This window comes from Phaseolus vulgaris, chromosome 4 (assembly GCF_000499845.2).
Source record: "Phaseolus vulgaris cultivar G19833 chromosome 4, P. vulgaris v2.0, whole genome shotgun sequence".
Classification (NCBI taxonomy): Eukaryota; Viridiplantae; Streptophyta; class Magnoliopsida; order Fabales; family Fabaceae; genus Phaseolus; species Phaseolus vulgaris.
In genome coordinates, this window is record NC_023756.2 from 39,835,517 (window position 1) to 39,977,057 (window position 141,541).

At 34.9% G+C, this 141,541-nt stretch overlaps 9 protein-coding genes, 2 long non-coding RNA genes and 2 pseudogenes across 11 annotated transcripts; 6 read left to right on the forward strand and 7 right to left on the reverse strand.

Annotated features, from left to right (window-relative positions):
- Nucleotides 1–1,133: 1,133 nt before the first annotated feature.
- Nucleotides 1,134–4,539, reverse strand: LOC137837629 (receptor-like protein EIX2). The gene has a single exon (XM_068646698.1). It carries the CDS (start codon nucleotides 4,508–4,510, stop codon nucleotides 1,139–1,141), a length of 3,372 nt encoding a protein of 1,123 aa, XP_068502799.1. The 5' UTR covers nucleotides 4,511–4,539; the 3' UTR covers nucleotides 1,134–1,138.
- Nucleotides 4,540–19,588: 15,049 nt separating this feature from the next.
- On the forward strand, nucleotides 19,589–21,258 carry LOC137838804 (uncharacterized). The gene is made up of 3 exons (XM_068648028.1): nucleotides 19,589–19,621; nucleotides 19,707–20,811; nucleotides 21,113–21,258. Exons 1-3 carry the CDS (start codon nucleotides 19,589–19,591, stop codon nucleotides 21,256–21,258), a joined length of 1,284 nt encoding a protein of 427 aa, XP_068504129.1.
- A 4,027-nt stretch (nucleotides 21,259–25,285) lies between these two features.
- On the forward strand, nucleotides 25,286–29,313 carry LOC137837630 (uncharacterized). The gene is made up of 2 exons (XR_011085497.1): nucleotides 25,286–27,910; nucleotides 28,010–29,313. It is a non-coding gene; the product is annotated as an uncharacterized lncRNA (long non-coding RNA).
- LOC137837631 (uncharacterized) lies at nucleotides 25,553–34,908 on the reverse strand. Its single transcript, XR_011085498.1, has 2 exons — nucleotides 34,446–34,908; nucleotides 25,553–26,144 (listed from the first exon to the last, which is right to left on the reverse strand). It is a non-coding gene; the product is annotated as an uncharacterized lncRNA (long non-coding RNA).
- A 1,388-nt stretch (nucleotides 34,909–36,296) lies between these two features.
- LOC137838805 (receptor-like protein EIX2) lies at nucleotides 36,297–39,716 on the reverse strand (annotated as a pseudogene).
- Nucleotides 39,717–42,459: 2,743 nt separating this feature from the next.
- On the forward strand, nucleotides 42,460–43,892 carry LOC137838806 (uncharacterized). The gene is made up of 4 exons (XM_068648029.1): nucleotides 42,460–42,711; nucleotides 42,846–43,227; nucleotides 43,473–43,706; nucleotides 43,798–43,892. Exons 1-4 carry the CDS (start codon nucleotides 42,460–42,462, stop codon nucleotides 43,890–43,892), a joined length of 963 nt encoding a protein of 320 aa, XP_068504130.1.
- An 11,692-nt stretch (nucleotides 43,893–55,584) lies between these two features.
- On the reverse strand, nucleotides 55,585–66,459 carry LOC137836509 (receptor-like protein EIX2; annotated as a pseudogene).
- Nucleotides 66,460–79,016: 12,557 nt separating this feature from the next.
- On the reverse strand, nucleotides 79,017–80,081 carry LOC137838807 (uncharacterized). The gene has a single exon (XM_068648030.1). It carries the CDS (start codon nucleotides 80,079–80,081, stop codon nucleotides 79,017–79,019), a length of 1,065 nt encoding a protein of 354 aa, XP_068504131.1.
- An 11,429-nt stretch (nucleotides 80,082–91,510) lies between these two features.
- Nucleotides 91,511–92,134, forward strand: LOC137838808 (uncharacterized). The gene has a single exon (XM_068648031.1). The coding sequence runs from the start codon at nucleotides 91,511–91,513 to the stop codon at nucleotides 92,132–92,134; it is 624 nt and encodes a 207-aa protein (XP_068504132.1).
- A 3,989-nt stretch (nucleotides 92,135–96,123) lies between these two features.
- Nucleotides 96,124–99,451, reverse strand: LOC137837632 (receptor-like protein EIX2). Its single transcript, XM_068646699.1, has one exon. It carries the CDS (start codon nucleotides 99,389–99,391, stop codon nucleotides 96,203–96,205), a length of 3,189 nt encoding a protein of 1,062 aa, XP_068502800.1. The 5' UTR covers nucleotides 99,392–99,451; the 3' UTR covers nucleotides 96,124–96,202.
- Nucleotides 99,452–120,826: 21,375 nt separating this feature from the next.
- LOC137837633 (receptor-like protein EIX2) lies at nucleotides 120,827–124,070 on the reverse strand. Its single transcript, XM_068646700.1, has one exon. It carries the CDS (start codon nucleotides 123,913–123,915, stop codon nucleotides 121,117–121,119), a length of 2,799 nt encoding a protein of 932 aa, XP_068502801.1. The 5' UTR covers nucleotides 123,916–124,070; the 3' UTR covers nucleotides 120,827–121,116.
- A 2,913-nt stretch (nucleotides 124,071–126,983) lies between these two features.
- LOC137837634 (non-specific lipid transfer protein GPI-anchored 14-like) lies at nucleotides 126,984–129,156 on the forward strand. The gene is made up of 3 exons (XM_068646701.1): nucleotides 126,984–128,265; nucleotides 128,652–128,753; nucleotides 128,874–129,156. Exons 1-3 carry the CDS (start codon nucleotides 127,929–127,931, stop codon nucleotides 129,014–129,016), a joined length of 582 nt encoding a protein of 193 aa, XP_068502802.1. The 5' UTR covers nucleotides 126,984–127,928; the 3' UTR covers nucleotides 129,017–129,156.
- An 8,679-nt stretch (nucleotides 129,157–137,835) lies between these two features.
- Nucleotides 137,836–139,927, forward strand: LOC137836511 (non-specific lipid transfer protein GPI-anchored 14-like). Its single transcript, XM_068645187.1, has 3 exons — nucleotides 137,836–138,575; nucleotides 139,435–139,536; nucleotides 139,655–139,927. Exons 1-3 carry the CDS (start codon nucleotides 138,239–138,241, stop codon nucleotides 139,795–139,797), a joined length of 582 nt encoding a protein of 193 aa, XP_068501288.1. The 5' UTR covers nucleotides 137,836–138,238; the 3' UTR covers nucleotides 139,798–139,927.
- Nucleotides 139,928–141,541: the final 1,614 nt, after the last annotated feature.

Here is a 141,541-nt window from a genome sequence, read left to right on the forward strand (position 1 = left end):
CACAAACACAAGTAAGAAGAAAGAAATTTTAGAAAAATAATTTCTATATTATTTTGAAATGTACATCCTTGCACTTTTAATAAAAGGTACCTTATATAGTATTAATTAACTAAGATAATAATTGTCTAACAAAATTTTGTAAATTATGATTTCTAACACCATTTTCATTTTCAACTCCTAGTTGCATTGATGGTTTAGAAGTAGAAGGAAGATGAAAAAGAAAATAGATCTGATTTAAAATTTGACGATGCAAAAATTAATATGTTTAAATGTTTTATTTCATTTTGAATACTTTTATATGTTTATACAATTGTATATGTTAAATTATAATAATCTTATAAATTCAATAGATTAATAATCATTTAATATGTTGGTCACATCATATTAATGAGACAATTTTAAAGTTATGAACATATACACTTGTGTAGGTAGATCCATTGTTAACAATGGCCACAATACAACTTTTTCCCATTATATTGAACTCATTGCTAAATATTGAAACATAATATTAAGCTAAGTAGCTAACTAAATATGCAACTTCAAATGAGAATCTTTTAATCAAAAGTATAAATTATTTCAACTTTAATTCATGTGATCTAATATTTTTCAACATAGTGTTAAAACTTACTAATCTTACATCTATATAAAAAAATCAAAGAAGAAAGAAATGGTCTAAAAACTTATGAACCTAAAGCAATACAATGTTAATCAAATCAAATTTCAATTTTAAGTTATGTTACCCATTACCACCACATATATAATATTAACCTAAGCATTTGACTAAATATGTTACTTCAAGTATTTTCAACAAGAGTTCTATGTAGTTAAAATTAAATCCACATTGTTCAATTTTTGTAATAAAAGATTACAATTTGTAGATCTTACTTTTTTGACAAAATTAACAAGATTTTATTTATAATAAGTTCAACATGTGATTCTTTAGGGTCGACATTCATTAACAAAAATTTACATAACACTCTCAAATTTTAAAAATAAATTAAAAAAAGTAATATATATATATATATATATATATAAATGATCCTAAAAATGATTAACCAACAAATACATTGTAAAATAAATTACCTTTCATGTCTCATGACAATTTTATTTTATAACAACATTACACAGTGATATTGCATCAGAGAATATATTGAAGTTTGAACCACAAATGATCAAGGAAATGAAAATAGGCGTAACGCCATGATCTACAAATGAATAAAGGACCAACCACTATCCAAAATCCAACGACAAATCCAGATGCCATAGTCACAAAAAACCAATTCACTCCAAGCCTATCGCTTCCTTTGTCATTGTGATCAAAATTATGAACTTTCACATTGGAGCTACAACTTATGGGTAGTGGTGGACCACAGAGATTGTTGGCAATAAAGTTGGAGGCATCAAAGGTTTGCAATTGAACTCCTTCTGGAATTTTCCCTTTCAATTGATTATAAGACAAGTCTAGCATACTAAGAAAGCTCAAATTTGAAATGGTTGGAGGAATTTCACCAGAAAGTTTATTCCTTGAGAAATCGATAGACAATAATGATCTCATATTACCAATGCTTCCTGGAATGTGACCACTTAGTTGGTTATAGGACAAGTTCAAAAATCTCAATTCATATAAATCCATGAGTTCACTTGGTATTTCTCCTACTAATTTGTTATTAGACAAATCAATGCTTGTTACCAACCCGAGAAAGCTTTTGTACTCATCTTCTCTTCCTTTTAGCCAAAGAACAACACTGAATATGCTAAACTCCAAAAGTATAGGTGAAATCTTTATAGAATAAGAACCAATAAAAGGCATCATGAATTTCTCCATATGTTTCATGACCTTTAAGCTATTAAAACAAGTAGGTATATTTCCAGTCAAATTATTTAGTGCAAGGTCTAACACTTGAATAAGTCTCATATCACATATTTTATCAGGAATATGACCCCAAAATTTATTTGATCGAAGGATGAGAAACTTCATATCTAAAAGTCTCTCTCCAACCCAAGTTGGAATTGTTCCTGAAAAATTATTTTCTCCAAAATCCAACACAATCAATTTATTGATCTTCTTCAAAATTGTAGGAAATGTTCCTGAGAGCAAGTTGTTACGGATGCATAAAGATTGTAGCTTTGTCAAGGAACCCATGGATTGAGGAAATTTCCCAACAAAATTGTTGCTTTGTAAATTTATATCCACTAGATATGACCAAATGCCCCAACAATCGGGTATTTCTCCTAACAGATTATTTGATGCAAGATTGAGAAATTCTAACCACATTTGGTTGTCTTGACTTCTGCATAAAAAATCATGCATGGATTTGGAGAATGAGTTGCTTGAAAGATCTAATGAAACCACACTAGTTGAAAGAGAGGGCAATTTGCCACATAAGTTATTTGCACTCAAATCAACAACATTGATAGATATTGGATTCATTAATGTAGTCCCAAGCTCACCATGGATATAATTGTGAGAGAGGTTCAAAAGGGTAATTGGAGAAAATGTTTCCCAAAACCAAGAGGGAATAAAATCTAAAATACCTGTGTTTGACATCGCTAAATACTGAAGGTTCTTGTTTTGTGACTGAATCCATAATGGAAAGTTGGGACCTAATTGCCAAGAGCTCATATCCAAATAGGTAAGCTGAAAAGTAGGATGCCAATTGGGACCTACTTTTAAAGTCAAATTGTTTCCTGATGCATGAAATTCACTCAAGTTGGTAAGATTTTCAAGATGACCTTCCTTGACAACTCCTTGAAAGCAATTGTCACCAATGTCAAGGTGTGACAATTTAGAGAGTGTTATGAGACTTTCAAATGGATTTCCACTAAAACGATTCGAGGATAGAACAAGAACTCTTAATGATGATAGTTTTTCAAGTGATCTTGGAAGTTCTCCACCAATTTTATTTCTATAAAAATTCATTATGATAACATTTTTATAAACCCAAAATTCTTGTGTTAGATTACCCGAAAGTTGATTGTGTGACATATCAAGTGCAATAAGAGAAGTCATATTTCCCAAAGAAGTTGGAATTGGACCTTCAAGTTGATTGTGTGACAAATCAAGTGTAATAGCAGAAGTCAAATTTCCCAAAGAATTTGGAATTGGACCTTCAAGTTGATTGTATGATAGATCAAGTGCAATCAGAGAAGACACATTTCCCAAAGAAGTTGGAATTGGACCTTTAAGTTGATTGGATGACAAATCAAGTGTAATCAAGGAAGTCACATTTTCCAGGACATTCGGAATAATCCCCTGTAAGATGTTGGATGATAGGTCCAAAAACTTGAGATGAGGAAAACTACCGTAAAACCAATCAGGTATCGAAGATGAGATAGTATTTTCCTTTAGGTTAAGATTTTCAAGAAGTGTGAGGTTTCGAAGACCATAAGGAATTGGACCTTTGATCTGGTTGAAACTTAAAATAAGAGAAACAAGTTTCTTCTGTCCAAACACCCACTTTGGAACAAAATTTTTCGAAGAAGGATAATAAATATGTGAAAGATCAAGAGTGAGGAGAGACGAAAAGTTAAGAAATGATGATTGATTATAGGGAGGAAGTGTACATCCTGATAACTGTAGGTGCATCAAAGAAGGAAGAGCTTGGAGAGTGTGAAGCCACTGAAACGATTGGGACAGGATTGCACCTCCCAAGTCAAGGTATTGAAGTTTTGAAAGACTTGATAGCCAATCAATATTTTCTATAAACTGATAACTATTGAGGTCAAGGTAAAGCAAATTGGTGAGATTCCCAATTTGAGAGAGAATTGTCCCATAGGCAACATACCTTAGGCCTAGATAGGCTAAATTGGAAAGATTCCCAATCTGAAGAGGAATGCCCATGAATCCAGAATTAGAGAGGTCCAAGTGAATTAAAGTGTTCATTCTCCCAACAAAAGAAGGAATTGGCATACCTTCTCCAAGAAATTCATTGGAGCTCAGGTCAAGATAGAGCAAATTTGAGAGATTTTCAAAATGAGGAGGAATGTTTCCTGTGAATCCAGCATGAGAAAGGTTGAGGTGAGTTAAGGAAGTGATTGTTGCAATGAAAGAAGGAATTGGACTGCTTCCAAAATCATTGCCGCTGATATCCAAGTAATTCAAATGCTTCAAATCAACCAAACAAGCATTTATCTCTCCACCGAACGCTTGTCTACTATACTCTTCGTATAATTCTTCATAAACGTAATTATAAGCATTTGGAACTAGGTCCTCATCGAAAGTACGAAGTGGATTTGGAACTAGATCCTCATCGAAAGTAGGAAATGGAGTGTTGAGGTGAAGCTCTGCAATGTGGGATGTAATGATGTTGCAGACAACACCATCCCATTGGCAGCAATTGGAATTGGCAGTAGCATTCCAAGAAGAGAGTCTGTTTGAAGGATCTTTGAGATGATGCTTAAACTTCAACAGTGTCTCTCTCTCACTTCCGATGCACACTGTGTCTCTGCACACACAAAGGGAAACCCAGCATAGAAGAAGAAACACAGTGATGAAAAGGGAGGAATTCATGATGAGAGAGGTTGTTTGTGTAATAGAAAGAAGTGTTTAGTGGGTATGTATATAAAACTTGTTTAGAGTGTATTTATAGGGCTACTGAGCCTTACTATAGTATCCAATTCAATGAAGGTGGTGAGTAATTCCATGTTACGCGTTTTGCCAATCTCTCTTTATTCTAATACTTTGAATCTGACTCTGAAATAATACACTTTAGTGACTATCCATATAAAAGTTTGGTTTCGTTGAGCCTTTACTATAGAATCCAATTCAGTGAAGGTGCTGAGTAATTCCATGTTCCTACTAAATACGCGTTTTCCTTTTCTCTCTTTTCAATATAAACTTAAAGATGAATTAATGGATCACAACTATCACGTTTGAGAGCCGTTTTCACGTTGCGGGACAGGATTTGTTTAATCCAATTTGATTTATTTATGACAAGAGAAAAAAAAAATTAACAACTAAAATTTTTAAAAACTAATATATGTCAATTATTTTAATATGTTTTAAAATTAATAAAATATATTGTTCATGTTGATATGATGGAGTCAAATGATTGTATATCCATGAAATACTACAAGATATAATGAATTAAAATTAGTCAATGAACTATAAAAAGTTTATTTACTAATGAAGTAGTGAAACATTATTATCTAGTTAAACCTCTTTCACTTTAGGTCCATACAATGGTCATCACTTATTGTATTACAACATCTTTTGCGATCTTGTATTTGGACTATCATTTAAAATTTTGTTGAATTAAATATTTGTCACTAGACTAAAAATTAAAATTAATAGTTAAGACATAGTTCTTTCTATTTAAGAAGGTAGTAGCTTAAACATCATGATTCGGTTATAAGTTGGTCCATCTAACCTATGTCATAAAATAATTGATGTCACTTGCAAGAATCTTTCCTTAACAATTGTTCTACTTGGAACAATTGATGTCACTTGCAACAATATCCTCCTCAGCAATTACCCCACAAGATTATGATTGAAGTTATGTATAAGTAATAAGTAAGTAGGATAACTAATTTATTTTCTTAAAATCCACTCAAAGAGTTAACTGAGTCATCAAAAGTATATGCATCTTTAACATGATTCTACTTTCATTTGTTATGGTAGGAAGACAATGATAGAGTTCGAATTTCACTTTTTTCATCCAAGCAGTATGTGAAGGTCATGTGTTTCTTATACTCTTTTATCATGATTCGTGAATTTCTTTACGTTAGTACTTGAGAGGTAATAAGGCAATTTTTGTAGACATGATGAGTAGCGAGTAAGTACTACTCATGCCTACCATGACATGTTTTCATTGCTAACACTCCAATACAATTGCTAAAAGATTCAATATTTGGCCCAATGGTCACTCTTGTGTTGTTGTCAATCGTTAGTAGTGTCCTTTCACCTCTTAGCATCTAAGTGAGAAGGACCTTGATCTAGTAAATCCTCTAGCAAATTTTGTCGATGTCACATATAAAGTAGTTACAATCTGATTATCAATCATGTGTCTATGAATAAATTAAAGTAAAAAATGTTAATAACATTAAAAATCAAGTAATACAAGAAAAGATTATCAATATTAACAAAGAAAATATATTCATACATATAAAATGTGCAAAGGTTATATGTATATTCTTTTGTCATGGTGTTTTCGAGTGACATGTATATGGTTGACGACATCATTGTTATCTTTATTAATCATTGTTTTTTTTTTTTTTATCAGCAAAGAATTAATTTAAATTAAGGGGATACAAGAGGGGTATCCCAACTCTTTACACAACCCAAACCCTATTTTCTACTCACGCTCAGAGATCACCACTACATTTCTAAGACGACAATGATGCACAACTTCGGCGATCCCCGACTACACACGCACAGATACCGCCTATTCACCGACCGGCGATCATGTTGGTCACGGTGATGATGCATACCTTCGGCGACCACCGACTACACAATGCTTTATCGACTGGCGATCATATTGGCCTTCCACGTGTCCTCATCCACATCGCCCCTCACTTCCAATAACCTTCTGTTCTTCAAGGACGGCGATGATTCACAAATTCGGCGATCACCGACTACGTACGAGCGGAGATCGCCGCTTCATCGTTCGGCGACAACCGACTACATACACACAGAGATCGCCGCTTTATCGACTGGCAATTATATTGGCCTTCCGCTTGTCCTCATCCACATCGCCCCTCACTTCCAATGACCTTCTGTTCTTCAAGGATGGCGATGATACACAACTTTGGCGATCACCGACTACGTACGAACGAAGATCGCCGCTTTATCGACTGGCGACAACCGACTACATACACACAGAGATCGCCGCTTTATCGACTGGCGATTATATTGGCCTTCCGTTTGTCCTCATCCACATCGCCCCTCACTTCCAATGACCTTTTGTTCTTCAAGGATGGCGATGATACACAACTTTGGCGATCACCGACTACGTACGAACGGAGATCACCGCTTCATCGTTCGGCGACAACCGACTACATACACACAGAGATCGTCACTTTATCGACTGGCGATTATATTGGCCTTCCGCTTGTCCTCATCCACATCGCCCCTCACTTCCAATGACCTTCTGTTCTTCAAGGATGGCAATGATACACAACTTTGGCGATCACCGACTACGTACGAACGGAGATCGCCGCTTTATCGACTGGCGACAACCGACTACATACACACGGAGATCGCCGCTTTATCGACTAGCGACGTGTCCTCATCCACATCGCCCCTCAGTTCCAATGACCTTCTGTTCATCAAGGATGGCGATGGTGTACAACTTTGGCGACCACCGACTACGTACGCACAATTTCAGCATTTTATCTAAAACGATTCTTTGGTGATTGGCACATGGAGTGGTACATTGTCTCTCTCACTCCTACTTCTTTCTTAGGTGGCTTTGAAGAAGTAAATCATCTCCAGCTTATCAAAATACCCACAGATCCTTCCTCGTAGCCTGCACAAGTAAACACTATTTGGGCTGAATGCAATATTTCTGCAGCATCAACCACCCCTTGGTTAAACACAAACAAATTTCTCTGATCCCAAATACTCCGGATGATTACAGTCCATATTCCTTCGAGACCAGATTCTGTTTGTTGGAGAAGTGTGCTAGATGAAAACTTTCAAAGTGATTTGTAATTTCCTTGTGCTGAACAACAATTGTATTGATAACCAACTCCTCCATCAGCAATACATCTAGCTCCAACCCCTATTGACAATCCCCCAACAACCACACCAGGCCCCAACAAATCCCACCTCCACTTCAGACCACCGTCCTATACTGTGTTCGCCCCCCACCTGGGCTATTCGAGGGTTGTACCTCCATGGAACCAAACAGCATTAACATGACCAGGCTCACATTAAAGCATACTAAATTCAATTCCTTCCCCCACCCAAGAGATCCTCACTTTCTGAAAGTCCACATTAAGCTCAAATGGCCCTTCTTCCACACCTGCACTTTACTTATAACTACATATGCAGGACCAAGGATTTAAAATCCAATCAGAGAACGAATAGGAGAACTTATGACCCTTGTGCTTCAACCACAACCACGATTTAAGTTGGGCCTTCTGCGACACTTCTTCAGCGTCACGTACGCCTTCTCTAAACACCACTGCATTTCTATGCTCCCACAGGCTCCAAATAATAGTTGTCCATACCCCTTTCCAAACCAAATTCTGTACTTGACTACCACTTACCAGATGGAAGCTCTCAAAGTGTATCGTAATGTCATTGTGTTGAGCAGTCAGAATACCTAACCATTTATGGCACATGGACCACACCCGCCACGCATGTTCACATTCCACGAAAAGATGTTGGCTGGACTCCTCCGCGGATAGACATAGCGCACACATGGTTGAGTTCATAACTACCCCTCGACTTCTCAGACTCAGTCTTGTAGGGATTCTCCCCAACAGTATCCTCCAAACCAAGAGCATAACATTAGGAAAAGTTTTCACCTTCCAGAGGAGGGTATACACCTCTTTCTTTGGAATCCTTTCGGGCTTTGACAAGCACTCATATGCTGCTCTTACCGAAAAAACGCCATCTTTGCTACTCCTCCACAGCAGGGTATCCTCCACCTCCTTCCTAACTCTGACCCTGGAGATGTGGTTTTCAAGTTCATATTCCAAATCCGATTCCCATTCAAATCTACTTCTCCTCCAATTTAGGGTCCACCTCCACTCCAAATCATCCCATGCTCCTACCTCTTCCACCTTCTGACCTTGATTTAGAGAAAGAGAATATAACCTTGGATAAAAAGTTATATGGAGTCTTCAACGTCGAATTGCCAACCCACACATCCTCCCAAAATCTAACTTTATCACCACTTCCTAGATTCCATCCAACTTGTTCTAGGAACCACCCTTCACCTCCTCCTTCTTTGCACACCTTCACCAGATCTCTCCACCACCATGACTGCAATTTGACTGGTACATGACCAAAGTTTGTGTCCAATCCATACTTTGAGTTTATTACTTCATTCCACCTCCCTTCATGACCAGAGATAGTCCTCCACTTCCACTTTGCCAACAACGCATAATTAAACTTTCTAATGTCCCTGATGCCCAACCCTCCATCCCCTTTTGGTTTGCAAATATCTTTCCAACTAATCCAAGAGATAGATTTATTTCCTTTCCCCCAACCCCACAAGAATCTCCTTTGTATGCTAGTAATACTCTTGCATACCACCTCAGGTGCTTTAAACAGGGACAGGTAGTATAGTGGGACCGCCGACAGGACTGACTTGACCAGGCACAATCTTCCTACCATAGACAGAAACTTCCCTTTCCATACACTAAGCCTGGATTTAAGCTTGCTCAGCACAGGCTCCCAGAATTTCTTCTTTCTCGGGTTACCCCCCACTTCTATACCCAAGTAGATAAAGGGTACCACCATCTGGGTGCAATTTAAGGTCTTCGTATAACAATCCATATTGCTTTTCCTAACATTTACACCTGCCAGCTTTGACTTATGGAAGTTGATCTTCAGCCCAGACGCTAGCTCAAAACCCCTGAGAATGGCCTTCAGTGTAAACACATTAGAGTAAGAGTCCTGGCATAAAAACAAAGTGTCATCCGCGAACTGTAATATACTTATCTCCACCTCTTTCCTTCCAATATTAAGGCCTTTGTAGAGGTTAATCTTCGCAGCTTGCCTTACTAACCCTGCAAGCCCTTCTGCTACCACTATAAAGAGAAAAGGAGCGAGGGGGTCACCCTGCCTAAGCCCCTGTGACGGACAAAATTCCTCCGTTGGACTTCCATTTACCAACACCGATACCGTTGCACTTTCAAGACATCCTTTGATCCACGTAATCCATTTACAATGGAAACCCAGCCTCTGGAGCATGTCAAGAAGGAACTCCCATCGGACGGAATCGTAGGCTTTTTCAAAGTCCACCTTAAGACACAACCCACTCAACCGTCGCCTCCTAAGGTCTTCTAGCACCTCATTGGCCGTTAGGACACTATCAAGAATCCCTCTATCCTTAAGGAAAGCTGATTGGCACTCGTCAATAACTACTGGTAAAACTTTCTTCATCCGTTCTGCTAACACCTTGGTAATGATTTTATACATTACACCCACCAAGGAAATTGGTCTATATTGTTCCAGATTAGACGGGTCTCTTACTTTTGGAACTAGAGCGACAAACGAGGCATTGCACCCCTTAGGAATGCTCCCTGAGCCATGAAAAAGAGACATCGCTTGTACTACCTCATCTTTGAGGGCTTCCCAACTCTCCTTAATAAAGTTCATGTTGAAGCCATCAGGCCCAGGACTCTTTGTCCCGTCACAAAGCCAAACTGCGTCCCTTATTTCTTCCTCTGAGAACGCCATAATTAGGCTCTCATTGTCCTCTTGAGATAAAGACTTAAACTCAACCTCATCGAGTCTTACCCCAAAGTCTTTCGTGGCTGTGAACCTAGAGTCAAAGAGCTTCTTGGCTTCAGATCGCACAGTGCAAGGTTCCTCACACCATTGACCCCCTACCTCCACCCCCTTAACTTCATTTCTGAGTCTTCTCCATCTCAAGGATGAGTGGAAGAATCTAGTACAGGAATCACCATACTTAAACCACCTTGCTCTAGCCTTCTGACAAGTAAGGGACTCTATCTTTTTGTCATTTTCCTTCAACCGACTTACCAACACAACCCTTTTCAACCTATCACCTTCGTTCAGGTCATTCAAGCAGTCCATACAATCCAAATCTTCAATTTCCTGTAAGATCTCCTTTTTGCGTGTGTAGACATTTCCAAACACTTCCTTGTTCCAGATCTTTAGGTCACCCTTCAGACTCTTAAACTTTTCCTTCACATTTACCATGGCATTCCCCTTCTTAGGGTAAGATAACCATTTTTCCTTTACCATCTCATTGAAACCCCTTTCCAGGAACCAAGCATCAATCGAACGAAACGGTTTTGGTCCCCAATCCTTCTCCACAGACTTCACCACTATAGCACAGTGGTCAGATACTTCCCTCCGCTGCACATATTGCTTACTCATTGGCCATCTTACCAACCATTCCTCTGAGACCAGTACTCTGTCTATTCTACTTTTTCCCGACCCATTGGTCTTAAACCACGTATAATTCTTTCCCACAATAGGTATGTCCAAAAGAAGGTTAGCATCAATGAAACTATTAAAGCCTATAATCTCACTTGAACAAGCGGATCCCTCCCTTATCCCCTTCCTTTCACTACGGCTTCTAACAGCATTGAAGTCACCACATAAGCACCATACCTTCTCTTGTGACGCCGATTTAACACTTGACAATTCCTCCCATAGGATCTTCTTATCATTATTTGTACAGGCAGCGTATACATTCACCATTACACAGCTACAATTGGTTTTAAGATGAATACCAAAAGCAGCTATGTATCATTTTCCCATCTTATGGCTGCTATAGCTAAAAGCATCAACGTTCCACATAGACAACAGACTTTCGCACCCATTTAACCCTTCATTATGTAACCATCCCACTCTATTATTTCCCCACACAGAGAAGCATTTAGCCTCAGTAATCTCCCTTAATTTTGTCTCTTGCAAACACACGAAATCTGCCCCTTCGCAGGCAATTACATGACTCAAGTATCTTGATTTGATACTCCCCCCCATACCTCTGATATTCAGATTAACGACTATCATGGGATGGCATCCATATCCCCCAGCTTAGACTCCATCAAGACCATAGTATCACGTGCTTCCATTCGCCCATACTCCATTACCACCTCCTTCTCTTCTCCTCGGCAGAATAAGCCCGCTTTCCTGCCTTCTGCCCACAACCTTACAGGTTCCTCCTCACTATCAGGGACACACAACCTGGAATTACAAGTTCTTATATCTGTATCAGAAATTGAAATAGCAGGTGAAGCCTCTCTGTTCTGCCCTAGCGTCCCAGCTCGAAGGTGTTTTACGCTTAGTCTTGCCGACCTTCTTAGATGCGGACAAGAGACCCCCAGTTCTACAAACCCTTTCTTCTTACGCTGCCTAGGTGGTGAGTTCGATCTGCTCTTTACAGTTGCTACTTCCACGCCTTGAAACAGAGGGGACTTCACCCCTACGATGCCATCGTCGACACTTAACTGGGCAAAACTCCTCGTTTTCGCGCATACCGTTCCCCTTCCTATCGACTGTATTCCATCGCAGCTATTAACTGGGGAGATCACTCCATTTTCGTGCCAATCGCTCTCCATCGGCCCTTCTAAGACCTTCAAACCTTTCCTATCCACAACATAACTCTTTGTACCCCCTGGCCCTTCATGCTCAATAGCGACTTGACATTTATGCCCTGCACCGATTTCTTCCCTCTGGGCTTCTTCGTTATGACCTTGTCCACTTAAGCGGGCCTCAAAATTGTGCGTCCGGCCCAAACCCTTAATAGGCACGTTCTCATTTAAAGAACACTCAATGTCTATTACTGCTTTCGCCGCCTCGGACTGACATATGTTACTAAAAGAGGCACCTCCACTGATTTGGACAGTAGAACTATCAGAAGGCCTTCCATCTTTTTCCTTTAGTCGCTGTCTACCTCCACTCGTAGCACCCACCCTACCTTTCAGTGTGCCAGCTTTTCCAGGTTCCAAAAGGGGAAAGGTTGACTTAGACATGGACTGTTCACCGTCTTCTTCCTCTTCCCCTCCTTGGACCTCTCCTACTGGCCACTGTGCATCACCATTACTGTTACTAACATGCTCCTCGCCACTCCCAGCAAAGAGGACTGATTCTTCGACAAACGTTTCAGAGGATGACACGCTATCAAATGAATCTTCCCATTCCTTTTTTCCTGTACACCCCCAGCCAGGACAACCATAAGGTTCCTCCTCAACTAGGATATTACACAAAAGATCATTTATCTGCATTCTTCTCGCCCATTTGACACTCCCAACATTCTGGACTCTCACTTTCAACCTGACGTATTCCAAGACCTCCCATGAGAGTGTAGCTTCATCTACGGCGACCACTGTTGCCGACTTAGCAAGCTCTCCAATAACTTTATCAAAACAATCCCTGTTCCACGCTGGTAGAGGCAGCCCAAAACACCTTACCCAAACAATTCTATAGCTGACCCCACAGTTGAGCGACCATGGGCTGACACTTGAGAAAGAGTTATCAAACCACCCTTTGTTCATCTTCATTATGTCCTCCATCGCCTCCCCTTCTCTTGGAGTGAGCAGTACCAGACTATCACCAAGAAATCTCGCCCTCACCATAGTCATCCCCCCTTTCACTAGTTCCTCTTCTACTTTTTCAAAGTCTACACCTTCTCTTAGATTTCCTACGAAGCTCTTCGACATCCACTGGGGCGTGTTCTGTTGTGTTTTGACCGATGGGCCCTTCCATTGCTCGTGACTTCCTCCTGCGACAATCTCGGCATATGTCTTATTGTTTAGCTTCTCCACCCACACCTCCTTTATGCTCTGTTTACCCTTGCCTTTATCATCCCGAACAGAACGTACTCGGTCGTCCTTCTGGCTCTGTATGTGCTCCCGTCCTTGGGTTCTCCGCTCCTCCCTGTTAGGTTTAATAGTGCCAAAGTTCAAGAGGGGGGGTGAATTGACCTTTTAAAACTTTCTCGCAGAAACAGTGTTTAACACAGTTTTACAGAAAATAAATCGATTTATGTGAAAATGAACAGATTTATTTCAGCACTGTTTTTGTTTGAAACGCTTTTAATACAGCAAGATTAACCACAAGACTATGCAGATAGATTTTCCAGATGCACACACACAGATATCAGATTGAAAAACAGTGAAACACAAAACAGCAAGCTTCAATTTCAAGCAAGTGATTAAGGTTCAATTGATAGCATGCTAATTAATTGAGTGACCTTTGCAAACAACCTGTTCCAGTGGCTTTTAACAGACTATGAGTGTTCTTCTTGATGTCAAGCAATTTTCCAGAAATTAAGAACAATGAATCACGGAACAGCAAGCTTCAACTTTAAGCAATTGTTTAAGGTTCAATTAATAGCTTTGACAGTTTCTTGAGCAACCTATTACAGTCAATCTGTTCCAATGGCTTTTAGCAGATTATATATGTTCTTATCAGATTCAATCAACTTTTTCATAAATCAAGAACAGTATGCACAGTGCCCAGAAAGAACAGATTTATTTTCAATTGAACAAATTTATTTCTTTGCTGTTTTATCAATTATGCAGAAACGAAATTGCAGAGAGTGAGAGAGAATGAACACAGGCAGTTATACTGGTTCACTCAACTGAGCTACATCCAGTCTTCACCAACAACAGGTGGAAATCACTAAAACACAGTACAACCAATTACAATTCCCACTGTTCTTGAAACCTACAAGAACTTAGGTACTCTTGCTGAAAAAAACCTATTTCAGCACACACACACCCACTCTTCAAGAACACCTATCAAGAAGAGTGTTCAACCAAACTATTACAAGAAATGAGAAGTGAAACGACTACACCTGATTGAGGATACACAGATCTGCCTTAAACCAGTAGGCAAGATTGATAGAACAGTAGCAGCACCTCACACCAAGCTTTTGGAACCAAACCAAGAACAAGCACTTTGTGATTTTTGAAATCTTTGAAGAACAAATGCTAATCCTTTGTAAACACTTAACTCTCTGCTGTCAAAACTTGTTTTTGTAAATGTATGAATTGGTATTAATCTCAGAAACAAGTTTGCATTTTATAGAAAGCCAACTTATAACAGATTTTTGAAAAACAGTTAAAGCTGTTATAAAATGAACAGATTGAAAATAAAATGAACAGATTTATTTTCAAAAGCAGTTAGAGAATTTGTTAAGTGAGGAGACTTAGTCAACCATTCTGGTGCTGAGATAAAACTGAAAAACGTTTAAGCTTGACATGGCACCAGAGGCAAAAAGAATCTATTCATTTACAGATGAACAGATTTATTTTTCAAAACGAAAACAGAGAAAGTTTAACTATTTAAAACTCAGTCGTTTTGAAAAGAAGAAGACTTAGTCAAAATACCTGATGCACAAAATCTATTTTTTACAAGACTTAGCCAAGGCATCAGTGTGAAAATGAATCTGTTTATTTTGAAAAGAACAGATTTATTTTTATGCAGTAAACGTGTTTTTTGTAAAACATGTGAAAAACAGTTTAAGAAAACTTATGCTTGTTCTTATCACATGGCCAGTGGTTATGAGGTGAGTTACTCAGCAAAAAGCCCACTCTTAGACAACCTCTAAGCACTACCTAAGACACACTTAAAGCAAAGCAAAATACAAATGAAATGTACATATAAGTCTTCATCAAACACTACATATAAGTCTTCATCAAACACAATCTTGAAGGGGCAGCAACCATCTTCAACACTCCCTTCTTGGTTCATACTGGTGTCTCCGGTACTTCGGTATATTCACATGAAGCTTCATAGTGCCAATGTAGATCCGGTCGAGATCTCCTTCTAGACGCACAACATTTTTTACATCAAGGAATCGCACAAAACCGAACCTCCTTCCCCACTTGTTAGGTCTACGAGAGATGAAAACCTCCTTCACCGTTGCCCATTTTTGAAATACCTTTGTCATGTCCAACTCTCCGTACCCGTTGGGGAAGTTTGAAAAGAAGAAGGTAGAGCAATCCTCTCCATTCCCCAATACCCCATCCCTGCCGTATCCCCGCTCTCCGTTCCTACTGTAGCGTGCCCTTCCCGTCATATCTTTATCTACCACCTCTGAACAAACCTTGCGCAGCGGCGGTGATGGCGGACAGTGAAGGGAAAAGTCAATCAGAGATAATTTCAAATGTGTTAAAATTGTGTTTTCATATGTTTATTTTATTATTAATCATTGTTGATGTCTCAGTTTTTCATTATTTATCTAAACTAATTGCATTTCCTTAAGGTTTTTTTCTTTTTTATTTTCTATTTTTAGATTTTTTTTTTTCCAAAAATATAGAGTTTCTAAAAAAATGTCATAAAAATTTCATTTTTCAGCTTTTATTTTGCCTAAACCAACTAATGTAATGGTTTGACCTTTCGAAGAGTTGATTTGAAGCCATAATTGACCTAAGAATATGGAAGAAGTTGTTGAAGAAGGAAGGAGACTTGAAAATTAGGAGTTTAACAAAAGATATGGATACAAGACTTCTAGAAGAAAACTAATATTATTTTTGTCTTTTCTAATTCTTAGTTATTTCGCTTTGTACATATGTCTAGCCTATATTGACTCTTTATTTTACATTTTGTCTCTTTAAATAGACCTAGAATCAGTGTATTACTAGTATATATTTAAACTCTCTCTGTTTTTATTTCAAAGAAAGAAAAAGAGTAAAAGAAATATTCCTTCTCGATAAAAATAATACTTCTCGATCTTGTTTGGTGTTTCTAAACTTTGCTTAATACTTTCCAACAACATCAATACTTTTCGATCTTTCATAGTACTTCTCTACAAGACTAATATTTCTCAATAAAAGTGTTAATTCTTGGTCTTACCAAGTACTTGTCGAGTCTTGCAAGACTAAAAATTCTTGGCAAGATTTAAAAAGACAAGGAATTACATTAAAATATAAATTATATATATATATATATATATATTATATTCATAATATTATTCATATTAAGCTTAAAAGAATATGATGGGATATGGATTGATGGTAATATGGATGCTTTTTAACTTTGCAAGGTAGAAAAAATGACGCGGCTAATGATTCTCAACAGAATGAAATAAACAAATAAAAATAAAAGTAGTGCAAAGACTTGATTAAAGTTGGACTTGACAAAAAAAAAATAGTTTAAAACATATTATGAATTAATTTATTAATAATAACATCCTAAAATTTAATATAATTATATCTTTAACCGAATGATAATAATATATAAATCTACATAAGAACAATTTAATAAGAGGGAGACTTGCTTCAACTCATTATAATATATAAATTCATAATTACTTTTTGTCATAAATAAACTAACTAAATAACTTACAAATATTTGATTAAAATTAACTTAATTTTAATTATCTATGATTTCACCTGATAAATCTTCTAGATAATATTTTTTGTAAACTTTCCTTATAACAATTTATTGCTTATAAACCCAAAAAGTATTTATCAAATAAATATTGTTCCTCCCATATTTTTTTTATTAAGCAATTATGTTATAAGTTATTAACATATCAAAACCTATTTATAGTATTTAACCTATTCAGTAAACTGAACCAAACATAAGATAAATAACAAAAGCCAGCATAGGTAAACAACCATTAAAATGGAGGAATTCATCTTCACACAAATGCATGGAAAGCAAGTGTTTTTTTATTATTATTAGAAAGAAGTGCTTCTTGGTTATGCATATAAAACTTCTTATATTTATGATGCTGCAGAAACATTTTTTCTCCAATTTTAACTTTACCTTTTTTTTCTCAGTTATTTACTTTAGAATCAAATTTCCCAAAATTCTTAGATAAGAGGAAATTTTATATTTGCGCTATCTATCTAACAATTTAATTTTTCTATACTAAATATTTAAAATCAAATTCACATGTCAAAATCAGTATTTTGTATCTTCATTTTAAATTTGTCAATTTAATTGAGCAGGAGCAACGTGATTTTAGGTGCGAAAAAATAATTAGAGGGACATAAAAAAGTGTGAAAGGTTTGTTCAAAATGTTCACATTAAAAAGTCTTTGTCTTTTTGTCTGCGTTTGGTTTACTTATAGTGGAATATTAGAAGAATAGTTAGACGACACAAATAACAACTTATTTTGGTTTTCACTATTTTCATTAGGGTAGGTATTATATGCTGCTTATTTCAACTTTTTATTCATAAAATTTGAACACCAATATTAAAAAATTGACAACAACTTTCAAATAGGTTCTGTAACTACGTAAAAGATAAAGAAACATAGACACGATCTCCATATTCTCTTCTCTCCCTTTTCTCTTAATTTTCTCTCCTAATTTTCATCTATTTTAGAATTTGATCGGACCACGTTGTAGCTGGCGAGTTAAGGAACATTTCTACCCGATCAGATTTTTAAAAAGAGTAAATTCATTTTTACTCTAAATATCCTTTGTTCTCAGTTTTTCCTTAGGATTTAGTCATCAATCTTGGTGGGGTCACTTCAGAAGTTTAATCCTCTCAACTTATTCTACTATATATTGAATTTTTGTTTTGTTTGGATAACTTGTTTTATGCCCGTAAATCTTGAAGCTTATCCAGACTGTGGGGAATAAAATTTTAAAAGTTGCTTGGAAAGCAAACAATTGAGGTAAGGGAAGCTAAATTTAATTTTTAATAGCACCCTAGGATAGAAGATCTGAATGCGGATGGGACATGGTCCCAATATTCAGTTTCTCTTGCAGGGATGTTGTGTGTTTATATATTGTGTTGTTTGTTTATATATTATTTAAACTAGTAAAAATATTAGATTTTGATGGTTTAGTATTTAAGTGTTGTTTTTTCTGTTAAATAAGATTTTGAATATTGTGGATTGCGTTTTGAATGATATTGTATGAAATTGATGTCATACATTTGTGATAATGTATGAGTTGTTATTTGATGGTACATTAAGTATGAAAAGCCTATGTTTAACGCAGATCCTCTGGCTTCACTGATTATCTAAGTCATGTAGACTAAGATATCAGGTGGTGAGAAGCCGAGAGGGAGTTCATACACACCGGGTCCCACTGTAGACACTCGGTATTGGATGTTTGAACTTACCCTGATCCTTTATATTGGATTCGCTGGTAATCTTTGGGTCAGGTGTTAGTCTCTGGTAGGGGCATACTTAATGAGTCTTCCAGAAGATGAAGTGGGATTGAAATGAAATCCAATGATTGTGATTGAAAATAGATCCATGTGTGGTCTATATGAATGATGAAATTGATATTGAAATTTTATATGACAACATTTAAAGAAATATTTATAAATGATTTGTTTGATTGGTTCCTTTTGCAAAAATTAGATAAAATATGAAATTTCTTTTCATTAGCTTACCCTTGTTTTTCTTGCTGTGTTTGAACTGCAATGACTGTACTATATACACGAGCAGATGACCATACAGGTGCAGGAGAGCCTTAGAGGTTTTAGAGTTTTATTTTGAGCAATGGATATGTAAATATTTGTATTTCTATAAATCCTAATCATGTATTAGGAATGTTTTGAAAAACTCCAAGTTTTTATAGAAACTGGTAGAACTTTTATTGTAATAGTTATATGTAAATTATGAGGTATTACATTTAATGGTATCAGAGCGGTTCATCCTTAGGATAACCTGAGGGTAGTGAGTTTATTCTGTTTCTCCTGCGTGTAGATTTTTGTTTAAGTCTAGCCTCAAGACTTAGTTAAAAGTTTCTAATAAAATGTTTGACAAAGTTGTTTTCTTGAAATCTAGTTTGTGTTCAAGTCAAATTAATAGTTATGAATAAAGATGAAAATATTAAGAATAAAAAGAATCTTGATAGAGTGGTGAGGGTGCACACTCATGACTGGATCGAGATACATTTCAAAGATAAGTTTTGATTGATTTTTACTTGTTTCGTATGATTATTTCTTTGAAGTTAATTTGTCTTAAAGATGTTGGAAATTTTTAGTAATTTCTAATCCAATTCTTTATGTGCTTAGTAGATGGCACGTAGACCACCTACTCCTCCTCCACCAGTAGATATGCCCAACTTAGCTCGGGCAATAGAGATGATGGGAACAACCTTGCAACAACAAAGTGCTACTATGACAACAACATTAGGCCGCCCTTCATCAATTAGAAACAACTAGATTAGCAGCAGAAGCATCTCAACTTCATCAACAACCCCATACCTTTAGTCTGGAGGATTTTCTGAGACACAATCCACCCAAGTTTAATGGGAGGGTAAATCCAAATGAAGCAGACCAGTGGGTGAGAGACATAGAAAGAATATTTGAAGCTACTCAATTCCCTGAAGAGAGAAAGTTATCCTATGCCATTTATGTACTAACTGAAGAAGCTGAATTTTGGTGGATAGGCATGAAGCAAATGATGGAAGAAATAGGAGAACATGCCACTTGGGAGAACTTCAAAGTAATATTTCTAGAGGAGTATTTTCCTAATAATGTCAGATATGCAAAAGAAATTGAATTCATGCAGTTGGACCAAGGAAATCTTTCAGTCACTGAATATGCTACTAGGTTCAAACACCTAGCTAGATTCTACACCCAGACCATGACTGAGGCTTGGAGATGTAGAAAATTTGAGTTTGGGTTGAAGCAAAAGCTTAAGGAAGTGGTGATTCCTATGTCTATTAGAGATTTCTCTGTTCTAGTGGAGAAAGCAAAAGTAGTGGAGAGGTTGAAAAGTAGTAGCAGACTTGCTAAGCCTCAAGTGGGAGGACCTTCTAGAAGCACACCCAAATATGAAGATAAAAAGAAGCCTTATTCCAAACCTCAATCCTTCAGGAGTGGAGGGCCTACTTCTCAGTTGCTATCAAATGTCAAATGTTTTAGGTGTGGTGGGGAACACATAGTTAAATGTTTTCCTCATCCGGTGTCAAACGTTACATGTGATAGATGCCATAGATATGGTCATGCTACGAAGGATTGTCGTGTCAGACTTCTAGTCCCAAATATTACTGGAGTGCAGCAGAATAATAATCATAAACCCAGAGCTATTGGTAGAGTTTTTGCCATTAGTGGAGCTAAAGCTTCGCAGTCCGATAGCCTTGTTAGAGGTATTTGTTCTATCCTTAGAACACAATTATTTGTATTGTTTGATTCTGGGGCAACCCATTCTTTTATATCTTTTGATTGTGCTAAGAAACTTAAGTTGCCAGTCCAAGAGTTAGAAATTGAGTTGGTGGTATCTACACCAACAGAAGGTATTATAGTAACTTCTTCCATGTGTGCTGAGTGTCCAGTAATTATAGATGGGCAGAGATATAAAATCAACATGATTTGTGTACCTCTAAAAGATTTGGAGGTTATATTGGGAATGAATTGGTTGTCTGCTAATTATATCCTTATAGATTATGGTCAAAAGAAGTTAATTTTCCCTGGATTAGAAGGAATGCAGGTTATTTCAGCTCATTAGTTTGAGAGAGATACAAGAAGGTGCAAAATGTTTTATGCTCTTGGCTTGTTCTACAGTTACTGATAAAGTATAAAAAGATATGTTTGTAGTTCAAGAGTTTATGGATGTATTTCCTGATGAGATTCCTGGACTTCCACCTAAAAGAGAGATAGAGTTTGCAATAGACTTGATTCCTGGAGCAGGCCCTGTGTCAAATTCTCCATACCGAATGACACCAACAGAGTTAGCGAATTGAAGAAACAACTAGAAGACTTATTGAAGAAGCAATTCATTCGACCTAGTGTTTCTCCATGGGGAGCTCCAGTGCTATTAGTGAAGTAGAAGGATGGTTCGTCACGTCCATGCATAGATTATAGAAAATTAAACAAGTTAACAATAAAGAATAAATATCCTCTTCCTAGAATTGATGACTTGATGGATCAGTTGCATGGGGAAGTTGTCTTTTCTAAGATAGATCTCCGCTCAGGTTATCACCAAATTTTAGTGAAAGCGGAAGATGTTCAGAAGACTGCTTTTAGATCAAGGTATGGTCAATATGAATTTTTGGTTATGCCATTTGGTGTGACTAATGCTCCAGCTATTTTCATGGATTATATGAATCGGATATTCAGACTTTTTCTTGATAAGTTTTTGGTAGTGTTCATAGATGATATCTTGATCTATTCTCGTACAAGGGAAGAACATGCAGAACATCTTAGAACCGTCCTGAACATTTTGAGAGAAAAGCAGTTATATGCTAAACTTTCAAAATGTGACTTTTGGATGTCAGAAATACAATTTTTAGGACATGTCATCTCTGCACAGGGAATATCAGTAGATTCTTCTAAAGTGGAGGTTGTACTTCAGTGGGAGCGTCCTAAAACTGTTACAGACATTAAAAGCTTTGTGGGGTTAGCATGATATTATAGGAGATTTATAGAAGGCTTTTATAAAATAGTGGCTCCTTTAACCCAATTGACTAGAAAGGATCATCCTTTTGCATGGACTGAACAATGTGAGAGAAGCTTTGAAGAGTTGAAAAGAAGGTTGACTAATGCTCCTGTATTAACAATCCCTGATACCAATCAATCTTTTGAAGTTTTTTGTGATGCTTCCTATCAAGGATTGGGTTGTGTTCTGATACAGAATAAGAAAGTTGTTGCCTACGCTTCGCGTCAGTTAAAGGTGCATGAAAGAAACTATCCAACTCATGATCTAGAATTGGCAGCAATTGTCTTTGCTTTAAAAATATGGAGACATTTTCTTTATGGAGTTAGTTTTGATGTGTTTAGTGATCATAAAAGCTTGAGGTATTTGTTTGATCAGAAAGAGCTTAATATGAGGCAGAGAAGGTGGATCGAATTTTTAAAGGACTATGATTTCCAGCTAATATACCATCCTGGGAAGACAAATGTTGTTGCAAATTCGTTGAGTCGTAAAAAGATACAAATGTCGTCGTTTATGATTAGAGAGTTAACATTGATTGAAGATTTCAGGAGTATGAATTTGGCGGTTTCCATGTCTTCAAATTGCATTAGTTGTAATACACTTGTTATAACTAATGAATTTTTGGAGAAGGTGAAGGAGAAGCAGTTGGAAGATTCAAAATTGAAGAACTTCATGGGCTTATTAAATACTGACAAAGCTAAAGACTTCTCTTTAGGAGTGGATGGTATTTTGAGATTCAAAAATAGAATATGCATACCAGAGGATAATGAACTAAAGCAAACAGTGTTATCTGAAGGTCATAAAAGCAAACTCAGTTTATATCCAGGAATGACCTAGATGTATCAAGATTTCAAGAAGTATTATTGGTGGCATGGCATGAAGAATGATGTAGCTAACTTTGTAGCTGCTTGCTTGACTTGTCAGAAATCAAAGATTGAACATCAATGACCTGGAGGCATGTTAACTTAGTTAGACATTCCAGTGTGGAAGTGGGATAGTATCTCAATGGATTTTGTTACCCACTTACCACGTACTTTAAGGAAGCATGACTCTGTTTGATTCATAGTGGACAAGTTGACAAAGACGACACACTTCCTACCTATAGATTTGAGAATCTATATGCGAAAGTTGGCCCATATTTACATAGATGAAATAGTCAGATTGCATGGTGTACCCTCCAGCATAATTTCTTATAGAGATCCTAGATTCACCTCCAGATTCTGGCAAACACTTCAAGAAGCCTTGGGGACTAAACTCAGACTTAGTTCAGCATATCATCCTCAGACTGATGGACAGTCAGAGAGAACTATCCAGTACTTAGAGGATTTGCTTAGGACTTGTGTGTTAGATCATTTGGGCAGTTGGGATGAAATTCTACCTTTGGTAGAGTTCACTTATAATAACAGTTACCAAGCTAGCATAGGAATGGCTCCTTTCGAGGCATTGTATGGAAGAAAGTGTAGGACACCTCTGTGTTGGTTTCAAGATGGTGAGAGTGTGTTAATTGGACCAGAATTAATACAACAAACCAATGAGAAAGTCAAAATGATTCAAGAAAGATTGAAAACATCTCTCAACAGGCAAAAGTCGTATGCAGATCAAAGAAGAAGACCTTTAGAATTATCTGCGGGTGAGCATGTCTTTTTGAGAGTTACACCGTTCACTGGTGTAGGAAGGGCACTCAAATCCAAGAAATTGACACCTAAGTTCATAGGACCTTACCAAATTCTCCGAAGAATAGGCCCCGTGGCTTATGAAATTGCTTTGCCTCTTCCTTTAGCTAACATTCACAATATTTTCATGTATCTTAGCTAAGAAAGTACATACCTGATCCCAGTCACATTCTAGAGTCTGCTTCAATCCAGGTGAAAGAAAATATGTCATTTGAAGTGAAGTCAATCAAAATTTTAGATTCACAAGTAAAACAACTTCGTGGAAGAAGTATTCCCATGGTGAAAGTTTTGTGGGATCTCATATCTGGAGACTCCACTTGGAAAATTGAAGAGAAGATACAAGCATCATACCCTAATCTCTTTTTTGGTAAGTTCATTTTCGAGGACAAAATTTTTTGTAGTTGGAGATAATGTAACTACGAAAAACGATAAAGAAGCAAAGCCACGACCCCCCCCCCCCCCCCCTCCCCCGCCACAGTGCCTTTCTTTTTTCTCTCTCTCATATTCTCTTCTCTCCCTTCTCTCTTAATTTTCTCTCCTAATTTTCATCTATTTTAGAATTTGATCGGACCACGTTGTAGCTGGCGAGTTAAGGAACATTTCTACCCGATCAGATTTTTAAAAAGAGTAAATTCATTTTTACTCTAAATATCCTTTGTTCTCAGTTTTTCCTTAGGATTTAGTCATCAATCTTGGTGGGGTCAGTTGAGAAGTTTCATCCTCTCAACTTATTCTACTATATACTGAATTTTTGTTTTGTTTGGATAACTTGCTTTAGGCCCGTAAATCTTGAAGCTTATCCAGACTGTGGGGAATAAAATTCTAGAAGTTGTTTGGAAAGCAAGCAATTGAGGTAAGAGAAGCTAAATTTAATTTTTAATAGCACCCTAGGATAGAAGATTTCAATGCGGTTGGGACATGGTCCCAATATTCAATTTCTCTTGCAGGGATGTTGTGTGTTTATATATTGTGTTGTTTGTTTATATATTATTTAAACTAGTAAAAATATTAGATTTTGATGGTTTAATATTTAAGAGTTGTTTTTGTCTGTTAAATAAGATTTTGAATATTGTGGATTGCGTTTTGAATGATATTGTATGATGAAAATTGTATGAAATTGATGTCATACATTTGGGATAATGTATGAGTTGTTATTTGATGGTACATTAAGTATGAAAAACCTATGTTTTACGGAGATCCTCTGGCTTCACTGATTATCTAAGTCATGTAGACTAAGATATTAGGTGGTGAGAAGCCGAGAGGGAGTTCATACACATCGGGTCCCACTGTAGACACTCGGTATTGGATGTTTGAACTTACCTGATCTTTTCTATTGGATTCGCTGGTAATCTTTGGGTCAGGTGTTAGTCTCTGGTAGGGGCATACTTAATGAGTCTTCCAGAAGATGAAGTGGGATTGAAATGAAATCCAATGATTGTGATTGAAAATAGATCCATGTGTGGTCTATATGAATGATGAAATTGATAATGAAATTTTATATGACAACAGTTAAAATTGTTTAAAATTTTATATAAACTATTTAGTCATTAAATTGTTTAAAATTTTTGGAATTAAATTGTAAGAAATTTATAAAATATATTGTATGAAAGTTAAAGGAAAACAACAAATCTAGATAAAAGAAAATTGTATTGTATGTTTGCTTGATGTATTAATTAAATTTAATTATCATGATCACTATGAGCAAATTTTAGTACAGATTTACAAATCAATCAAGAAATTAGGATGGCATACCTAGGCTCTAACAAACTATACTCAATGTCTCCTGTTTTGCTATATTCACTAAGTGTAAAGGTACATTTTGTTGGCACCCTAGAAAAATTACTTGATCAGCTGATATTTGCTTATAAAGACGAGTTGCACAGCTAAAAAAACAAGGAACTGAAATAAGTTGTCTGAATAAAAATCAACTGATAAAAATTGAATTCTTTTAATTCATAAATCAATTGACAGAAAAGTATGTGTTTTTAACTAGTGTGAAACCGAGCATACAAAAATTGGTTAATCTAGTTCATATTTAATTTGATAAAGATAAGAGAATATTTTTCACCATTTTCTTACCTTCAAATGGCTCACAGGTGTTAAAAGCTTATCAAAGAAAATGTCCCTTAAAAGTAGGAAGCAGTTTCCACTTTCTTTAAAATGCACATCAGTTTCCTTGTGGAAGGCAAACTTTGACACAATTCCTTTCTTATTGTATTTTTCCACTCACCTACAGCATGTGCTTATTGAAGTAGCTTGGGAACCCATTTACTAAATCAAATTCCCTTCTTGAAACCAAATTGCTTGAATAGTTTGGGATCATGTTGAAATAGAAGTCGTTGCACCATTCCACTTAGTCTTTTTTTATGCAAAACGTTCACATGAAACTCTGAAAACTCAAACTAGCTGTACATGTGAAACAATTATGCATGTTTAATGAGTGACTCTAAAGAACAGATCCTTGATTCGAGCATTGTTGTCATTTGTCAATAATTATTTTGGCCTCACTGCTACTAATTTTCTGTACAATTGCAACAAACCAACTTTCCGTAATGCAACTATTATTAAAATGTAAACCATTCACAGATTATCATATAAGATCCAAAACTATCAATAGGAGAAGAAAAACATTCCAATTATTTCCAGAATATCATCTAGGGCATAGACAACACTGGAACAAGCGGCTAAAACTACAATACCAACAAGGAACAAATAGTCAAATTATAACAAGTTGAAACACAATTGACATTTTTCTCAAAAGTGAACAAGGACATTAAAGAAAATAGAGATTAAAGTTTTATAAAGACTCAAACGAAATCAAAAGACACTGTCTATTGTGTTTTCGTTTTTTCTATTTTACCTAGTAATATTTGTTTGTCCCTTGTGCTCTTCTATTTTTTCCTTTTTTTCTAACTTCTTCGTTTCTCTTTATACCAGAGTCTCTGATGGACCTTGCTACGGCTAAACTAAAACTAGAGTTGTAAAAAAAAAACTCCTCTGCTCTCATTCATAATGGTAAGACCCTATATAAGGGTTTTAGGGCCATGGGCCATACAATTCTTTAAAATAAAGTAACAGATGAAACTGGAAAAACATACTAAAATAAAAAGGCAGAGTAGTAAAAACATGGGCTCAACCCAATATAAAGTCTTTCATCCAATGAGATTGTTTCTTGGGCCTTGTGCTTGTTTTTCTCATTCTAACATTACTGTTTGTTTCAGGAAGCACTTTGTTCAAAGTGCAGTCTTGAGGTCCGTTGGGCCAATGGGGGTGTTGGTCTGGATGTCTTTCGTGTTGAGCGGGGGGTGTGAGATAGGGGATTTAGAGGGGGGTGCAAACTGATATTGGGCCTTAGAGGGAGGCGTTGTGGGCGCGCTAGGGTTTGCTGCAGGCGCCGATGGTGCGTGAATTAAGTTGGACTGGGCGTGACTCAATTGGGCTTGGGTACCGGGTTGATGCGTAGGCGTCGCAGATGCGCTAGGATTTGTGGATGGATGTTGGGGCTGCTGAACGGTCATTTACACGTGGTGTGCTGCTGCTGGTTGAGCCATGAGGCGTGTGCAGATGATTATTGCTTGTGGAAGTAAAAGGTAGAGTGGTCACGTGCGTGATGGGCTCGAGGTCCTGAGGCTCCACAACATTCGTAAGTGGGACACGTGTCTCTTCGTTAGTGGATTCTTTAGGCGGTGCGTTCATGAGGTTCTGACTGGAATTTGAATGTGAGTTAAGTGTAGTTTGGCAGTAATTTGTGGGATTGGTAGGAACTGAAAGAGCTTCTTCAGGGTTTCCTTTGAAAAGTCTTAGCAGTGACACGTGAGAAACAGGGTGGACGCGGGCGGTCGCTGGCAGTTGCAACTCGTACGCGACTGCTCCGATGCGGCGTAGTACCTTGTATGGACATGAAAAACGCAGACCCAACCTCTGGTGTGTGCGTCGTTCCAGTGTTCATTGGCAGTAGGGTTGGAGGCGAACCCACACCCAATTGCCTGGTTCAAAACTTCGATCTGTGCGGTGTTGGTTCGCTTGGTCACACATTCGTTGCCTTGTACGACACAAGTGTTCTCTTAGCTCCTGGAGGACGACGACGTGATCTGCCAAAGAACCCGGGATGGTTACACCGTCTTGTGGGGTGTGCACGAAATCTACTGCGGTGGGTGGTTGTCGGCCATAGAGAGCATGGAAAGGTGAGGTGCCTATAGCCGAATGGTAAGTGGTGTTGTGCCACAGCTCTGCTAAGTGAATGAATTGATACCATTTGTGCGGTTGATTTCCCACAAAACACCTGAGGTATGCTTCTAACCCCTTGTTCAATACTTCCGTTTGGCCGTCAGTTTGTGGGTGGTATGACAAACTGAATTTTAACGTGGTTCCTTGTGCCTTGAACAGGTGTTGCCAGAAGGTACTGACAAACTAAGGGTCACGGTCAGATACGATGGTTTTGGGTAGACCATGGAGTCGACATATTTCCACTTAAAAGCGTTTGGCTAGCTGTTGGGCGGTGAAGTATGTGGTCAGAGCTAGGAAGTGGGCATATTTCGTCAATCTGTCGCAGATTACCCAAATGACAGAATGGCCAGTGGACATTGGAAGGTGAGTAATAAAATCAATAGATATATCTTCCCAAACTTGTTCTGGAATTGGTAATGGTTGAAGAAGACCTTGAATTTTTGTTGGCATGTATTTGTTTTTCTGGCACACTGAGCCATTGTTGGACGAAGCTATGGATGTCCCTGGACCATTTCGGCCAGTAGAAGGAGGCGGCTATACGCTTGAGGGTCGGTTTAATACTGGAATGGCCGCCATAAGGGGAAGCTTGAAACTCAGACATGATGCGCTTGTGAAATTCCTTTAATGCTAGCACAAAAATTTGGTGGCGGAAGAAGAGTAACCCGTGGCCGGTAGAGAAAAGGCTAGGGTGTTGTTTATTTTTTGTGCACGCGTGGATCACCTCTTTTACTTCTGCAGTGGCATAAAAGATTTGGAGTTATTGGATCAACTGAGGTATTGGAGACGAAACTGCCAACAAAATGTGCGTAGGCTCCTAATCCATTCTTGAAAGAGCGTCAGCCACCGCATTGTCCTTTCCAGGTCGGTAAACTATTTGGAAATCATATTCCTGTAATTTAGCTGTCCATTTTTGTTGTTATGGGGTTTGTATGGTTTGGGCTAGAAGGGTGTTGAGGCTTTTCTGATCTGTGATTATTGTGAAATGTTGTCCCATGAGATACTGACGCCATTTTTTTACTGACTCTGTGATGGCATACATCTCTCGGACATATACGGAGGAAGCCTGTAACTTGGGGTTCATCTTTTTGCTGAAGAAGGCGAGTGGATGGCCAGTTTGACTCAGGACAACTCCTACGGCTACTACGGATGCATCCCTTTCTACCACAAAGGGAAGCTTGAAGTTGGGAAGGTGTAGGGTAGGTATTTGTGTCACCTGTAGCTTCAATTCTTCAAAAGCTTGTTGCGCAGGTTCCGTCCATGTAAATTTGTGGTTTTGTAATAAGTCGGTGAGAGGAGCGGTAAATGTGGTGTAATGCTTTATAAATGTTCTGTAAAATCTGGTGAGGCCGAGGAAACCCCTTAATGCCGTGAGAGATCTTGGCTGAGGCCAATTGTGTATGACGTTGATCTTTTGTGGGTCTGGTTGGACCCCTTGAGCTGAAATTATGTGGTCAAGGTAACAACGGTATATGGTGGTCGTGTGACCTTTGTGGGGGTAGCCCGTGAGGTTTGTGAAAGATACTGTGATATTTCTGAAGTAGGGATTGAATAGGTGAGGGTAGATTGTCTAACGGTGAGGAGGGATGAGCAATGGCTGTGTCAGTGGGTGAGCTGGGCTGGTTTTCCACCGATAAAAGGTGAAGGGATGCAATAAAGTTATTAGATAGATAGTGGCAAAATTGGTGGTAAGTGGTAACTGATGGGGTGGGTGAGGTGGTGGCTTGGAGGGTAATTTGTTGATTGTTGTGTGTGAAGGCTATGCTGGGAATTGAGAAATCCTTTTGGATGGAACCCAGTGTACTTAACCAATTTACGCCAAGGACAACATCCACACCTTCAATGGGAAGAAGGTAAAAAGGGATAGTAAAGGTGGAGTGTTGGAGTGAGATATCTACTGATGGGCAAAGTCCTTGGCACTGGATGAAAGCCTCATTACCCACCATAACAGATAGTGGTGGGCTAGGAGATATGGCTAAGTGTAAATGGTGGGCGATATATGGTTGAAGGATGTTGTGTGAACTGCCTGAATCAATAAGAACGGTGACTGGGAGGTTGTGGATTAAACCTGTGAATTTGACGGTTTTTGGGGGTAATGGTGCCTGAAATGGCTTGTGGGTGTTGGGTTTAATAGTGTCAAAGTTCAAGTTTATATCAGCCAAGTTAATCTCAAAATTATGCAGATTAATTTGCAAGTCACACACACCCTGATATTTGAAAGAAAACTAGTGAATCATAAAACAACAACCTTCAATTTTAAGCAAGTGATTAAGGTTCAATTGATAGCTTGACAATTAATTAAGTAACCTATCACAATAAATATGTTTCAGTGGCTTTTAACAGATTATATATGTTCTTTTCAGAATCAAGCAGTTTTTCCAGAAATTAAGAACAATATGAAACAAGCCCAGAAAGAACAGATTTATTATTAATTGAACAGATTTATTTCTTGACAGTTTAACAAATATGCAATAATTCAAGTGCAGAGATTAAGGGAGAATGAACACAAGGCAATTATACTGGTTCACTCCAATGAGCTACATCCAGTCTTCACCTAATCCAAGGTGAAATTCACTAAATCACAATTTGAACAAACACAAACACCACTGTTCTTGAACCCTACAAGAACCTTGGTACACTTGCTGAAAAACACTATTTCAGCACACACACCCTTCAAGAAATCCTATCAAGAAGAGTTTACAACCACACTTTTACAAGAAATGAAATGTGAAACGAATACACCTGATAGAGGATGCAGAAATCTGTCTTAAACTAGTAGAACAGATTGTTTGAACAGTAGCAGCACCTCTCACCAAGCTTTGGAACCAAACAAGAACCATCACACTTTTGATTTTCGAAATCTTTCACAAACAAATGCTAATTCTTTGTAAATCCTTAATTCTCTAATGCAAAACTTGTTTTCTCAATTGTATGATCGATGTTAAAACTCAGAAACAAGTTTTCTTTTTATAGAAAACCAACTTATAACAGATTTTTGAAAAACAGTTAAAGTTGTTATAAAAAGAACAGATTGAAAATAAAATGAACAGATTTATTTTCAAAAAGCAGTTAGAGAATTTGTTATGTGAAGGAGACTTAGTCAACCATTCTGGTGCAGGGACAAAACTAAAACCGTTTAAGATAGACATGGTACCAGAGTCAAAAAGAATCTATTCATTTACAGATGAACAAATTTATTTTTCAAAACGATAACAGAAAAAGCTTAACTATTAAAACTCAATCGTTTTGAAAGATAGAAGACTTAGTCAAAATGTTTGATGCACAAAATCTAATTTTCACAAGACTTAGCCAAAGCATCAGTTTAAAAAAGAATCTGTTTATTTAGAAAAGAACATATTTATTTTTATGTAGTAAACGTGTTTTTTGTAAAACATGTGAAAAACAATTTAAGAAATTTTGTGCTTGCTCTTATCACAAGGTCAGGGGTTAGGAGGTGAGTTACTCAGCAAAAAGCCTACTCTTAAACAACCTCTAAACACAACCTAAGACATTGTTAAAGCAAAAGGAAATATACATGAATTGTACATAAATGTCTTCATCTAACATGTCTTGAAGAGGCAACAACCATCTTCAACAGTGGGGAGATGTGAAAATGGAGGGGGGTAGTGTATTCGGAGGATGGAACGAAATGCTCGGGGGTTTCATTTAATGTATCAGGATCATCCAAGAGAAGTAAAAAACGAGATGTAGTACACTTATGGCCAGGAAAGAACTTTTCATCACAATTGTAACATAAACCTAGGGCACACCGTTCTTGCATTTGGGAAGATGAGAAACGTTTTATGGGTATTTGAGCTAATGTTGGGGTAAAGGTAGGTCTAGTGTTTGTGACCGAAGGATTAGTGGTGGTGTGGTATGGTGGTGGGGTAAAACGGTGTTGTTTAGGTTTGGAATCTCTCAGTTTGTCTTCAATAAGCTTGGCTAATCCTATGGCTTGGGCTATAGAGTAAGGGTTTAATATAGTGAGCTCTCTACGAACGTCAATACTCAAACCAGAAATGAAGCAATTAAGTATAGTATCGAGAGTGAGACCCACCACACAGTTGCATAAACGTTCAAACCTGCCTTGGTATTTTGTGACTATGGAGGTTTGTTGGAGTTTGAATAACTCAACTTGATGATTGATATATGTTGATGGGCCAAAACAGAGCTCCAAGGCCCTTGTGAATGAGTGCCAATCTGTGAGGAGGTTATTGTTGTGCAGCCATTTAAACCAGGAGAGAGCATCTCCCTGCATGTGGAATCCCACCATGGGCAAACGCTGGTCCAGGGAAATTTGATAGAATGAAAAATATTGATCTACCTGAAACAGCCAGTCCAAAGGGTTGGTTCAGTCAAAAAAGGGTAAGGTAAGTGTTGGAGGTTGTGGATAAGGGTTTTGTTGCTGGTGGGAGTGAGATTGCGATGAACGAGGACTGGTTTGATGATGAGGCGGGGGATTTGGATTTTTAGGGTGCGAGAGGAGGGTGACCTGATCCAGTAGTGATGTGACATGGGAGTGGAGGTTGTCATTCTTTGCCTCTAGGGTAGACTGTTTGGTAGAAGTATCTTCTAATTGGGTTTGAATGAGGGTGAGCTGAGCCTGGATTGAGTGGATGACCTCTTCCATGTCCTTTGATGATAATTTGGGAGCCATAACAATGAAAGCACCAATGATTGACCTTGTTACTGCTAAACTAAAACTAGGGTTGTCACAAAAAACTTCTCTGCTCTCATTCATAATGGTAAGACCCTATATAAGGGTTTTAGGGCCATGGGCCATACAATTCTTTAAAATAAAGTAACAGATGAAACTGGAACAACATACTAAGATAAAAAGGTAGAGTAGTAAAAACATGGGTTCAACCCAATATAAAGTCTTTCATCCAATGGGTTGTTTCTTGGGCCTTGTGCTTGTTTTTCTCATTATAACAATCTCATTTTATCTTGCTCTAAATGTTCACAAAGTGATCGCCACATAGAAAGAAAGTAGTATTCTGTACCATCTATAAATGTCTCTGTGTATCTAAAAGCCAAGCAACTGACGAAATATGCAGCTTCAAGTCTTTTCAACAAGAGTTCTCTTTGGTTCAAATTAAATTCATACCCAATAGTTTTTCTAAACAGATTACAATTTTTTAATCTTACTTTAGTTACAAAGTTATCTAGAATTTATCTATAATAAGTTTAACATGCACATTCTTTAGCTTTAACATCCACTTAACGCTATCATATTTAAAAATAAATCAAATACACAACTAGAAAATCATTAAATAAATATCAATTTTAAATACAAAAATAATTAATTGCTATACTCACTAAATTAGATACTAAAAAATTATTGATATCTAAATTAGTTTTTATTATTGATAAATATTTTCTAAATTGATATCTAATTTGCTATCAAGGTTTTAAATTAGATACTACCAATTATTTAGATTCTAAATTTGGAAGTTAAAATCTTGGTAGCTAATTAGAAATCAATTTAGAAACTATTTATCAATAATAAAAACTAATTTAGATATCAATCAATTTTTTAGTCTATAAAATAGTATATAATTTAGTCAATATAACAACTAACTATTTTTTTGTCTTATATTTAATGAATATTATACTAGAGAATTTAACTGTTTCTTGTGGGTTCAATATCCATCCTTAAGAAAAAATTGTTACAGTACACTTGTCGTAAAATAGTCATCTCGCCATATTCATCATGGTCCTCTTTTTCTTTTTTGCGTTACCATTATGTTTTGGTGTATAAGGAGGTTAATGGATACCTTATCTTTCATAGTAACTATTGAATTCATCATAAACATATTCATCACTATTATCACTGGTTATAATTTTCAATAAATTGTCACTTTGTCTCTGAGCAGAGCAATTGAACTTCACATATCATATACATCACTTTCCTTCAATGGTATTGGGTTTGATTCTTAGTTTGATCAATCATCATAAGCTATGTTTGTCTCATCCTTGGATTTCCCTTTTCCTTCTTTTCAACTTTAGCATTCATGCAAAATGTTTCAACTTATTCAGTGATAACATTGGATCTTCTTCTAGTTAAACTTTTTTCAGTTTTGATTGACCCCAATTTTTATTGTTGGCCAGATTACTTAGATCTTGAGCAATTCAATCTTTTTTTTGGCAGATTCATTCAATCTTTTTCCTTTCTATTTTTATTTCCTTTTCTTATTGCAACTCCCTTTATTTATGAAATTATTTTAGACTTGTAATGCTCACTTTTGTGCGTTCTCTCATTGATTCTTTGTTCATGGACTTCAAGTGAATTATGTAAGTTTTCTTAATTTAGGATTACAAATCTCAATAAAAAAAAGTTAATTTTTCTTATGCTAATTGGTGTGTATGTCTAAAATTTTTCCTATCATGTACATAAAAATAACACATATATGTAGTGATAGTGAAATTTTAAGCCTAAAATTTGATAATTATATGGCAATGCAAGTCTTGAAGCCGAATGAATTCTACGACTAAAGGAGCATTAAAAAATAAAAAGTGTGTGCAATAATGAATTACAAACCTATTTTACCTGCAAGAATATCTAACACTAAAGGTAAAGTACCATCTTTTTACTTGCCTGGTTACTGTCAGTGTGCAGGAAAACAAGTTTGGTATGCTAACTTGGAGTTTCTATGCAATCTTTCATCAACAAATCTTTCCTTCTATTTTCTAATTTTTGGATCCTCAAAAGGCGGTGTGGGAAGACATGTTCTTTTTTAGATTTCTTTGCAGATAACTTGGAATTATATAGTCTGCAAAAACTATATTTTGTGTTGGGACTCCTTTTTGTTTTATTGCAAATTATCTCTTGAATTTTATTGGTGATAGGTTGGAAATGTTTTGTTATGATTTTTGGATAAGATCACAGTAGTTTGGTAAGGAATGAGTAGATAATGATCACCACACATTAAGGGGTTGTGAGTAGGAATTGTTTTTTTTATATGTTTTATGTACACTTATAGGTATTTTTGTAAATGGGTTGAAATACCCTATTACTCCTATTTAATATAATATTTATTGATAATTGTTTTTTTTGTCTTTTTTTTAGTAGCATAGCATTGTAATTCCTGAAATCTTAACTACACAATTTCTTATACATCTTGAAAATGAAATAAGGTAGTCATCTTTACCCTCCAACCATTAAAATTCTTTCCATCAAAATTCTCCTCATTTGAAGATTTAGGTTCTTCAATTAAAGAACACACCTCAATAGGTCGATGGATGGACCTTGATCTTGATACTAATTGGTTAGAAATCACAAACACAATTAAGAAGAAAGAAATTATAGAAAGTTAACATTCTATATTATTTTCAAATGTACATCCTTGTCCTCTTAATAAAAGATACCTTATATAGTATTAATTAACTAAGATACTAAATTGTCTAACCAACTTATTTGAATTACAATTTCTAACACCATTTTCATTTTCAACTCCTAGTTGCATTAATGGTTTAGAAGTAGATAAAAGATGAACAAGAAAATAGGTTTAATAAAAATGTTGATGATGCAATAATAATATTGAAATTTACCTATTTTGATCTTAATATTTTTTGCCTTATGCTTCCGAGACTGGAAAGAGTAGGCTATTAGAGTAATTAATTACTTATAGTATTATTAAAAAAATTATGTTTATACAATTTTATATATAATCATCTTATAAAATCAATATATTAATGATAATTTAATATGTTGGTCACACCATAACTAATGAGAGAATTTTAAAGTTATGAACATATACACTTGGGTGTATAGATCCATTGTTAACAATGCCCACAATACAACTCGTTCCCATTATATAGAACTCATTCCTAAATATTGAAACATAATATTAAGCTAATTAAGCTAAGTAACTAACTAAATATGCAACTTCAAATGAGAAACTTTTAATCAAAAGTATAAATTATTTAAATTTTAATCCATGTGATCTAATATTTTTCAGCATAATGTTACAACTTATTGCTTTTACATCTTTATAAAAAAATCACAGAAGAAAGAAATGGTCTAAAAACTTATCAACCTAAAGCAATACAATGTTAATCCAATAAAATATTTTAAGTTATTCTAATCATTATCACCACATATAGAATATTAACCTAAGCCTTTGACTAAATATATGGTTTTAAGTCTTTTCAACAAGAGTTCCATGTATTGAAAATGAAATCCAAATTGTCCAATTTTTGTAATAGAAGATTACAATTTGTTCTTACTTTTGTGACAAAATTAACAAGATTTTATCTATAACAAGTTCAACATGTGATTCTTTAGCAATCCATTAACAAAATTTACATTACACTCTCAAATTTGAAAAAATAATAATACATAAATGACCCTAAAATATGATCAACCAACAAATACATTGTAAAATAAATTAACTTTCAAGTCGCATGACAATTTTCTTTTACAACAAGATTACACAATGATATTGCATCAGAGAATAGATTGAAGTTTGAACCACAAATGATCAAGGAAATGAAAATATGCATAATGCCATGATCTACAAATGAACAAAGGACCGACTACTATCCAAAATCCCACGACAAATCCAAATGTCATACTCACAAAAAACCAATTCACTTCATGTTTATTACCCCCTTTGTCATTGAGATCAAAATTAGTAATTTTCATATTGGAGCTACAACTGATGGGTAGTGGTAGTCTGCAAAGATTGTTGTCGATAAAGTTTGAGGCATCAAATGTTTGCAATTGATTTCCTATCGGGATTTTTCCCTTCAAATGGTTATAAGACAAGTCCAGCATACTCAAAAAGCTCAAAATCGAAATGGTTGAAGGGATTTTACCAGAAAGTTGATTCCTTGAGAAATCGATGGACAATAATGATCCCATATTACCAATGTTTCTTGGAATATGACCACTTAGTTGGTTGTGGGACAAGTTCAAAAATCTCAATTCATTTAAATATGTGATTTCCCTTGGTATTTCTCCTATTAGATTGTTATTGGACAAATCAATGCTTGTTACCAATCCGAGAAAGTTTTTGTACTCGTCTCGTCTTCCTTTCAGCCAAAGAAGAACGCCAACTATACTATAGTCCAAATATATTTTTGTATAGTTTAAAACTGAACAAATGATAAGAGAACCCACGAATTTGTTCATCTCTGTCATGGCCTTCAAGTTATTAAAACAAGTAGGTATGTTTCCAGTCAAATTATTTTGGGCAAGGTCTAACTCTTGAAGAAGACTCATATCACATATTTTATCAAGAATATGACCAAAAAATCTATTTGATCGAAGGATAAGAACCTTCATATCTAAAAGACTTTCTCCAACCGAAGCTGGAATTGTTCCTGAAAATTTATTTTCGCCAAGATCCAACAAAATCAATTTATTGGTCTTCTTCAAAATCATAGGAATTGTTCCTGAGAGCAAGTTGTTACGGATGCATAAAGACTTTAGCTTTGTCAAGGAACCCATGGATTGGGGAAAGTTCCCAACAAAATTGTTGCTTTGCAAATTTACATCCACTAAATATGGCCAAATGGCCCAACAGTCGGGTATTTCTCCTGACAAATTATTTGATGCAAGATTAAGAAATTCTAATTCCATTTGGTCGTCTTGATTTTTGCATAAAAAAATCATCCATGGATTTGGAGAATGTGTTGCTTGAAAGATCTAAAGAAACTAAACCACTTGAAAGAGAGGGCAATTTTCCACATAAGTTATTTTCACTTAGATCAACAATACCGATAGATATTGGATTTGTTAAAGTAGTCCCAAACTCACCATGGATATGGTTGTAAGAGAGGTTTAGAAAATTTTCTTGAGAAAATGTTACCCAAAACCAAGAAGGAATAAAATCTGAAATCCTTGTGTTAGACATCACTATATACTGAAGGGTGCGGTTTTGTGACTAAATCCATGATGGCAAGTTAGGACCTAATTTCCAGGAGCTCATATCCAAATCAATAAGCTGAAAAGTAGGATGCCAATTGGGACGCACTTTTAAAGCTAAATTGTTTCTTTATGCATAAAAACTATTCAAGTTGGTAAGATTTTCAAGATGACCTTCCTTGACAATTCCTTGAAAAAAATTATCACCAATGTCAAGGTGTGACAATTTAGAGAGTGATCTGAGACTTTCAAATGGATTTCCACCAAGCTGATTTGATGACAAAATAAGAGTTCTCAATGATGAAAGTTTTCCAAGTGATCTTGGAAGTTCTCCACCAATTTTATTTTCAGAAAAATCCATTTTGATAATATTTTCAAAATTTCCAAAATGATCTACTAGATTACCTGGAAGTTTAGACCTCTTAACATCAAGTATCACGAGTCCATGGGAGATACAAAGAGTAAGAATATTTAAAATTTCATCAACATGTTGGTTGAGATTGAGATATGAGAAATGTATCTCCCTTAAGTTGCAGAGATAATCCAAAGAAGTTGGAATTGGACCTTCAAGTTATTGGTTGATAGAGAAAGTGTAATCAGAGAAGTCATATTTCCCAATATATGAGGAATAGTTCCCTGTAAGATGTTGGATGATAGGTCCAAAAACTTGAGATGAGGAAGACTATTGCAAAACCAATCAAGTGTAGAAGATGACAATGAATTATCACGCAGGTCAAGATTTTCAAGAAGTGTGAGGTTTCGAAGACCATCAGGAACTGGACCTTTGATGTTGCTAGAAAGAAAAGTAAGAGAAACAAGAATCTTCTGTCCAAACGCCCACTTTGGAACAAAACCAATTGAAGAAGGATGATAAATACCAAAAAGATGAAGAGTAAGGAGAGACGAGAAGTTAAAAAAGGATAATTGATTAAAGTGAGGGGAGGTACATCTTGACAAATGTAAGTGCATTAAAGAAGGAAGAGTCGAATGAGATAGGTTTGCTCCTTCCAAATCAAGGTATTCAAGCTTTGAAAGGCTTGATAGCCAATCAACATTTTCTGTAAACAGAAAAACAGTCCTAAGTTTAAGGTAGAGCAAATTGGAGAGATTCCCAATTTGAGAGGGAATTGTTCCATTGATAAAATAAATCAGGCCTAGATAGGCCAAATTGGAAAGATTCCCAATCTGAGGAGGAATGTTGCCCATGAATCCAGAATAAGAGATGTCCAAGTGAATTAAACTGGTCATTCTCCCAACAAAAGAAGGAAATGCCATACCTCCTCCAAACAATTCATTGGAGCTCAGGTCAAGATAGAGCAAATTTGAGAGATTTCCAATCTGAGGAGGAATGTTCCCCATGAATCCAGAATGACAGAGGTCCAAGTGAATTAAAGTGGTCATTTTCCCAAGAAAAGAAGGAATTGGCATACCTCCACCAAGCAATTCATTGGAGCTCAGGTCAAGATAGAGCAAATTTGAGAGATTTTCAAAATGAGGAGGAATGTTTTCCGTGAATCCAGCATAAGAAAGGTTGAGATGAGTTAAGGAAGTGATTGTTGCAATGAAAGAAGGAATTGGAATGCTTCCAAAAAGATTGCAACTGAAATCCAAGAAATTCAAATGCTTCAAATCAACCAAACAAGGATTTATCTCTCCACCGAATGCTTGTGTAGTATACTCTTCGTAAACTTTATCGTAAAATTCATAATCATCGAAAGTAGGAAATGGAGTGTTGAGGTGAAGCTGTGCAATGTGGGATGTAATGTTGTTGCAGAGAACACCATCCCACTGGCAGCAATTGGAATTGGCAGTAGCATTCCAAGAAGAAAGTTTGTTTGAAGGATCTTTGAGATGATGCTTAAACTTCAACAGTGTCTCTCTCTCTCACTTCCAATGCACACTGTGTCTCTGCACACACAAAGAGAAACCCAACATAGAAGAAGAAAGAGAGTGATGAAAAGGGAGGAATTCATGATGAGAAATAGAAAGAAGTGTTTAGTGGGTATGCATATAAAACTTGTTTAGAGTGTATTTATACTGCTACTCAGCCTTACTATTATAGTATCCAATTCAATGAAGGTGCTGAATAATTCCATATAATGCCGTTGAGCCTTTACTATAGTATCCAATTCAATGAAGGTGCTGAGTAATTCCATGTTCCTACTAAATACGCGTTTTCCGTTTCTCTCTTTTCAATATAAAGTTAAAGATGAATGATTGGATCACAACATTCACGTTTGAGAAAAAAAGCTCAGTTCCTTTTTTTTTTCTTTTCAATTGATTTATAGCATGAATATTACCGTTTAAGAAATTCAACATTTCAGTATACGAAATAATAGTTTTGGTACGAGAGATACAATTATTTATTTTTGGCTATCTTATCAATATTTTTTTATTTTATTTTATTATATTAAACCATTGTTTTTTCATAATCGTTTCAATAATAATGTTAACACACTAAATGAGACTTTCACTATGATTAAAAATTTCCTTTAACAGTGATTTTTAAATCATCGTTAATTGAGTCATCAATAAAACTTCTGATTTTCAATCCCTTGTACTAAGAAGGTGAATTCTATATTGAAAAAAAAAAATTAACAAACTAAAGTTTAAAAACTAATCTAATATGTCAATTATTTTAAGATGTTGTAAAAATAATAAAATATATTGTTCATGTTGATATGATGGAATCAAATGATTGTATAAATATTAAATACAAGATATAATGAATTAAAATTAGTCCATGAACTATAAAAAATTTATTTAATAATGAAGTAGTGAAAAGTTATTATCTAGTTAAACCTCTTTCACTTTAGGTCCATAAAATGGTCATTACTTATTGTATTACATCATCTTTTGTGATCTTGTATTTGGACTATTATTTAAAATTTTGTTGGATTAAATGTTTGCCACTAGAGTAAAAATTATAGTTGATAGTTAAGACACAACTCTTTCTATTTAAGAACGTAGTAGCTCAAACATCATGATTCGGTTATAAGTTGGTCTATCTAACTTACGCCATAGAATAATTGATGTCACTTGCAAATATCTCTCCTTAACAATTTCTCCACTAGGAACAATTGATGCCACTTGCAACAATATCCTCCTCAACAATTATCCCGCTAGATTATGATTGAAGTTATGTATAAGTAATAAGTAAGTATGATAACTAATGTATTTTCTTAAAATTCACTCAAAGACTTAATTGAGTCATCAAAAGTATATGCATATTTAACATGATTCTTCTTTCATTTGTTATGGTAGGAAAGCAATGATAGAATTTCACTTTTTCCATCCAAGCTGTATGTGAAAGTCATATGTTTCTTATACTCTTTTATCATGATTCGAGAATTTCTCTATGTCAGTACTTGGGAGATAATAAGGCAATTTATGTAGGCATGATGGGTAGCGAGTAAGTACTACTCATGCCTACCATGACATGTTTTCATTGCTAACACTCCAATACAATTGCTAAAAGATTCAATATTTGGCCTAATGGTCACTCTAGTGTTGTTGTCAATCGTTAGTAGTGTCCTTTCACCTCTTACGCAATCTAAGTGAGAAGGACCTTGATCTAGTAAATACTCTAGCAAATTTTGTCGAGGTCACATATAAAGTAGTTGCAATCTGATTATCAATCATGTGTCTATGAATAAATTAAAGTAGCAAATTTTAATAACATAAAAAATCAAGTAATACAAGAAAAGATTATCAATATTATCAAAGAAAATATATTCATACATATAAAATGTGCAAAGGTCATATGTATATTCTTTTGTCAATGGTGTTTTCGAGTGACATGTATATCGTTGACGACATCATTGTTATCTTTATTAATCATTGTTGATGTCTTAGTTTTTCATTATTTTTCAAAACTAATTGCATTTTCTTAAAGTTTCTTTCTTTCTTATTTTCTATTTTTAGATTAAATTTTTTTTATCTCCAAAAATATAGAGTTTCTAAAAAAATGTCATAAAAATTTCATTTTACATCTTTTATTTTGCCTAAACCAACTAATGTAATGGTTTGACCTTTCGAAGAGTTGATTTGGAGCCATAATTAACCTAAGAATATGGAAGAAGTTGTTGAAGAAGGGAGGAGACTTGAAAATTAGGAGTTTAACAATGGATATAGATATAAGACTTCTAGAAGAAAACTAATATTAATTTTGTCTTTTCTAATTCTTACTTATTTCTCTTTGTACATATGTCTAGCCTTTATTGACTTTTTATTTTACATTTTGTCTCTTTAGCTAGACCTAGAATCAGTGTATTACTGGTATATATTTAGACTCTCTGCTTTTATTTCAAAAAGGAAAAAAAAAAGAAATATTCCTTCTCGATAAAAATAATACTTCTCGGTTTTGTTTGGTGTTTCTAAACTTTGCTTAATACTTTCCAACTGTTGGTTATTAATTCAGATTTTATACCCTTAAATTATTTACCGTTATTATTGCATTAATGGTCAGTTTACAGGACTGTTAGTATTCCTATTTTATTGCTTCCAGTAATTGTAATTTTATTATATATATTATTGAAGTAAATCCAAATGAATGAATCAATTCAGCAGTTTTGCAATTTCGTGCAATTACGTTCAATCAGTCTTTACAACCTTTTGCCTTCTATTATTTCCTTCAATTAGTTTCAACAACTGGTATCAGAGCTAGTTTGTTATCATGAACTCTATCCAATTATCAGTCCCTATCCTTGATGGAAAAAATTACAATCATTGGTGCGTGCAGATGAGAGTTTTGTTTGATTATCATGAATTATGGGATGTCGTTGAGAGTGGAGTGTCTGCATTAGATGCTAAAGCAACTGAGGTGCAACGAGTAGCGCTTCGTGACCAAAAGAAGAAGGAAAAGAAAGCTTTGTATCTCATCCATCAAGGGATGAATGACGAGACGTTTGAGCATATAGAAGGAGCAACAACTACAAATGAGGCTTGGACCATTTTGTCAACCAATTATAAAGGTAATGACAAGAGCAAGAGGGTGCGTCTTCAACCCTAAGACGCCAATATGAACTGTTGTAGATGGAAACCACAAAGACTATTGATGTCTATATAAATAAAGTTCTTGTCTTGACAAATCAGATGAAGACCAATGGTGAAACACAATCGGAGCAGGCAAAGGTGGAGAAGATTTTGAGGTCTTTAACTCCCAGATTTGAACATGTTGTTGCCGCAATTGAAGAGGCCAATCACATTTCAACAATGACAGTAAGGTTATTGTTCGGTTCCTTACGAGTGCATGAGCAGCGGATGAATGACAATAAGATTGGAAAACCAATTGAACAGGCTTTACAAGAAAAAGCCTCAATTGGTAGCTCCAATCATAAACACGGTAGTTCACAAGGCAAAGGACAGGGACATGGTGGTAGCTATTCCAGTAAAGGTCGTGGTGGCCAGATCATGGAGGTGTTGAGCAAAACAACATTGGTTTCAATCACAATCCAAGTTCAAATAACTCTTGGCGGGGAGGATGTGGTCGCGGAGGACGAGGAAACATGTATAATAAATTAAATGTGGAGTGTTATATCAGCCATAAACGCGACCATTATGCAAATAAGTGCAAATCCAAAGGTGATAATCATGCTGCCAATTGTGCTCAAGAAGATAGTAATCACGAACAAGATGAAGAGGATCATGCAGTACTAATGGCAGCCACATCAAATGAAACTCCAAACAATCAGACTTGGTATTTGGATACAGGTTGCAGAAATCATATGTGTGGTCAGAAGGATCTGTTTGCAGATTTGGATGACTCATTTCGCACAAAAGTGAAATTCGGTGATGCCAGTTTCGTTCTGGTAACTGGAAAAGGGAGAATTCTTATCACATTGAAGAATGGTGATCACAAGTACATCTATGATGTTTTCTATGTACCGGATATGAAAAGTAATTTGTTGAGTATGGGACAGTTGGTTGAAAAGGGTTACGTGATGCACATAGTTGAAAATAAATTCTCAATTTTTGATAAAAAAAAAGGTAATTTGATTCTTAAAAACTTTTTATAAAAAAAACCGCATGTTTCCAATAGATTTTCATATGGGTGATTTCAAGTGCTTGAATGCAATAGTGAATAATGAATCGTGGTTGTGGCATTTACGCTTTGGGCACTTAAATTTTCAGAGTTTGGAAAATCTCTCCAAACGAAATTTAGTGAATGGTTGACCTCATATTCATCAGCCTGATCAATTGTGTGAGGCTTGCATTTTTTTAAAGAATCACATGATACCATTTGTTAAGGAGGCTTGGCGTGCAAAATTTCCTTTGGAGCTTGTTCATACAGATGTTTGTGGCCCGATGAACATATCATCAATTGGAGGTAATAAGTATTTTTTAACCTTTATTGATGATTTTTCAAGGAAAACCTGGATTTATCTATTGAAAAGCAAGGATGAGGTATTCCACTGCTTTAAAATATTTAAAGCATTTGTTGAAAGACAGAGTGGCAGACTAATTAAGATGGTGCATAGTGATAGAAGGGGTGAGTACAAGTTTAATGAGTTCAAGAGACACTGTGAAGAACTTGGGTTGCAACATAACGTAATTTGTCCCTACACACCTCAACACAATGGAGTTGCCGAGAGAAAGAATAGAACAATCATGGACATGGCAAGGAGCATGCTTAAAGCGAAAGGTATGCCAAATTATTTTTGGGCTGAGGCCGTAACATGTGTGGTATATTTGATAAACAGATCACCCACTCAGAGTGTTCCTAACACAACTTCGATTGAGGCATGAAACAAATTCAAACCCAATGTGCAGCAGTTAAAGGTATTTGGGTAATTACTTATGCTCATGTCCCCAAGGCAGCAAGACCGAAGTTGGATGATAAGGAAGTGAAGACCATTTTCATTGGATATAAGCATGAAAGATACAAATTGTACAATCCAATGACAAAGAAGGTGATTGTCAGTCGTGATGTTACATTTGCCAAAGATGAGGAATGGCAATGGAATGCAGCAACTGAAATGGATTTGAAAATTTGATATATTTACGTTTTGAACGATGATGTGGAAGATGGAGTCACTCTTGAAGCACCTGCAGGTCAACCTGAAGTTGCAACTATGATGGAGCGACCAAGAAGGCAACAACGACAACCAGTACACCTTCAAGATTGCGAAGTAAATCTTGATGATGAAGTTGATGACAATGGAGATTTGGTTCACTTTGCTTTTCTTGCATATTCAGAACCCGTGAGGCTTGCAGATGTCATTCAACACCCCAAATGGCAAGAGGCTATGAAAGAAGAATTGATGACGATTGAGAAAAAAAATACATGGCAGCTCACTGATCTTCCAAAAGGACACAAAGCAATTGATATGAAGTGGGTGTACAAGATTAAAGTGAATGCAAATGGTGAGATTGATAGATACAAGGCAAGGTTGGTGGGTGGCAAAGGGATTCAAGCAAAGAGAAGGCTATGATTACGAAGAAATATTTTCTCCTGTAGCTCGAATGGAAATAGTGAGATTAATCATTGCTTTAGCTGCACAAAGGCAATGGAAAATTCACCAAATGGACGTCAAGTCTGCGTTTCTAAACAGCCCATTTGATTGGGGTGGAGATTCAGACGAGAGGAAGAGTACTAGTGGTAATTGTTTTATGATCAGAAAGACTGTTTGCTTGTGGTCATCAAAGAAACAACCAATTGTTGCATTATCTACTTGTGAAGTTGAGTATGTAGCAACATCAACAAGTGCTTGTCAATCAGTTTGGCTCAGCAATATCATGACTCAAATTGGTTTTAATCTAGATGTTCCAATTAAGATTTATGTTGACAATGTCTCTACAATTAATCTTGCAAAGAATCCGTTTTTACATCAAAGAAGTAAACACATTGATATTCGATATCACTTCCTGCGAGACCAAGTTGAGAAGAACATGATCAAATTGGAATACTGCAGATCAGAAGATCAGATTGCAAATATTTTCACTAAGCCATTAAAGATCGATGCTTTCATCAAGTTAAGAGATCTGTTGGCATGAAGGGTTGTTCCAAATCAGAATTAAGGGAGGATGTTGGTTATTAATTCAGATTTTACCCTTAAATTATTTATCATTATTATTGCATTAATGGTCAGTTTACAAGACTATTAGTATTCCTATTTGATAGCTTTAAGTAATTGTAATTTTATTATATATATTATTAAAGTAAATCAAAATGAATGAATCAATTCAACAGTTTTGCAATTTCGTGCAATTACGTTCAATCAGTTTCTAAAACCTTTTGGCTTCTATTATTTTCTCCAATTAGTTTCAACACCAACAACATTGATACTTAGAATTCTTTATTAATAGGTATAATCTACCTGTGTATCGTTTTTGTTAACATATGTGTTTTGGTCTAATCCCCTATATTTTTGTATTTTCTTTCTTTTTCTTTTTTTTAATAATACTTTTTTCATGTGATGGCAAATGATTGTTGTTACTTGAGGTGTCAACCTAGCTCAAATGTCAAGTAGCATAGTAATACCTAACATGAAAGCTTTTTATAAATAAATAAAAATATTGATACTTTTCGATCTTTCACCATATTTCTCAACAAGACTACTATTTATCAAAAATATGTTAATTCTTGGTCTTGCCAAGGAATTATCTAGCAAGACTAAAAATTCTTGGCAAGACTTAAAAAGACAAGGAATTATATTAAAATATAAATTATATATATATATATATATATATTATATTTATAATATTATTCATATTAAACTTAAAGAATATGACGGGATATGATTGATGGTGATATGGATGCTTGTTTTCTTCTCAGAGCTTTTTAACTTACTTTGCAAGCTAGAAAAAGTAGTGCAAAGACTTGACTAAAGTTGGCCTTTCGTAGTAACCCATGGGTTAGAAAATTAATAACACTAATTAATAGCGTAAATAGAAAAAAAAAATGACTATAGCATAGAGACTTTAAATTGATAGTCTTTTTTGTTCTGTCCTTTCTATGATTAGAAAATTTGCTCAAGAAAAGGAAAAAAGAAAATTGATACAAAGACTTAGTGGTGCATATTTTATGGGTTAGAAAATTAATTCACCCATGACTAGGAAATGAAGAAAATGAAAACATTAAGTTGCGAATATTTGTACATTTTAACCTTTTAACCTTTAATTTCTCCATAAGACAATTTAATAGGAGGGAGACTTGCTTCAACTCATTGTAATATATAAATTCATAATTACTTTTTTTTCATAAATAAACTAACTAAATAACTTACTATTTGATTAAAAATAAATTAATTTTAATTATATATGATTTCACCTGATACATCTTCTAGATAATATTTTTTGTAAAATCTCTTTATCACAATTTACTGGGGTGCGGAGGAGAACGGAGAAGATGAAGGATGGAAAGGAAGACTGTGAAGGCACCAAAGAAGAAAGAAGAAGAAGAAAGAAGAAGACGAAGGGTTGCAGAGAAATTTTTGTTAAGAAGGAAACTGAAGACCGTATTTTGAATTGAGAAATTGGGATTCATTTATTATTACGGACTGGTGTGCCTGCCTTTCCATGAGTTCATTTATCATTACTTTATTTACTTTCACTCTCACTGTCACATTGACGATGCTTATTAACATAAAATTATTTTTATAATTTAAATTAACTTTTAAATAGTAATATTTTATTAAAGATTAATATTTTAAAATAAGATTAAACTTTAATTTTAAAAAGAAACAAAATTTTTTAATCACAATATTTTATATTTAATTATAATATTTTAAATAACTTTTATACAATTTTTGGTTTTCATTATCAATTGTTTGTAAAAGTTATTTGTGTAAATTTTACATTTATGTTTAGTATGATTTTTATTTTTAAAAGTTTCTATTTATTTTTCACATATGTTGCATTTCATACAAAATAAAAGAAATAAAACGACCTATAAAAAAAGTGGAATTTTCCAAAAATATTATTTTTCCCTCATCCTTATATGCCATATTCTTCCCTTTCAAAAAGTTATTCAAATTTTTTTAATGTACAATATTTCAGACAAGACTCCTCCATTTTTATTCTTATTTGTTCTAGTTAAAGAGATAAAATATTTTATATTTTTTATATTTGAACTTTACTTTGTTGATACACTGATTATATATTTAAAATTGTGTTGTTGTGGGCCTATTCGATGTTAAGGAGACCCATGACTTAAAGATTTTGTTTAAATAAAACTTAGGATGTGGTCAGATAAAATCCGATGGAAAGAGGTTCTCGACAAGAGGGTGACTGGAGTGCTCTTTAAACTAAAAATAAAACCCGCTCAAGAAGCTTGCATAAAATATTGAGGACTGCGAAAAATATGGTTGATTTTTTTTGTTAAAATAAATTATCGGATAAGGAGGAAAGACAAATAGTAAGCACAATTTCAGTTAGTTAATTAAGAATTGCTTGAGATAATCTATAAATGGGAGAATTAAAAAGCAAAGAAGGATAAAAAAATATTTGAACCGGTCCATGTGAAGAAAAGAATACTTTAAGTTTCAGAAACTAGATTGAGCCAGAACAAACTGGCGTCCATTGTGGAGCAGCTAAAAGTTGTTCCTACACCAACATTACGTCAAAAAAATTCACCGTGCACAATGCAATTTCTCTTTTTCTTCTATATTTTCAAGATCATGAGTAGTCTTTCTCAAGGTTTCATTTTCCTTTTTAATGTCCCCGTGGGCTTTGACTGCATCTTCCATCAATTTTCTAGCCATCTCTACGTCATCTCAGAGCTTCATCTATTCTTCTTGTGTTCTTTATAACGATGCTCATGTTCCTCTTGTAGTTCTAGGATGTCATTGCAACAAATCATGGAGACCATGCAAAAACTCTAAAAGGATAATGCGGAAGCTAGGAAACAAGTCAAAGATTTCCGACTTGCACAAGAATGGTTGTGCCTAGAACTACAAGAGGAACACGAGCATCGTTATAAAGAAGCACAAGTAGAATAAACGAAGCTCCGAGATGACGTAGAGATGGCTAGAAAATTGATGAAAGATGCAGTCAAAGCCCACGAGGACATACAAAAGGAAAATTAAACCCTGAGAAAGACTACTCATGATCTTGAAAATAAACGACGAGATGGAGTCCCACAACCCAATAGGGAGGATCTCCAACCATTCTCGAGAGAAATTATGCAAGAGCTAGTACCCCCACATTTTATGATACCCAAGATCACTACTTTCTTGGGTTCCAGCGATCGTGAAAATCATCTGAATGCTTTCAAGGCGCAAATGTTGACATTAAAGGGGTCAGATTCTGTCTGATGCAAGATGTTTGTTGGCATTTTCACCGAAACCGCTCTTTAGTGGTTCAATGATATACCTAACGGTACCATCACATCATTATGTGTGTTTTTGCAAGAATATTCGAGGACCAATTAACCGCCAACAAGATTAAACCTCATCTAATGGCAGATCTGTTTGACATCAAGCAGGCCGAAGGAGATCCTTTGAAAAACTATCTCAATCGTTTTTGCGAGGTCTCTGTGCGAATCCAACAACAACTCAATGAGGATATGAAGGTAGATGCCTTTGTGAAAGGACTGTGTGCTAACCCATTTAGCGAGTCACTACTTAGGAACCAAGCAGAATCGATGGTTGAAGTCAGAAAATGTGCCTCAACCTTTATCGAGGCCGAGGAAGCCTTGAGGAGGAAAAGGGATAGGAGAAACGTGCATGCTTCAGATATAGCGGAACCGAGTGCAAAAAGCCTATATGTTTCATGGGGGACGAAAGTCCGAACGACGATACGTTCCATATGTCGCTCCTTGAGATAAAGAAAGATGGAGGTCCTCTAATGCCCCCCATGAACGTTTCCTGAAATCAACTTTTGAGGGACCCCGAAGTAGCTAATAAACTAAATTTCCCTAGACAAATCGAGCGCCAATTGGGACACCCCCGAGAGGCTTGGTGTGTGTTTCATCGGGCCCATAGTCCTCACATGGAAAATTGCTATATGTTGGCAATTCAATTGGCTTGGTTTTCGGGTGAGGGAGTCTTACGAAAATATTTACAGGAATCTAGTGAGAAAAACGGGCTACATCAAGAAGAGAAGTCGCTCCTATGGAACTTGCTCACAAAACCCCAGTTCTCGGGGACTTCAACACCATCACATGTGGGTTCTCAAAGGGCGGGGTCACTTCATCTAGTTGAAAATGCTATGCAAGAGTTGTGTTGTCCTTAAAGGCTCAGTCACCACCTCGAATTTCATGCATTAGCTTCTCGGTCACCGACTTGAAATATGTAGTTCCCCATGAAGACAACTCAATTATGATATATGGTATAGCCATGGACCGCAATGTACACCGAATTTTAGTCGATCAAAGAAGTCCAACAAATGTCATGTTCTGGTAGAGTTTCCTAGGTTTGAACATACCACAAGATCAACTAAAGCCTTTTGATGGGACCTTGGTCGGTTTCTTGGGAGAACAGGTAAAAGTTTGAGGCCACTTGAAGCTTCGAACCACATTCTCAATTGGAATGATGACAAACATCATTCTAATAAGATACATAGTTGTGGATGCTCCCTCTTAGTACAATTTGTTGCTTGGGCGACCATTATTAAACAAGCTTGGGGTCGTGGTGTCCATCCCTCACTTGAAGATGAAGTTCCCCTCTCGGGAAGGAAAGATTGTAACTCTGAAAGTTGATCAGTAGATGGCAAGGAAGAGCAACGAAAATAGATTAAAGACTCGTCGGGGAACATATACTATAGCCACAACGGGGCTACACGTAGGTCTAGAGGCAGATCTGCGTGGAGAATGAAGGGACAGGCGCCCCAAACCTGTCGATAATACTCTAGAAATAATTTTGGAAGGAAAACATTCCACATCGGAACGTCCTTAAACATAGAAGAAGAAGAGGAGCTGAAGGTGTCCTGACCAGTGTGAAGGAAGTTCAGCAATTAACCAGGCAAATAGCGACCTTGTCACAATTTATGTCTGCGGAAGGAGAAAAGGGGTTCCTGTACTTTGAATGCTTACGAAAGAACGACCATTTTTTTGGGTCGAAACAATGTGAAGAAGCTTTTGTCTAGTTAAAGAAGTACCTTGCACATTCGTCAATTCTTAGTAAGCTCGAGCTAGGAGTACCTATACGGCTATACTTCTCGATAACCAACCGAGCTATCAGCTGGTTCTCATTCAGGATGTGGAGGAAAAACAGAAACCAATCTACTATGTTAGAAAAGTCTTGTAGGCAGCAAAAACACGATATCAAATAATTGAGAAGGCAACACTAGCGATTGCATTCACTGCCCGACGGTTGAGGCAGTATTTTCAAAGTTCCTTGGTAATAATCATGACTGATCTTCCTATAAAACAAGTCTTGGACAAACCAGATGTAGAGGGAAGGATGATAAAGTGGGCAATTGAGTTGTCAGAGTTCGATATTCGCTATAAACCTCAAGGGCCTATCATAGGTCAAGTGTTGGTAGACTTCATTGTAGAACTCAGCCCCACCACTGTATCCTCCTCGTCCGAGTCAATTGAATGGATCCTCTCGGTCGATGAAGCTTCTAACACAAGGTATTGAAACTATAATAATTTAGAAGGACTAGACGACGTACTTTTAAAACAATCACTTTGATTTTCTTTCAAAGCAAGTAATAACTAAGCCGAATATGAGGTACTCATAGCTAGAATGTTGCTCACCATAGAGATGGGCATATCACACCTCATTACTAAAACTGATTCACAATTAGTGGTGGGGCAGGCAACTAGTAGTTTCCAGGTTGAAGATCAACACCTTGTGTTATATCTGAGGTATGTAAAAATTTTCCCGAGTTATTTGTTACTTTTAAGCTAACACATGTGCCTAGGAGCCAAAATTCTATAGTTGATTTACTCTTCAAATTAGCTAGTTCCACCAAAGGCGAGTCTCAGCTCACCGTGATACAAGAAACCCTCATCATCAGAGTCAAGTAAGATGCCATTGGGGACAATCTTGATGGCAGAGCCCAGCCACACACAACCACAAAATAAAGAGGATGAAGACCTAGAGGTTGTTTATTGATTTAATTGCAAATATGGGTCTAATTGGACTTTTGTTTATTTTTGTAGGCCCAATAAAGAGAACAAATCTAGGGTGAAGGAATGTACAAACATATCCAAGAAGACGTCTAACTCATCAAAGCATAAACTAGAGCTTTGGTTAGAAGAACACAAGAAGATTGGGTTTCTGCTGACTAGTCAACATTATTTTTTGGGCCAAGCTTTAGCTTAAATAAATTGTATAAAGTTGTTTAGGATTTCATGGGCCTAGTAGCATAAAATAATTGGACCAAATATTTGGCCAAGTAGCATAGGTTTTTGGACTTGTATTTGGGCCAATAGTAAAATAGGTATAGTTAGGGTTAAAAGTGACTAGTTAGGGGAACAATTGGGTGTCTTTGAGCTCAATGTAACCCTAAAACATCTAGGGTATATTGGAGAACGAAAATAACCTTGGCATGAAGCACATGGACGTCCACATGGCAACCTAGAACTGGAGAGGGTTTAGCATGGAAGGTGTGAGCTAAACATGGAAAGCATGACTCCACATGGCACCTTCTCATTGGAGAGTTTTATTTTGAATTTTCAAATTTTGGCTGCAAAATGTTTAGCCCTTTCTCCTATAAATTGAGGTGCTTGGCTATCAAATTCTAAGATCAAATATATGAGTGAATTCCTGCTAAGTTTGCATGCTTTCTCACTCCCTTGTCTAGTCTCTCTAGGATAGACACATTGATCTTCTTCTTCATATTTTTCAAGTGATATAGCCCAACCAATCACTCTCCACACCTCTCATGCACCTTCAAGGAAACCATAGCTTCATTGGAGCCATCCTTTCTTGATCCCTCCATCAAGCTTCCACCAATCCTTTCAAAAATTCAAGAAATCAAACGGAATGAAGGCAATGCTATCAAATCTTACTTGTTTCCACTGCCTCACTTGACCCTGCGGTAGTCGCCTTGCTTGAAACACTAAGTTGGTTAGCCCTCTTTCTCATAGAGGCACTCCCAATGGCCGACTTAGGCGCCTTAAGCTCTTGGGTCCGACGAATCAGCTCTTTCTGGGGAATTGCCATTTATTTATCCAGTAAAAAGACGAGCACACATGAGCAAGATAATGGCATCAAAACAAACAAAAAACACATGGGGAGCAAGATATACCTATGTAAGCTTTTAAGTCCATAGCTCGAAATTCATTCCTTTAGAGCTTAGCAGTGGTGAAGGTAACACCTGTCTTCTCTAACATCTCACATATCTCTTATTCCTCGCGTCTAGATTTTCTAATTGGTCAGCGACTTGATAATTAGGGGTTTGGGTCCAATACAGGGGGTATCCCTCCAACATACTAGGCTCATCGGGTGAGGTTCAGATTTTTATAAAAAAACCTATAAAATTCTTATAATATGATTGAAAAAGGGTGAGCAAACCCTTAATATTACTCAAAGACGCCCATAACTGACGATTCGAATTTCTAAACTCAAAAGAAGTTAAAAAACACATTTGACAAAGGCGAAACACCAAAGTTATTACACAGAATTTTAAATGCCCGAATAAAAGCCCAACCATTGAGGTGCAATTGGGCTAGGGAGACATTCATTATTGCTATAATTTCTTTTTCAAACATCTCTAACGGAAAACACAAACCTGACTTAATAAACAATGTATCATACATAAAATAGAAGGGACCATCTTTGTTGGCACTCTCATTGAGACACATTGGCTCCCCTTTATTGCACATTTTAACCTTTACCCAGTTTTTGCAAGTCTTACTAAGAGCTTGAGATTCCCTTAGTTCTTTGAGCTTTAATCTAGTAGTATAAATAAAGGTTTCTTCCAAAAGGTCATCTCTTGCCCACGAGTACAGCGAAGCATAATCCATTACAAAGTTTCTATTGTTTGAAAAGTATCCACTACAAATAACATCAAAAGAGTTCTCTTTTAAGCTAATCCATCAAACTTAACAAAGTTCTTCAAAAATACCATAAATTTCAAGCAAATAGTATATTCGCAGAAAACCCAAAAATACAGAAGAGAAGAGATCGATGTACCTAGCACAAGGAGCGCGAAGACTTGAAAGGATTAAGATGAGTTCAAGAATACAAAGAATTTGGAAGAGCGCAATCAGTTTCTCATAGTAATGAAACGTTATGGGAAGTTGTGAGAGGTTAAATAACATTTTGATAAAGTGTTAAAACCGCGAAACTGCTCAACGACTGACACATGTCTTGTTTAAAACCATCACGCTAGTCATCCTTTTCGCCTCTTCGACTCAAGACTAGGAGACTGTGTGTTGTCCTAGACCTATTCGGTTTTAAGGAAGTCCATGAGTTAAATGTTTTGTTTAAATAAAACTTAGGATGTGGTCAAATAGAATCTGATAGAAAGAGATGCTCGACAAGAGGACAACCTGAGTGCTCTTTAAACTGAAAAATAAAATCCGCCAAAAAAATTCGTCTAAAATATCACGGAGTGCGAGAAACATGATTGATTTTTTTTTGTTAAAATAAATTATAGAAAAAAGAGGAAAGATAGTTAGTAAGCACGATTTTACTTAATTCAAGCTTCTTTCTTATCCCATCTCAATCCATAATTAATCTTAAAAAATAAACGTCTATATAGTATTCCAAATAAAAATAATTTACAACAAATTTGTTTTCTAACACACGCTTCATAAACTTTTTATGCTTGGTCCCAACATTTTATGAACCATAGAAAAATAAATGAAGACTCCTAATATATAAAAACATTTAAAAATAAAAATATATATTTATATTAAATACAACTTTTTAACTCATAAATACAAAAGAAAAAAACAAAATATTACAAGTGAAAAGGGTTTTGATAATTTTGTAACAACATTCAAATTGTGTTATTTTTGGATAAATTAAAATCTTAATTGAAAAATGCTTTCGAGAATATGAGATGAAGCTAAGATGTCATTACAAAATTAATTAAATTATTTTCACATGTTAAAATTTTGTAAATTTCTTTTAGAACTCTCTTCCATTATGGAATTGGAGTGCTTCGTCAAGCAAATAAAAAAAATGCAGATGAATCACATAGATTGAAAGAAAGAAATGAAAACAAAGGAGTGCAAAGACATAATTAAAGTTGTTCTTTCACAGAAATAAACCTCACATCATATAGAAATGGATGCAAATAATAAGTGAATTCTAAAAATTCATTTCAAGTGAGTTTAAAGCATAAAGGAATTGATTGAGACAAACTTAAAAACAAAAAGAGATATGATTGAGTTATAACACGCAACTTGTGGAAATAGGTAGCGACTTGTATATAACTATTTATGTGGGAGAAAGTAGAAAGCGTGAAAGCACAATGTGTTAACATTTTGTTATCTTTTTTACACAATATTATTTTTTTGTCCCTTTCGCAATTTTTTTTGTTTTTTTTTTTTTGCACTTCCTCTTTTGTCGTTTGCACCTGTCTCATTTTTGTTTTGTTTTTCTACAAAAATATTAAAATAAATTAAATTAAATTTCAAACACCTTCAAATGAAGGTAAAAATGTTACACCCAAAATTAAGTATTTACATGGAGCTTGAACCTTGCCATTGAGAAAGAAAGTAGTTTTTTTGTATATCATATAGAAATTTGAATAAGAATGCTTCCCCTGTATCTAAAACAGAGTACCAAACCCAATTTTAATGCTAATGTATAACCAATTCGATCTCAAGATATTACAATTTCACTTCCAAAAAATAGAAACACAACATTACCAAGAGGGAAAGATGCATATTATGCTTTGTGGGAGCAATTTCCCCCAAAAGATTTTTTACTACAATTGAGGTAAAAAATTAAACATAATATGATATTCAAACTAAAGTATTTTATGTTTTTCATAAAATATATACATTGAAAATCCTTCTAATATTATAAATTATTGTTTCTTTCACTGAATTTTTTTCCTGAATTTGTCATTAATAATCAACCAACAATCACCAACAAGATTGTAGCTTGTACCACATATCATCAAGGAAACAAAAATATGCATATCTCCAAGATCTATAAATGAATAAAGGAGCAACAATTAACCAGAATCCCACACCAAATCCAAGTGCCATGCTAACAAAGAACCAATTCACTCCATGCTCACCATTCTCTGTTCCAGAGCGGTCAATATATGGACTTTGTTGGTTGGAACTACAATTGATAAGTAGAGGTGGTGATGGAGATCAAGATCAAGAGAACATAGAGGCCAATCAACAAGATCAAGAAGAGGTGGAGGCACAAATAGAAGACGCCCATGGAGGTCAAAGTCCACCTCAAAGGCTTACAAGAAGCATGTTTAAAGCTTTAGGAGCTAGAGGACATTTATTTTCTCTTTTTGTAATTTCTTTAGTTGAAGGTGCTTAGAGGGAAACTTTAGAAACCTCTATTGTTATAGCATCTTTTAGGCTTTAGTTAGGAGCTTTAGGGGGGGTGTGTTAGTAGATAGGTGTAGAAGTAGAATAGGAGGTGCCAAAGTGAAGGAAGGAGTCACACCTTCCTCATGACTTGAAATAGGCGCCGGTTTTAGCTTGCTTTAGGAGGGAAATTTGAATTGTTTTAGCTTGCATTTTCAGCACCTTAGGCTATAAATAGAGGTGCTCTCTTTGTAAAATTCAGATTGGAATTTATCTAAAGAAACTATACTCAAAATTGGAGTGAGCATTGGAGAGCTTTTGAGCCTTCTTCTCTAGTCTTATCTTGAAGGATCCATGGTGTCCTCAAGTGGCGGCAACACTCTCATCTAGGAGCATCCACACTTCTAGTGGCGAGATCATCCATCATTCATCCATCTTCATGAGCAATTCTTCTCTCCTTCCTTTCTTCTTTGTTAATTCCTTGTTCTAAGCTTGTTGTCTTGTTGTTTTGGTTCGGCTGTTCTTGTTTTCCAGCACCTATTTTCTGTTCTTTGCCTTTTAATTTCACTTTGTTCGGTTCAGTTTGCTTATCATCCTTTTCTGTTCGGTGTGTTTTAATTTTACCTCTCTTTGTTGATTCAATTTCACAATATGTGGAACATCCAAATGAGTTTGGGATTTGGTACTAGTTTTTGGTGAGTTCTTGTCTTAGAACAATGATCCAACTCTAAGAAAAGTGCCTCAATAATGTCCAGCTCAAGGTGATTCTTAAGAATGTCAAGAATCATTCTCTATATGGCTAGTGGAATCACATCATGTGGTATCATGAGTCTTAGGTTCTTCTTGTTTAATTGTTGAGTTGTGTGCACTTTAATTTCAAGAGCTCTTAAATTTTCTTGCAATTTAAGTTTCTGTTTTAGGTGTTAATTGAGTTTTCTTGCTGTTTTTCTTTTGTTACACCAAGTGCTTGTGAAAAGGTTTATGGCACTCATTATTCATATGAGTATGGTTGCTCTTTTGGAATGGCATTCTCCTTCCTAGAGTTTACCTTAAGCTTCCTTTCACTTGTTATTTTTTGTCATATGTCTTTTAATTTTGTAATCATGTCAAGTTTTGTCTTAGTCATGTTATTCCATAATTGTCATTACTTCTAGTAGTACTTTTATTGTTTTGATTGTTTCTTGCTTTAGTGTCATATAATTTTTTCTGAATTGATATTGATCCTTTGTGCATTTTTTTTTTTAGAATTGAGTTCATACTTGTATTCTAGACCTATACAAGTTCCAATACATCATTTTCCATTATGTCTTTGCTAGTTCATAATTCTGTTTTTTATTTCTATTAGGATTCCTCTGTTTCTGAAAAAAAAGTGCTTACTGTTTTTTCCTTATTGCAATTGATTTACTCACTTGAAAATTTTGAAATTCTGGATTTGTGATATTCAAAGTGTTAGAAAAAAATAGAAAAAAGAATCATTCAAAAATTCAAAGTACACAAAAAATGATAAATAAAATAAAAAAAGTGTACAATTCTGTCGAAAGGAATACAGTAATCTGGCAGCGATTTTAAAAAATTTATCTCAATTAATTGGCTTACTGTTTTTAATTGATTCCAGTGCCATTATTGAGTTAACATCTTGAAGTTTCTATGGTTTAAATTTCATAATCCAGTTCGCTCTACATCATTCCAGTTAAATCAGTGAATATCAAGCACAGTTTGCATTAAAAAAAAAAAATTTCCAGTAGCTAAATTTTTGTTTTCTTCATCTACTCTAGTGTTTTTCCTTAAGTATTCTTTTGTGTGCCTACTTTCTCATTGAGTTCTTTATTTTCTTGATTGTCTTTCATTCCTTACTCTTTGAGTTTGTCTTACATATAGTTTTTCCTTTTGCAATTACCTTTCCTTGCTTATACCTTTTCTTGTTTGTCTTTGTTGTTTCATTGGTTTTGTGGTGGTTGCTCTTGAGATTGGTGTGCTTGCTTTGACATCTTTCATTTGAGGATTCCAAGGCCTCAAGATCAGATTGGTGCAAGAACATTATTTCTTTGAGAGTGACCTCTTTTTCTGTCTCATTTCACTTCGGCAGTTTCATTGACAAGCTCACTGTTTTTTTTTTGCTAATTTTTAACTTGTTTGCTGTTTTTGTGTGTTTGCTGTTTTTAATTACAAATGGCTGGATTTTCAAGTGATGCATCCTACAAGCAGAATTCTCCTTCCAAAGCTTCAATCCTTGGTGAATTACATGAAGCTCAAAGAACAATTAGACGGTTGGAGGAGAAATTGCAAAAGTTGGAGGTGCAACAAACTAGACCATCTCCTTCAATCCATGATGAGCATCTTGCACATAGACCTTCAACAAGAGCATCTTCAAATGATTTTGGCCGTGAAGATGAGCATAGGAGAAGGAGAACTCCACCTCAAGTCCATGGACAAAGACATCATCATCAAGGGGAAAGAACTCACTACGGCAATGGCTTCTATCATGATGCAAAGTCTAGGCTTCCTTCGGTCAAGCTACCTTGTTTTAATGGCTCTAGTGATCCAAATGTATATTTAGATTGGGAGGCTAAGTGTGAACAAATTTTTGAGATCCATGAGATCCAAGATGAGCATAAGCTTAAGCTAGCCACCCTAGAGTTTAGTGATTATGCCATGAAATGGTGGCATGGAATTGTAAAGGACATTATCTATCAGAAGGGTCCTCCCATGGACTCTTGGAACTCTTTAAAGGATCATATGCGCGCTAGGTTTGTGCCCCCACATTTTAGGAAAGACCTCATGTTGAGACTCCAACGGTTTCAACAAGGCACGCTAAATGTGGATGAATATTATAAGGAGCTTGAGACGCTTGTGCTTAAAATTGAATTAGAAGAAAGTGAAGAAGCCATGGTTGTTAGGTTTGTGAGTGGTCTTAGGAAGGATATTCAAGACATTGTTGAGTTACAAGAGTATTCATCATTGGGCTCTTTAGTTCATCTTGCAATGAAGGTGGAAGCCCAACTTGCTAAGAGAAACTCTTTCAAAAATGCTTCCAATGATGGATACTACTCCAAGTCTTGGAGAAACAAAACTTCTTTTTCTAAACATCCTTCCAAAGATTCTTCTTTCAAACCCAAGGAATCTAAGCCATCTACTTCTAGGCCTAAATCTCCCACTAGAACGTCTAATACTAAATGCTTTAAATGTATGGGTTATGGTCATATTGCTGCAAATTGTCCTTCCAAACGAAGTATGTACATGCATGAGGGCATTGTAGTTAGTGAGCATGATTCGGATTCTCCTAAGCATTCATTGCATTCTCATACATCTAGTGAGGAAGAGAGCGAATGTCCACTTGAAGGAGACTTGTTAGTTGTGAGAAGACTTCTTGGCCAAGTTTCACAACCTTTTGATGAAAGTCAAAGGGAAAACATTTTCCATACAAGATGTCTTATTCAAAACAACATTTGCTCTTTGATAGTGGATGGGGGTAGTTGTGCAAATGTGGCTAGTACAAGAGTGGTAGACAAGCTTGGATTGCCTACTATCTCTCATACAAAGCCCTACAAATTACAATGGCTTAGTGAGGTAGGAGAAATAGTTGTCAATAAACAAGTCCTCATCCATTTCTCCATTGGAAAATATCAAGATGAGGTATTATGTGATGTTGTGCCCATGGAAGCCACTCATGTTCTTTTGGGAAGGCCTTGGCAATTTGATAGAAAAGTTTTACATGATGGCTTTACCAATAAACTATCTTTTGAATTCCATGGTCAGAAGGTTACTTTAAAATCTCTCTCTCCAAGAGAAGTCCATGAGGACCAAGTTATCATAAAGAAAAAGAGGGAGAGTGAAAAAGATAAAAAAGATAAGAGTTCTAAGCCTACACTCTTTGTGTCTAGGCGTGACATTGAAAGGAAAATAGTGGCTCATCATCCTCTTTTTTTAGCCATCCCTAGAACTCTTAGAGTAGAATCACTTGTTGATAGTCCTCATTGCTTGGAAAATTTGGTAGAAGAGTTCCAAGATGTGTTTCAAGATCCTCCAAATGGACTTCCACCTTTGAGAGGGATTGAGCACCAAATTGATTTGATACCGGGCTCTTCTTTACTAAACCGTCCAGCATATAGGACCAATCCAAGTGAAACCAAGGAAATTCGCCAACAAGTTGAGGCTTTGATTGAGAAAGGGTGGGTGCAAGATAGCATGAGTCCTTGTGCTATGCCTATCATCTTAGTGCCAAAAAAGGATGGCACATGGCGAATGTGTTCGGATTGTAGGGCCATAAATAACATAACCATTAAGTATAGGCATCCCATACCTAGACTAGATGATTTGTTGGATGAATTACATGGTTCTAAAATCTTTTCAAAGATTGATCTTAAAAGCGGCTACAATCAAATCCGTATCAAACCGGGTGATGAATGGAAGACGGCTTTTAAGACCAACTTTGGTTTATATGAGTGGTTAGTTATGCCTTTTGGTTTAACTAATGCACCAAGTACCTTCATGCGCCTCATGCATCATGTTCTTAGACCTTTCATTGGTAAGTTTGTTGTGGTTTACTTTGATGACATTCTCATTTATAGCTTATCTTTGAATGACCATAGGTTGCATGTTAGGCAAGTTTTAGAAACCCTTAGGAAGGAACATTTGTATGCTAATCTTGCTAAATGTATGTTTGCTCTTGATCATATAGAATTCCTAGGGTTTGTTGTGAGTTGCAAAGGGGTCCATGTGGACAAAACAAAGGTGATGGCCATTCAAAATTGGCCTACACCAAAATCTTTGAATGAGGTCCGAAGTTTTCATGGACTTGCTTCTTTCTATAGAAGATTTGTCCCAAACTTTGGTACCATTGCCGCACCACTCAATGACATAGTGAAGAAGGATGTGGTCTTTCAATGGGGAGAAGCACAACAAAATGCTTTTAACACTTTGAAAGAAAAATTGACTAATGCTCCCATCTTGGCCCTTCCTAATTTCACTAAGACATTTGAGATTGAGTGTGATGCTTCAAGCATAGGTATTGGGGCTGTTCTCCTTCAAGAGGGCCACCCCATAGCCTATTTTAGTGAGAAATTGAAGGGGAGTCATCTCAATTATTCCACCTATGATAAGGAATTATATGCACTTGTTAGGGCTTTGTTTACTTGGCAACACTATCTTTTTCCCAAAGAGTTTGTGATCCATAGTGATCATGAATCTCTTAAATATTTGAAAAGCCAAAACAAACTTAACAAGAGGCATGCTAAGTGGGTGGATTTCATTGAGCAATTTCCTTATGTGATCAAACACAAGCAAGGCAAAGTAAATATTGTGGCGGATGCTCTTTCTAGAAGATACACTTTGCTAAATCTTTTAAGCTCTCAATATCTTGGTTTTGATCACATTAAGGAACTTTATCATGATGACCTTGATTTTTCTCTCATCTATCAAGAGTTTCTTAAAGGAGGACACAAAGATTTTTTTATACAAGATGGCTTTCTTTTTAAAGGAAAACGTCTTTGTGTTCCTCAAAGCTCTATTAGATTATCTCTTGTTAGAGAAGCTCATGAGGGGGGTTTGATGGGACATTTTGGGGTTGCTAAAACTTTGGATGTGTTGCATGAACATTTCTTTTGGCCTCATATGCATAAACATGTTCATAGTTTGTGTGATAAATGCATAGCTTGCCGCAAAGCTAAATCTAAAATGCATCCCCATGGTCTATATACTCCTCTTCCTATCCCTTCAATGCCTTGGGTAGATATATCTATGGATTTCATCTTAGGCTTACCCAAGACATCAAAGGGAAAGGACTCCATTTTTGTGGTAGTGGATCGTTTTTCAAAGATGGCTCACTTTATTCCTTGCCACAAAGTGGATGATGCATGCCACATTGCAAACCTCTTCTTCCCAGAAGTGGTTCGCTTGCATGGGATCCCTAGATCTATAGTGTCCGATAGAGATCCCAAGTTCTTAAGTCACTTTTGGAAGACCTTGTGGGGCAAGCTTGGGACTAAGCTTTTATTTTCTACCACTTGCCACCCACAAACTGATGGTCAAACCGAAGTGGTGAATAGAACTTTGGGACAACTATTGAGATGTTTTATTTCGGGGAATCCTAGAGTGTGGGAGAATTTACTACCCCATGTTGAGTTTGCATATAATCGTGTAGTAAATTCTACCACCTCACATTCTCCTTTTGAGGTTGTCTATGGGTTTAACCCCCTAACACCTCTTGATCTTCTTCCTATTCCCCTTCTTGGAGATGTCTTGTGCAAAGATGGGGATGAAAAAGCTTCTTTTGTAAAAACTTTGCATAAAGACATCAAGAGGAGAATTGAGAAGAAGGTTGGCAAGTATCTGAACTTGCCAATAAAAGGAGAAAAGCATTGTTGTTTGATGCGGGCGATTGGGTTTGGCTTCACTTGAGGAAGGATCGCTTTCCTACTCAAAGGAAGTCCAAACTAATGCCTCGAGGGGATGGACCTTTCCAAATCCTCAAGAGGATTAATGACAATGCTTATGAGTTAGATATGCCTGATACATTCTTAGGTAGTCATACTTTTAATGTCAGCGATCTAAGTCCTTTTTCTGTAGGTCTCCAGAATTCGTGGTCGAATTTTCTCCAACTCGGGGAGTATGATGGAGATCAAGATCAAGAGAGCATAGAGGCCAATCAATAAGATCAAGAAGAGGTGGAGGCACAAATAGAAGACGCCCATGGAGGTCAAAGTCCACCTCAAAGGCTTACAAGAAGCATGTTTAAAGCTTTAGGAGCTAGAGGACATTTATTTTCTCTTTTTGTAATTTCTTTAGTTGAAGGTGCTTAGAGGGAAACTTTAGAAACCTCTATTGTTATAACATCTTTTAGGCTTTAGTTAGGAGCTTTAGGGGGGGTGTGTTAGTAGATACGTGTAGAAGTAGAATAGGAGGTGCCAAAGTGAAGGAAGGAGTCACACCTTCCTCATGACTTGAAATAGGCGCCGGTTTTAGCTTGCTTTTTAGGAGGGAAATTTGAATTGTTTTAGCTTGCATTTTCAGCACCTTAGGCTATAAATAGAGGTGCTCTCTTTGTAAAATTCAGATTGGAATTTATCTAAAGAAACTATACTCAAAATTGGAGTGAGCATTGGAGAGCTTTTGAGTCTTCTTCTCTAGTCTTATCTTGAAGGATCCATGGTGTCCTCAAGTGGCGGCAACACTCTCATCTAGGAGCATCCACACTTCTAGTGGCGAGATCATCCATCATTCATCCATCTTCATGAGCAATTCTTCTCTCCTTCCTTTCTTCTTTGTTAATTCCTTGTTCTAAGCTTGTTGTCTTGTTGTTTTGGTTCGGCTGTTCTTGTTTTCCAGCACCTATTTTCTGTTCTTTGCCTTTTAATTTCACTTTGTTCGGTTCAGTTTGCTTATCATCCTTTTCTGTTCGGTGTGTTTTAATTTTACCTCTCTTTGTTGATTCAATTTCACAATATGTGGAACATCCAAATGAGTTTGGGATTTGGTACTAGTTTTTGGTGAGTTCTTGTCTTAGAACAATGATCCAACTCTAAGAAAAGTGCCTCAATAATGTCCAGCTCAAGGTGATTCCTAAGAATGTCAAGAATCATCCTCTATATGGCTAGTGGAATCACATCAGGTGGACCACACAAATTATTTCCAACAAAGTCCGTTGCTTCAAAGCTTTGAATTTGAATTCCTGTTGGAATCTTTCCCTTTAAATGGTTATAAGACAAGTCTAGGTGGTTGAGAAAGCTCAACTTTGATATGGTTAGAGGGATTTCTCCTTAAAGTTGATTCTTTGAGATATCAATGGATTCTAACAATCTCATATTGCCAATACTTGGTGGAATTTGACCAGATAATTGATTATTGGATAAATTCAAATATATCAAACCATGTAGATCTGTGATTTCTCTAGGTATTTCTCTTGATAATTTGTTCCTTGATAGATCAATGCTTGTTACCAGACCCAAGATGTCTCTGTACTCAATTCCTACTCCTTTTAGCCAAAGTAGCACACTAACCATTTCTTCGAAAGAGTAATCTGAAGTATAAGATTCAAAATAGATACCACTATATCTACTTCTATTCCTAAGTCTCATGGCACTCAATTTATTGAAACAAGTAGGTATATTTCCACACAAATGGTTTTCTGCAAGATCTACAACCTGAAGGAGACTGATATCACATATTTCATTTGGAATGTGACTAGAAAAGTTGTTTGATCGAAGACAAAGGATTTTCATATTTAATAACTTTTCTCCAACCCATAGTGGAATAGTCCCTGAAAGATTATTTTCCCTTAGGTCCAATATTATCAATTGGTTGTTCTTCTTCAAACTGGTAGGAAATACTCTTGAGAGCAAATTCTTACAAATTTGAAAAGATTGCAACCTTGCCAAAGAACCCATCGATGGGGTAAGTTCCCAACAAAATGATTATTTTGTAAACTCACATCCACTAGAAATGGCCAAATATTCCAACAATTTGGTAAATCTCCTGACAAGTTATTTGATGCCAGATTGAGAAATTCCAATGCCATCGACTTGTCTTGATTTCTACATAAAAAATCATCCATGGATCCATAAAGTGAATTGTTTGAAAGATCTAAGTAGTACACATCATTTGAAAGATAAGGCAATTTTTCATGAAAGTGATTTGTGCTTAGATCAACACTGTGGACAGATATTGGATTCTTTAATGTAGTCCTAAGCTCACCATGGACTTGATTACGAGAGAGGTCCAAATAAGAAACTTGAGAAAAGTGTTCCCAAAACCAAATGGGAATAGTATCTAATATCCCAGTGTTTGACATCAATAAATTTTGTAGTCTATTTTGTGATTGAATCCATGATGGAAAGTTGGGACCCAATTGCCACGAGTTTAAATGCAAGTTGAAAAGCTGAAAAGTAGGATACCAATCGAAACCCACTTTTAAAGTCAAATTATTTCCTGAGGCAATAATTTGTTGCAACATCGTAAGATTTGCAAGATTATCCTCTGTGACAACTCCTTTAAAACAATTATATACAATTTGAAGATTCACTAATTTAGAGAGTGACCCAATACTTTCAAACGGATTTCCATTGAATTGATTGTTGCTTAGATCGAGAGATCTTAATGATAAAAGTTTTCCAAATGATCTAGGCAGGGTACCACTAATTGAGTTTCCTTCAAGATCAAGTCTGACTAGAGAAGTCAAATTTCCTACACCATTAGAAATGTTCCCATGCAAGTTGTTGCTTTCTAGGTTCAAGATCTTGAGATGATGAAGACGGTATAACGCATTAGGTATTGAAGATGAGAATGAATTGTGAGACAAGTCAAGATTTTCAAGGAGTGTGAGGTTTCCAATGCTACCAGGAATTGGACCTCCAAAATTGTTAGATCTTAAATTAAGAGAAACAAGTGTTTTGAGTCCAAAAACCCACTCTGGAACAAAAGAAACTGTAGAAGCAGAAATATCAAGATTGAGAAGAGATGAAAAGTTAAATAAGGATGGTGGATTATTGTGAGGGAATGCACATGTTGACAAACGTAGGTGCATTAAAGAAGGAAGATCTTGAATAGTGTGAAGCCAGTGAAATGATTGGGATAGATATATTCCTCTCAAACCAAGATATTCAAGCTTGGAAAGACTTGACAACCAATGAAGGTTTTGAGGGAACATATAATAACTTTCCAAGTGAAGGTAGACCAAATTGGATAGATTCCCAATTTGAGAGGGAATATTTCCACTGAATGCAACATTAGAGAGATCAAGGTGAGTTAGGGAAGTCATTTTCCCAAGGTGAGTAGGAAGTGACATACCTCGTGTCCGTAATACCATGCCACTCAAGTCAAGATATCGGAGTTTGGAAAGACTTGATACCCAATCAACATTATCTGCAAACAGACCATTCCTTCCAAGGTCAAGATAGAACAAATTGGAGAGATTTCCAATCTGAGGAGGAATTTTCCCCTCGAATCCAGCGTTTGAAAGGTTGAGGTGAGTTAAGGAAGTCATTGTTGCAATGAAGGAAGGAATTGGCATACCACCACAATCATTGCCGCTGAAATCCAAGTAATTCAAATGCTTTAAGTCAACCAAACAAGGATTAATCTCTCCATAAAATACCGATTTAGAATAATCATCGTATGTTTGTTGATCGTATACATCTTCATCATAGAAACTAGGTTCTGTGTTGAGGTGAAGTTCTGCAACGTGAGCTGTGATGTTGTTGCAGACAACTCCAACCCAGTGGCAACAATTAGAATCCAGAGTTGCATTCCAAGATGAAAGCCTATTTGAAGGATCTTTGAGATGATGCTTAAACTTCAACAGTGTCTCTCTCTCATTTGGGATGCACACTATGTCTCTCCACACACCAAAAGTTGACATAAAAAGTGAAAGCCAACAAAGGTGAACGAGAATTAAAATAGAACACTTCATCACACAAGCTATGTGTAACAAACTAAATGTTTATTGTATCAGAAATCTTGGTTCTGCATATTAAACTCTTTCTGTTATATATATACTCGTTGGGCAAAGCCCTTTTTTCTTCATTTTAAACATTTTTTACTCTTTTAATCAGTTATTCACTTCAAAATTTCCAAATTACTTGGATTCGTAGATTGCGAAAAGTCTACATTTTTTTTTTACTTGAAAAGTCTTCGTTCAAAGTCTTTGGGTAGGTTGTTATGTTTTCTCTTTCCAATTGAATTTGAAGTTGAACATTACACCTTTGTCACATGAAAATTATCATAATTTGGTTTAATTTTAATAAAAAATACACTTTCAAAAAAAGCATTAAATAACAACCAAATTTAGAGATAAAAATAATTAATTATTAACTAAATTAGATACTATTTTAGAGGAAAAATATATTGATATTTAATGTGGTTTATTTTTTTAACAAAAATTTATAAAATTGTTTATAAGTTGATATCTAAATTAGCTACCGAAATTTTAACTACTAATATTTTAGATTCTAAATTAGTCTCTAAAAGATTAATATAAATTAATTTAGAATATAAATTAGTTAGTAGTTAGTGATGTGTAATATGAAAACTTTTTATAAAAAAAAAACTAGTTAGTAGTTAAAACTTTGATAACTAATGGTTAGATATTACTTTATAAACTTTTATTAATAATAGAAACTATTTACCAACAATTTTTTAGTTTATAAAATGATGTTTAATTTAATCTCTTTATCTCTAAAATTATTTTAATTAATGATGTAGTGTTTCTTACCTCAAAGTTATCATAAGCATTCAGGAAAACATTTTATTCCTTTATTATAAACGTTATTTTAGTCAAAATTACTTATATAATACATGTTTAAACTTTTTTCTTGTATAATTTTATTTATTTTTATTATTTTCTCTAACATATTACCCAATTTTTATTATTTTATGTTATTTAGTGTTTTATATATATGCATAGGCCATTTTCTGATGAGATTAGGTTATAATTAATAAATGTTGAAATTTACGCAATTTAGCATCTGATATGCAAGCCCATGCAATTCTTCCATTAATATTGTATTTCTTTATTTGATTTTATTATACTGTATATGGACTTCATGTTGAGCTCATAAGCTTAAAATAGACAATTTTTTATGTTATGTTAGGTGTTATGAGTTTTTTTAACATTTCTTATTTGTTTATTTTCTTTTATGTTTCATTGCTGTTTTTTATTTTTATTTTATTTTACCAGCATAGTTATTTGCAGCTTAACCCTATTGATTTTAATCAATTGATTTCTATTTCACTTTTTTTTTAACTTTCCTCTTAACTTTTCTCGTAATGCTTTTTGTTTGGGAAACAATTTCTTATCTTCTGCATTAAAGAATATGATGGGATATGGATTGATGGTGATATGGATGCTTGTTTTCTTCTCAGAGCTTTTTAACTTACTTTGCAAGCTAGAAAAAATGATGCAGATGATTCTCAACATAATGAAATAAACAAATAAAAACAAAGTAGTGCAAAGACTTGACTAAAGTTGGTCTTTCGTAGTAACCCATGGGTTAGAAAATTAACAACACTAATTAATAGCGTAAATAGAAAATAAAAATGACTATAGCATAGAGACTTTAAATTGATAGTCTTTTTGTTTTGTCCTTTCTATGATTAGAAATTTTGCTCAACAAAAGGAAAAAAAAAAAAACAAATTTGATATAAAACTTAGTGGTGTGTATTTTATGGGTTAGAAGATTAATTCAGCAATGACTAAGACATTAAGTTGTGAATCTTTGTACATTTTAACCTTTACACCTAATTAGATTTAAGATTTAAATATTGAGTTTTGAGGCTTTAAGGATTAATGAAATTGTACTGACCCATATTTCATATATTTAAAATATAGTTTAAACATATTATGAATTAATTTATTAATAAGAACATCCTAAAATTTAATATAATTGCATCTTTAACCGAACGATAAGAATATATAAATCTACATAAGAACAATTTAATAGGAGGGAGACTTGCTTCAACTCATTAATATATAAATTCATAATTACTTTTTGTCATAAATAAACTAACTAAATAACTTACAAATTAATATTTGATTAAAAATAACTTAATTTTAATTTTAACTAGATAATATTTTTTGTAATATTTAATGTAAAATTTACTTATAACAATTTATTGCTTATAAACCCAAAAAGTATTTTTATCAAATATTATTCCTCCCATATTTTTTGTATTAAGCAATCATGTTATAAGTTATTAACATATAAAAAACCTATTTCTATAGAAACTTAACATATTCAGTAAACTGAACCAAACGTAAGATAAATAACAAAAGGCAGCATAGGTAAACAACCATTAAAATGGAGGAATTCATGTTCACACAAATACATTGAAAGCAAGTGTTTTTTTTTTTTTTTTATTAGAAAGAAGTGCTTCTTGGTTATGCATATAAAACTTCTAATATTTATGATGCTGCAGACACATTTTTTCTCCGTTTTCATTAACCTTACTTTTTTTTCTCAGTTATTTACTTTAGAATCCAATTTCCCAAAATTCTTAGATAAGAGGAAATTTTATATTTGTGCTATCTATCTAACAATTTAATTTTTCTATACTAAATTTGTAAAATCAAATTCACATGTCAAAATCGGTATTTTGTATCTTCATTTTAAATTCACATCTGTTGAATTTCATACAAAATAAAAGAAATAAAACGACCTTTAAAAAAAGTGGAATTTTCCAAAAATATTATTTTTCCCTCATCCTTATATGCCATAATCTTCCATTTCAAAACTATGGTTATTCAAACATTTTTTAATGTAAAATATTTCATACAATTTTCTATATGAAAGTATAAGACCTTCCATTTTTGTTTTTATTTGTGCTAGTTAAAGAGATAAAATATTTGATATTTTCTATATTTGAACTTCACAGATACACAGATTGTACATTTAAAATGGTGTTCTCCTAGGTCTATTCGATATCAAGGAGACCCATGACTTAAAGATTTTGTTTAAATAAAACTTAGGATGTGGTCAAGAGGGTGACTCGAGTGTTCTTTAAACTAAAAAATAAAACCTGCTCAATAAGCTCGCTTAAAATATTTAGGAATACGAAAAATATGGTTATTATTTCTTGTCAAAATAAATTATCAGATAAGGAGGAAAGACAGTTAGTAACCACGATTTCTGATGAGAGTCAAGTAAAGGAGGTTTTTATCAATGAAGGAAGAGGCAATTCACCATCACACTTGAAGTTCTTCCTTCTAGTCTTCTCAAAATTAAAAGAAGACATAAAATAAAAAGAGAGGCCCAAGCCCAAAGCCCAAGCCCAAGCCCAAGTCCATCCTATGAAGGGCAAGGCCAAGTTTTAAATAATAAAGAATATTGTTTGAAGGTGCTTAGAGGGAAACATTAGAAACCTCTATTGTTAAAGCATCTTTTAGTCTTTAGTTAGGAGTCTTAGGGGGGGTGTGTTAGTAGATAGGTGTAGGAGTAGAAAAGGAGGTGCCAAAGTGAAGGAAGAGGTCACACCTTCCTCATGCTTTGTTTTAGGCGCCAATTCTAGAAGCTTTTTAGGAGGGAGTTTTTGAATTTGTGTAGCTTACATTTCAGCACCTTAGGCTATAAATAGAGGTGCTCTCTTTGTAAATTTCAGATTGGAATTTATCTAAAGAAACTATACTCAAAATTGGAGTGAGCATTGGAGAGCTTTTGAGCCTTCCTCTCTAGTCTTATCTTGAAGGATCCATGGTGTCCTCAAGTGGCGGCAGCACTCTCATCTAGGAGCAACCACACTTCTAGTGGCGAGATCATTCATCATTCTTCCATCTTCATGAGCATTCTCTTCTCTTTCCTTTCTTCTCTTGTTAATTTCCTTGGCTTAGCTTGTTTCCTAGTTGTTTTGGTTCGGCAAATTCAGCTTGTTAATGTGTAGCTATGGTTCATTTGTGTTCTTGGCTGTTCTTCATCTTTTCTTCTTCAACTCCAGCATTTTGATTCGGTACCTTGCTGTTTTGTTTTTGTTAATTAGTGTTTTTGCCTTTCCTCCTTTTCTTTTGGTTCAATTTGACAATATGTGGAACATCCAAATGAGTTTGGGATTTGGTACTAGTTTTTGGTGAGTTCTTGTCTTAGAACATTGATCCAACTCTAAGAAAAGTGCCTAAATAATGTCCAGCTCAAGGTGATTCCTAAGAATGTCAAGAATCATTCTCTATATGGCTAGTGGAATCACATCATGTGGTATCATGAGTCTTAGGTTCTTCTTGTTTAATTGTTGAGTTGTGTGCACTTTAATTTCAAGAGCTCTTTAATTTTCTTGCAATTTAAGTTTCTGTTTTAGTTATTAATTGAGTTTTCTTGCTGTTTTTCTTTTGTTACACCAAGTGCTTGTGAAAAGGTTTATGGCACTCATTATTCATATGAGTATGGTTGCTCTTTTGGAATGGCATTCTCCTTCCTAGAGTTTACCTTAAGCTTCCTTTCACTTGTTGTTACTTTTTGTCATATGTCTTTTAATTTTGTAATCATGTCAAGTTTTGTCTTAGTCATGTTATTCCATAATTGTCATTACTTCTAGTAGTACTTTTATTGTTTTTGATTGTTTCTTGCTTTAGTGTCATATAATTTTCTGAATTGATATTGATCCTTTGGGCATTTTTTTTTTAGAATTGAGTTCATACTTGTATTCTAGACCTATACAAGTTCCAATACATCATTTTCCATTATGTCTTTGCTAGTTCATAATTCTGTTTTTTATTTCTATTAGGATTCCTCTGTTTCTGAAAAAAAGTGCTTACTGTTTTTCCTTATTTCAATTGATTTACTCACTGGAAAATTCTGAAATTAAGGATTTGTGATATTCAAAGTGTTAGAAAAGAATAGAAAAAAGAATCATTCAAAAATTCAAAGTACACAAAAAATGATAAATAAAATAAAAAAAGTGTACAATTCTGCCGAAAAGAATACGGTAATCTGGCAGCGATTTTAAAAAATTTATCTCAATTAATTGGCTTACTGTTTTTAATTGATTCCAGTGCCATTATTGAGTTAACATCTTGAAGTTTCTATGGTTTAAATTTCATAATCCAGTTCGCTCTACATCATTCCATTTAAATCAGTGAATATCAAGCACAGTTTGCATTAAAAAAAAAAAATTTCCAGTAGCTAAATTTTTGTTTTCTTCATCTACTCTAGTGCTTTTCCTTAAGTATTCTTTTGTGTGCCTACTTTTCTAATTGAGTTCTTTATTTTCTTGATTGTCTTTCATTCTTACTCTTTGAGTTTGTCTTACATATAGTTTTCCGTTTGCAATTACCTTTCCTTGCTTATACCTTTTCTTGTTTGTCTTTATTGTTTCATTGGTTTTGTGGTGGTTGCTTTTGAGATTGGTGTGCTTGCTTTGACATCTTTCATTTGAGGATTCCAAGGCCTCAAGATCAGATTGGTGCAAGGACATTATTTCTTTGAGAGTGACCTATTTTTCTGCATCAATTTCACTTCGGTACTTTGGCTTAAAACACTCACTGTTTTTGCTAATTTTGTTTCTTGACTTGTTTGCTGTTTTGTGTGTTTGCTGTTTTTAATTTCAAATGGCTGGATTTTCAAGTGATGCATCCTACAAGCAGAATTCTCCTTCCAAAGCTTCAATCCTTGGTGAATTACATGCAGCACAAAGAACTATTAGACGCTTGGAAGAGAAAATGCCAAAGATGGAGGTCCAACAAGCTAGACCATCTCCTTCTATCCATGATGGGCATCATTCTCATAGACCATCTTCAAGAGCCTCTTCAAATGATTTTGGCCGTGAAGAAGAGCATAGGAGAAGGAGGAATCCACCACAATTTCATGGACAAAGACCTCATCATCAAGGAGAAAGACATCACTACGGCAATGGCTTCTATCAAGATGCAAAGTCTAGGCTTCCTTCGGTCAAGCTTCCTTGTTTTAATGGCTCTAGTGATCCTAATGTATATTTAGATTGGGAGGCTAAGTGTGAACAAATATTTGAGATCCATGAGATCCAAGATGAGCATAAGCTTAAGCTAGCCACCCTAGAGTTTAGTGATTATGCCATGAAATGGTGGCATGGAATTGTAAAGGACATTATCTATCACAAGGGTCCTCCCGTGGACTCTTGGAACTCTTTATAGGATCATATGCGCGCTAGGTTTGTGCCCCCACATTTTAGGAAAGACCTCATGTTGAGACTCCAACGGTTTCAACAAGGCACGCTAAATGTGGATGAATATTACAAGGAGCTAGAGACGCTTGTGCTTAAAATTGAATTAGAAGAAAGTGAGGAAGCTATTGATTGCTAGGTTTGTGAGTGGTCTTAGGAAGGATATTCAAGACATTGTTGAGTTACAAGAGTATTCATCATTGGGCTCTTTAGTTCATCTTGCAATGAAGGTGGAAGCCCAACTTGCTAAGAAAAACTCTTTCAAAAATGCTTCCAATGATGGATACTACTCCAAGTCTTGGAGAAACAAAAATTCTTTTTCTAAACATCCTTCCAAAGATTTTTCTTTCAAACCCAAGGATCCTACGCCATCTACTTCTAGGCCTAAATCCCCAATTAAATCGTCTAGTCAAAAGTGTTTTAAATGTTTGGGATATGGTCACATTGCTGCTAATTGCCCTTCTAAACGAAGTATGTACATGCATGAAGGCATTGTAGTTAGTGAGCATGATTCCAATTCACCTAGGCATTCTTCACCTTCTAGACCATCAAGTGAAAATGAGAGTGAAAGTCCTTGTGAAGGTGACTTATTGATGGTAAGACGTATGTTGGGCACAATTCCAAAATCTTTGAATGATACTCAAAGAGAAAATATTTTTCACACCCGATGTCTTATCAACAACAAGTTATGTTCCTTGATTATTGATGGGGGGAAGTTGCACTAATGTGGCTAGTACAAGAGTTGTGGAGAAGTTAGCCTTACCCACTATCTCTCATACCAAGCCCTACAAATTACAATGGCTTAGTGAAGTAGGTGAAATCATGGTGAATAAACAAGTCCTCATTAACTTTGCAATAGGAAAGTATAAAGATGAGGTTTTATGTGATGTTGTGCCCATGGAAGCATCTCATCTTCTTTTAGGAAGGCCTTGGCAATATGATAGACATGTTTTACATGATGGCCTATCCAATACAATGTCTTTTTCCTTCCTAGGGCGCAAGGTTATATTAAAACCCCTCTCTCCCAAAGAGGTTCATGAGGACCAAATAAAAATGAAAACTAAAAGAGCAAATGAGAAAGAAAAAGAAGTAAGTACTACACCGAGTCACTCCATTTTCTCCTCTAAATCCATCATGTTGACTCGTGCTATACCTCAAATGGACCCTCCAAGGTCTTCTTCTTCTTTATCTTTTTCATTACCCAAGGTTCCTATTTCAACACCACCTTGGTTAAAATATGTTAGGGATGATTTTTTTCATACCTCCTAATGGGTTTCACCATTTAAGAGGTCTTTTTCCAAAAAACATCATCATTCCCAAACAAATTTTTCCAACTTGGTCGATTTATAGGACATCCTTTTCTACAATCCCTTTGGGTCCATCTGCTAAGTCATGTCTTCCTTTTTCTTACACTTTTGATTATAAAAGTAAACTGACTTTGTTATATGCAGGGATTCAGAATTCGTGGACGAATTCTCTCCAACTCGGGGAGTATGATGAGAGTCAAGTAAAGGAGGTTTTTATCAATGAAGGAAGAGGCAATTCACCATCACACTTGAAGTTCTTCCTTCTAGTCTTCTCAAAATTAAAAGAAGACATAAAATAAAAGAGAGGCCCAAGCCCAAAGCCCAAGCCCAAGCCCAAGTCCATCCTATGAAGGGCAAGGCCAAGTTTTAAATAATAAAGAATATTGTTTGAAGGTGCTTAGAGGGAAACATTAGAAACCTCTATTGTTAAAGCATCTTTTAGTCTTTAGTTAGGAGTCTTAGGGGGGGTGTGTTAGTAGATAGGTGTAGGAGTAGAAAAGGAGGTGCCAAAGTGAAGGAAGAGGTCACACCTTCCTCATGCTTTGTTTTAGGCACCAATTCTAGAAGCTTTTTAGGAGGGAGTTTTTGAATTTGTGTAGCTTACATTTCAGCACCTTAGGCTATAAATAGAGGTGCTCTCTTTGTAAATTTCAGATTGGAATTTATCTAAAGAAACTATACTCAAAATTGGAGTGAGCATTGGAGAGCTTTTGAGCCTTCTTCTCTAGTCTTATCTTGAAGGATCCATGGTGTCCTCAAGTGGCGGCAGCACTCTCATCTAGGAGCAACCACACTTCTAGTGGCGAGATCATTCATCATTCTTCCATCTTCATGAGCATTCTCTTCTCCTTCCTTTCTTCTCTTGTTAATTTCCTTGGCTTAGCTTGTTTCCTAGTTGTTTTGGTTCGGCAAATTCAGCTTGTTAATGTGTAGCTATGGTTCATTTGTGTTCTTGGCTGTTCTTCATCTTTTCTTCTTCAACTCCAGCATTTTGATTCGGTACCTTGCTGTTTTGTTTTTGTTAATTAGTGTTTTTGCCTTTCCTCCTTTTCTTTTGGTTCAATTTGACAATATGTGGAACATCCAAATGAGTTTGGGATTTGGTACTAGTTTTTGGTGAGTTCTTGTCTTAGAACATTGATCCAACTCTAAGAAAAGTGCCTAAATAATGTCCAGCTCAAGGTGATTCCTAAGAATGTCAAGAATCATTCTCTATATGGCTAGTGGAATCACATCAATTTCAGTTAGTTAATTAAGAATTGTTTGAGATAATCTATAAAGGGGAGAATTAAAAAGCAAAGGAGGATTAAAAAATATTTGGACTGGTTCATGTGAAGAAAAGAATACATTAATTTCCAGAAACTAGATTGAGCCAGAAAAAACTAGCATCCACTGTGGGGCAGGTAAAAGTTGTTCCTACACAACATTATGTCATAAAAGATTCACCGTGCACAATGCAATGAGGAATCTAAGACCAAACGCGATTGTGAAAATGGAAAACAAGAACATGTTACTACAACAAATCATGGAGACCATGCAAAAACTATAAAGGGATAATGCGGAAGCTAGGAAACAAGTCAAAGATTTTCGAGTTGCACAAGAATGGTTGCGCCTAGAACTACAAGAGGAACATGAACATCGTTATAAAGAACACAAGAAGAATAGATGAAGCTCTGAGATGACGTAGAGATGGCTAGAAAATTGATGGAAGATGCAGTCAAAGCCCACGGGGACATTAAAAAGGAAAATGAAACCTTGAGAAAGACTACTCATGATCTTGAAACATAGAAGAAGAAGAGGAGCTGAAGGTGTCCTGACCAGTGTGAAAGAAGTTCAGCGGTTAACCAGGCAAAGAGCGACCTTGTCAGAATTTTTGTCTGCCGAAGGAGAAAAGGGGTTCCTGTACTTTCAATGCTTATGAAAGAACTACCATTTTGTCTGGTCTGAACAATGTGAAGAAGCTTTTGTCAAGTTAAAGAAGTACCTTGCACATTCGTCGATCCTTAGTACCTATACGGCTATACTTCTCGATAACTGACCGGGCTATCAACTGGTTCTCATTCAGGATGTGGAGGAAAAACATAAACCAATCTACAATGTTAGCAAAATCCTGTAGGCAGCGGAAACACGATATCAAATAATTGAGAAGGCAACGCTAGCGATTGCATTCACTGCCCGACGGTTAAGGCATTATTTTCAAAGTTGCTTGGTAATAATCATGACTGAACTTCCTATTCGACAAGTCTTGGGCAAACCAGATGTAGAGGGAAGGTTGATAAAGTGGGCAATTGAGTTTTTCATTATTTCTCTAAACTAATTGCATTTCCTTAAGGTTTCTTTCTTTCTTATTTTCTATTTTTATATTAAATTTGTTTTTTCTCCAAAAATAGAGTTTCTAAAAAAATGTCATAAAAATTTCATTTTACAGCTTTTTTTTATCGGCATAAAAATGAATAAATGTAAACCACTATAGGGGTCGTCCAACCCTTATACAGAAATTCCTCATTAGCAACCCCCTCTAGACATACACCCACATATATCTATAAATACCACTTCCAATAGAATCCAAAATACAAACACCTAAGATACTTTGTTTAAACACCTAATAGAGTACAACCTTACATCATCCTCATACAAACCAGAGGATCAAGACACCAATCTGAAAAGGAGAAATACACAGAATGTGACTTAGACTTAACCTAAGACCAAGCCTTTAGTTGAACCAAGGCAAACACTTCCAAAACATTAACTACACCCCCCTTGAAGATTGCACTGTTTCTATGTTTCCAAACCTCATTGACTACTGCAATCCATATCACTCCCTAAACCTCATTTACCGAAGCAGACACATTACTCATCCTAAAGTGGGAAATGTTTAGCAATGGAACATTATGGAACACCATTTGCACACCCTACCATTCACCACAATAACTCGACAAAAGCCAAGCAAATCTACACTCGAAGAACAAATGGGTCAACCTCGGAAAGGCACCCTTCAAAACCCCACAACCCGCCCAATAATCTTCCCAAAACAAAACATCCTTCCTAGTACCAAGCTTCCAATCAACCATATCTTCAAAATTTCGATCCCATCCTTCCAAACTCCATACCTCCCTCAAAACATTCCACCACAAAGTCCTTGCTATCCTTCCCTTTCTCTCTCAAACTTCTCCAACCCCCGTACTTGGAGACAATGATCTCCTTCCACAATCCCTCCTTATCTGACCCCAAATGCCATATCCATTTACCAAGTAACGCCAAGTTAAAAGTCCTTAAAGTCAATAATACCAAGACCACCATCCTCACGAGCTTCACACATCTTTTTCCACGAAGCCCAAGCAACCTTTCTTCCATCAGAACCCCACCCCCATAAGAAAATCCTTTGGATTCTTACAATCTCATTTGCCACCACACAAGGCATCTTGAATAAAGAAAGGTAGAACAGAGAAATAGAAGAAAGTACCGACTTAATCAAGCAAATCCTCCCCGCCATAGGCAAGAGCCTACCTTTCCACCTACTTAATCTTCTCTTCACTCTATCGACCACCCCATCCCAAAACGTCCTTCTCTTATGACACCCTTCCACCAGCAAACCCAAATATACAAAAGGAATTTCCAACACCTCACAATTAAGAATTGCCGCGAAACGCTAAATCGTTATCTGCTCAATCCCCAAACAGCTTATCTTGCTCTTCATAAAGTTCACCTTAAGCCCAGAAGATAGTTCAAAGCAATTCAAAGCCACCTTTATATTGAAAACACTTTTAACATTTGCTTCACAAAAGAACACAGTATCATCAGCGTATTGCAACATGTTTACCTTCACTTTCTCCCTACCAATCTCTAGGCTATCAATCAAATTCTTCGCAACCGCCATCCTGGATACTCCCGCCAAACCTTCTACCGCAATAAGGAACAAAAACAAAGCTAACGGATCCCCCTGTTGAAGTCCTTTATGATGGAGATGTGCCTTCATAGTTTTCGGATTTTGTTAGTGAATGGCAGAAGCATCATGGATTGAAGATAAAGCAAGGTCCTCCTAAGAGTGGTGGTGACCTTGAAGGTGCACGAGAGGTAGGGATTGAGACTGGTGAGGCAAACTCTACTTGGAAAGGGGAAATTTGTGAAGATTAAAAGCCTAACCTAGGAGGTTTTGGGCAAGAAGTGAAATTGACACAATTTGGCAGCAATTCACTAAGTATATTAATCTTACAAAATGAGAGTCAAGCACCTCAATTTATAGTGTTTAGAGTGCTGAAAATTCAAAAGAAAGTGGAGGGAAATTTAAATGAATTCCCTCCCAAAAGTGGAGCCTAAATGAGCACATGGGGAGGGGTGTGTCTAGTTTGTATGCTCACCCCCTCCATGGGCTTTCTAGACTGGCCTAGATAAATTTATAGGTTTTTAGAAACTCTAAGTTTACCTAGGTTGGTGCTTTAGGTGCCAAAATTAATTCTAAGAAAAATTACAAATAAATTTCCTATGCTAATTTTGACAAGAAATTAAAGTTTCCTACACTAGAGTTTATGGCATTTGAACATGTAAAAGAACGTCTTCTTGGATCCTCTTGGCCATAACTCTAGGGGTTGGCCCAAATCCTCCCTTTGGTGGGCTTGCATGTGGGCTTGTGCTTGGGTCTCTTCCATCACTTTCTTAGGAAAGAACTCCTTAGTCAGGCTACCATTCACGAGAACTAACATAGATGCAGACTCTAAACATCCCTTAATCCACTGAATCCATTTGTCACAGAAACCAACCTTTTCTAACATGTAATAAATGAACTCCCATCTCACAGAATCGTACGCCTTCTCGAAATCAACTTTGAAGAACACACACCTTTTCTTCCTTCTCTTCATCTCCTCCAAAACTTCATTGGCAACTACAACACTGTCCAATAAACCCCTTCCTTCAAGAAAAGCGGACTGCTTGACATCAACGACTTTGCTAATCACCTTTTTTCAGTCGTAATGACAACGCCTTCGAGATAATTTTATACAAGCATCTGACCAACGAGATAGGTATAAACTCCCTGAGTTGCTAAGGATTCTCATTTTTTGGAATCAGACATAAGAACGACGCATTTGAACCCCGGGGCCATTTATTGCAAGCCTCGAAGTCCTTCACTGCCGCCATTATATTCGCTTTAATGAACTCCCAGCAGAACTTTATGAAACCCAAATTGAAGTCATCTGGACCAGGACTCTTCGAACTCTCACAACTCCACACTGCATCCTTAATTTCCTCTTCTAAAAAAGCTTCAACCAGCATCTGATTATCCTCCTTAGAAATAGAATTAAACTTGACATTATCCAACTTAACGGACAAATCTTCATTCCCTACAAATCTAGCTTCAAAAAATTCTCTAACCTTATCTTTAACTTCATCTTTATTCTCGCACCATCTACCATTCTCTAGCACCCCATGTAACTCGTTCTTAGCCTTCCTCCATTTAACTGACGAGTGGAAGAACTTTGTATTAAGGTCTCCTTGCTTCAACCACTTTTGCCTTGCCTTTTGCTTTACAATCGCCTCTTGCTTAAAAAGATTTTTGTTAAACTCTACTACTAATGTCTTTCTTTCCTCCCTCTCGAGCTCATTTAGGTCAAATTCATCGTCCCTTCCATCCAATTCCCTATTCCTTTTTTGTAATCCTTCACCAGCTTGGTTAACATCCCCAAAAATCGTTTTATTCCATACTTTTAAATCTGCTTTCAGTTTCTTTAGTTTTTCTTTGAAAATATAAATTCCTCCACCTTGCACCTCGTAACTGGGCCATCTTTCTTTCAAAAAAACCTTAAATCTATTATCGCTCTGCCAAACATCCAAACTCCTGAACGGTTTCGAACCCCAATCAACGTACTCATCCTTTATGACGATTGCGCAATGATCAAAAACAGATCTACTAAAAAAGAATTGTTTACAATGCAGCCACACCTCAACCCATTCCTTTGACACAAGAACCCTGTCAATTCTACTCTTCACTAACACATTTGGTTTGTACCACGTGTACTTTCTACGAATCATCGGGATAACTACCAATTCAACTTTCTCAATAAAAGCATTAAAACCATCTATTTCTCTACTGTAGTCGGATACGGACATCAGACTTTTCATCTTCTCCTATCTTCAGATAGAATTAAAGTCTCCCACTACACACCAAGCCTTAGACAATTGTAACGACCTATGGTTGCAAATCTCCTCCTAAACCACCTTCTTTTCTCGTAACATACCAGAACAATACACGTTCACAATTATGACAAGGACCTCCATTCCGACCTTTCAATCCCCTTCAATGATAGTAAAATTCCTACCATTAATAAACCTGGACATCTGAAAACAATTTTTTCTCCATATCGTAATGATACCCCCGACACTACTGTTTGCTCCATTCTCAACCCACTCTATTTCCTATCCCCTTATATTCATACTAATTTTCTTCATCAATATTCACACTAACTCCCCCTATCATTCCTCAAGCTACAACTATCCCGATTTTCCAAACTTTAAGCTACTGATAACAACATCTTCCGAGGAAGATGTGAAACCCATTTCCTTATCGACCTTCCAGACTCTGAGAGCCTCGAACTCTTCATGTTTCATCTTGTATATTCTGTTACAATTATCCATTGCACTGTCTGACATGAAAATCAGAATTGTCCTCAACGTCGGCTTCTGAACCAATAAATCTGCTTGAATCACCCTCACATCAACAAGATTACTCTCATTGAAAGGAGAGAGCGCCAAATTTGGCACTTTCTCACTGATCTCCTCCACTTCTCTTGATGCTAAACACGACAAACTACTGCCCACATTTACCTCCCTAAAACAGCTCAGGTCCTTTACATTCTCCAAACTCTCAATCCGAGCAACTTTAAAACAACATTTTGGACTGCCATACAACCATGGTCTTTCCTCGCCACCCATCCTCACCTGCTCCCACACACCCTCTTCGACGGCCACCTCCAGCACCTCTGTCCTGTGTTGGTAGCAAAAGAGTAGAACCTTCGTGATTCAAAAATTCCACCCTCATCGGAGATCGGTCCCCTTCTTCTAATAGTGTCTCCGGAACTCCCGTCCCTCTACTAGCTCCGTCCTCCACGCTTGCCACTTCTGAACCCTACACCTTGATTGGAGAGGTTTTCGGCATCACAACATCTTCCGCTGCACCACTACGGACAAGCCCATCTTCAACCAATGGCATCTCTATTCCGGCATCTCCCACAGCTACCCCTCTAGATTGCTCTGCCTCCACAGCTGTTGGCCCCGACCCATTAAAAACTCCCACCTCATTTCCCCTAGGAAACCCCGCACACCAATCTTCACCACACCTATCCACATTGTCTTTAATTTGCATTCCTTCAACAGACCATTCCACGTAATCATTAATTTCCTCTTCATGGTTTCCATAATGGCACATTGCATGCGTCCCACCGCTTCCTTGATGCCAACTTGCATGCTCCATTATACTTGATTTACCCTTATTCACTCCCTCAACTACCTTTGATGAAATCGAGGAACCATAAAGGCATTGCCCAAGGCGTGACACACCTTGCCCATCAATTACCTTACCAACCTTAGTTTCTTCTCCTACACCCATTATGTTATTTACTACCGAATTAATGACTGGTTTTTGGTGAACCACCCCACGACTAGATTCTCCCATCACCCCTGGAAATTGGACCGTCAACTCCTCACCTATTCCTCTTCAATTTTCGACGTCGGAAAAATAACCCACAGAGTCGTCCCTGCCGCCATCTTCTTCCGAACTAGCGACGAACTCGGTATTGAAACGTCTCCCCCACCTACTGAAGAAACTTCTTATCTTATGATCCGTCGTGCTCGACTCCTCCTCAAAAAACACCATGCAAGATATATCATTAATACTCACCTCCCTCTTCAAACATGGCAAACCGCCTACCAGAATACTAACCTGAAGACAAACGTAGTCCAACACTTCCCTAGCTAACGTCGCCTGATCCACCTCTACCACCTTCCCCACCAGCGCCCCAACTCATTCAAAATAATTCCTACTCCAAAGATGCAAAGGGACACCTCTACATCTAACCCATGCAAACCTCTCTTTGACTGTAAATGAATTGTCCCACGGAACAATCGAAATAAACAATCTCGCGAACCATGCTTTATTTTCTCCAATTAGATTTCCAATAAGTCATTCCTCATCATAACACAATAACACAAACTTGTCCCCTAAATATCTTAGTCGCACTACGCCGAAACCTCCCAAGATAAAACTTTCTTTAAGCAGCTGCATATTTAGAGGCTCTAAGAGACAACCGACATAACAGTTGGTTAGCCAAGAAGATGACTCCACCTCAACTCTAAATTGAGTCACAAATTCCTCTGAATGAGGCCGACTCACATTCTTTTACGACACCACGTGTGCAAAAGTGACCTGCTGTTGCACATGTTCCCTCCTCTTCCAAACAGAGCCAAATTGCGTTGTCCTCTTCTTCTGTTGCTTTAACTCTCTTATCCTCCTAGTAAACCGAGGTTGGTCACCTCTCGTCTTGGACGCCCTCTCAAGCCTGCTATATTTGGATAGATTCACTTGAACTTTCCATGTACCAATCCATATAGAATTCAATTTCTTTTCCAACGCATATGTGTCTACCACTCCTTGGAACCTAATAAATCCAAACCTCCGATTTCTAGAGTTGAGCTTACTAAAAATGAACACATCCAAAACCCGTCCCCACTCTGAAAAACCTTCCACAAATCCATTTCGAAGAAATGGTCAGGGAAGTTTGTGAAGAAAAAGGAAATATCCGCCATAACACCATCCCTCCCCTCACCGAAGTCCTTCTCAATCCTCACTCTCGCTTGATGAAAAACAGCAAAAGGATTAATTGAGTAACTTGTGAGTGAGATGAAAATGGGTCATAAGCATGCGCATACAACAATATCCAACCAGTCCCAAAGCTTCCACTGCATCTCTGCAATACATCACTAGGTTACTATTGAGACATCAAAACTAATCTTTCCATTAAGGAATCCATTTTACAACTTTTATTTTGCATAAACCAACTAATGTAATGGTAACTTTCGAAGAGATGATTAGGAGCCATAATTGACCTAAGAATATGGAAGAAGTTGTTGAAGAAGGGAGGAGACTTGAAAATTAGGAGTTTAAAAAAGGATATGGATAGAAAGGCCTATAGAAAAAATCTTATATTAATTTTGTCTTTTCTAATTTTTAGTTATTTCTCTTTGTCTTTATGTCTAACTTTTATTGACTCTTTATTTTACATTTTGTCTCTTTAACTAGACCTAAAATCAGTGTATTTTGGTATATATTTAGAACTCTCAAAAAGAAAGAAAAAATGGAAAAAATATTCCTTCTCGATAAAAATAATATTTCTTAGTGTTTCTAAACTTTGCTTAATACTTTCCAACAACATTGATACTTTTCAATCTTTCACAATACTTCTCAACAAGACTAATATTTCTCAATAAAAACCAAGTACTTGTCGAATCTTGCAAGACTAAAAATTCTTGGCAAGACTTCAAATTAAAATGACAAGGAATTATATTAAAATATAAATTATATATATTATATTTATAATATTATTCATATTAAGCTTAAAGAATATGATGGGATATGGATTGATGGTGATATGGATGCTTGTTTTCTTCTCACAGCTTTTTAACTTACTTTGCAAGGTAGAAAAAGTAGTGCAAAGACTTGATAAAGTTGGCCTTTCGTAGTAACCCATGGGTTAGAAAATTAATAACACTAATTGATAGTGTAAATAGATTAAAAAAAATGACTATAGCATAGAGACTTTAAATTGATAGTCTTTGTTGTTCTGTCCTTTCTATGATTAGCAAATTTGCTCAAGAAAAGGAAAAAAAAATGATACAAAGACTTAGTGGTGCATATTTTATGGGTTAGAAAATTAATTCACCCATGACTAGGAAAATGAAAAAAATGAAAACATTAAGTTGTGAATATTTGTACATTTTAACCTTTAAACCTCAATTATATAATGAATAGAGCTTAGATTTGAGATTTAAATATTTTGAGTTTTGATGCTTTAAGGATTAATGAAATTGTACTTACCCATATTTCATATATTTAAAATATAGTTTAAACATATTATGAATTAATTTATTAATAATAACATCCTAAAATTTAATATTTATATCTTTAACCGAACGATAATAATATTTAATCTACATAAGAACAATTTATAATAGGAGGGAGACTTGCTTCAACTCGTTATAATATATAAATTCTTAATTACTTTTTGTCATAAATAAACTAACTAAATAACTTACAAATATTTGATTAAAAATAACTTAATTTTAATTATCTATGATTTCACCTGATACATCTTCTAGATAATATTGTTTTGTAAAATTTCCTTATAACAATTTATTGCTTATAAATTCAAACAGTATTTGTTCTTACAGAAAGGGTCGAGAACTCTTGTTCAAGCTAATAACACAATCTTCACAGGTTGACCTTTCTGATGGTTCTTTTGGCTTCTCCTTTCTTGGTTGGGCTCTCCAAGTTGGGCTTTCGGCTTCTACTTCACAAATAGGTGTGTGTACCTGCAAGGCGCTCCGATGCCAAGGTCAAAAATAGTTTTACATTCATCAGATAAAAATTCACTCTGCCTTACCACTTGGTTGATCCTCTATTTATAGGGTTTTCTTATTGGGTTTATACTTTGTTTGGGCCTTTCTTTCTACACTCCATTATTATTTTTAACACATCCATTGATTTGGGCTTTTACAGATTTGGACTTTGCTACAGTGATTATACATATATGTTTATTTTATCCTCTATGTAATAGTAATTCTCGGCATAACCTTTCGATATATTCTCTCGGTTATACCTCTCGGTCCTGATAATAGAGTATTTATCAAATAAATATTGTTACTCCCATATTTTTTTATTAAGCAATTATGTTATAAGTTATTAACATATCGAAACCTATTTCTAGTATCTAAACATATTCAGTAAACTGAACCAAACGTAAGATAAATAACAAAAGGCAGCATCGGTAAACAACCATTAAAATGGAGGAATTCATGTTCACACAAATGCATTGAAAGCAAGTGTTTTTTATTTTTATTAGAAAGAAGTGCTTCTTGGTTATGCATATAAAACTTCTAATATTTATGATGCTGCAGACACATTTTTTCTCCGTTTTCATTAACCTTACTTTTTTTTCAGTTATTTACTTTAGAATCCAATTTCCCAAAATTCTTAGATAGGATGAAATTTTATATCACTATAAGAAAATTATCAAATAAAAACCAATTTTTCGAGACCAATAACTAAATGAGAGACTATTTTAGAAACTAATTTGATTTCTAAATTAGTTTCTATAATTGTGAAATAGTTTCTAAATTGATATCTAATTAGCTACCAAGTTTTTAACTACCAATTATTTATATTCTAAATTTGGTAGCAAAAATCTTAATTGCTAATTAGATACCAATTTAGAAACCATTTAACAATAATATAAACTAATTTAGAAACTAAAAATTTATTTAGTCCCTAAAATGGTATCTAATTTAGTTACTATAACAATTAATTATTTTTTTGTCTCTAAAATTAATTTTTATTTCATGATTTTTTTGAGTGTATTTGTGCAATCTATCTAACAATTTAATTTTTCTATACTAAATTTGTAAAATCAAATTCACATGTCAAAATCAGTATTTTGTATCTTCATTTTAAATTTGTCAATTTAATTGAGCAGGAGCAACGTGATTTTAGGATCGAAAAATTAATTAGAGGGACATAAAAAAGTGTGAAAGGCTTGTTCAAAATGTTCACATTCAAAATTCCTTGCCTTTTTGTCTGCATTTGGTTTACTTTTGGTGGAATATTAGAAGAATAGTTAGAGGACACAAATAACAACTTATTTTGGTTTTCATTGTAACAGCGTGTTTTTTTTTTTAAAAACACCAACAGGAACCTTATCCCCCTCCACCAAAGTACCTCTTTTATTTCTTTCTCTTTCTCTTTCTAAATCTTTCCCTTCTCTCTTAATATTCCCCTCCCAATCTTCATCTATTTTAGAATCTGATCGGATCACGTTGTAGCTGGCGAGTTAAGAAACATTTCTACCCGATCAGATTTTTAAACAGAGTAAGTTCATTTTTACTCTAAATATTCTTTGTTCTCTATTTTTTCTTAGGATTTAGTCATCAATCTTGGTGGGGTCAATTGAGAAGTTTAATCCTCTCAACTTATTCTATTATATACTGAATTTTTGTTATGTTTGTATAATTTGCATTAGGTCCGTAAATCTTGAAGCTTATCCAGACTGTGGGAAATAAAATTCTAGAAAGTTGCTTGGAAAGCAAGCAATTAAGGTAAGGGAAACTAAATTTAATTTTTAATAGAACCCTAGGCTAGAAGATCTGGTTGTGGAAGGGACGTGGTCCCAATATTCAATTTCTCTTGCAGGGATGTTGTGTGTTTATATATATTGGATTGCTTGTTTATATATTATTTAAATTTGTGGAAATATTCGATTTTGATGATTTAGTAGTAAAGTGTTATTTTTTTATGTCAAATAAAATTTTGAATGTTGTGGATCATATTTGGAATGATATTGTATGATCAAATGGTGTGGAATTGAATTCATACATTTGGGATAATGTATGGACTGATGTTTGATGTGTATTAAGTATTGATGCCTATGTGGTAACAGAGATCTCCGAACATCACTGATGATCTAAGTCACATAGACTAAGATATCAGGTGGTGAGAAGCTGATGGGGGAGTTCATGCACACCGTGACATATGAGATGCACGGCTTGAGTTGTATTGAACTTACCCTGATCTTTTCTGTTGGATTCGCTGGTAATCTTTGGATCAGGTGTTAGTCTCTGGTAGGACTTACTTAATACGGGTCTTCCGGAAGACGTTGTTTGTTGAATATTCTGGATGTGTAGATCCATGTGATATCTATGTGATTGCTTATTGTTGAGATTTGAAGAAAATTGAATAATTTGAGAAATTGATCATGTAACTTGGTTTTCTCTTTTGATTTAATTGTGTATATTATAAAATTCTATTTTCACTAGCTTACCCTTGTTTTTCTTGTTGTGTTTGAACTGCGATGACTATACTACGTACACGAGCAGATGATCTTACAGGTGTCTGAGGATCAGAAGAGTTTTAAGGCATTGATTTTGAAACTTATATTGTAAATATTTGTATTTCTATACGTCCTAATCACGTATTAGGAATATTTTGAAAAACTTTAAGCTTGTATAGAAATATGTAGAACCGGTATTGTAATAGTTATATGTAAATTTTGGGGTGTTACATTTAATGGTATCAGAGCGGTTCATCCTTAGGATAACCTGAGGGTAGTGGGTTTATTCTGTTTCTCCTGCGTGTAGATTTTTGTTTAAGTCTAGCCTCAAGACTTAGTTAAAAGTTTCTAATAAGATGTTTCACAAAATTGTTTTTCTTGAAATCTTGTTGTGTTCGAGTCAAGTTAATTGTTATGAATAAAGATGAAAGTATTAAGAATGAAAAGAATCTTGATAGAGTGGTGAGGGTGCACACTCATGACTGGATCAAGATTATTTTCTATCTTAATTCTAAACCGTTAGAGTACATTTTAGAGATAAGTCTTGATTGGTTTTGTATCTATTTTGTGTGATTATTTCTTTTAAGTTAATTTGTCTTAAAGATGTAGTTGGAAATTTTTAGTAATTTCTAACCCAATTCTTTACGTGCTTAGTAGATGGCACGTAGACCACCTACTCCACCTCCTCCAATAGATATGCCCAACTTAGCTCGAGCAATAGAGATGATGGCAACAACCTTGCAACAACAGAGTGTTACTATGGCATAACAACATCAGGCCGCCCTTCATCAATTAGAAACAACTAGATTAGCAGCAGAAGCATCTCAGTTTCATCAACAACCCCATACCTTTAGTCTATAGGACTTTCTGAGACACAATCCACCCAAATTTAATGGCAAGGTAAATCCAGATGAAGCAGACCAGTGGGTGAGAGACATAGAAAGAATCTTTGAAGCTACTCAATGCCCTAAAGAGAGAAAGTTATCTTATGCCATCTATATGTTTATTGAAGAAGCTGAGTTTTGGTGGATAGGCATGAAGAAAATGATGGAAGACAAAGGAGAAGATGCCACCTGGAGAACTTTAAAGTAAGATTCCTAGAGGAGTATTTTCCTGATAGTGTCAGATATGCTAAAGAAATTGAATTCATGCAGTTGGAACAAGGAAACCTTTCGGTCACTGAATATGCTACTAGGTTCAAACACCTAGCTAGACCTACACCCAGACCATGATTGAGGCTTGGAGATGTAGAAAATTTTGAGTTTGGGTTGAAGCAAGAACTTAAAGAAGTGGTGATTCCTATGTCCATTAGAGATTTCCCTGCTCTAGTGGAGAAAGCAAAAATAGTGGAAAGTTTGAAAAATTAGTAGCAAACTTGCTAAGACTCAAGTGGGAGGACCTTCTAAAAGCACACCCAAATATGAAGATAAAAAGAAGCCTTATTCCAGACCTCAATCCATCAGGAGTGGAGGGCCTACTTCTTAGTTGCTACCAAATGTCAAATGTTTTAGATGTGGTGGGGAACACATAGTTAAATTTTGTCCTCATCCAGTGCCAAACATTACATGTGATAGATGTCATAGATATGGTCATGCTGCGAAGGACTGTCGTGCCAGACTTCCAGTCCCAAATATTACTGGAGTGCAGCAAGATAATAATAAAAAAAAAAAAACCAAAGCTACTGGTAGAGTTTTTGCCATTAGTGGAGTTGAAGCTTCACATTCCGATAGCCTTGTTAGAGGTATTTGTTCTATCCTTGGAACACAATTATCTGTATTGTTTGATTCTGGGGCAACGCATTCTTTTAAATCTTTTGATTGTGCTAAGAAGCTTAAGTTGCTAGTCCGAGAGTTAGAATTTGAGTTGGTGGTATCTACACCAACAGAAGGTATTATAGTAACTTCTTCCATGTGTGCTAAGTGTCCAGTAATTATAGATGGGAGGAGATACAAAATCAACATGATTTGTATACCTCTAAAATATTTGGAGGCTATATTGGGAATGGATTGGTTGTCTTCTAATCATATCCTTATAGATTGCGGTCAGAAGAAGTTAATCTTCCCTGGATTAGAAGGAATGCAGGTTATCTCAGCTCATCAGTTTGAGAGAGAGATACAAGAAGGTGAAAATTGTTTTATGCTTTTGGCTTATTCTATAGTTACAGATAAAGTACAAAGAGAGATGTTTGTAGTTCAGGAGTTTATGGATGTATTTCCTAATGAGATTCCTGGACTTCCACCAAAGAGAGAGATAGAGTTTGCAATTGACTTGATTCCTGGAGCAGGCCCGGTGTCAATTTCTCCATACCGAATGGCACCAGTAGAGTTAGTTGAATTGAAGAAACAACTAGAAGACTTATTGGAGAAGCAATTCCTTCGACCTAGTGTTTCTCCATGGGGAGCTCCAGTGTTATCAGTGAAGAAGAAATATGGTTTGTCACGTCTATGCATAGATTATAGACAATTAAACAAGTTAACAATAAAGAATAAATATCCTCTTCCTAGAATTGATGACCTGATGGATCAGTTGCATGGGGCAGTTGTGTTTTCTAAGATAGATTTGCGCTCAGGTTATCGCCAAATTTTAGTGAAAGCGGAAGATGTTAAGAAGACTGCTTTTTGATCAAGGTATGGTCACTATGAATTTCTGGTTATGCCATTTGGTGTGACTAATGCTCCAGCTATTTTCTTGGATTATATGCATCGGATATTCAGACCTTTCCTTGATAATTTTATGGTAGTGTTCATAGATGACATCTTGATCTATTCTCGTACAAGGGAAGAACATGCAGAACATCTTAGAACTGTCCTGAACATTTTGAGGAAAAAACAATTATATGCTAAACTTTCAAAATGTGACTTCTGGATGTTAGAAATACAATTTTTAGGACATGTCATCTCTGCACAGGGAATATCAGTAGATCCTTCTAAAGTGGAGGTTGTACTTCAGTGGGAGTGTCCTAAAACAGTTACGGAAATTAGAAGTTTTGTCAGGTTAGCAGGATATTATAGGAGATTTATAGAAGGTTTTTATAAAATAATGGCTCCTTGACCCAATTGACTAGAAAGGATCTTCCTATTGCATGGACTGAACAATGTGAGAGAAGCTTTGAAGAGTTGAAAAGAAGGTTGACTAATGCTCTTGTATTGACAATCCCTGATACCAATCAATCTTTTGAAGTTTTTTGTGATGCTTTCTATCAGGGATTGGGTTGTGTTCTGATGCAAAATAAGAAAGTTGTTGCCTACGCTTCTCGTCAGTTAAAGGTGCATGAAAGAAATTATCCAACTCATGATCTAGAATTGGCAGCAGTTGTCTTTGCTTTAAAAATATGGAGACATTTTCTCTACGGAGATAGTTTTAATGTGTTCAGTGATCATAAAAGCTTGAAGTATTTGAATGACCAGAAGGAGTTAAATATGAGGCAGAGGAGATGGATTGGATTTTTAAAAGACTATGATTTTCAGCTAATATATCATCCTGGGAAGGCAAATGTTGTTGCAGATGCGTTGAGTCGAAAAAAAAATACAAATGTCGTCGCTTATGATTAGAGAGCTAGCATTGATTGAAGATTTCAGGAGTATGAATTTGGAGGTTTCCATGTCTTCAAATTGCATTAGTTGTAATACACTTGTTATAACTAATGAATTTCTGGAGAAGGTGAAGGAGAAGCAGTTGGAAGATTCAAAATTGAAGAACTTCATGGGCTTATTAAATACTGACAAAGCTAAAGACTTCTCTTTAGGAGTGAATGGTATTTTGAGATTCAAAAATAGAATATGCATACCAGAGGATAATGAACTAAAGCAAACAGTGTTATCTGAAGGTCATAAAAGCAAACTCAGTTTACACACAGGGATGACCAAGATGTATCAAGATCTCAAGAAGTCTTATTGGTGGCATGGCATGAAGAATGATGTAGCCAAGTTTGAAGTTGCTTGCTTGACTTGTCAGAAATCAAAGATTGAACATCAATGACCTGGAGGCATGTTAACTCAGTTAGACATTCCAGTGTGGAAGTGGGCTCTGGATTTTGTTACCCACTTACCACGTACTTTGCAGAAGCATGACCCTGTTTGGGTTATAGTGGACAGGTTGACAAAGACAGCACACTTCCTACCTATAGAATTGAGAATCTTTATGCTGAAGTTGGCCCATATTTACATAGATGAAATAGTCATATTGCATGGTGTACCCTCCAGCATAGTTTCAGATAGAGATCCCAGATTGACCTCCAGATTCTGGAAAACACTTCAAGAAGCTTTGGGGACTAAACTCATACTTAGTTCAGCATACCATCCTTAGACTGATGGACAATCAGAGAGAACTATCCAGTCCTTAGAGGATTTGCTTAGGACTTGTGTGTTAGATCATTTGGGCAGTTGGGATGAAATTCTACCACTGGTAGAGTTCACTTACAATAATAGTTACCAAGCTAGCATAGGAATGGCTCATTTTGAGGCATTGTACGAAAGAAAGTGCAAGACACCTCTGTGTTGGTTTCAGGATGGTGAGAGTGTGTTAATTGGACCAGAATTAATACAACAAACCAATGAGAAAGTCAAAATGATTCAGGAAAGATTGAAAATATCTCTCAGCAGGCAAAAATCTTATGCAGATCAAAGAAGAAGACCTTTAGAATTCTCTGTGGGTGAGAATGTCTTTTTGAGAGTTACACCGTTCACTGATGTAGGAAGAGCACTCAAATCCAAGAAATTGACTCCTAAGTTCATAGGACCTTATCAAATTCACAGGAGAATAGGCCTTGTGGCTTACGAAATTGCTTTGCCTCCTCCTTTAGCTAACCTTCACAATATTTTTCATGTATCTCAGCTAAGAAAGTATGTACCTGATCCCAGTCACATTCTAGAGTCTGATTCAATCCAGGTGAAAGAAAATTTGTCATTTGAAGTGAAGCCAATCAGAATTTTAGATTCACAAGTGAAACAACTTCTTGGAAGAAGTATTCTCATGGTGAAAGTATTATGGGATCTCATCTATGGAGATTCCACTTGGGAAATTGAAAAGGAGATACGAGCAACATACCCTAATTTTTGTAGTTGGAGATAATGTAACAGCGTGTTTTTTTTTAAAACACCAACAGGAACCTTATCCCCCTGCACCACAATACCTCTTTTATTTCTTTCTCTTTCTCTTTCTAAATCTTTCCCTTCTATCTTAATATTCCTCTCCCAATCTTCACCTATTTTAGAATCTGATCGGATCACGTTGTAGCTGGCGAGTTAAGGAACATTTCTACCCGATCAGATTTTCAAACAGAGTAAGTTCATTTTTACTCTAAATATTCTTTGTTTTCTGTTTTTTCTTAGGATTTAGTCATCAATCTTGGTAGGGTCAATTGAGAAGTTTAATCCTCTCAACTTATTCTATTATATACTGAATTTTTGTTCTGTTTGGATAATTTGCATTAGGTCCGTAAATCTTGAAGCTTATCCAAACTGTGGGAAATAAAATTCTAGAAAGTTGCTTGGAAAGCAAGCAATTAAGGTAAGGGAAGCTAAATTTAATTTTTAATAGAACCCTAGGCTAGAAGATCTGGGTGTGGAAGGGACGTGGTCCCAATATTCAATTTCTCTTGCAGGGATGTTGTGTGTTTATATATATTGGATTGTTTGTTTATATATTATTTAAATTTGTGGAAATATTCGGTTTTGATGATTTAGTAGTAAAGTATTATATTTTATGTCAAATAAAATTTTGAATGTTGTGGATCGTATTTGGAATGATATTGTATGATGAAATGGTGTGGAATTGAATTCATACATTTGGGATAATGTATGGACTGATGTTTGATGTGTATTAAGTATTGGTGCCTATGTGGTAACAGAGATCTCCGAACTTCACTGATGATCTAAGTCACATAGACTAAGATATCAGGTGGTGAGAAGTTGATGGGGGAGTTCATGCACACCGTGACATATGAGATGCACGACTTGGGTTGTATTGAACTCACCCTGATCCTTTCTGTTGGATTCGCTGGTAATCTTTGGATCAGGTGTTAGTCTCTGGTAGGACTTACTTAATACGGGTCTTCCAGAAGACGTTGTTTGTTGAATATTCTGGATGTGTAGATCCATGTGAGATCTATGTGATTGTTTATTGTTGAGATTTGAAGAAAATTGAATAATTTGAGAAATTGATCATGTAACTTGGTTTTCTCTTTTGATTTAATTGTGTATATTATAAAATTCTATTTTCACTAGCTTACCCTTGCTTTTCTTGTTGTGTTTGAACTGCGATGACTGTACTACGTACACGAGCAGATGATCTTACAGGTGTCTGAGGATCAGAACAGTTTTAAGGCGTTGATTTTGAAACTTATATTGTAAATATTTGTATTTCTATACGTCCTAATCACGTATTAGGAATATTTTGAAAAACTTTAAGCTTGTATAGAAATATGTAGAACCGGTATTATAATAGTTATATGTAAAATTTGGAGTGTTACATTCACTATTTTCATTAGGTATTATATGCTGCTTATTTCAACTTTTTATTCATAAAATTTGAACACCAATATTAAAAAATTGACAACAACTTTCAAATAAGTTCCAATTAACCGAGATAAATTTTTTATTGTCTACTTTAATTTATAAGTTTGAAGTTAAATTTTACAATTTTTTACGTAAAAAATAATAGAGAGACCAACAAAGAAGTGTAATAGACGTTGTAAAAGATTTTAGTGAAAAATATGTCAATCACGACATTAATTTTACATTGAATTTCCAAAAAGTTGATTTAAAAAGAGTAGTGATATTTTGTTAAACTTTTTTAGCTTAAACACACCTAAGTGTGATCTAAAACTTCATATTTGTGTCGGATATGCTGACATCATCCGTGTAATATAAAATTTTACAGTGTTTCTTCTCCATTATAGTTGCGGTGTGCGAATGAGATAACAACAATTTAATTTTCTTCATTAATGATAGTAATTTAGTGATTCTGTGGTATCCTTGCATTTTGTTGTTCCATTTACTAAGGTAGAGGTTTTTCTTCAATTATATTAGAGCATCATTTTATGAACAAACTGTGGTTGTTTTTGAAGATTTCAATCATGATAATCCATGATATATCTTTTCATTGGATTGTTGTTGATATAACCATCAGTTGATATTGAAATTTAGTTTTTGAATTTAATGTGTTATTTAGTTTTGTAAGTTTATAATTATACAATTGAAATTAATTTTTTCTATATATAGGAGTAAATTTATAAGTTTTTAAAATTGTAATTTGTACTTTATGAAAAGTATAAAGGATACAAGGACTAATTTAAATTGTTTAAAATTTTAGGGATTAAATTGTAAGAAATTTATAAAATATATTGTATGAAATTTACAGGAAACCACTTAGTTTAGATTTAAAAAATATTGTTTGATGTATTAATTTAATTTAATTTTCATGTACACTTAGCAAACCTTAATTTTTGTTTGAGATTTAGTAAATGGTTAAACATTAATCGTGTGTTTTAAATCTTGAATTGTTCGATTGGACAATATGAAAAATTATTTTTCATAGTTTGTTAATCATACTTATTATAAGTGTAACCTTAAATTTAATGTAATTTCAGTTCAAACTAAGATACATACTTGATTGTGATGTGTTCTTTGTGACCACTTTTATTTCATGTAATTTGGAGATCAATGTATAATACTACAATTTTTTTTTATCAAATTTAAGATAACAAACTTAGTTTGTACATGTTAAAGAATTATGAAAAATATTTTCCTGAATAGGTAGGGTCTCACCTTGAATTACAAAAGTGAGAATCACAATGCATGGTTGATGATAATGAAATTTGTATCCTACGTAGTTATGAACTAGAGTTAAATGAATACATGTCACGTTAGTGAAAAGTGTGAAAAGGAGTTTGACGAGAAAAATCCCAAATTCTTTAGAGTGAACTCGACTGGGCAAGTCTTGGGCGAGTTCCTCTAGAGTGAGCTTGCTTAGGCGAGTTTGAAAAAGTTTTGAATGTTCCAACTTTCCCTTTTCATCTTGTCTATTCTTCTTTAGCCATTTTCATCTCTATTTTTCCCTAGAATCCTGAAATTAACACAAAATTAGGAATAAAAAGTTCTTATTCATATTATAATTACAAAATATGTAAAACGGTTTAAATTTATAAAGTAGGGGTTGAATTTAAGTTATTTTATCAATAAACATCTATAATTGTTTGTCTTTTAATATAAAATACTACTCAAATATGACATTTAACAAAGAAGAAGCAAAATCTTTTTCTTCTAAGTGTGCTTTGTCCCTTTCTTTTTCAAATGATCTTGATTTTTCATAAAATTGATTTTCCTTTAGGATAGTTAGAAGAAGAAGGAGAAGATTTTTGAAAAAATATTTTCTCTTTAATTGTTCCTCTACTCTAATACAAAGTTGAACTAAATCATTTAAATCATTAAAAGATAAAAACTCAACTTTATCCCGAATTTCATAGTTAAGACCACTTTAAAATCAAGCTATGGTGAGTCTAGATTCTTCTTTAATCCCTGACCTGAACATAAGTAACTTCATTTTGTACATATATTGTTCTACAGTCATATCTCTTTAGGTTAACCTATGGAGTTGGTACATTAGTTGTCTATCATAATACAAAGGTACACATACCTTTTTCTAAGGATTGACTTTAAGCATTAACTTGAGTCAACTGAAGCCAAGTTAAATTCAACATGAATGTCTTAAGTTTTCAATTAAGATTACTAATTTTTTATTTAATTCACATGACTAAAGGGATGAAAAAAAAAAGGTCCAATAAAAAAGTTTACATTTCAGAAAAAAAAAGATGTTTAAATGTTTTATTTAATTTTGATTACTCTTTAGAAATGTGATTGATTAAATGCTAACCTTTAATGCAGGACGTGGCTAGATTATTGGAGTGATTTATTACATATAATATTATTAGTAAAATTGTTTTCCTTTTATACAATTTTATATATTAGACCATAATTATTTTATAAATTCAAAAGATTAACAAACATTCAATATGTTCATCATATCATATCTAATAAGACTAAAGTTCTAAACATAAACACTTGTGTATAGATGTTTGCTAACGATTCTCACAATACAATTCTTATTAAATAGAACTCATCACTATTTAGTGATATTACATCAGAAAATATATTGAAGTTTCTTCCACACATGATCAAGGAAATGAAAATAGGTATTGCGCCATGATCTACAGATGAACAAAGGACCAATTACTATCCAAAATCCCATAACAAATCCAATTGTCATACTGACAAAAAACCAGTTCACTCCATGCCTATCACTTCTTCTTTTATTGTGATCAAAATTATCAATTTTCTCAGTGGGGTTGCAATTGAAGTGTAGTGGTGGCCCGCAAAGATTGTTGCCAATAAAGTTGGAGACGTCGAAGGTTTGCAATTGAGTTCCTGATGGAATTTTACCCTTCAAATGATTATAAGACAAGTTTAACATACTGAGAAAGCTCAAATCTGAAATGGTTGGAGGGATTTGACCGGAAAGTTGATTCCTTGAAAAATCGATGGTCAATAATGATCTCATATTACCAATGCTTTGTGGAATATGACCAACTAGTTGGTTGTGTGAGAAGTTCAAAAATATCAATCCATTTAAATCTGTGAGTTCTCTTGGTATGTCTCCTACTAATTGGTTATTTGACAAATCAATACTTGTTACTAATCCCAAAATGTTTTTGTACTCGTCTCCTCGTCCTTTCACCCAAAGGACCACATTGGCTTTACTATCATATGAATATTCAGATGTATACTTTATAGCATTTAAATAGATGATAGGAGTTGTACTTTTATTCATCTGCGTCATGGCCTTCAAGCTATTGAAACAAGTAGGTATCTTTCCAGTCAAATTGTTTTGTGCAAGGTCCAAAATCTGAAGATGACTCATATCACATATTTTATTAGGAATATGACCCAAAAATCTATTTGATCGAAGGATAAGAACTTTCATATCTAAAAGATGTTCTCCAAACCAAGCTGGAATTGTTCCTGAAAAGTTATTTTTGCCAAGATCTAACAAAATTAATTTTTTGGTCTTCTTCAAAATGGTAGGAAATGTTCCCGAAAGTGAATTGTTACGAATGCGTAAAGACTGTAGATGTACCAGGGAACCCATAGATGTGGGTAAGTTTCCAACAAAATTGTTGCTTTGTAAATTTACATCCACTAGATATGGCCAAGCGCCCCAACAATCGGGTATTTCTCCTAACAAATTATTTGATGCAAGACTGAGAAATTCCAATTGCATTGGCTTGTCTTGATTTTTGCATAAAAAATCATCCATGGATTTGGATAATGAATTGCTTGAAAGATCTAATGAAGCCACACCATTTGAAAGATAGGGAAATCTGCCACTTAAGTTATTTGCACTTAGATCAACAACAATGATAGATATTGGATTTGTTAGTGTACTTCCAAGCTCACCATGGATATGGTTATAAGAGAGGTTTAGAAAATAAACTTTAGAAAATGTTGCCCAAAACCAAGTGGGAATAGAACCTAAAATCCCTGTGTTAGACATTTCTAAATAACGAAGTTTGTTTTGTGATTGAATCCATGATGGAAAGTTGGGACCTAATTGCCAATAGCTCATACCCAAACGGATAAGCTGGAAAGTGGGATACCAACTGGGATGCACTTTTAAAGTCAAATTGTTTCTTGATGCACGAAACTCAATCAAGTTGGTAAGATTTGTAAGATCATTATCCATGACAATTCCTTGAAAATGATTATCACTAATATCAAGGTATGACAATTTAGAAAGTGATCTAAGACTTTCAAATGGATTTCCATTGAATTGATTATTCCATAGATTGAGAAATCTCAATGATGAAAGTTTTCCAAGTGATCTTGGAAGTTCACCACCAATTTTGTTGTCACGAAAATACAGTGTGACAATATTTTTATAAACCCCAAATTGATCTGTCAGATTGCCTGAAAGTTGAGAACTTTGAACTTTAAGTGTTCTAAGCTCATGGGAAACACAGGGAGCAAGAATATCTAAAATTTCATTAACATGTTGGTTGAGTTTGAGATATGAGAAATCTATTTTTCTTAAGTTGCAGAGATTACCTAAAGACTTTGGAATTGGACCTTCAAGTTGATTGAATGCCAAATCAAGTTCAACCAGAGAAGTTACATTTCCTAAGGCTTCAGAAATAGTCCCATGCAAATTGTTGTTCCTTAGGTTCAAGAATGTGAGATGCTGAAAATTACCATAAAACCAATCAGGTATAGATGAGAATAAATTTGCTGACAAATCCAAATTTTCAAGAAGTGTGAGGTTTCGAATACCATCAGGAACTGGACCTTCAAACTCGTTTAACATTAAAGAAAGAGAAACAAGTTTCTTTAGTCCAAACACCCATTTTGGGACAAAAGAAATTGAAGGAGAATAATTAATCTCAGAGAGATCAAGAGTGAGGAGAGATGAGAAGTTAAGAAATGATGGTTGATTATACTGAAAGAAGGTACATAGGGACAAATGTAGATGCATCAAAGAAGGAAGAGCTTGGAGAGTGTGAAGAGAATGAAATGATTGGTAAAAGGTTGAGCATCCCAAATCAAGATATTCAAGCTTTGAAAGACTTGATAGCCAATCACTATTTTCAATAAACACATTTCGAAAGTCAAGGTAAACCAAATTGGAGAGATTCCCAATCTGAGAAGGAATTGTTCCGTAGACAACATAACTGAGGTCAAGGTAAAGCAAATTGGAGAGATTCCCAATCTGAGAAGGAATTATTCCGACAGTAGCAGAACCAAGGTCAAGATAAAGCAAATTATAGAGATTTCCAATGGCAGGAGGAATGTCTCCCATGAATCCAGCATTAGAAAGGTTGAGGTGAGTTAAGGAAGTCATTGTTCCAAGGAAAGAAGGAATTGACATACTTTCAAAACGATTTTGGCTCAAGTCCAAGTAATTCAAATACTTCAAATCAACCAAACAAGGATTTATCTCTCCACCAAATTGAGATGCAGTAAACTCTTCCTTTGCTTGTCCATAAGCTTCATTGAATGCAAAACCAAGACCCTCATCGAAAACGGGAACTGGAGTGTAGAGGTGCAGCTCTGTAACATGGGATGTAATGTTGTTGCACACAACTCCAACCCAGTTGCAGCAGTTGGAATTGGCAGTAGCATTCCAAGAAGAAAGCCTATTTGAAGGATCTTTGAGATGATCTTTGAACTTCAACAATGTCTCTCTCTCACTTTCAATGCACACAGTCTCTCCAAACACACTAAAGAAAAACCAACAAAGATGAACAAACACCATCATTAAAATGGAGGAATTCGTCATCACACAAGCTCTCTCTCTCTAAGAAACTAATGTTTTTTCTATCACAAAGAAGTGCTTCTTGGTTATGCCTATAAAACTTCTTTCTAATATTTATACTGCCGCAGTGCCTTTTTCTTTTTGCTCTATTTTCATTAAAGTTTGCCCTTTTCTAACTATTTATTTTAGTGTCCAATTTGCCAAAATTTCTAACAATTTTAATTTTCTATACTAAATTTATAAAATCAAATTCACAAGTCAAAATCCGTAACATACTTTGTATCTTCTTTCTAAATTTTTCAACTTTGTTGACCTGGAGCAACGTAGGTTTGGGTGCAAAAAATTAGGTAGAAGGAACTAAAAGAAGTGTGATAGGCTTGTTTAAATTCTATGTCCGCACAAAAATGTTCACATTCAAAAATGTTTATATGTTATTGTTAGACCAAGTCATCACATTTAATGTTTTTTTGGCAAAATACTATTTACTCATATGGTGGAATATTCTAAAAAGTAGGAAACTAGAATAAATATATAAGTCATCAAAATATCTAACTTTATAAAGATTTCTCTTCTTTAATTCAATACTGCTTGAAAAAGTTATTATTTTTTCTATTTTAATTTGGAATTCGTTGTTGAACGTTAGTTTTTTCACATAAAAATAATTATTTGGGAGACTAAAACAAAAGTGTAAAATACTCGTGTAAATTTTACATGTATGATTTACCGTGATTTTTCTTTTTAAAAGTTATATATGATTAATTTCACGAAAAACCTTCAAAAAGTGTTAAAATTTTTAAAAAAATATTTATCTCTCATCCTTATACTCCATAATCTTCTCCTTTTGAACTAATAATTCAAAGTTCGTTATAGTAGAATATTTCATGCAATTTTCTGCATGAAAGGAGAAGACCCCATTTTTATTTGTGTAGGGTGCAGGAGATAAAATATTTGACATTTTTGGATATTTGAATTACAATTTGAAGATATGTAGAGAACGGAACACGTGTAAGATAATTTTAAAAGAATAAAAGTTGATAATTTTAAATTTTGTTTTAATATATATAAATTACAAATTTACTTTTTTAGTATTTCATTTTACAAAATTTAGTATTTATTTCAACTCTTTATTTTCACATCTTTCCTTGAGGAAATTGAAACAAAAGTTAAAGCATTAAAAACATGTATTTTGTTCCGGTATCGCTAATATAGTCTCACATCGTTAGGAGTTAAGGTCAAATGCACTTTATGTACATCTTCCTCCTCCAACCCCATTGATGCGTCTTTTAAAGACAAAATTGTGACGGAGCACCGACTTCCAAAGCAAAATAATGCAAGTTGAATCAAGAACGAAGTATGTTCAACCACAAGCATAACTAAAAACTAAATCCAAACGGGTCAGTGTGAACTCGTTACAAACTTAAGAATCAGATAGTCTTGTGCAGGTGAACCTCTCTTTCAAATTTTTGTATAAATTAAGAATATGAGAACATGGTAGATATTGATTGTTGGTTGAAATTAAAACCTGTTTTTTATTTATGAAGTTAAATTGGTATATATGATTGAATAATTTTGGTTTGTGATGTGAATACGTGGATATTGAATTTAGGGAACAAGTTTGGAATTAGACATATAAGATATGGATTTTTTTAATTCATATTGAGGTTATGAGTAAGAAAAAAAAATTGGGTTTGGAAGTTTGTAAAATCATGAATAAATTAATTGTTGAATTTTGTTTTGAACTTCAGTTTTAAGTAACCAATTGAAGCTAGAAACATTTTGTTGATGTTATGAGTTGTAAAAGAGTATAACTTACCAAACACAAAAGAGAACTAATAACAAGAATACATAAGCCTTTCAGAGAATAAAATAAAATAGAAATTAATTGAAACATATAAAACATTGTGTAACTTTTTTTCCTCAATGATAAAAATACGTGGATTAATTTGCATGATGTACTTCTAACTCCATTTATTTTATGGGTTAGAAAATTAAGCACATTAATAACATACAAAAGGAAATTTTTTGAAATTGCTCCAAAGACTTTATATTGTTGATCTTTCTAGATCAACCCTTATGAGTTGGAAGATTATTAGGTCATCCATGACAAGAAAGTAGGAAAACATTAAAATCAAAAGACTTAGTAGTTGATCATTAAAGTCTTATCCATTATATAAGTTTGAAGATTAGCACACCACACAAAGAAAGAATAAAAAACAAAACTATTTATAAGATTGAATTATTGATTTTCCTCATGTAATCCATTATATAAAAATGTATGAAAGAAATAAGTAAGAATCGTATATTTAAATAAATAGTTAGCTTTTATCTAAATATTTTATTTACAATTAACTAACTCCTTAAATCACTATTAACGTATTTTTTTTAACTTAATTTCCAAGAATTACTTTTTTAAATTATTATTGAAACCCATTTCAAAGACTCCCTTCATAAATAGAGTTCTCAATCTCTAGCTATATTTTTAAAGGACTCTGAATTTGGGCTCCACTTTCTTTTTCTCATTGTCTTTGTTATTTTTCTATTAAATTTTTAAAGACGTCTATTTAGCAATGCACTCTCACACTCACCTATTTATGTATTATTGGTACACCAAGTCATCACATTTAAAGCTTTTTGCACAATATTATTTAGTTAGGCAGTGGAATATTCTAAAGTTGGAAACTAGAATAAGTATACAAGTCATCAAAATAGCTAACTTTATAAAGAATTTTCTTCTTTAATACAATATTCCTTGAAAATTTATTATTTTATCTATTTTAATTTTGAATTCATGGTTGAGTGTTAGTTTTTTTTACGTAAAATTAATTATTGGAGAGACTAAAACAAAAGTGTAAAATACTCGTGTAAATTTTACATTTATGATTCACTATGATTTTTCTTTTTAAAAGTTCGATCTATTTTTTATATATGGTTTATTTCACGAAAAAAAAATAGAACGACCTTCAAAAAGTGTTACAATTTAAAAAAAAAAAAATATTATTTATCCCTCATTTGTAACACTCTGAAAAATACATCTAACTATTACAATACAAGTTCTACTGATTTCTATAACAAGATTAAGACTTATAGAAATACAAATATTAATAATATAAGATTCAAAAATACATCCCAAAACCCTTCAGACCCTCCGACACATGTATGATCATCCGCTCGTGTACGTAGTACAATCATCGTAGTTCAAACACAACAAGAAATGCAATGGTAAGCTAATGAAAAGAAATTCCATAACATATTTAATTCATGCAAAAAGAACCAATCAAACTAATCATTTATAAACATTGTTAACATATTTAGTTTTTCTGTTTTAAGTTATTGAGTTTTGTTTGTTTGACCCAACTTTCCTTTTCTGTTTCAGCTAGGTCTTATTCTTTTTCTTATATATACATCATGTATTTTACTCTCTAATACACAAGCAAATAATAATTTCTTTTGTATTTTCTTTTATCTGCTTTTCTCTCTTTTACGCTTGAGTCTTTGTCTCTTTTTCATTTGCAATGAGGGTTTGCGATTACGTGCGCTCCATTTGATGCACCGCATCAGACAAGGAATATTCATCTGCATTGACTGTAATATGATATCAAAGTTCTTCGAATGAAGAGCTCTGCTGCGCTCCTCTCTGATCTTTATTTCCCCATTTGTTGTTCTTGGTTATCTTTTTTGTTCTCTTTCAAAATCTTGATTATTAAAGGATACGAATACCAAGGATCCTAATATTAGTTGGGAGTTTTTTCTAATTATGAGTTGTTTCTCTTTATAGAGAAGAATAACCTTTATTTTGTCTTTGTGTGTTATGATTCTAGTATTTAATTATTGATTATTTCCCTATTTAGTTAAACCTAGAATGAATGTACTACTTGTATATATTCAGACCATTTGTTTTGATTTTAATAACAAGAAAAAAAAATATATTCATTCTCATATCCTTTACCTTCCTTTTACTCTTTTGTTCATCTTTGTTCTCTTTTATTCATCTATGTTCTATTTTATAATATGGTATCAGAGCTCTGGTTGCTACATTTATCTATGGGCGAGGTTGTTCATCCCTCACAAGATCTTTGTTCACCTTACCATGTTAGTTCATCAAATAATTCATCCTTGAATAGAGTTTACTCTCTCATTACACAACAAGAGAGGCAAGTTTTTGGTGATCAATCCAAGGCAATGATTGCTACTAGCAAAGGAGGTTATAAAAACAATGCTACGACCTATGACATGGGTGATGGATATGGAAGAGGAAGCTATGGAAAATGATATACTTCCAAAATTTACAGTTATCGTGGAAAAACAGGGAATACCACTGATACATGCTATAAAAAGCGTGGTTTTCCACCTCATTTTAAATTTAAAAACCAGTACCATCATTAGAGTCATGCAGCCTTTCATAATACAAATTTTAACAATAATGAGCAGAATCATGAATGTTCAAAGTCGAAAGTGGAGTCTCAACTAATTGGTTTTACTCTTGAGCAGTATCAAACATTGTTAGCTCTTTTACAACAGGTTAAATCCAGTGACAATGTTTTAGTCAAGTCTTTGTTATTCATTCCAACATGACAACACAAACTGGTAATAACTTTATTTCTTCTTTTAGTTCTTGGATTATTGATAGTGGTGCTACTGATCACATTTGTTCATCCTTAACTTACTTCACTTCATATCATCAAATTGATCTTATTTATGTCAAATTACCAAATGGAAATCAAGTCATTGCCAATTATTCTGGAAGTGTTTTTCTCAATTAAAATCATGTCATAGACAATGTTTTGTATATTCCTTGCTTTACTTTTAATCTTCTTTTAGTAACAAAATTGATTGATAATTTATCTTGTGTTCTTACCTTTGATTCTAATGGTTGTCACATTCAAGACAAAAACTCCTTGAAAATAATTAGTTCTGCTAAGATGCAAGATAGACTTTAAATACTCAGGATCCCATCTTACCAGAAACTTCAAATTAAACCTCTTGAATCTACACACACTATCAATATTGTTAATGTCATTGCTAGTGATCTAGAAACCCTTTGGCATTTTTGATCAGCTCATATTTCAAATAAATGTATTGATGTTATCAAGAATAAATTTCCTTTTGTTAAATATAACAAATCTTTTATTTGTGATGTTTGTCATTTTGCAAAGCAAAAAAGACTTTCTTTTCATATTAGTACATCTAAATCAAAAAAATGTTTTGATTTGATTCATGTAGATGTTTGGGGACCATACCCAATATCATCAATTCATGGTCATAAATATTTCTTGACCATAGTTGATGACTATTCGAGGTACAAATGGATTTTTCTTTTGAAACAAAAATCTGAAGTTGTTAAGGTTTTGGAAAATTTTGTTATTTATGTTCAAACATAGTTTGAGACAAAAAAAATAAAAAAATAAGAAGTGATAATGAAACTGAATTTTTCATGACTAATTTTTTTGTTAGTAAAGGAATAATACATCAAACATCATGTGTCAATACTCCACAACAAAATAGTATAGTTGAAAGCAAGCATGGCCATTTATTAGATGTAGCAAAAGCTCTTATGATACAATCTCATTTACCCAAAATTTATTGGTCATATTCTGTGATACATGTTGTGCATATTATAAACATGCTTCCCACACTTGTTTTAAACTATTCTTCTCCTCATGAAATGCTTTTCAAAACTGATGCAGATTTTAATGGATTAAAGGTGTTTGGTTCTTTATGTTATGCTAGCACTTTGTCAACAAATAGAAGAAAATTTGATCCAAGAGCATCAAAATGTGTTTTTATTGGTTTTCAAAGGGGGACAAAAGGATATATTTTTTGTTGAATATTCAATCAAGAGAAAATTTTGTGTCTAGGGATGTTGTCTTTTATGAACATGTTTTTCCATACCAAAGGGTTCAAGATACTAGCAATGAAACTAACAGTCCTGACGTTAATGATCAAATTTTGTTTGCTAAAGATCAATATGTTTTAAGTCAGCCATCACAAGCCATTTTTGCACCTTGTGATAATGCACCTTGTGATAATACACCTTGTGATAGTGTTGAAAATAGCAGTGATAATAATTTGAGTCACAAATTGAGATTTCAGAAGAAGATTGTTCCCATATAGACCAAAACCTCAATTAAAATCATGATATAGAACAAAGTTCTGAATCAGATCCATCTGTACGAATGAGCGCAAGAATAAAAAGACCACCTGAGTATTTAAAGGATTATCATTGTAATCTTAATGTTTCCAGTACATCTTCAAGAGTTAAATATCCTTTGAATTTTGTATTGTCTTATAGAAATTTATCATCTTCTTACAAATCTTTTGTTATGTCTCTTTCTTCACATATTGATCCAAACATTTATTCTGTGTTGAAGCTGGAGGAAGCTTCTTCCCTACCAAGGCTTGATGTGTGTTTGATGAAGAAAATAGCTTGAGTGCTTTGAAGATTGTAATAGGTTTTTAGATATGTTTATAATTAGGCTTGTAATTGTGTAAGGTTGCCTTTTGCTGTATGACCTATCCTAGATGCCTAACCAAGTCTAGATCAAGCACATGATGTGGTTAAATGGTTTTTGAAAAGCTTTTAAAAGTGCTCTTAAAAGTTTTAAATCAGTACAAAAATAAATCTGTTTTATGGAGAAAGAATCGGTTTATTTCTTCTCTGTTAAAAGGCTTTTCTAAAATTCTGTTGGGGCACCACAGGTAAAGCTCAGTTAGTTATTTCAGTTAAAGTTGAGCTGGCCTGTTTGCTATATTTTAATATGTTTCACTGTGAAAGAACAAGTTTATTCTTTGGTCAGCTGAAAGGTTTTTCACAAGTTAGTTAGGGCACCAAAGGTACAACTCAGACAGTTATGTCAGTTAGTTGAGTTGACGGTTTTCACAAAATAAATCTGTTAAGTTCAAAAATGAATCTGTTGTTTTCATAACTGCTTTTCAACCGTTTTTTTGAAAAGAAGTTAGAAACTGTTTTCTATATAAAGAAAAATCTTTCTCACATGAAAGGGTGCTGAGCAATTACGTTTTTGGCAGAGATCAAACAATTTCCATGTGAAAAGAAGGATTGAAAGATTTTTGAAAGGTTTTCCAAAGAGATTTTCAAGTGTGCTTGTTCTAGGAAACCTTTGATCTTGGTGAAGGTGCTGGTGCAGTTCTGCAGCAAATTGAACTACTGGTTTTGAGTTCTTGCATCTTCTTTTCAGGTGTAATCTTTCCTTTATTCTTGTTTGTAAAGGTGTAAGTGTTAGTCACTCCTTGATAGGGTTTCTTGGAGTGCAAGGTGTGCTGAAATAGGGTTTTTCAGCATTGATTGTGTTGTTCTTGTAGTGTTCAAGAACTGTTGTGTTTGTAAGTAATTGGTATTGTTTTTAGTGGATTCCACCTTGGGGTAAAGTGAGACTGGACGTAGCTCTGTATGAGTGAACCAGTATAAAATCCTGTGTGCCTTTTCTTTTCATGCACTCATTTCTAGTTTTGCTTAATTCTGTCAAGAACTAAATCTGTTCGTTTGAAATTGAATATGTTGATTCTGGGTTTAATAAAAACTGTTCTTCCTGTTTTGTTAAAGCTCTCTAATCACAATCAAGGCAGTTGTATATGTTGTTTTAATTGATTTGAAAACAAATTGTCTATTCATTCAAACCTGAGAAAGATTCATTCTCATTAAAACCTTGTGTTGAATGAAGTTGATTGGTTTCCTGGCATAGCTGTACTCTTCATACTCATAAAATCAAATTAATCTGATGCTGTTATAACCCTCTGTTGATTACAATTTTAATTTGAACAAAGTCAAATTGTGCTAGACTGCTCTGAAGAATCAATCTGTTTCATGTAAAATCAATATGTTCTTTTTGTCTCTGGCATACTGAAAATTGTGTGTTCTTGCGAAAATTTTATAAGCTCAATTCACCCCTCCCCTCTTGAACTTAGACACTAATAGACCCAACATTCTGAAGCTGTGAAACATGACTGTTGGAGAAAAGTTATACAATGCGCGATATCTGCTTTAGAGTCAAATCAAACTTGGGAGACTGCTCTTCCGCCTAAGAACAAAGTTGTCATAGGTTGCAAATGGGTATTCAAAATAAAATATAAGGTTGATGGGACAATTGAAAGGTATAAAGCAAGGTTAGTGGCAAAGGGATATACACAAACAGAAGGCATTGACTACCTTGATACTTTCTCTCCAATAACAAAGATGACCACCATAAGATTGCTTCTATTTATAATTGGGAATTGAAACAATTAGACATAAATAATGCCTTTTTACATGGAGATTTGAAAGAAGATGTATTCATGATTGCTCCTCCTGGATTGACTTTTATTCCACCAGGAAAAGTTTGTAAACTAAAAAAGCTTTATATGGCCTTAAGCAAGCCAGCAGAGAAAGGTTTGCCAAACTATCATCATTTTTGCTTTCTTTGGGATATACTCAATCTATGAATGATCATTCCTTGTTAATTAATTCTTCTGAAGGATCTTTTACAACATTATTGGTATATGTGCATGATATAATATTGGTAGAAAATGATAAAGAAGAGATTGCTCGAATCAAACAAGCCTTGAATCAGACATTCAAGATTAAAGATCTTGGGAATTTAAGATATTTTCTTGGTCTAGAAGTAGCAAGAAGTAAGACAGGAATAATGGTAAATCAAAGAAAATATGCATTGGAATTATTAACAGATGCAGGTCTTTTAGCTGCAAACTTGCACCCACTCCTATTGATAATCATGAGAAATTCTCTTATACTGGAAGTGTTCCTTTCACAAATATTCAAGCCTACAAAAGATTGATTGGAAGACTTATGTATCTCACTAATACCCGACCTGACATAACATTTTTTGTGCAACAACTTTCTCAATTTCTTTGTTAAGCCTACAATTGCTCACTATAATGCAGTGATTAGAATTCTCATATATATCAAAGGGGCTCTAAGTCTTGGTCTATTTTTCTCTTTCACTACTTCTGTTCATCTCAAAGCCTTTTGTGATAGTGATTGGGGCCCCTACAGTGATTCAAGACAATCAGTGATTGGTTTTAGTGTGTATCTTGGGAATTCTCTCATATCTTGGAAATCAAAGAAGCAAGGAACAATATCAAAGAGTTGAGTTCTTGTGAAGCTGAATACAGGACAATGGCCACTATTACATGTAAAATTCAATGGCTAACTTATCTTCTTCAAGATTTCAAAGTTCCTTTTGAGCAACTATCTCTTTTATACTGTGACAATGACTCAACAAGATACATTGCAGCAAATCCAGTTTTTCACGAGCATACAAAACATGTAGAAATAGATTGTCACGTGGTCAGGGAAATATTAAAGAAGGGTCTCATCCATTTGCTTCCCATTTCCACCACAGAGCAACTGACTGATATTTATACCAAAACTTTAAGTCCTCAATCTTTTAAGAATATTTGTTCCAAGATGGGTCTCATCAATATTTGCTCCCCAGCTTGTGGCGGGATATTAAAGGATACAGATACTAGAGTTATAAAAGGATCCTAATATTAATTGGGAGTCTTTTCTAATTATCAGTTGTTTCTCTTTACAGAGGAGAATAATTGGGTGTCTCTTTTCTAATTATCAGTTGTTTCTCTTTATAGAGGTGAATAACCTTTATTTTGTCTTTGTGTATTATGATTCTAGTATTTAATTATTGATTCTTTCCCTCTTTAGTTAAACATAGAATGAGTGTTCAACTTGTATATATTTAGACCATTTGTTTTGATTTTAATAACAAGAGAAAAGAGACATTCATTCTCATATCATTTACCTTCCTTTTACTCTTTTGTTCATCTTTGTTCTCTTTTTTATTCATCTCTTTTCTATTTTATAATATTGTTGGAGATCCCACATCAACTAGAGATTAGGACATTTCATTATATATAAGTGGGTGCAAACCTCACCTCATGAGCCGGTTTTATGGGGTTGAGTTAGGCTTAAAGTCACTTTGTAATATGGTATCAGAGCCATTTTGAGCCTATCCTAGCGAGTGTTTGTTGGGCTTATCAGGCCACCCGTTATCGGGTCGTTATCGGACCACCCATAATATATTATCCCACGCACGAGTTGTCACTCTCGACGTGAGGGAGTGTGTTGGAGATCCCACATCGACTAGAGATTAGGACATTTCATTGTATATAAGTGGGTGCAAACCTCACCTCATGAGCCGGTTATATGGAGTTGAGTTAGGCTTAAAATTCACTTTGTAATAATTGGATTTCAAAATCTCTTAGGTAGTGCCTAATGAAAACTCTAGTCTTCATACTCTTAATAGTAGTCACTCTATTACATCCAATTTCTCCAAAGACTTTATATGGTTGATCTTTCTAGATCAACCCTTTTATGAGTTGGAAGATTATTAGGTCATCCATCACAAGAAAGTAGGAAAACATTAAAATCAAAAGACTTAGTAGTGCATCATTAAAGTCTTATCCAATATATGAGTTTGAAGATTAGCACACCACACAAAGAAAGGAAAAAAAAACAAAAGTATCTATAAGATTGAATTATTGATTTTCCTCATGTAATCCATTATATAAAAATGTATGAAAGAAATAAGTAAGAATCGTATATTTAAATAAATAGTTAGCTTTTTATCTAAATATTTTATTTACAATTAACTAACTCCTTAAATCACTATTAACGTATTTTTTTAACTTAGTTTCCAAGAATTACTCTTTTAAATTATTACTGAACCCCATTTCAAAGACCCCCTTCATAAATAAAGTTTTCAATCTCTAGCTATATATTTAAAGGACTCTGAATTTAGGCTCCACTTTCTTTTTCACATTGTTTTTGTCAATTTTCTATTAAACTTTTAAAGACCCAGTCAAGTTTTGAGGTATATTTAATTAGCAATGCACTCTCATACTTACCTATTATTTATGTATTATTATAATAAAATAAATTATTAAATATTAATTAAATTTAATAATAAAAAATAATTAATCACTATATTAATTAAATTAGATATTATTTTAAAATTAAAAAATTATTTATATTTAAAATGATTTTATTATTAATAAAAATATTTATAAAACAATCTAAATTTATATCTTCTAATTTTAGTTACTAATATTTTATATTTTAAATTAATTTTTAAAAAATTAATAAAAAATTAATTTAAAATATAAAATAGTAAATAGATAAAATTTTAGTAATAATTTTTGTAAATTTTTTATTAATAATATATAAATTATTTTAAATATTAATTTTTTTAAAATTTATAAAATAATTTTTAATTTAATCAAATAATAACTAATTATTATATTATTTAAAATTAAAATTTTATTTAATATTTTTCTTATAATATTATACACCAAGTTACATTAAAGTTTTTTTCCACAATATTATTTAGTTAGACACTAGAATATTCTAAGCGGTAGAAAACTAGAATAAATATACAAGTCATCAAAATATCTTTTATAAAGATGTTTCTTCTTTAATACAATATTGCTTGAAAATTTATTATTTTAACTATTTTAATTTTGAAGTCATGGTTGAGTGCTAGTTTTTTCACATAAAATTAATTATAGGGGAGACTAAAACAAAATTGTAAAACACTCGTAAAATTTTACATTTATGATTCACTATGATTTTTCTTTTTAAAAGTTCGATCTATTTTTCATATATGATTTATTTTAAAAAAATATTATTTATCCCTCAGTCTTACCATGTTTGTTTTTTAAACACTAATTATTCAAACTTTTTTATGGTAGAACATTTCATGCAACTTTGTATATGAAAGGAAAAGACCCATTTTTATTTGTTTTTGGTGCTGGAGATTTAGAGATAAAATATTGACCGAAGATATGTAGAAACAGGAAAAGTGTAAGATAATTTTTTTAAAGAATAAAAATAGAAATTTTAAATTTTCTTTGATATATGTAAATCAGAATTTTAATTTTTTATTATTTTCTTTTATAAAAAAAATTATTTCTCTAAACTCTTTATCTTCATATTTTCTTACCCTTTCTTTTAAGTACAGGTACAATTTCTTATATTTTCTTTGATCAAAACTTGTTGTGTGCAAACAATAAAGTTTAGGATGATCACAATTTTTTAGAGTAAGTTTTCTTTTTCTTCGGTCTCTACTTTTCTTTTCTATTTTTTTTTCTCTAGTTATATGCATAAGTATCTCCATTGCATATGAGATTTGAGCTGATCATATTAGTCCTTGTCAGTGTGAATCTTTAGTGATATTTTTATTTATTTATTTATGAATTACGTTTTCAAACAATAAGTTGGTCTTTATTAGATTTTTAACACTTAACTTTCCTTAATCCTTAATCTTGATCATAATTTTTTTTTTACCGGACGAACCTATTTTGGACATAATGGCCGAACGAGGTAGAGAACACCTCAAGTCACACATTAAATAAGAGTAACTATAGTTACGATAAACATTTAATGAGCCATGATCATATCCGAAATATGTGAGAAATATATGACCCATCATGGAGAAGACCCATAACTAACACTATAAATAAAACCTCCGCAAAATTGTAAGTTATGTTTTTTACTCTGCAAGAACACACCCAAAATACTAATACTGATTTGAGCGTCGGAGTGCAATCACAGGTACCCCCGATCGCCTGAGTTCAACAGTGAAAGAAAGAAGGTTGAAGATACTCAGTAGATCGCCAACAGACATCGACATGTCACCAAATTGTGTTACCTGGGTCCCCCTCTCTCTATACAGGTACAATTGGTGCCCACCGTGGGGTCGAGGTAATAACTTAATCTTCAGCAACAAAAACAAGCAACCATGGTCTCAACAAGAAACAACGTCGATCGCGTAACGGATAAAAAGATGCCATGATTCCAGCCCTTCAGGCACAAATGAAAGAAATGCATCAGAAAAGTGTCGTGGATCAACTACACAATAAGGAAAACCAGTGTCGTCATGCAGAGGAAATGTCCCTCCTAAGGGAGCAAAACAGATCCTTACAACAACGATTCAAAGGTCATGAACGAGAAGGGTAGTCTCATGCTCCAACAACCATCCCAGCTAATCCAAATCCACAGCCGTCACCCACTCTCTAAACAAATCAGACGTACCAAAGCTTCAGAATCCATACTGCTCTAGATGATGAAGAAGACATTAGGGGACACACATTCACAGAAGAGATAATCGAAACACCACTCCCTTCCAAGTTGAAAGGGCTGACTATTAAATTGTATGATGGTTCCACTGACCCGGACAAACATTTGAATGTCTTCAAAAAACAAATGACTTTGTACATGAGTGACAAGTTTGTCTGGTGTAAAGTCTTCCTTACTACTCTTCAAGAGGGATTGCTGGGATGGTTCACAACCTTTCCTCCTAATTTTGTGGGAAATTTTAGGGTCCTGGCTACAAATTTCACCACATAGTATGCAAACGAGTCGACCTCATCACACCTCCTTGTTGTCCCTTCTCAATGTAGAAAAAGGGAGAAACCCTTTGGGCATTCATGGATAAATTCAACAAAGTATGTATGGGTATTAGAAATTTAATTCCCGAAATTGCGATGCATCACCTGGTCGGCGCTATCCGCCCTGCCGGTTCACTAAAAGTCTAATCAAAAGACTAGCCCAAAACATGAAAGAATTGCGTAATCGCGCCACTAAGTTCATGCAGATAGAGGAGCACATTGACTATCACCGGAACCATCTAGTGGAAGGCCCAAACAAGGTGAAAAAGAAGGACAAAGGCAGAAGTAACCGATCGGTGTCAGGTTAGAATGACAGCTTCAAGGAAAACTGAGGGCCTTGGTTTAACAGTTACACCCCCTAGTTGTCCCCATCGGGAGAGTCCTAGATGCTTTACAAGTCGAACTGATCCCGACCTCGAAGCAATCACAGACCCTGCGAAATGCTGACACCTCTAAGCGTTGCCAATATCATCATAATTATGGACACACAACCGAACGGTGCCAAGCATTAAAGGATAAAGTATAAGAACTCCTCTAAGTGAGACAATTTCGTCAGTTCATTAAAATCGACTCCTCCACACACCTTCGATCCCTTCAAAGGACTGACAACCCCTAACGAACATCACGACTGACCTGGACGAGAAAACCCACGTCGCCACAATGACAATAGACGTCCCACACAACATAGGCGAAGTGAGAGCCCAGTCAGAAGGACTAGACAACGGAGTGAGAGTCCTGAAAGAAATAATAAAACCGGACGCAGAGTTCAGGAGGTCATCAACACCATCGTCAGTCCTATATCACTCGGCATCCCTAGTGATGTCCATTATATAGCAGGAGGCTTTGCAGGGGACGAATGTTCCAACTCAGCAAGAAAGAAACACCTTAGAGCCATTCAGTCGGTTCACTCTACGCCAGTCCGACCGCGACCACGTATGCCCCCAATCACGTTCACTGATGAAGATTTTACCGCCATAGATCCAACATAAGACACCCCAATGGTAATCACTGTAGAAATAGATAATTTTATAATTACCAAAGTGTTGATCAACCAGGGCAGCTCCGTAGACATTCTGTATTGGAAAACATTCCTGAAGATGAGGATCCCCGAAATTGAAATCCAACCCTATGACGAGCAGATCGTTGGGATCTCGGGCGAATGAGTAGACACTAAAGGATATATTGATTTGTACACCACGTTCGACAAGGAAGGGTGTCTCAGCAAAACCATTAAGGTCAAGTATTTGTTAGTCAACGCAAACACCTCATTGGACGTCCCTCTATCAACCGTCTAGGGGCAATAGTCTCCATCCCACACTTATCGATGAAATTCCATTTGTAACCGGAGATATTGCACAATCCACGTTGACCAAAAAACTGCCCGGGAATGCTATGTAGCAAGCTTGAAGGTGGAACCTACCAGGCGTTTATACAAATCACCACCACGCGGCTGGTCTCCTAGAAGACCAGGGCAATCAATGGAGAAATACTCCCAAGATGAGCAGTCAAGAAAACACATGGTCGTACTTGTAGACTTGGAACCCCGACTGAACGATGTTCATATGGAAGCAGACGAGGATCTCCAACCCTTGCCTCTTTACGATGATGAGCATAAGACGTACATTGGAACGTCTTTAAAATCGGACAATCGCAGGTCAATCAACACAACCTTGATAGATAACGCTGACCTTTTTGCTTGAACCACTGTCGACGTGCCTGGCGTGAGTTCAGAAATTATCATACATCGTTTGTCTGTTTACAAAAGAGCAAGACCGGTCGCACAAAAAAAGCAGAAATTGGAGGAGGAAAGGTGTAAGGCCGATCGACAAGAAACAAAAAAATTGATGAAAGTCAGCTTTATTAAAACAGCACACTACACTACATGGCTGATTAACGTAGTCATGGTTCAGAAATCAAGTGGCAAATGATGAATGTGTGTACATTACATCGACCTTAATAAAGCATACCCCAAAGATTCCTACCCTTTGCTGACCATTGATCGACTAGTTGACGGTGTAGAAGGCCATCACATTCTCAGTTTTCTCGATGCATACTCAGGATACAATCAAATTCTGATGCATTCGAGAGACAAAGAGAAGATGGCCTTCACGAACGACTCGGGAAACTTTTATTACGAGGTTATGTCGTTAGACTTTAAGAACGCGAGAGCCACATACTAGCGACTGATGGATTATGTTTTCCAAGACATGATTGGACGAAGTTTTAAAGTATACATAGACGACATTATTGTCAAATTTGATTCATGCTAACAACACATAGAAGATTTGCAAGAAGTCTTTCGAGCCCTTCGAAAACACCGCATGCGCCTAAATCCCAACAAGTGTACGTTCGGCGTAGAAGGAGAAAAATTTATAGGCTTCATGCTCACCCACCGAGGCGTAAAAGCTAACCCTGTAAAATGTAGAGCTATATTTGAAATGCGGAGCCCCAACAACATTAAAGAAGTTCAGAGATTGATCGAATGACTCACTACAGTCTCCAAATTTGTGCCAAAATTGGCGGAAAGGACTAAGCCTATCGTTCAAATGCTATGTAAAGTGTCCAAGTTTCAATGGACGGACGAATGCAAGAATATATTTCTCCAACTTAAACTTTTCTTGGGATCCCTGCCGGTCATTCAGAAGTCAGTTGTCGACGAACCAATAATTGTCTATCTCGTCGTTTCGAAAAACGCAATCAGTGCAACCCTAGTCCAAGAAGTGGATAGAACAGAACGACCCATCTACTTTGTCATCCGAGTCCTCCGCAGTGCAGAGAAACGATATCAGATGATAGAAAAGGTTGCACTCGCTTCGGTCGTCACAACTCGATGAATGCACATGTATTTTCAAAATCATCAGATCATAATAAAAATTGACTATCCCATTATGAAAATACTGGCGAAACCAGATTTGGTTGGACGGATGATAGACTGGGCCGTTGAGTTATCAGAATTCCACATCCAATACCAACTGAGGGGAGCAATTAAATCGCAAGCTTTGGATGATTTTGCAGCTGAATTTAGTCCTCTTCCAAATGAAGAAAATAAATCTCCATGGATCCTGCATGTTGACGGCTCTTCCAACAACAAGTTGTGCAACGCAGGAGTTGTACTAGAAGGACCGGGAAATCTCCTTATTGAACAAGCTCTGAAATTTGATTTCAAATCATCCAATAATCAAGCTGAATACGAGACAATTATAGCTGGCCTTAATGGCTATCATCACGAAGAATGTTGAAAATTTTGTTTGGAAAAACACCATTTGTTGGTTAGGATTGCCACATGTAATCGTCACTGATACCGGTCGATAATTCACTGATCGAGGACTAGCCGAGTTTTACGAAAATCTCAATATCAAACATATCACCAACTAAGTTGAACACCCACAAACCAACGACCAAGCCAAAGCCGCTAATAAAGTTATTCTTAATTTACTGAAAAAGAGGTTCGGTCCAGCTAAAGATAAGTGGATCGAAGAACTTCTAGAAGTCCTATGGGCCTACCGATGTACGCCGCAATCCACCACTAAAGAAACATCATTTAGTTTGACTTACGGGACTGAAGCCATGATCCCAGTCAAGGTAGGAGAACCTTCTCTGCGACGACAGACATTGGATCTGAACCTTAACAAAGAAAGCTTGTTGGTAGGCCTTGACCTCATTATCAAGTTACGAGACAAAAGCAGGATCAAAGAAGAGGCATGCAAACATACGGTATAACTTAAAAGTAAAGCCAAGGAATTTCCAGAGAGGTGACTTAGTGTGGCGAATGCGCAGCGACAAACGAAAGACTGAAGGCAAATTCTCAAGCAACTGGAAGGACCGTTCCGTATTGCCGACATAGCAGTCGACGGTGCTTATTACTTAGAATACTTGTTAGGAAAAACTGTGTCAAGAACGTGGAACGCCACACATATAAAATTGTATTCCTCGCTCGATTGCTTTATCCCTAAGGAGGGTTTTCGATCGAGAAGGTTTTAACGAGACACTTTAAACACTTTAATCATCTTATCTCTTTCTCTTTATATTTATATTACCACAACAAGTCAGAACATATGGAGTTCGAACTCTAATTGCATTTATTAAAGGATTATTCCTCAAATAACCCACGAAATGTGACCAGAATTAAAATTATCGAGAAACCCAACTCTTTTCGTGCATCTTTTATCGGCCAGATCGATTCGTACCATCTTAGTTATCGCCTCAGGTGATCAGTACAACATATATATCGCACCCTGCAATCAGATTTAAACGATGCATTGATTTTACTGCTCGGTCGGTCAGAACAACATATTTTACCATTTAGGGTTCAGGGTTTACGCATACAGACATAAGTCAGTCGGCGAATCATGTGAATGCAAACAAGAAAATAAATTGTTCAAAGAAAAATAAAAGTTGTTCAAAATTTCTTCAAATGACGGCTCTGGCTCGATCGCCTCGATGCGATTCGGTTCATCCTCTGTCTCTTCCATGACAGTATCAACATTCCCGCCAAGTGGCACGAGCTTTCCATTCACCCCATCCTTGTTTAAATCATAATGAGAATCATCCACTGGTACGCAATGGTAAAATGCTACATGTCGGACACCTTGCTGAAAGCTCTCTTCATTTATCCACAACATTAACTCATGGCATTTTTCCAGTTCGGCAGCAAGAGCCTTCTCCTTTACCTCGGCATCAACCTCCACCCTAGCAAGTTCCGCCTTCAAACCCTCTTGCACTTCCTCGACCACCAATTAATCCTGCCACATCTTTTCTCTACACGCCTCGACAGTTTCCAAGGCCACCATAAATGAATTGTCCGCTCTGCCAACTCGGTCCTCAACTTAGGCACTAACATTGCACTAGTCCTTTTTAATTCTTCACCAAGTGCCTTGCTGACCACAGTGGATCGGCTTTGCAACTTTACTAATTCCTCTATAAAATTTCTGGTGGGAATGGCCGCCAAAACTCCTTCATCCTCAAGAAGCAAGTTGAATTGCACAGCCTGTGCCAGTTGCAGCGAGGGACTTATCATTGAAGGCTTCCTGATAGATGACTGCCCTACCCCAACATCGGCTTGGGCCTTGGACGGTTGGCCTCTCTTTCGGTTGACTACCGGCGAAATCGGAGCTACTTCAATCGAAATAACGACTTTGTCCTTTCCGGACGCTATTAAACTTCCAAGCTTCTGATTGGTTGCTTGTCGCTTGGGACTATTCATGAAACTACTCAAAGCGGGATCCATCCGTAGGATAATAGCTACAAGGTACATACAAAATTAAACCACGTTAACATAACAAATACACAGTCAGATACAAGAAATCTACGTACCACTGAAATCTGCCCACTTCTTGGACGACCCATGTAAAGTTATCAGCTCTCGGGTGGACAGTTTATAAGGAAGCCGATCAAACACTACCAGGATTGACTTATCCAACGGTGACATGGACGACCACAACCAGTTACCGAGCTGGGTCAGATTATCAATCTAATGGAAAGGGAATTTTGTTTGCCCCTCCGCATTATAGAAGAAATCACAGTCGTCTGGCTCCACAAAGATTTTAAAATATTTTTCCTTGAAAGTTTTGTACGATGTTGTATAAGAAGAAAATTGAACGTTCCCTGGTCGACTAGATAAGGATAACCAACTCACGGAAGTAGTCGGGCGGGTATTGTAATAATACAAGAAGGCTTGAGGTGTGGGAATAAGCTTAAAAAGGTCACAAACCACTCGGAACGCCTGAAGGGCCGCCCACGAGTTAGGATGCAGTTGGGTAGGTGCCACATTGAGGATCCGAAGGACCCCATGGTAAAATCATCGAAAGGTAGAGTTATATGTAAGTGGGCAAAGAAAGTATTATATACAAAGAAAAAATCTTGCGGTGCGTTTTTCCGACTGTGGCATACGTGGTTAGTAAGAAACCCTCAACCTAGTGGGAATTTTTAAAACAGATGGATCGACCCAATCGTAGCTTGGACCGTCCGACGACTGACTCAAACCACTATTCTCTCTCACAATACCAGACGCATTCCGAGTCACATAAGATTCTATATTCACAACATTATAAGAAGAATCCACAAAAGAAGACATTATTGACCTAGGAATTCGACCACTAAAGAAGAAAGTTGGTAGACTCGGCACTCGAAGCAAACGACACAAGTTCTATGAGCGATAGAGAAAGCGTAAACCCCACCACGTTCTAAGAATGCCCTATTTATAGCAAGTCAAATAAGAGAGAGAGTATCTCACCATTTGATCGGAACCATTGATCTAACATCATCCAATGGTCAGTACCAAGCGACACAAAATCTCGACCATCAAATACATTTGATGGAACAATGCATCTTGAAACGGCAACTCTGCCAAACGTCACATCCCTGCCACGCATTTAATACTCGTAGCGGTCCCATCTAACCTCGGGAACTCCAACAGTTTTATTCGACTCTTCTGAAATGAATCTCTTCGAGTCTGGAGGGCAAGTGTACCGGTCGGTACCGAATGAGCCTGTCTTGGACATAGTGACCGACCGAGGCAAAGAACACCACAAGTCACGCATTAAATAAGAGTAACTACAGTTACAATAAGCATTTAATGAGTCATTATCATATATATATATATATATATATATATATATATATAGAGGGAGAGAGAGCAAATGCAAAATCTTAAGAGAAAATAATCTATCAAGACAATGAAAGGAGCAATTTGGAAGAATAGAAAAGCATTGAAGTTTATCTTCCAAATCAGGCCAAGTGTGTAGGGGATTCAATCAGATTGTGGTATTGGTGGAATGTCAAGAAGACTACTTGCAACTTTTGTAGAACTTGATTACCTGTCACATTCAGAGCAAAGTAGTAGTAGTAGATAGTGCAGAAGTCGTGCCAAACACCTTTTTGGTGATGATTAGATTGGTAGCTGCATATATGCACATGGTGATGACCTTTATGTGTAGTGTTGGTTAAACAAGAATGCAGGTTTAGATGCATAAATCTGTTAGTGTATGTTGGAAACTTATACCTTTTTAAACTTATACGCTATTGAAATAGATAGTTAGGTGGTGTGGACTTTGATTCTATATAAGGGTTGACACCCCAAAAGTGTTTCTCTTAGTTCATTAATTTTTTGCATGAAAAAAAAAGAAAAACATTTTTTCTTGAACAATTAATAAAAGAACGAAAAGATTTTGTTAAAAAAAAAATAACATACATATATTTTACAAATAATTAATATTTTAAATTAAAAATAGCTAGATCCTTCAATCTCATTTTTCTCAAGAAAACACCCTTTTTTATTAACGGTCTAAAAAGTGGTAGTTTAATCACTTTTTTTTTATAGTGAAGTATTGATACATGAAACATCTTTCTCTCTCATTTTAAATTATGGTATGCAACACTCCAAGATGCAAAGGATGTGATCTCAAACTTCCAAAGTTACTCTCAAAAACAATCAAACTTTCTATTTTTATTTTAAATGAAATATTATTTCTTATATTTTTTTATTTACATTTTATTAATGCTGTCTGAATTTATTCATGTTTTAGGAATGTGACTGATTTTACTGGTTTATTCTTCGTGTATAAAAATAGGGAATTTTGTTTTATAATATATAATTTCTGACATCAAATGAAATTATTTTATATTTTGATCATTGTAAGACTATCGATATATGGTGCAAGAACATTGGAAATCAAAGGTGAGTAAGAGTTTTTACAGCTTTAAAGATGATTGGAAGTTTTATATATTTTTAATTAATAAGTTGGAAAAGTTGGATTTGGAGAGAGTATATGTGTGTTTTTGGCTTGACATAATATCACGTGAGTAAATTGATAAATTTATTTAACTTTGGATATTGAAAAAAAATACTGAAACAGAAAACAAATGAAAACAATAAAAAATTATAAATATGATATTAATAAAATTTTAAAACATCCTATGGACACATGGATAAGATATCAACCCCAATCTTACAGAAATCAGAATACCAAAAAATAAAGCAATATAATCCAAATCAATGAATTTAATGACAAATAAAACATCGATTGCTTGAAGAAGATTGGCCCATATAGTTGGTGTGGCTAAAAGATGCAGTGTCAGCAGATTGTCTCACACTTGGTGTAATGAAGAACATATCTTAGTCATCCATTGATGCATTGTAAAATTCAAAACATAACTTTACACTCAAATCTTTCTCTCTTTTAGTTCTCCTTACATCAAAAAGCTTGTATTATCAATGAAAAGGACTAAACAGAAAGAACACATCATACGAATTGATACAAGGGAAACCTGTTCACATTTTTAATGGCTAGAATTCACCTTGTAATGTCTCTCTATTTAGCAGCTAAAAGGTAAACTCATGATTTATCAAGTAACCTTCTAACTTTCAAAACTATGGTCACATAAATCACATCTCTCAAGCGGTCAAGAAAATGAAAATAAGCATGCCTCCAAGTTCTTTTGAAGAAAATAACACTGCAAACTCCCCAAAATCCTGCTGCAAATCCAACTCCCATTCCTATATAAAACTCTGATGTTCCAAAGAAATTTCCATCAGCATGTCCAACAGAACCATTCTCTGATGACATCCCTTGCTTGTTTGTGCAGTTATTTGTTATAGGAGGACCACAGAGCTCAGGATTTCCTGTGTAGCTAAGTGTTTCAAAGCTCTGAAGTTGGGTGCTTGTGGGAATTCTGCCAGATAAATTGTTGTATGATAGATTCAGGAAACTGAGGAAGGACAAATCAGACAAGCTTTGAGGGATTTCACCTGAAATGTGATTCATAGAGAGATCAAGGGATTCTAACAATTTCATTTTTCCCATGTCTTTTGGTATCTCTCCAGACAGAATGTTTCTAGACAAGTTCAAAAACCGCAAAGCAAATAGCTTTGAAATTTCAAGTGGAATTGCTCCAGACAGCTTATTACTTGAAAGGTCAATCATTCTCACCAATATGAGGTTGTCTCTGTACTCTAACTCATCCCCTTTGGGAACTAACTCAAGACTTTCCTTGTAGTTGTTATAGCTGAAGTCAGAGCCATATGAATAACTCAAAGGGTTGGAAAAGAATTCATCTTCACCGGCCATTGTCTTCATGTCATCCAAACAATTTGGAATGGATCCTGACAGGCTATTATTGGCAAGATCCAGCACTATAAGAGAAGAAAGTTGGCAGATTTTTTTAGTAATGCTGCCTTTGAAGTTATTGGATCTTAGACGAAGAACTATTAGATATTGCATTTCCCAGATCCAAGTTGGTATTGTTGCAGAAAGTTGGTTATTACCCATGTCAATAAACTTCATTGTAGAGCAATTTTGCAGGGTCGAAGGAATATATTCTGAAAAGCCGTTGTCATTTAACAACAAAGACTCAAGTTGAGACAGATACCCAATGGAGTTTGGAATTTCACCAGAAAAATTGTTAGAACCCAAGTTCAAGTGCACCAAGGCTTGCCAATGAACCCAACAGTGACCAAGATCACCAGACAAGACATTATTTGAAACATCCAGCACACTTAACTTGTTTGTAGCATTTGTCTTTCCACATAATAAGGGAGAAACTGTTCCAGAAATTGAGTTATTGGCAATATTCAGCACTTCAACATTTGCAGACACACTTGGCAATATACCCTTGAACAAATTGGAACTCAGGTTTATGACGCTGGAATTTAAAAAGATGTTAGATACGTCTCCACTTAACAGATTGTTTGACAGATCCAGGAAATCAATTTGAAGACTCCAATTCCAAAACCAACTTGGAACCAAGTCTGCAATACCTGCCTTGGACATTGTCAACACCTTGACAGAACTCTGGTTTTTCAGCCATTCTGGAAACTTTGGTCCTACTCCAAAGGAGCTAAGTAAAACATATTCAAGCTGAAAAGGGGGAACCCATCTAGAGTTGACTCTCAGGAACAAGTTTGTTGAAGATAAACGTAATTCCTTTAATTTCAAAAGTCTTGCAAAATGTATCTCCTCTATTGATCCTTCTAACAAATTTGATGAAAGGTCTAATGTCACTAAATTTGACAGTGTTCCAAAAGTTACGGGGATATCACCAGTCAGAGAGTTAGCTCCAAGGTTTAATATCTGCAGCTTTTTGAGGAACCCAAAACTCTTAGGAATGGTCCCATTCAGTCGGTTGTGAGCCAGGTTTAAAGTCCTCAAGGATGATAAGTTTGCAAATGATGCTGGAAGTGGACAAATAATGGTATTATTACTGAGATCCAGAACTTCAAGATGCTTGAGCTGACTTAATGAATTAGGAAGGGCTCCACTGAATTGGTTGCCATGCAGGTCTAGAATTTTTATGTTCTGAAGGCTTGACACTATTTGTGGGATTTCTCCATGTAAAAGGTTACTGTGTAAATCAAGTTGGACAAGAGTTGTACTGAGATTGGATAGCCATGATGGGATTTCCTGATTTAGATTATTATTTGAAAGATCAAGGACTTGGAGATATGTAAAGTTGGTTTTTCCTTTTGCTGGTTCCAAGTTATCAATTTGACAGTTCTCCAAGTGTAGTTCTGAAAGAGAAGGAAGTGCACTCAGTACTTGAAGCCAATCAGCTTCTTTATGAAGATCTGCATAACTCAAATCAAGATATTTCAATGAAGAAAGCCTTGACATCCAATTAAGGCTATCTATCTGAAGAGCATAATTGTACCCAAGATTAAGGTGCTGCAGGTTTGATAGATTTCCTAGTTGGTGAGGGATTAGTCCCATGAACCCACTTAAGCTAAGGTCCAAGTATCTCAGGCTCTCCATTGAGCCTAGGAAGCTTGGTATTGGTGTAAGAACAAAATAATTTGAACTCAAGTCCAAACGAGTCAAAGATTTTAGTTCAAGAAGGGAAGGACTAATCTCACCACTCAATTCCCTATAGGGAGAGCCCACAGATGTGTTAAGATTGAGTTCCATGACTTGACCAGTGAAGTTGTTGCAGCGAACCCCTGCCCATGAACAGCAATCTTCTTTTTCAGACCATGATGAAAGCCTGTTTGAAGGGTCTGCTAGTCCATGCTTGAAGCTGAGGAGTGCATTCCTTTCTTTCTCACTGCAACTCCTATTGAGCCCTGCTACAATGCTTGCTCTGAAGTGGAGTGTTGTCAACAAAATCAAGAGAAGAACTTGAGTTGCATATGGTACTGCCATGAGGAAGTGGTAAAATCCACACTTTGTTGGTGCTTGGGTTTTATTACTAAAGGTTATATATCATAGAAGGGTTTGCAATTGAAATTTTTTACCACTAATGGTGGTTGCAGACTTCTGTAGTGATATATAATATATGTCTAGAATATAAGTCATTTAGGATTAAAAAATGTCTAACCGGGCCTCCATCTTTATGCACTAGTTTATTTTGTACAAAATTTAGAGAAAGTTCTTTAAGTGTAACAATATTTAAAGAATTGCATCTAGGTTTTCCCTCTAATGCTTTCAGATGAACATTAGCAAACTCCTTCCTAAAATGAATATTCTTACATGTTTTTCTCACCCTTCAGAACATCAACACAACCTTGTTGAATGAGTTTGCGGGTCTTTCTCCTTATATATTGTTCATCTGACTCATCTCCATTCAATGTGAGACTCCTAACCCCACACCTAAATTCCTCATAATCTTCCCCTCAAGTGTGAGTCTCCTAACCCCACACTTGAATTCCTCACAATCTTCCCCTCAAGTGAGTCTCCTAACCCCACACATGAATTCCTCACAATCTTCCCCTCAAGTGTGAGTCTCCTAATCCCACACTTGAATTCCTCACAATCTTCCCCTCAAGTGTGAGTCTCTTCCACATATTGCAAATTCCCCTTCCTTCTAAGAAATATTATACTCACAAGTCTCTCTTACTCGTTTAAAACTCTCCCCATGCGATACCAATTGTTGGATTCGTTAGCAATAACAAAGCAAGAAAAACACAAGAACAAGATTGAAGAAAACACTTTTATTAGCACAAGAGAGTCTATACACAAAGTCTACTCACAATACAATGTGTAGCATCTAAGCTCATAAAGTTTCTATATATTGACCTTAGAATAAGGAGTAATATAAAATCATTCGGAACAAAGTGTTTAAGACAGTTACAACGAACACATATTAGACGGTCTCACTCGTCTTAACACTACTAGAATGTCCCTAGTAGATGGTCTTTTTCTCTTTCACATCAGCTGGTTTAACCAAGTTTGACTAAAAAGTAGACAGTCAGTTGTAGTAAATGATTTAGAGCCAACCATCACAAAGTTGTTAATGAAGACCGAAGGAAGATCCATCGGTAGAAGATTCTTTGACACTTAAGTAAGAGTTAGAGAAACTGTAAAATATAAGAAGTATATGAATATTGAGTGAGTATTCCTTGTGGGATCAATATGTATTTATAAGCTTCTGGGGACTAGGTTGAAATATTTAAAAAATAATTGAGATAAACAATGAATATAGTTAGTTATTGAGTACTTGCAATTATAAGCAAATATGTTATTATATATGTTTTGGTTGAGAGCTTAAGTGACCTCAAACTAAAACATTCATAACTAAGTGTCTTTATCAATAGTAAAATGTGTATTTTATAAGTCCTAGTTAGTTGTTTTGTTATCATCCAAATTTAATATTATCTAATTTTTAAAGTTTAGATTTTCTTAGACCCATTTCAAGTATATCACAAATAAATATTCCCATCTTTTATCTGTTGTTAGTGATTAGCAGATCATATAATCTACCTATTAAGTTATATCCCTTTGATAAGAAATTTAGACTAAGTAACATGGGTTACGTAACAGTTTGACCAAAATGATGAATCACAACGTCTAAAATCCTTGCGTCTAACTTGTAACAAATGTTATTAAGACTATACACTACAAGAAAATCATCAAATATAAACTATTTTTTAGAGACCAAAATAATTAGTTGCAATAGTAACTAAATTAGAAACCATTTTAAAAACTAAAAAAAAAAATTGGTTTTTAAATTAATTTCTATTATTGTGAAATAGTTTCTAAATTGGTATCTAATTAGTTACCAAGGTTTTAACTACCTATTATTTAGATTCTAAATTTGGTAGCAAAAATCTTAGTTGCTAATTAGATACCAATTTAGAAACCCTTTAACAATAATATAAACTAATTTAGAAACCAAAAATTTATTTGGTTCCTAAAATGGTCTCTAATTTAGTCACTATAACAACTAATTATTTTTGTCTCTAAAATTGATTTCTATTTCATGATTTTTTTTTAGTGATATAATTAAGACTACAATGTGAAAACTGCCGTAAATGATAGTTTTCCTACTTCACCCAGTGTTCATGTCAATGTTTTATGTCCTGGTTTCATAGCTTTGAATTTTATGGCAAAGATCTCAGTCTTCAACTTTTGTCCTTTTATCATGATGGAAAGAAATCAAATATAAAGGCAAAATATTCGATATATGCAAGAACCGTTTGGTTTGGGTTCTGAAAATCTCACATAATTCCAAATGTTTTGGTAGAAATTGACTTAATTTTTATGAAGAAATATTTGTTGTGCAAGTCAGGGAAGTTGTTCATATGTAATGGGTGCCACATGGACTCATGTACCAACCCATTAAGGCAAGTAGCTTAAGTATTTCAAGGGAATTCTTCCATTCTTACTTTTGAGCTTATAATGCTTCTTAACTCAAATGCTTTCCATTTTGGTGAACTTCTTTTCATTCCTAGTCATCGATTTCATGATTTTTATAATCACCTTTTGGTGAGTGGTATGAAAGTTATGCAGACAAATGATGTGCTAACTCCACTTCTCCATTAATAGCAAGTTGGTAGCAGATTTTTAGTCAATAAAGTAATGCCAATATGTATGACAACTTAATCACTAATTCTTTTTATTGTGGTTTTAGATTACTTGAAAAAGATACCAGTGATTTATATAAATAAATTAGAACATCGGTCATAACTTTAAAAGATCAAAATTACAAACAAATTATAAGAGTTTAATGGCCACATAACTTTAATGCTATTATGTATGTTAGTGTAATGTTTATATTATTAACTAATAAAATTATTCTAAATATATTCTATAATAATTACCACCATATAATAAAATAAGCACATTTAATTAATTTGTTAATATATCACTAGTGTGGTTTATTTTTTAAACTACCATAATAATATATTTAGGAAATAGGAATGTTCTCATGGACTAGGTCATCATGGGGGTGGTTGGAATGTTTATGACCTCTTTTTCTCTTTTTCATATTCGAAGAACAAATGTCTTCAAGATATCAGAAGCACGTTGCTCTCTCTCTGTGCTAGTAAGTAGAAACCCAGTATCAAAGTCATCATCTTCACAATACTTTTCTTTTAGAAACAGAAAAAACTATTTTAGGCTAATTTTCACTTTTAATTGTAAAAAAAATGCTACTTATTTTCATTTTCTTCGAAAGTTGGTATAAGGAACAGAGAAAATAAACTATTTTCACTATTTCTTCTATAAACACAAAACCAAAAAAGAATTCACCAAAGAAATAGTTCAAATGCTTCATAAACTGTTCAGCACAAGCAGTTCCTTGCTGTTTGTAAATTTTTAATTATTTAACTTTCAGGTAAACTTACATATTTTTTTCCCCATTACCTGTAGTTATTTCTTCTCAAATTTGTTCACAGCATTGGGTATTGGTCCTTCAACCTTTCATTAGCAAATTGGACACTAAAGAGATTCTGTCAGAAACAAATTACAAGGAGGAAGTATAATGAAAGGCTTCAACACACTTACAGTGTTGGGAAGATGTACTTTTGGAAGATAAAAACAATATGTAAAATATTGGAGGGTGATTAGTAGCGTATTCTTGTCCAAAAAAGCCTTATTACAGTGGGAAATAAAATAAGCTGTTAGTGCACAACTTGCTTATACAAAATTGGAAATGATTTAGATCCTAGTCACAAGCTGGTCTGCTTCAGTGAGTTCACATTGCAACCAAAGAATTTTTTTTCTTCCCAATTTCCACAGTTCTCTAAAACATTACACTACAAAACCTTCTGATAAATTCAATCATGAACAAGACATTTCAGATGTAGCACTAAAACTTAACAATTTCAACCTATAACACTGCTGTGTATATAATCATAAATCTTGTTCCACACCCTATAACTATAAGTCTGTATAATCTATCTCCACCTCACGCATTCATTCATCTGCATTGAGAAATGTATTCCAGAGCTACACCACCACACATGCTAGTGTTAGCAATAACATTGGTGTTGATTATGCATGCAATGGGGGATTCAGCTCAAGAGAAACAGAAATGTGCAGAATCACTGACAGGTGTTGCAACGTGTCTGCCATATTTGGGTGGTGAGGCGAAATCACCAACTGAAGATTGTTGCAGTGGTCTCACGCAAGCCATGACGAGCAACAAGAAGTGCATCTGCGTTATTCTCAAAGACAGGGATGATCCTGACCTTGGCTTGAAGATTAACATCACAATTGCTGTTGGTCTCCCCTCTCTTTGCAAAACACCTGATAATCTCTCACAGTGTCCAGGTATGTCCAAATCAAGCTTTTCTTTTCCTTAAAGAACACTACATTACAGTGTCTTGTTCCATTTTCTATGAAAAGGTTTATAAGCCTTGTTAATTGGTAATTGGGATCAAATGACTTATGGTTTTATTTTTCGTAAGTTGATGGCAACGTGCTATTAAGAGGGACAAAAGTTTTTTAAGGGTATGTTTATGCAATGTGTATTTCAAAGTTGTCTACTTTTCTCTTTCATAACTAGACAATAACATGTTTGAAAGAGTGGAAAAGTTTCTAAATGTGTCATGTTTTATCTCTTTGAAGCTATTATTTCTGAGTTTTCAACTCTGAAAGTTAAAAATATCTGGGTTTGATTCATCTCAAAATATTCTTGTTTGAAATTATTTGAGCAGCACTTCTGCACTTGGATCCTAAATCACCTGAAGCTCAAGCTTTTAATCAAAAGGGTCAGAACTCCTATGGTGGCTCTACGAGTCCTTCTCCAAGTCCTTCTGGTAGTGATTCTTTCAGAGAAATATTCGATTTTGGATATTATTGTTTTACTTTGAGGTTTAAGTTTAATGGTGTAGTCTTAAAATTTTCTTTTATTTATGATGTTTTATTTTGTTATTCAGCTGAAGGAAGTTCTGAGAATAGTAGAAACCAGGGAACAGATGAAACGGTGACAGTAAAGAATGGTGCATCTTATAAGGGAAAGAGATTGTTACAAAGATTTGTGGCAGCTGCAGTTGCAGGGCTTGTAATTTTTCTTTTTTGAGCTTAGGCCAGATACTACCAAATATAGTAGCAGTGATAAATAAACAGTTGATGAGATGAATTTGGCTTCTGATTTGGGGCATCTTATAATTTGATGTAAATTGTGGATGAGAATGATTTTGATATAAATAGTATTCTCTACTTTTACAGTGGTTATTAACTTATAAGAAAATATGATATATGTAAAGTAGTTTAATCATAAAAAAATGGGCAAGAGTAAAAAGCTTTAAATCTTATTTCATAATTTTTTTATTTACAATTTATTAATGCTGTATGAATTTATTCATTTTTGTAGGAATGTAATTTCTTTTACTGGTTTGTCCTTCGTGTATAAAAATAGGTCATTTTGTTTTTAAAATAAATAATTTCTAACATCAAATGAAATTATTTTATGTTTTCATAATCGCAAGACTATCTATATATGATGCAATAACTATTAGGCAGATAAGTTTACATTTTGATATAACAGATACTCATACGTTACTCATATCTCATGCATCCATATTGAATTTCATATATTCAAGATACTTTCTTTTTTCTCCTTTTTCTTCTAACATGGTATCTAGAGCTATCTTTTTTCCATGATCCCTTCTTCATCGTCTTCTTCCTCTATTCTTTCTTCACCCACTTCGCCAATGGCGTCTCCTTTACACCATATTTTTCTACCCCGATCACACTAAAACTTACATATGAAAATTTTCTGATTAGGAAACAACAAATATTTGCTACTCTTTGTGGTATGGATCTCATGCATCTCCTAGATGGTACTAATGTTCCATCAAAGTTTCTTTCATCCGAAGATCAAGATCAAGAACCCACCATCAACCTTGTTTTTCTACTCTATCATAAGCAAGATCATATTCTCGTTGCCTGGTTGCTGGCCTCCATGTCCTCCTCCATCTTAACCAAAATGGTTGGTCTAGAATCCTTTGCTGCTATTTGGACGCGCTTATCCACATACTATGCCTCCCACACAAGGGCCACCATCAAGAAGCTTCGTCTTCTTCTTCGCACACCCAAGAATGACAGAACCATTACCAACTACCTTCTTGATATCAGAAAAACTATCGATTCTCTGTTTTCCATTGGTGCTTCCGTTTCTAATATTGAACACATAAACGCCATTCTGGATGGTCTATCGGGGGAATACGATGGTTTCATCATCGCTGTTCTCTCGCGTTCTGATCCTTACACCGCTGACGAGCTTGAATCTTTACTACTTGCCCATGAAGAAAGGTTTGAAAAACATAAACTCATACCAAACTCCATTATTCAAGCTAATTAGGTTCCACACAATGGTTCTCCCCTCGTCTCAACAAGAAACCCAGTTTTCAAACCAAACCCTACCGTGATGGTCACAACCAGAGTCGTCCACCGTATCCTAACTTTGTGCATTCCTTTTCTGGATCGAGACCTGTCACTCGTCCTCCTTTTCACCATCATGCACCTTGGAATTCAAGTAAATCACATTATCAGATCTGCCACAAACAAGGACACATTGCTGAGACATGCTGGCATAGGTATGATCCTCCTATCAATTCTTCGTTTACGGCTAATGTATCCCAATCTTCCTTCTCAACCGACGATGACTATGCACCATCTATTATGGGTGCATCGTCGACCATCAAAGATCCTCTTTAGTACCACGACAGTGGAGCTACCAACCATGTCACTAACAACCCATCTGTTTTTCACAAAAAATCACTTTATCATGGCTCTGAATCATTAAAGGTTGGCAACGGTCAAGGTATGAATATTATACACACAGGATCTGCTTTCTATATTGCACCCCACACACTCACACAAAGTTCCTTCTACGTCATCTCTTACACGTTCCACATATAACCAAAAACTTGATTAGCATTGCTCAGTTTACAAAAGACAATAATGTCTATTTTGGATTTTATCATCACTCATGTTTTGTTAAACATCAGGACACTCATCAAATCCTCATTCAAGGAATAGTTAGAGATGGTCTATATGTTTTTCCTTCTTCCACTGATTCACTCTCTTACACTGCTAACCATGCTTCCTACAAACTGAATGTTCATCCCTGACAGCTCTGGCATAACAAGTTTGAGCACAACAGCTTTGTCGTTCAATGTGTTTTAAAATCTTGTAACATATAATATAACTCTAAGACACAATTTTGTTATGCATGTGTGATTGGTAAGTCACACCAACTACCTTTTCATGCTTCTGCTACCAATTACGTTGCACCTTTACAGTTGGTGTTCATTGACATTTGGGGACCTTCACTTGTATGTGCTTCCAATGGTTCACGCTATTATATCTCTTTTCTTGATGCTTATAGTCGTTATACATGGATGTTTGTTATTTCACATAAATCTTAGGCTTCTCTTGCTTTATCTCGTTTTAAAATATTTTCTGAAAACCAAACCGACTATAAACTAAAGGCTATCCAAACTAACAACTTCAAAGAGTTTCTATGTTTCAAACAGTTTACTACCGCTTTTAGCATACAACACCGTATCATATGTCCTCACACTCATGAGCAGAATGGATCCACCGAAAGAAAACACAGACATATCACTAACATGGGGCTCACTTTTCTTTTTGCTTCCTCTTTACCTCTCAAGTTTTGGGTCGAAGTTTTCATGACAGTTGTTCACATCATCAACCTCTTACCCTCTCCTATTCTTGGTAACCAATCTCCATATACTTTTCTCTTCCCCAATGCACTTGATACACAATTTTAAAAACGTTTGGTTGTGCATGCTATCCTCTTCTTCACCCATATAACAAATATAAACTTGATTTACGCTCTTCATGTTGCATTTTTCTTGGCTATAGCATCCAAAATCGCGGTTACATATGCCTTTCTTCATTTGGTAAAGTTTACATTTCTCATCACGTTATTTTCCAAGAAGATCTTTTTCCATATACCACAATACAATTTTATTCACCATGCTCCTCCTGAAGACATCCCTCCTACCCCTGTTCCCATCCCCTTATTAATCCCACAACCCACGCCTTCTAATACTTTAAACATCTCCCCTTCTTCCACACATAATCTTGATACTAACTTCTTTGTCATAATACCATCTCCTTCTGATCTTTTTCGTACTGATTCCCTCACTACTACAAACTTAAATGATCATCCTATGATAACACGATCAAAAGTAGGTATTTTCAAACCCAAAACCTTTACTTCTCACACTGATCTGCACTCTTCTATACCTACCACTGTCACTGAAGCTCTTCACTCGCCATAATGGTTTCAAGCTATGACAGACGAAAATGATGCTTTTATCAACAACAACACATGGATCCTAACATCTCTTCCTAGTGGATCCAAAGTTGTTGGATGTAAGTGGGTTTTCAAAAACAAATACAATGTTGATGGCTCTTTTCAAAGGCACAAGGCACCTCTTGTGGCCAAAGGCTTCATTTAAACTGCAGGCACTGATTACAATGAAACCTATAGCCATGTAGTCAAGCCTGCAACCATTCGTGTAGTTCTTTCGCATGTTGTTTCTGCTACATGGCCCATACATCAAATAGACGTCAACAATGCTTTTTTGAATGGTGATCTTCGCGAAAATGACTATATGTAGCAGCCTCCAGGTTTTCAATCTTCATGTGACCATCTCGTATGCAAGCTGTAGAAAGCTATATATGACCTCAAGCAAGCACCACACTCGTGGTTTGAAAAGCTACGTTCTACATTGGAATCTATTGGTTTCCACTCTACTAAGAGTGATAACTCTTTATTTGTTAAGTTCAATCCATCTTACACTATTTTCATTTTAATTTATGTAGATGACATTGTCATTACATGGTCTTCATCTTCTCACATTCAAGATCTGATACACACACTAGGCTTCTTTTTTGCTCTAAAAGATTTGGGACATCTTCATTATTTTCTTGGCATCGAAGTCCAACATCTCAAAGATGGAAGTATCCTTCTATCTCAAACCAAATATATCAACGATCTTCTTCAGCGAACCTACATGCATGAAGCTCATTCTGTTCCAACTCCCATGTAAACTGCTCTTTGTCTATCAAAGGATGCTTCTCCGACTATTCAAGATCCCACCTTATATCGCTTTGTCGTCGGTGCCCTACAGTATACTCTCGTCACACGCCCTGAGATTTCCTACGCTGTCAACAAGGTTTGCTAGTTCATGCAAAATCCTCAGGAGCACCACTGGAAAGCAGTCAAACGTATCTTAAGATACCTTGCTGAAACCACAACGCATAGTCTGCTTATCAGACGTAGTTTATCCATGGACATCCTTGCTTTCAGCGATGCAGACTGGGGAAGTGATGTAGACGATCGGAAATCCACCACCGGCTATTGCGTCTATCTTGGATCCAACATCATCACTTGGTCTTCTCACAAACAAAAGGTGGTTTCAAGAAGTAGTTCAGAAGCGGAGTACCGGAGCATAGCTGTTGTCCTCACTGAAGTTATTTGGCTTCACTCTCTTTTCCATGAGCTACACATATCCACCGGAGGACCCCACCTCTTCTCCGATAATCTGGGTGTTGTTTTACTCAGTGCAAATCCAGTCATGCACTCTCGCACCAAACACTTTAAACTAGATCTTCATTTTTTTAGGGACTACGTTCAAAAACAATTTGTTAAGTTAGTTCATCTTCCTGCTAGGTTTCAAGTTGCAGATGCTTTCACAAAACATGTATCTAGACCCTCTTTCACTAGCTTTCATCGTAAACTTATGGTTATTGACAAACCATAAGTTTAAGGGGAGGATATTAGGCAGATAAGTTTACATTCTGTTATAACAGTTACGCATACGTAACTCATATATATATATATATATATATATATACATGTATCTCATGCATCTGTAATACACTGAAACTCATATATTCAAGATACTCTTTTCTTGTACTCTCTCTCTTCTAACAAGAACATTAGAAATCAAAGGTGAGTACTATCTTGAGGAAGTAGTAATGGAATCCACACTTTGTTTGTGCTTGGGATTTAGTACAAAAGGCTATATATTATAGAAGGGTTTGCAAATGAAATTTGTTATGTAAACTAGCCAAGAATAATTACCTTTAATTCTAGTTTTAAATATTATTTATAAAATAATTATGGTTTTCAGTTAGTTAATTTGAATTTGAGAAGTCTATTATTAGACTATATAGTGATATTGTACCCTCCATTTGAAGAGCAATGATAAAATAAAAATATATTCTCTCTTCATAAATTGATATCAGAGTTATGGTCCCTATGACCAATAATTTGTCAACTACCCCGATTAACAACGACAACAAACTATGACAATTGGAGCATCCAAATGAAAGTCCTTCATGGATCTCAAGATTCTTGAGAAGTGGTTCAAGAAGGTTTTGAAGAACCAAAAAATACCGCAAGATACCCGACAACCCAAAACACAACATTGAAAGAGACACGATCGAAAGATAAGGCAGTTTTGTACATGTTGTATCGAGTTGTTAATGAGTCATTTTTGAGAAAATTGTTGGTGCATCAACTTCAAGGAAGCCTGGGACATTTTAGAATGTGTTTAAGGGTGTCTTCTGAGTTAAACAAATGCATCTTCAAACTCTACGAGGTGATTTGGAGGCCATGAAGATGAAGGATTCGAAATGTATCTAGTTACATTACTCGTGTGCAAACAATAGTCAATCAAATAAAACACAATGGAAAAACTCTCACGGGTGCAAGGGTTGTGAAAAAAATTCTTCGATCATTAACCGATGACTTTGAAAATATTGTATGTGCAATCAAGGAGTCAAGAAATATGGAAGAAATGACCAATGATGATCTCGCGGATTCTCTTAAAGCACATGAACAATGAAAGAAGAAAAAGAAACAAGAAGTCTTGGAGGAAGCCTTACAAACAAAGATGGTCATCAAGGAAGACAAGGTAATATATGTGCAACATAACCTAGGAAGAGGTCGCAGATTTGGTCGTGGTCATGGATAATGATGAAGAGAGAGGACAAACGAACTAGCAAAACTGGCATGGACGAAGCCGCAGTCATGGAAGAGGTGGTCATTCAAATTGTCCAAATGTTGAATGTTACAACTACGGAAAATATGGACACTACCCAAAGGATTTCCATATCGAGAAGAAAGTGGAAGAAAATGCAAATTTAGTCGAGGAAGATGAGACAAAAGATGAAGGGATTTTCATGATGACCAATGAATATGTCACTTTGGATAGTGATATGGTATGGTATCTAGACATTGGTGCTAGTAATCATATTTGTGGGCACAAACACCTTTTTGTTGATATTCAAGAGATATGAGATATACATGTGTCTTTTGGAGACTCAACTAAGGTTCCAAGACCTGGGGAAAATATGTTTTTCCCAAAAGGACGGAATAGAAGATACTATGGATGACTGTTAGAATTATAGGGCTACAATAAGAGGGGGTGAATTGTTTATTGCAGGTAGAGTGAAAGGCTATGAAGAATTAATCAATTGAAAATCTGTCCAGTCAAATATAAAATTGTTTTTAAGCTTGATGCAGAAAATCAACCAGTTGTTTTTACGAAACAGTCGGTTGTTTTTATCAGCACTTTATAAAAACAAAGTTAAAGCATTTTAAAGAGTGTAAGGATAGAGAGATTCACACAGAATGTTTATACTGGTTCCTCTTCACCAAGAGTTACATCCAGGCCCCAGAAACCACTGGGTATTCCACTATGTAACCAACAACAGATTACAGATTACACACACACCAAAGAAGTGATCTTGAACCCCTCAAAAACACTCACTTCCTTTGGCTACAACACAACACAGATCAGAACACCCTTTGACTATGTGCAACACCAGATCTTTACAGAAATACAAATCAAAGAGAGAAGGTAATAAAATACATCTGAGACTCCTGACTTCACACTTGATTTCCTTACAATCTCCCCATCAAGTGAGTCTCCTCTACACATTGCAAGCTCCTTCTCCTCCTTAAAATTATTCTACTCACGAGTCTCTCTTACTCGTTTAACACTCTCCATAGGCGATGCCAATTGTTTGATTCGTCAACAATAACTAACAAGAAAAACACACAAACAACATTGAAGAAAATATTTTTATTAACAATGGACAGTCTATACACAAAGTCTACTTACAATACAGTGTGTAGTGTCTAAGCTCATAAATTTTCTATATATAGACCCTATACTAAGGAGTAATATAAATTGTTCGAAACAAACATTAAGACAGTTACCACAAACACATTAAACAATCTAACTTGTGTTAATACTACTACATTGTTCTTAGTAGACAAACTTTTTCTACTTCACATCATATGGTCTAACCAACCGTCTGACTAAGCTTTGTACATGATTTAGAGCCAACGATCGCAAAGTTATTGACGAAGATCGGGGTAAGATCCCTATAGAAGATTTTCCAATGCTCAAGTCAGTAAGAGTTAGATAAACTATAAAATATAAGAAGTATATGAGTATTAAGTGTGAAAAGTGAGTGAGTATTCCCTGTGGGATCAATATATATTTATAAACTTTTGGAGTTAAGTTGAAATATTCAAAAGATAATTAAGATGAACAAGGAATATGGTTAGTTATTGAGTACTTTGTGAGAGGTGTATTTTATAAGTGTTAGTTAGTTATTTCGTTATCCTTTATCTAATTTTTAAATTTGTATTTTCTTCAACCCACTTCAAGTATCACAAATACATATTCATATGATTTTTGCATAAGATTTTGGATAATTTTATTGAATCTTTTTGTTAGTAATTAATAGTTTCTTAGTGATTAGTAGGTTCTGCAACTGACTCATTAGATAAGTTATGTTCCTCTTGATAAGAAATGAGACTAACTAAGAGCAACGATGGAGTAAGTAACACTTTGATCATGACTACGTGTAAAATCCTTGTGCGTAACTTGTAAGAAATGTTATTAAGACTATGAGTAAGACAACCGTAAATGATAGTTTTCAAACTTCACAATTTATGTCAAACATAGTCTTCAACTTTTGTCCTTTTATTATGATGGAAAGAAATCAAATATAAAGGTAAAATATTCGATATATGGAAGAACCGTTTGGTTTGGTGTCTGAAAATGTCATAATTCCAAATCTTTTGTTAGAAATTGACTTAGTTTTTGTGAAGAAATATTTGTTGAGCAAGTCAGGGAAGGTGTTCATATGTAATGGGTGCCACAAGGACTCATGTACCAACCCATTAGTGCAAGTTGCTTAAGTATTTTAAGGGAATTCTTCCATTCTTACTTTTTGAATTTATAATGCTTAACTCAAATTTCCATTTTGGTGAACCTTTTTTCAATCCCAGGGATCGATTTCATGACTTTTACAATCACCTTTTGGTGATTGGTACGAAAGTTATGCAGACAAATGATGTGCAAGCTCCATCTCTCCATTAATTGCAAGTTGCTAGCAGATTTTAGACAATAAAGTAATGACAATATGTATCACAACTTAATCAGTCATTCTTTTTATTGTAGTTTAGATGACTTGAAAAAGATACCAGTGATTTATATAAATAAATTAGAACATCGGTTATAACTTAAAAATATCAAAATTACAAACCATTAATGAAAAGACCATGTTCACAATACTTTTCTTTTTGGAACAGAAAAAACTATTTTAGGCTAATTTTCACTTTGAATTGCAAAACATGCTACTTTGTTTTCATTTTCTTCAAAAGCTGGTATAAGGAACAGAGAAAATAAACTATTTTCACTATTTCTTCTCAAATTTGTTCACAGTATGTATTGGTCCTTCCACCTTTCATTAGCAAATTGGACATTAAAGAGATTCTCTCAGAAACAAATAACAAGGAAGAACTATAAAATGATAGGCTTCAGCACTTATAGTGTTGGAAACATGTACTTTGGAAGATAAAATCCATATGTACAAAATTGGAGGGTGATTTAGTAGCATATTATTGTCAAAAAGGCCTTCTTACTGTGGAAAATAAAATAAGCTGTTAGTGCACAACTTGCCTTTGAAATGACAGATCCAAGTCTACAAGCTGGTCAGCTTCAGTGAGTTCACATTCCAACCATAGAATTTTTTTTCTTCCCAATTTCCACAAAACCTTCTGATACTACAAAACCTTCTGATAAATTCAATCATGAACAAGGCATTTCACATGTAGTTAACAATTTCTACCAATAACCCTGTTCTGTATATAATCATAAATCTTGTTCCATACCCTACAACTATAAGTCTATATAATCTATCTCCACCTCACTCATTCATTCATCAGAATTGAAAAATGTATTCCAGAGCTACACCACCACAAATGCTAGTGTCAGCAATAACATTGGTGTTGGTTATGCATGCAATGGGGGATTCAGCTCAAGAGAAACAGAAATGTGCAGAATCACTGACAGGTGTTACAACGTGTCTGCCATATTTGGGTGGTGAGGCGAAAACTCCAACTGAAGATTGTTGCAGTGGACTCACGCAAGCCATGAAGAGCAACAAGAAGTGCATCTGCATTATTCTCAAAGACAGGGATGATCCTGACCTTGGCTTGAAGATTAACATTACAATTGCTGTTGGTCTCCCCTCTATTTGCAAAACACCTGATAATTTCTCACGGTGTCCAGGTATGTTCAAATCAAGCTTTCCTTTTCCTTAAAAAAATTTACATTAGTTTGAACATCGACTAAAGATAAAAACAATTTATAGTATATAAATAGGTATAAATCTCACTTTCTCAATTGATTTTATAAGGTTGAATTAAACTTAAACTCTACTTCTTAATATGGTATCATCACTCACAATTATCTAGTATCACGTACGATTTGAAAATCCTCGATGTGTAGGGTGTGTTGAAGATATTAAAAATTCTCGATGTGTAGGGTGTGTTGAAGATATTATTCTTATAAGGACATTTCATAGTATATAAGTGTCTAGAAACCTTAAACCGATTTATAAGGTTTAATTAGAGATAAAGTCCACTTCTAAATACATTAGATTCTCTTATTCCATTTTCTATGCAAAGAATGATTTATAAGCCTTGTTAACTGATATCAAATGACTTACGGTTTTATCTTTTGTAAGTTGATGGCAACATGTTATTAAGAGGGAAAAAATGTGTTTTAAGGGTATGTTTGATTTTTGTTTCCAGAGGCTTGTGGAAAATGGTGTTGGTGCATAGAGTGAAATTGAAGGAAAACAAATTTTAAAACTTGTATTTTGAACAAGAAACTGATTGCTTAGTATCAAAAGAGGGTCATATTCCACTTACTATGAAATGAATGGTCCTCAATTCGTGTATTTCAAAGTTGTCTACTTTTCTCTTTCATAACTAGACAATAACATGTTTGAAAGACTGGAAAAGTTTCTAAATCTGTCATTTTTTTTCTCTGTGAAGCTACTATTTCTGACTTTTCAACTCTGAGAGTTAAAAATATTTGGGTTTGATTTATCTCAAAATATTCTTGTCTGAAATTATTTGAGCAGCACTTCTGCACTTGGATCCTAAATCACCTGAAGCTCAAGCTTTTAATCAAAAGGGTCAGAACTCCAATGGTGGCTCTTTGAGTCCTTCTGCAAACCCTTCTGGTAGTGATTCTTTCAGAGAAATATTCGATTTTGGATATTATTGTTTTACTTTGAGGTTTGAGTTTAATGGTGTAGCATTAAAATTTGCAATTATTTATAATGTATTTTTGTTATTCAGCTGAAGGAAGTTCTGAGAATTGTAGAAACCAGGGAAGAGATGAAACGGTGACAGTAAAGAATGATGCATCTTATAAGGGAAAGAGATTGTTAGAAAAATTTGTTGCAGCTGCAGTTGCAGGGCTTGTAATTTTGCTTTTATGAGGTTTACCAAGATTCTAGATTTGGGATTTTTTTATTATTAAAGCTTTTTTATATTTTTCAGATTTTTTTATTTTGTTGAAGTCGTGATTTGTATCACAATTTTAATTAATGTATTTCTTTTTTGTTTTTTTTTTAAATCGTGTTTCTAGGTTAAATTTTTTTGTAGTTTTTTTGAAAATTTTAAAATAAATATTGTGACTTTAATTTTGAATTATAATTTATATTTAATGTAACTTGTGAAAATAAAAAGAATAATATTGTATAAATTAAGGGAAATGATTAACATGTAAAAAAACTTAATTAAATAATAATTAATCAAAAAACTTATTTATATTACACTTAATTAAATCATTAATTTAATCAATAAACTTTTTTACATTAAAAAAAATTATAAATGTTTAAAAGCTCAATACAATTACCAAATTAAAATTAAAATCAATACATTAAATACACATTTTAATTTCAAATTAAAATCTAAGTATTTATTTTAAAATTTTAAGATAAATATTTAACTTTAAAACAAAACATACATTAAATAAAAAATAATTTACAAAATCAAGTAAAAAGAGCCATAAACCATTAAATATTTTTTTTTTTAAATTACAACACACATTTAAGTATGTATCAAAACTAACCTGAAATGACAAAAAAATAGCATGCAAACGTGCTACATCATATGATATTAACAAAACAAATTTAAAAAAAACTTCACAATAAATAAATTCGTCCTCCCACTTAAGACTTCAAAGTAATTTAAAAAATAAAAAAGCCTGAAAAATAATGAAAAAAATATTAAATCTTAAAGTTATCCTCAACCTATAAATGATGGATATTATGTCATCGAATAATGCCCATGAATCTGATTTAGTGAAGAAAAAAAAAATATTTATTGTCTCCTTTTATAAATATATTTGGCAATCTTTCTAGTAGGTATTGTTTATTCAACCTTAAAAAAAAACTAATTTAGTCTCTAAATTTTGAGTTGAAAAAAATAATAAAAAAGAAATCATTAACAACTAAAAAGACATAAAACATAAAGTATAAAAATTAAGAAATAAAATATTATTAAACTCGGTTAATTCTTCTTTCTTTGCAAATATATGCAAATATTTAAGAGAAAACTACGGTTAAACTTATATTATATTAAATATATATTTTATAATTATTAAAAATTTACATAATACTATTATAAAATCAAAATTATCCTTAATTTTATTTGTATCAAATATTTAATAATATTATTATTAATAATTAATAAAAAAATATAGTTATTTATATAATAATATTATTATTATTATAAAAAATGAATATATAAATTAATTAGTTATTTTATTATTATTCAAATATTTTAAAAGACAAGAGTAAATTTATAAACTTACATTTTACACCTTTTAAAAAAATTAAAAATTTTCACACAATCATTACATCACTTACAAACTTCACTAAACTTTCTTCACAACTCTACTCTAACATATTTCAATCCAAACAATCTCGCATTCCTCTCAAATCACTCAAAATTCATTTCCTCAAATCTTCTCCCTAATCCAAACACAACATAAGTGACGAGGATGAACAAGTTAACATCTCAATGGGATCGGACGTTCTTAAAGACCTCCAAAAATAGGTCAACCCAAAAAAAAATAAAAGTAGTTATGTGCATTAATAATATGAAATTTTATTATCGTTAAATGCAAATGAGTGTTAATTTAATTGGATTTTTTAATTCAATTGTTCTTCTTTATTT

Coding starts and splice junctions, on each gene's coding strand:
- LOC137838808 (XM_068648031.1), top strand. CDS start 91,511: ATGGCTCATTTTGAGGCATTGTACGAAAGAAAGTGCAAGACACCTCTG.
- LOC137836511 (XM_068645187.1), top strand. CDS start 138,239: ATGTATTCCAGAGCTACACCACCACAAATGCTAGTGTCAGCAATAACA. Junction 138,576..139,434: donor TAATTTCTCACGGTGTCCAG/GTATGTTCAAAT, acceptor TTATTTGAGCAG/CACTTCTGCACTTGGATCCT. Junction 139,537..139,654: donor TCCTTCTGCAAACCCTTCTG/GTAGTGATTCTT, acceptor TTTGTTATTCAG/CTGAAGGAAGTTCTGAGAAT.
- LOC137837629 (XM_068646698.1), bottom strand. CDS start 4,510: ATGAATTCCTCCCTTTTCATCACTGTGTTTCTTCTTCTATGCTGGGTT.
- LOC137838806 (XM_068648029.1), top strand. CDS start 42,460: ATGAGAGTTTTGTTTGATTATCATGAATTATGGGATGTCGTTGAGAGT. Junction 42,712..42,845: donor GTAATGACAAGAGCAAGAGG/GTGCGTCTTCAA, acceptor CAATCGGAGCAG/GCAAAGGTGGAGAAGATTTT. Junction 43,707..43,797: donor AATTTTTGATAAAAAAAAAG/GTAATTTGATTC, acceptor TGAATGCAATAG/TGAATAATGAATCGTGGTTG.
- LOC137837634 (XM_068646701.1), top strand. CDS start 127,929: ATGTATTCCAGAGCTACACCACCACACATGCTAGTGTTAGCAATAACA. Junction 128,266..128,651: donor TAATCTCTCACAGTGTCCAG/GTATGTCCAAAT, acceptor TTATTTGAGCAG/CACTTCTGCACTTGGATCCT. Junction 128,754..128,873: donor TCCTTCTCCAAGTCCTTCTG/GTAGTGATTCTT, acceptor TTTGTTATTCAG/CTGAAGGAAGTTCTGAGAAT.
- LOC137838807 (XM_068648030.1), bottom strand. CDS start 80,081: ATGTCCGTATCCGACTACAGTAGAGAAATAGATGGTTTTAATGCTTTT.
- LOC137837632 (XM_068646699.1), bottom strand. CDS start 99,391: ATGACGAATTCCTCCATTTTAATGATGGTGTTTGTTCATCTTTGTTGG.
- LOC137838804 (XM_068648028.1), top strand. CDS start 19,589: ATGGCACGTAGACCACCTACTCCTCCTCCACCA. Junction 19,622..19,706: donor CACCTACTCCTCCTCCACCA/GTAGATATGCCC, acceptor CAACAACATTAG/GCCGCCCTTCATCAATTAGA. Junction 20,812..21,112: donor GGTATCTACACCAACAGAAG/GTATTATAGTAA, acceptor ATATGTTTGTAG/TTCAAGAGTTTATGGATGTA.
- LOC137837633 (XM_068646700.1), bottom strand. CDS start 123,915: ATGGCAGTACCATATGCAACTCAAGTTCTTCTCTTGATTTTGTTGACA.